This window comes from Lagopus leucura, unplaced genomic scaffold (genome assembly GCF_019238085.1).
Source record: "Lagopus leucura isolate 7727_CA_CO unplaced genomic scaffold, USGS_WTPT01 Super-Scaffold_100004, whole genome shotgun sequence".
NCBI classification, from domain to species: domain Eukaryota; kingdom Metazoa; phylum Chordata; class Aves; order Galliformes; family Phasianidae; genus Lagopus; species Lagopus leucura.
This window is the reverse complement of record NW_024962264.1, coordinates 60,702,850-60,847,028: the sequence shown is the minus strand read 5'-3', so window position 1 is coordinate 60,847,028 and position 144,179 is coordinate 60,702,850. Positions and strand designations below refer to the sequence as shown.

The window sequence follows — 144,179 nt, the reverse complement described above, 5'->3', positions numbered from 1 at the left end:
TGGCCTTCAGAAGATTTTCCATACTTCCCATCACAGAATCTGATCTTTTAGTCTGCTCTTGAAATTCCATTCCTTTAAGTCTCAAACACAAAATAGAAGCTGTCAACCCATATATTTTGTCAGCTACTGATTGTTTAACGATTTTTTTTAATCATACAATCTACAAGAAACCAGAAAAGAGATTACTTATTTTTCATATACATAAGGCCTATTAAATATTCTTGGCAGTCACTGACACAGCTAACAGAAAGCCTGAATTAGAAGTATCTTCTGTTGTTAGCATGAACTGTTAAGGGACAAGTCCTTGCACACACCATCATCTTGTGCTCTTCTGGGAGTTACTAAATAAAGGACAGTAAACTGACATTTCCACTTGTGTCTCATATTCTCCCAAAATTCAATCGTGTTTCCTGAGCCTGCCATTTCCACATCATTAGGTGTCTCTGAAGGCCTCCTTCTGACTTAGTCAATGGCAAACTGTGATGTGTTTAGATCTTCTGAAAACAGTCTAGGTTACTGACCTATAGCATTACACTAAGGAAGAATATCACCTTCTGCTCTGTTATCTGGAAATGCTTTCTCCCTATGGAGCAAAAGCTTGGACTTGCACATTCCGCTGGCCAAAACATCCAGGCTGAGCTCACCAGCACAAAGCACTACACGAAGCACTCTGCTTCTGCTTTGGGACCTGAAAATTGTGCCAAACATTCAGATGGCACTAAGCAGGGTACTATTGGCCCAACTCTGCCTCCTGTCCTAGAAGGGATACGTGGAGCATCTGGGTACACCTTGAGAAAAAGGAGCTGTTGATATTAAAAGCACATCTGACAGCATGCCAGAATGGCCAAGACCATTTTCAAAATTCCTCCAGCTGCTGAAAAATCACCATGGGCAACATTACCAGCCAGTCCATCACCACGTGGAAGAACGCAAAGGGCTTTCCTGTCCTGTCACTTTCCGCAATATAAACCAGGATGAATCCTGTGGAATGTAGTCAATTTAGGCTGACATTAACCTGGAACAAATGTCCGTATCTGGCCTCTTTATGTATACTGAGAGACAGAGCTTTGTTGCTGTAATTATATATTTTTTTGAAGATGCGAGTTGCATAAATCTCATAATCATTTCCTCTGCCTATAATGGCTGTAATCTGCAGTTCAAGACGATTCCTAATTAATATTAATTCCCACCCTGCGCACAGAGTGTTTTGGCAAGTAATTAGGTCTGAAGGGAAGGCAAAACACACTGATCTTCAAATTTCGAACAATTTAATTACAGGCTTGTTTTCTGTGTGGAGCTGAATAAGCTATGAGCTTAGCAGAGCGCATCAGTGTGGTCCTGTTATTGAGGCTGTCTCTGGAGCAAGCAGCAGCGTATGCTCTGCAGGAGGAGGACAGACTGCTCAGGCCTTCTGCCCAAAACCATTTGATTTAAATGAAAGACAAACTATCAGTTGAGGTGAATGACTGTTTACCTGGAGGCTGCTCTGCTGGATTGCTGAATTTGCTGCAAATGCTTCCTGAAAGCTGCTGGCAGTAAGACACTAACACTGGACCTGTGTAAACTTGGAAGTATAGAATCACCAGTGGAATATTTAAAAATTTTAAATGAGTCTACCAAAGAAGGAGCTCTCCTTGTTACAGGTCCATGAAGTAGTTCAGTAGGACTCCCATGCATGAGAAATAACCCCATTACACTTTTAGAGACTCAGATCTTCATTAAACCATGTTGGACAGGGCTTTGGGCACCCTGATCTACGGAAGGTGCCCCTGGCTATGGCAGGAAGTTGGAACTAGATGGTCTTTAAGGTTTCTTCCAACAGAAATTGCTTATGAATCTATGTTCTTATTTCTTTGTATTTTTAATCATTAATCTAGATTGGCTAATGCCAAGGCCACTTTTAAGGATAAGTTACTGTTACAGATAAAGAGGGAACCCTGTCCCTCCCACCCTGTCATTCACTACATGTTTCTTTGATGACACATTAGCAGACCTTCACTGGTAGGAAAAGCTCTGATTCTGAATTATCCATCCAATTAAAAAACTCCATTAGAACAAAGAAATACTGAAAACTAGTACCAATAAAATAGCTGTTATGTGTCTCACTCCATTTTTCAGAGCCAGTGCCTCTGTCCAAAAGCCTTAATGCAAAGTAATCAAAGAACCAGAAGGAACAAAAATTACTAACTTGTCAATGACTTTATTTGTAGAAAATAATACAGGCAAACACGTAAATTAATTATGATAAGCAATAAATGTTCGTAAAAAATTAATGGCATTTTAGCAGGTGTTTCCAAAAGGCCTTACTTATAAACTCTTTCCTTGTAACCTAATTGAGGTGAATGAGCCAAGATTTGCACCTGCTGGAATTGCTCAAGTATAAGTAGTATGAACCAGAACATGTGATTAAGTTGCTCACGTTTAAAGATCAAGAGAGAAAAAAAAAAGAAATCAAAACCTATGATGTACTAGTATTTCCTTGCAGGATACAAAGAAGCTTATAGCTTGCCTACTTTACTATGCAAAGTATTTACTTTAAGATCAATTATGTTTCAATTGTGAATAATTATTAAGTAGGCAAGATAAGAACACACATCTTTCTAATCTACACCAACATTCTGAATCCTTATCTTTGACCCTGGTGTACTGCATCATTATTTGCAGCTGTGTATTTCCCTTAGATCTTATGAATGCTCATTAAGGAAGCCTATGTTGAGAATGGCAACATTAAGAGGCAGATATGTCTCACATCTATCTGCAAAAGACACCAAAACGTATAGCATTTGTGCACTGGTATCTAAGGTGGTGCATTGTGTTTACACAAACATTCACATCTGGGCAGGGTCCTTTTCTGCACTGAGGTATGAATTAGATATTCACGGTTCTTAATGCTGATATCAACACAAGAGTTTAGTTTAAATTTCATTAATATTATTTAGAATCAAAAATTTCTTCACTATTTTAGGAAAAAATTCCTCAGTGAGAAGGTGGCTGGGCACTGGAATGGACCCCTCAGGGCAGTAAGCACAGCCCTAGGCTGCTGGAGTTCAAGGAATGTTTGGACAATGCTCTCAGACAGGGTTTGAATTTAGAGTGATCCTGTATGGAGCCAGGAGTTGGACTCAATGATCCTTCTGGGTCCACTCCAACAAGGAGTATTCTGTGATTTATTATTTTTTTTTTAATATGTCCTAGAGATAATTTATTATTTTCTTATCTCCCGAATTTTCTGTGAACTTGAAGTCCAATTCCTTTGCATGACAGATAACAGCAGGCTACAATACTTCCTGCTACTCCTGCTGTGTGCTTCTTGTGAGTTAAAGTATTCTTATTTAGAAAACCCTGTTTTCACCACATTAATAGACAATTTGTTCCTAGATGTACGTGCAATTTGTAACATATTTTACCTAGTATTTTTGATGATTGCCCTTAGTCTAGCAACAAATGTGGAACACAATTTACAGCATACTGCAGAAGTTCAAAAAAAGGTGGGTAAGATTAAAAAAAAAAGTTTGATTCCAAACTTTTCAGATACTTTGTGGAATGAAGAGAGGACCAAACTTGTGGGTGCTTCCTTCTCATTTCCTTTCCCCCTTACTTTTTCTCTCACTCCTTTTCTTTATTTCACCTTTCTTCCTGGCAAACGTGACTTAGAACGAATAACAAGAACTTAGAATTAATTTTAAGATCTTTTTTCTGCTTTGTAAACGTTGCTGACACTCAGTTATTTTACTGATTTGCTATTTCTAAATATAAGGCCTCATTCATCAAAACACAGAAGGAAGTGCATTATTTGAATTACACGCCTGAGACCAAATCCAAAATAGACTGTAAAATGTCAAACACACATCTTTGACCTGTAAGTGATTCTCCTGAGGCCTGTATACCAAGAGATAATGCTGTAGCAGGATGTAAGACCTGCTACAGTTCAATACTCCAAAATTGTTCCCAGTTTTGGACACCTTCCTGCAGTATATAGCTTGTAATATTGGCTTGAAATAGTCTCAAGTCCTCAAAGATGTTAAATATTGTAACACAAAGTAAAAGTATTGAAAAAAATTCTAATATTAAGTGCAAGTGAGGAAAGTGACTACTATCTAAAACCAAGCTGGAACAACTTAGTGTGATTAGGAAAAGAATAATATTCTTTGTATGGCTTTTACTGCTCCTTGCTTGCAAAGTTCAGAGTGACATCGAGGATGTGTTGACTTGATAAATACAGCGTACACACAGTCAAGGCTTGCTTGACAATACCAAGAAGTGAACTGTCCTTTTTGGCAGAGAGATGTTACTCCTCCATTGTGAAGCACATGAAGAAATGCTGAATCTCACCTGAGATTACTCAGCAATACTAGCAAGATAGCTTTCTTCTGTGTATGATGAGAGATGCGTGAACATCAATTATACACAATTAACATGAAAATGGAAGGAAAAAAAAAGGAAAAAAGAGTATTGCAAGAAAGATGGTCTAAATCTAAAGATGATCTAAAATGAAGAATGCATACCTAACAAATGATTTTTTAACTATCACGTTCAAACAAGCTTTCAGATATGGCAGAAAGGGCATTAGACATTATACAAACAGTCATTCATAAATTTTATATTAATTCAGCAGATCGTTCTTTATTAAAACTAGGAAAGGAAAGCGGATTAGCGATACCACATGGGATGCTACTACAGAAAAAAGGCAATACTGGTTAAATCTACTCAATAAATTACAGCCAGAAAAATAAACAAAGACAAAAGCAATATAGTGATAACTAATATAAAGATCAGATAAATAAAAGAGGCTGTGTTCATAGGCACTGAAAACAGAAATGGCAGCACTGAAGGGAGACATGAGAACATTTATCCAAATGTTTGAAGACTTATTGGATATTTTTAGCCACGACAAGGAAATTCCAAAAAGGACTAATGACTAAGGGGAAGAGGGTGGTAACCCAGTTCAACTTATTTTAGAAGAACAGAACAAGAAGGCCAAAGATCTCCAAAATATTGCAAGAAAATGTCTTATTTTGCTAGTGAGAGATGGCAGACCTTGATGCCCATCCTGAAGAAGTCAAAAGTGCATGTGCTTAAAATAGCTTCTGAAAGATAGAAGAATCATAAATTATCAAATACAATTCAAATTATTATAGCATACATATAAGGAAATGAAAGGGACAACGTCATATTTGTGTATATCCCTCTAATTTGATGGGAAAGCAGAAACCTAGAATCTGCTGTTGTTCTTGTAGAAAGCCTTCAGTGTAGCCAACTACAACGAGGCAATTCAACTGCACTAATTCAAAGCAGTAGTTTTGGAGTTACCATTCATTACAGGTTCAGGAAACATAGTATAATTGCTTTAATTGATCTTACATACACAAGAGCGTTCTCTTGAATAGGATGACAGAACAGCATACAAGATGGCAAACGTCTATTGTACTGAACTGCATGAGGTTTGATCTGAGAACGGATTGTCAGGGCACAGGGTACCAACACTGGAAACCTCTTATGTGGCAGTTCTGGGGAAATGGCCTCAAGTTGCCAGGGTAAGTTTAGGTTGGATATTAGGAAAATTTCTTTATAGAAAGGGCTGTTAAGCACTGGAATCGGCTCCCCAGGGAGGTGGTTGAGTCACCATCCCTGGATGTGTTTAAAAACCGTTTGGATGTGGTGCTCAGGGCCATGATTTAGCAGAGGGTTGTTAGTTAGGGTAGGATGGTTAGGCTACGTTTGGACTTGATGAACTTGTAGGTCTCTTCCAACCTGAGCAATTCTAAGATTCTATGTCATCTCCTCCCTTACCTTCACTAAAATCTAGTGGAATGAATTCTGCTATGTGATCATTATAGTTGAAATAGGTCTTTCTATATAAATGATTTGACGGAAGACATAAGCATTTGTAGCCAAAAATCTGTCTCATAACTAAAGTTAAAAATATGAAATGAAAATGGCTGTCTTGCCCCAGTGCCAAACAAACAGGATGTATAATTAATAGAAATAAACAATACTGAAAATATCTACACTTAATTTTCTCTATTGAGAAGCTAAAGCTTTTACAAACTTGCACAACCTTACATTAAAAAAATAATTTGCATTTTGAATAAGTTCAGAACAATCAACTCCTTCCCATATATATTACTGCCTTGCATGATTAAAAAAAAACACTGAGATCAAGTAGAAGAGTTCTCAAACACAATGCAGAGTCCTAGAAAAACAATACACTTATCCTGAGCAAACAGCACAGCTATCAGCACAGGTGTCTAAGATGGCTATTTAAAGAAGTGACTTAAAAAAATAAGGAATGAAGCCTAAAAATGAGATCACATAACAGAAACAGTATAAATAGAAAACACTAGTGGATATAGATCTATTTTTTCCATTATTTTGCAGTAATAGGGAGAATCTAACTTATTTCTGCAGTTATCCCAGCTTTGGTCCCAGAGGACTGAATTAATACCACTCTCTATTTTTCCATTACTTTTAGTTCAAATATAATACTGACTTCAGCATGTTGACTTAGTTCCTCATTGAGGGGGAAAAAAAAACCAAACCAAACCAAACAAACCAAATCAATTGTTTTTTTATTTGGTCTCAATCCCCTACACTGTCAATGAAATATTCTTTCATACAGAAGAATAGATTTCAAACAGATTAATCAAAGTTAATTCTGGATGAGGAAACCAAAGGAGCATGCTGAACAGTAGATGGATGTGTACAGCACAGTACGTACTGGATTAGTTCAGGAAGACAGGGCTATGTCCAGTCCACTGCCTAGAGAAACCTCATCCAGCCTCTAAACCCTGTCTTTTATTCCTGGGAGCCTATTAACACCTACCAAGCATGAGTTCCAACGCAGGCCAGTAGTTAGGAGTTAGTGAGTGTCAGAAAGCCACTGTTGAGAACGAACAAAAAAGTGAGAGGAATTTGAATCAGTCTAAGAGCAGGTTTTTGAAATGACGATGAGTAGCAAGGTGACCACCTACCCTACCAGGTTTCTATAAGTCTTATAGCCTTATTCTTTGCTTTATCACAAATCACTGATTTCCAAAAGCACAACTACATTTGATTAACCCTCCATTGTTCACCCTGCTCCTACCTTTGTCTCTCAGTAGAACAAGCAGACATTCATGAGGGCAGGTTTCTCACATTTATCTTTATTCATCTCTGTGTGGTCATAGGCTGCTATTTAGGCACACAGGATCCAACCGGGTCTCACTTACATATATGAAAATCCAAACATTGTCTTCATTGGCTTCAGTAGCATAAAAGCTGAAATGATACATGCGCATCTAGGGCTCACTCTGTCAACATGCACTAGTGACTGAGTCATTTCAGTACTACAGTACAAATACGGTGCGAAAGAGATCACAATTCAAAGACATTTTTGCTCCCCATTTATTTTTAATTTTCCCATATCTTTTACAAGTGGCACTTCCTCATTAGAACTGCCAAATAATTGCTCAGACATCCACTTATCTAATTCCTTACTTTATGAAACTTCTGTATTACTTTGAGCAAAGTTTTATCTCTGTTGAAAAAGCTTTTTATCTGAAGCTCAAATTATTAGCTGAAAGTTTATTTCAAGTTGCAGTTCATACAAATTTAAGACATATTTGCTTGTAAAACTCAGTAGGACAGATAGCTCAGTCTGCCTTCCTAACCACCCTAATAAGGGAATTGAATATCATGGGTTTTACATCTCCTTTTTCTGACAGTTAGCTCTTGAATCCCCGAAACTCATGTGGTTTTGCATTTTCTATTTACTACATTTTGAACAGTTTGATCAAACATCCCAGCTTCCAGCCTAATGTCTGTCACATTAAAGGTTAGACTTTAAATTCCTGAACCTCTTCCTCTAAGTTCATAAACAGTGTTATGAAACTTTCAAATATGAAGCGCCAACCACAAATACTAGGAATTTGCTTCAGTAGTTTGCCAGCTGTCACGTTTCTAATGTGCATTTTGCTTCCTGTTTGAACTTTACTAGCTACAAATTCCCTTCATTTAATCTTCCTGAGGCTTTGCAAACTTTTTTAAAGAGCTCTCCTTATCAGATTAGTTGTCTACTTAGGAGAACTTACAGGGCATCAGGTGCCTACCTCATTTTGTTCTATATGTTACACTGTAATTGTTCAGGTGATTCCAGCTTCTACGTTTCAGTTGTATTAGAGCCCATTACCTAGCACATTTCAGTTTCAACATTACATCTTTTCTCATTTAGACACACTCACAACAAGGTATTCGTTAATTAAACAAACAAAAACTTCAGAGAAAATAGCTTACAAAATAGATTAAATTAGATCATAATCTCCAGAGGGTTTTTCTTTCCTATCTGAGCCAAACATATTCACTTAGAATCCTTCATAATCTGGTCCATGTCCCTAAAATACCCAACAGATAGAAAAGAGGAGCAGCTCTGGCTGTACTGAAAAAGTAACTGGAATCAGAATATTCCTTATCACTTCCCAAAGGCAAAGGCTGTTCTATTTCAATGAGTGGACCATTATAATACCAAGTTATGCAGTGAAAGTTATTTTTGGTACATGTTCCTTCACAGTCTAGCTTTGTCATTATAATAATATGATCATGGCAGTAATAACCAGAACATGTCAGTCAGACTGTGACCTTCCCAAGTCCTAGGGACATTGCATTTCTGGATCCAGATGGGGCACAGAAGGGTGACATAAGACAGCTGCTCAGACAAGTAATGTTCACAGGGACAACATCAGACCCCTCCCCTTAGAAATCAGAAGTGTAATGATGAAGTTCAGGCAACTCCAAAATTTGGTACTAGCCATGGAATCAGGCTGTGTTTTTCAGTACCACAGTACTTCAAGACCTGTCACTTATTCACCTCTTCTACCAGATCTTTTACGGCATTACAACGGGAAAACATGGCTATCTCATGCAAGCTGGTAATGTTGCCACACAGCATAAAAGGAATATATTATTTTGGACTGAAAGCAACTACTGAAGTAACTGGCTATGAGTGCATTTGCATTCTGTTTCACCTTAAATGAGAACAGCTAATTCTGTGGGTAAGGTTATGCCACTGTTTTATATAAGCACAGGCACTTCTCAGCATAGCACAAAATAATAGTAATTATAAAAATAATAAAGAACAGCTAAGAGACCAGACCAACAGTCCTTGCTTTGAAGAACGTGTGATCCAAAATCTAGGCAACAGGCTAGGCTCACAGAAGAGAGCTACTGTTTATATAGCTATTATCTTTACATGCCTGTTACCTTAATCTGAGTGTTGCAGAAAATCAGAAGGCTGGAAGAGACCCCTGGAGGCCATCTGGTCCAGTCCTGCTTAAGCAGGGCCACCTGGAGGACAGTGCTCAGGACCACACTCAGAAAGATGATTTGATAAGTATGAAATATAAGGAGACCAGATGCAAGAATGAGGTTGGGAAAACATATTCTCCAAAACACATCAGAGACTTTTCTCAGGATCATGTAGAGCATATCAGACTAGGGCTATACTGAACTACCTACTCCTACCCTCTGTTAGGTAGGTTGAGCTAAAGAAAAAGGTATTACAGCAGCCCTGACTTTAGTTTTATTGTTATTTCATAGACTGATGGAACAAACAGGTCAGAAGGGATCTCAAAGATCATCTAACTCCAATCCCCTACACAAAGGGGTGGAAAGCACAACGACAGCAGACCAGCAAGATCCCAGGCCACAGCAAGTGAGGATTCGCTCAAATGCAACAGATGTGGGTATAAAAATAAGGGAAAGAAGCTGCTTACCTTTGGAAGGCCTCCAGTAGGCAGGGATCTCCAGTGAGATACCCTTCCCTCCACTGCCAAGCCTTAAGTGAGGTCTGGGAAGGACTGGATCCTGGCTCTACCCCTTCCAGTCACTCAGGTGCACTGCATGCAGCTGAGCTCCCCAGGGTTGGCCCTGCCTTCCCACCAGGTGCTCAATCACTGATTCAAGCTGTGACAGCATTTCCACTGCACCTTGCCATGGGTCAGGTTGCCAACTGCAACATCATGCAGCAGCTCAGGCTGCACAGGGGCCCCATCCAACCTGGCCTTGAACACCTCAGGGATGAGGTACCCACAACTTCTCTGGCAGCCTGTGCTGGTGCCTCACCATCCTTTCTGTGAAAAACTTCCCCCTGACATCCAATCTAAATCTCCCCATTTTTAGCTTAAATCTGTTCCCAATAAGGTTTCCCTGAAACCTTCTCTTCTCCAAGCTGAACAAGCCCAACTCCCTCAACTATTCTTCATAGCAGAGGTGCTCCATCCCCTCGAGCATCTTCACTGCCTCCTCTGGACCTGTTCCAACAGCTCTGCATCCTCCTTGTGCCGGGGGTCCTGGATGCAGCAGGCCAGATGGAGCCTAATGAAGGCAGAGAAAAACTCTGCGCCTTAAAGTCCAAACTATGGGAATACCACTGAAAAATTTCCTCGGTGCTTTCTTTCTCATGCTGTCTAGATCTCTCTGCTTTCACAACCAAATCGTAACACCTTCCTGCCACCACCCTCCCACGCCCGCACTCTGTGAAGCCCGGCGTTACCCACGGGCTCCTCGTGGATCGCGGCCCATCCCGAGCCACCCGCACACATTTCACACTGATGCTAAGTTTCTGCCTAACGCCGCCGCACTCCCTCAAATACGTCGTACGGCCACCGCCTTCGGCGCTCCCTTCAGCGCGGCGCCGCCGGACAACGTCGCCCCCTTGCGGGCGCAGGGCTCCCCGCAGGCAGCAGCCGCGGCGCCGCCGGGAGCCGGACCGGAGCTCTTCGTGGCACCGCCAACTTTTGTCCCTGCGACGCGGCCGCCTCCGCGAAAAGAAGAAACCCCCGACGGGGTCAGGGCGGCGGGGAGAGGCGAGGAATCGCTCTGCAGCCGCGGCCGCTCAGCGCGGGGCAACGCAACGGGGCTCTCCGTGCTGCTTCCCCCCCGTTAGGGTGTTCCGCCGAGACGGGCGCGGCGGCTTCACCTGGCGGCACTGAGCATGCGCGCGGCGGCGGGGCACGCCACCGATTGGGAGCGCGATGCAAGAATAGGACGGAGCCGGCGGGCAGCCGCGACTTCGCGCTGCCGCGCCGCTGGAGCGGGGCCGCCGGGCGCCGCCGCTCCCCGTGGGATTTGATGCTGCCGCTTTGGACGCCGCTTCCCGCGAGGATCCAGCACCCGCCGGCGATTCCCCTCGGCTGAGCGGCTGCGCGGAGCTGCCGGGCATGACCGGGCGGGCGGCGGGAGAGAGCCGTGCCCCGCTGTCCCCTCGCCGGGGACCGGGCGGAGGCAGCGCGGCGGTGCTCTGAGGATCGGGGGAGGCGCACGGCGCAGCCTTCGGAGCCGTCGGCTGGGGGCGATGAGGGGGGCGGCGGGGCGGCCGGGGGGGGGGGGGGGGGGGGGGGGGCTCCGCGGGGCTCTGTAGGACGGCGGCGGCCCGCACACCCGCCATGGATCTGCTGCTGCTGCTGGGGAACACCAGCCTGGGCTCCCCCAACGGGTCCCTGACGCTGCTGCCCCCCTCGTCGCCTTCCTCCGCCGCCCTCCTGCAGCCTCCTTCCCCCTACTCGCCTGCTGCCATGGCCAGCCTGGCGGCCCTGGTGGGTTTCATCATCGTCTTCACTATCGTGGGCAACGTGCTGGTGGTGATCGCTGTGCTCACCAGCCGGGCGCTGAGAGCCCCCCAGAACCTCTTCCTGGTGTCGTTGGCCAGCGCAGACATCCTGGTGGCTACTCTGGTCATGCCTTTCTCCTTGGCCAACGAGCTGATGAACTACTGGTACTTCGGCAAAGTGTGGTGCAACATCTACCTGGCGCTAGATGTGCTCTTCTGCACCTCCTCCATCGTACACCTGTGCGCCATCAGCCTTGACAGGTATTGGTCGGTCACGCAGGCGGTGGAGTATAACCTCAAGCGGACACCTCGGCGGATCAAGGCCACCATTGTCACCGTCTGGCTCATTTCTGCTGTCATCTCCTTTCCCCCGTTGATTTCCATGTACCGGGACCCTGAAGGAGATGTCTTTCCCCAGTGCAAGCTCAATGATGAGACATGGTACATTCTTTCTTCTTGCATTGTCTCTTTCTTTGCACCCTGCCTCATCATGGTGTTGGTCTATATCCGTATCTACCGTGTGGCCAAGCTAAGGACCAGGACCCTCTCTGAGAAGCGTACGATGCCAGAGGGGTCCTCCCAGACTGAGAATGGCTTAAGCCGTGCTGCTGGGGGCTGCACGTCCCTGAGGATGCAGTTGGGAGAGAACGGACATTATTCAGTGCACCACTGGCGCAAAGCCTCTGAGCTGGAGGACATTGAGCTGGAGGAGAGCAGCACCTCAGAAAGCAGACGGAGGCGGAGCCGGGAGGAGCATCCTCGCAAAAGCAGCAAGAGCCAGTCCTTCTCCTACTCATATTCCTCCAAGCACTCCAGTAGCCGTCTTTCCCGCTCTAGCAATCGCTCCGTGGAATTCTTCTCATATCGCCGTCGTCGGAAGCGTAGCAGTATCTGCCGTAAGAAGGTCACCCAGGCCCGGGAGAAACGCTTTACCTTTGTGCTGGCCGTGGTCATGGGGGTCTTTGTAGTTTGCTGGTTTCCTTTTTTCTTCAGCTACAGCCTCTATGGCATTTGCCGGGAGGCATGCGAGGTCCCTGAGACTCTCTTCAAGTTCTTCTTCTGGATTGGGTATTGCAATAGCTCCCTCAACCCAGTCATCTACACCATCTTCAACCAGGACTTTCGCAGGTCCTTTAAACACATTCTGTTTAAGAAGAAGAAGAAGAACTTTAGGCACTGAGCTGGAGGGATAAGAGGGGTGAATTTGCCTTGAGCAGAAGTGGAGTTAAAAGGGAAGGAAAAGGCTCTGTGCTGAAAAAGAAGGGAGGGAAGAGAACATGGGGGTTGGGGCATAGAGAGAGGAAAGAGGGCTCGCCCCCCTTGGTCGTGCAGAGTGTGGTGGGATGTGGGGATGGTATCAGGGAGGCTGAGCATGTTCACTGCGGTGCAGAATGGCAACATGGTGCTGAAGGAGCTGTTTTGGGGTATGGATGAGTAAACAGGAAAGGGAGGAACTGTCTTTGAACCCTGATGGAGGACACAGGGAGTCCACAGAGGAAATTGGGTAAGACACTGAACTGGAGAGGCACAGAGCTTATAGAGGCTCTGCATTTTGTGGGAAAACAAACAGAGACAGCAAGAGGAAAAGATTAAGTGGCAGTTGTGGTGGAATAATGGATCTGAGTATTAACAGAGCAGCTATGGCCATGGATGGGCTTGTCCCAGTAAGAAACTGGCTATTACTGCTTATTTGGGGAAAAGTGCTAGGCACCAGGCACTGGCAGTCTTCTAGATTATGAAAGGATTTAAATGTTTGCCAAAAAAAAAAAAAAAAAAAAAAAACACCCTAGAGAACAATCCAAACTCTTTTCTAAATAAACCTTTGTACTGTTAAAACCTTCTGAATGACGATTTTACACAGGGCTTAAGTCAAGCATGGGGTATTCTTTTTCTTTAAAGGGATTTTTCGCACATAGAGCTGGTTGGGAAGTGTTTTTCCTATCTTCCTGTAAAATTTGTCAGTGGAACAAATCTGGGAGTTTTGCATGTTTTCATGAAATATGATAAAGAGCACATACACACAATGACCTTATTTCCCCCGTTGGATATCCAGGCAGTAAATTCCTACTCCATCGCTCTCAGATCAGTGGCCTAAGAATCTTGCCATCCTGGAGCAGGTGGCTTGTTTAAGACAAATATTCTGTCTTAAACCAATTTCCATTAAAACAAAATCATTTTGCTGAACCAAACTAAAATTTTTCTGAAGTCAAATTTCTAACTAGCTCAACTTAAATGTACTGTGTGGGGAACTTTCTCCCCATTATTGTAAGTTCCCCCTCAAAAAGCTTATCTCAGGGCTGGATGGATGCTGCTCTTATCCTCAGACAGGCAGTCAGAGGCTCTCTGCTATGCAGATTTTCAAAGGAAGAGCAATCACCACACCACTGAGGTCTTTAAATCCTTCGTATTTACAGATTTAGAGCAAGTAAATCCTTTCTATTTATTTTCTTTAATGAGAAGCATACATTACAGGTTGTCAGTGGTTTGTGTGAACAAATCTCAAATGAAGGTGCAGCTGTTCCAGACCTTTAATATTAATGCTGCCTTCTTTCCCTTTTCCTGTTTGCATTTCTAGTTCATGATTTCAGAGTATTTTGCTGGGGACCAGGGGGGAGAAGGAGTGTTTGGATAGTTATTAAAGTAAGCTGTGTTTCCCGTGGATTTATGACATACAAAATGTCATAAACTGTAATGAAGAGAGTTAGAAGCAGGGGCTGGTGTCTGTGTATTCCTCACTGAGTGTGTACTGAGTGTAAGACTCAGCTGAACATTTACATCCTTTCTCCAGCTGTGCTGCTGCAAGATGTTATTCTGTTTGCAGGGGTAAATACTGCTCCATTTTGTTATGTGTATCACTCCTTCCATAGGTAGTAAGATTTGGCATCTGCCTCAAATGAACCTTTCCATAATAAACAGCTCTTTGAAAAAATAGAATGAAATATACAGCAGGCTTCTTGAAACAGCTACATTAAATCTATACCTGGAAATCAGTAGATATGCCCTTCTTTACTCTCTCTCTTCTGTGTGAAAGTGTTTTTGCCCTCTCTTCTTTTGAAATCTCTACATCAGAAGAAGAAATGATAGAGCAGTCGGTTTGTTTCATCAGTTTTTCATTCAGTTCACTTAACCCTGGAACGGCAAGCTGGCGGTGGTTACTATTCTGGTGTTAATTCAATAAACAATTCAACTTGAGGGCCAACTAAAGTGGAAGGGAGTTCTGCCTAAGTGAGGATTAGAGGATTGCACCAAACGCATTTAAAGTTTGCTTAATTTCATTAAAGAAGCAACTGAGACATTTTCAGTATCTTAAATCCATAACTTAGTGGGTCCTTTCTTGAAATAAGGCTTGGAGTTGTAAAAAGATTTGAACTTTGTTTAAACATTTGCATTTAAAAAAGGCTTGTTCAGACATTTTCAGGAGCATCCCTATGTAAATTACAACTGTTTTGGTACAAGCGTGTACCTGAAACAGACAAATAGAAGGAAAAATAGCAACAGACCAAGAGGAGGAAACTACAAGCCATTTTCTTTTGTGTAAAACGGGGAATTCTTTTTAAAATGACATCGACAAGAGCTGAGCAAGATCAGATAGTTTCTAGGTAATCATGTAGCTAAAAAGTTCAGGTTTGTTTTTTATGAATAAACTATATAATTGCCAAAGCAACCAAAGCAACATATGGTATATAGCTACTACCTCTGAGCTACTGGATAGTTTCATTAGAGATACCCATTCCTACCGAGATAAGGGTCTGGTATTGTCACCTAACATTCATTTTGATTGGATTCCCAGTCTGCAGAAACACAGCAGTTTCACTGTTGCACTGTTTTTTAAGTCAGATTTGTTGTCCGTAAGTGCAGTCCTTCCCCTTTGTTTTCATAAAAGTCATGGAGTCAAATGAAATTTAACTGACAAGTTTAAAGAGGAGGTGAAATATGTATGGAATGGCTGATGTGCCTTAAAAGTAATTTCTTTGCTATCAAATTATTCTGTTATCGTCATATAATGCTTCTGTTTTTGTTTTGCATTTCAAAAAGCCTAAAAAGGCATTGATGCAGATACTGAACATCTATGTACAGCAGTATATTAAAACCAGGACATTCTCTGTGGTTTTAATTTCTCTGTTACTCACCTGTTTCCATGTCTGGAGGATTTTATTTCTCCTCAGCTAGGTGAAAAGTAATATTCATCAATAAGGATGCGCAGTATACACCCCTTTTAAGTGCATTTCCCTCTAAATTAGTGAATACAGAGGATTCTATAAATATTGTTTTTAATGTAACTACTGAATATGCTTCAAGGAAGTAAAACGGGGCTGATTTATTTTTTTAATTAGTGTTCTGTTATTACTTGTAATAGCTGAAGACTGGAATTTGTAACGTTGTGTGTTGTTAACATTTCATAACAAGTTATCAGCTCTGCAGCTTGCACTGTCGTACTTCCACTCTAAGTTGTCTCATGGCACACCGAGGAAAAATGCAGCCAATGAAGCTTTTGCATAAGAAAAAGGGAGAAGATATGTTTCAAATGTATTCATTTGTATCTTTGATTACATCTGATGAGCTGGTGGAAACACTTTTTCTCTACTATTGTGGAAGAAAAAAATGTTACTATAAAGCCATATTGATTTTAACAAGCATCTGATCTTTAACTGTTCATTTGTGTATTTCACCATGAAGAATATTTTCTGTCAGTCTAAAGTGAGAAGCTAATGCTTCATTTTCAGAACCAATTTTCTGAACAGTAGCACTATTGGTTTGTTATTGAAATATCAAACAATACAACTTAGCTAGGATGAGAACTCGGAGCTCCTATCATTCAGCTCCTCTGTGGGAGTTTTGTATGAGTAAGACCCACAGGATCAGCCTCTTCAAGACTTGAGGCAGATGGAGGGTATCTTATATACAGGAGATGTGACAGGATCACAGCTTTAAAGCATTGTCTAAAGTAAGAATCAGTCCCTTGTTGTTCTGTGTGATCACTTTATTAAGAAATCCTGTTGCTCCAAGAACACTGACAATTTCTGGGAAGTAAAACAGGTGAAAGACTGTACCACAACAGCTTTGTGCGCACTGAGCTGCATCATCTTTTGTGAGTAATCCCAGAAAACTTCATTAGAGTTTTCATGTGAATGAGGGTGAATGAGGGAGCTACTCACTGTGGGCAAGGATGTTGCCTTTTTTCAGTAAATGTGCCCGTGGAATGTAAGTAAACATTTGTAAATGCATAGCTAACTGAAAGCAGTCCTCCTGGCTTTCACTTTGTTCAAACCTATAGAACGTGTAGTGTGGGTCAGGGTGTTTGTCAAACCCATAGAAGGTGTTGGTCAAGGGATTTTTGACTACATCAGGGCAGCAAAGCTTTTTCAGTATTTTCAGAATAAGTTACATAAAGAATATTATCTCATTGCATCTGTTTTTCAGAGAAGAAAACTGTTGGTCTCTCCCTCACTCCCTGGAAGTTGATGTTGGCTCAAACAGCACCTGAGATACTGAAGAATTTTGTAGGACACGTCAGTAATAGCATACATTTCATGAGAATGCTCTAACTTTAACCTATGACTACAGTCAAGAAGGAAGGAATAGCTACAATTTGTGCAAACTGAAAGCCAGATGCTATTTGTGGCTTTATTTTCATGGTCATTCATGAAGTTGGTGAGGAGCAGGAAGCCAGAAGCTTCAGATGAAACACTCTAGACTTAGAGGGAACACAGTGTGTGAAGAAATGAATACCCAGAGCACCAGATGAATTAATATTTACCCTCTTTGCACCTTAGACAAGAACATTGGAGGTTTATTCCCATGTTACCCAATGTTAATTTGCCTTCCAGACCTATGGATCAAGCAGATTGTACAGAAGATGCTGTGGGAGGAGGTAGGGTTAGGGAATTGCTCGCGTCAGTGTTCAACACCTAGCATAAGTTAGTCCTTTGTCCTTGCAACTGAACCAAAATGCAACTTGTCAGTTTGTCTCCTAAGGCCATGTAGCATCAATAATTCTACACTGAGTTCAGTTTACTTTTCACAGAAAACACTGTTTTTTTACAATCTACCCTACGCATCTCTGCTCTGAGGCCACTTAAAGCATGGAAGGAAGGGACAGTGAGCAGTTTGAAGAGTTGTGAGTGTGTTGTGAAATTTCCCTGGGTCATATTCTGATAATTGAGCTGCTTAAATGTTGTGCCTTCCCAATCACTTTGAAGTCCTAGGGAAGGCCAATAGAGCCACGTGACATGGAAGTTGTGAACATACTGCTTCTCAGGGAAGCAGGAGTCAGGTCTCTCAGGGAATATACCAGTAGCCCAGTGATAACTCTGTTACTGTTTTTAACAGGAAAGGCTTGGGTGTCTTGAACTCATGGTGACTGTCATGCTTGGTTTGAATTTAGGTGATATCTACATTTGGTACATTGCTTTATTTTAAGTGGTAGGCTTAAAACTGCCAGAAGGTTAAATTGTTTCTTAAATATTTACAGAAATACAGTTTAATTCATTTCTCTCTCATGCACTTCACCACACCATCCCACATATTTTGTATTTCAACTGCACAGCAGTTGATAAAGTGAGGAAGATTGGTGGCATCTTAAAGGAAAAGAGAAAGGGAAAGGGAAAGGAAAAGGAAAAAGGAAAGGAGCACAGGCACAGAAAATATTATGAAATGAAACCTGTTCTAGTCCCAGCCTAGCATTTTATCACAAGATCTATCAGGTAAAATTGCAGTTCATTTTTTAATAGACTGTGCTAATGGAACTGTTTACACTAGAAAAGAAAAAAGCTTTTCTGTCAATGAACGGCATTCTACTATAAAATAATTCGCTGTACTTTTCTGAAAAATCTAATGAAAAGTAAAACAGCACTTAATTCAATTTGTCTATATGAAGCTCTCTTAAAAAAGTGCTTTATTACAGGTCCTGAACGTAAAGTACAAAAATGTAGCTGCCTGCTTTGTCAAAATCAATTAATTTTAAGTGTTTCAGCATTTTTGTGAACAGCAGTCGTTCATTTTCTGTGATACTCTTTCCTGGCAGCTCTCTGCTGACTGTGAAAACTGTAAATTCCATTGACAACAGGGAAAAAAAAAGATTTGTATTTCCCTCTGTTAGCTCTGTTAACCCCTTCTAATTAATTAAAGTCAGGCCATGAGAAGTAGTTTTTCTCCTGTGATGTCTAACAAGTGGCATGAGTCAGGGAAATAAGAACCTCACAGGTTCTGAATTGTATGGCACTCACTGCAGAGGTTAACCCTAGGATGCAGGTACACCCTATTCTTGATTTTGTTCTCTATGCCTTTCACCCAAAATTTCAAATGATTTCCTCTATGATGTAACAGTTTCAGCACAGCATCCCTTTCAAGTCAGTCCATTGGAGTAAGAAATTAATACTGAGGTCTCCCACTTCCTCACTGAGTGCTTTAGCCAACAGATTATTTATAAAGGTGATACAGCTAAAATGCTTTTCCTTTAGGCATATAAATGTTTTATTTGACCTAGCTTTTTGTCTCTCAGTAGACTAACACTTTTGTTTCACAAGGACATTCTCTATCTGGAAAGCAAACATAAGTCAAATACTGGGAACAGCTGAATAAAGCAAAAGGCTTAATTTTGTCTGTCCTGAGGATGCCCTGCCTGAGACCTGTGATACGAGCAATGTGGAGCTGTTCAACTGGGGCCCTTGTAGGCACACAGAGGAACAATCTCAAGGGTACAGCAAAGGTTAGAGGAGTGAAATACACTCTACATAAGGCAGGAGAGCTCTCTCACTTTGTCTTTCTGTTCCCCGATTCTGCTCTTGAAAGCTGTCCCTGCTTGCAGCCCGAGTACAATACCCAGCAGACTCTTGCTGAGCCTTTACTCTGTATGTCCTGGGATCTGATCTACAAAAAGACGATAGTGCTTGCCCTCCCACCAGCTCTTCTGGGAGGATTCCCCAGAGCATTGTCTGCGAGGTGCTTCCATGCTGCGCTGTGCTGTGTGTAAGTACATCTAACGCAAGCATGCCAGGAGTGATGCTAAAAGTCCTTGACTCACTCAACCCATACTGCATTACTTTTGGAGAATTTTATCAGTGTTCAATGATTGTTTGCAGGGTTTTGAAAGCATCTATAAATGTGCATTCACTAACGTTGACATTGATTTATTTTTTTTTACATTATCAGCAATTTCTGTAACTGATTAAAGGGAAACTTTAAGTCAGTTCATCAGTCTGCTAGTTTTGATTTGCCACGTGGTGTATCAGAGGTGCTTGATGCACTGTTCTACACAGTGATAGAACTGATTGAGGATTCTTGAGTGCTGTTGTTTTGGTCATGTGCTTTTTTTTTTTTTTTTTCTAGAAAAATGCTTGTTTGATTAAATCTGATCTTTCCTTAAATAATATATCTGTTTTGCTCCATATAAAATAAGGTCAGAAGACCTTTAATCAGCCCCAGCTGGTCTGACTGCCTGGTGGTTGTCTGGCTGGGCCAGCTGCTAGGTGAGGTGCCAGAAAGCCGAGACTTCCAGACTCCAGGGTGCTGGGCACTCAGCTCTGAGCTCCATTATCACTGTATTTAAATACTTCATAACCTTCATAATGCTTAGTCTGTCAATGCCTTTATGCATTACAAAGGAACTGCCATGCCCTTTTTGCTGATGGGAAATCAAAAGATTAATGGCATTGCGGTAGGCAGATCTTAACAAGCTTCTGCTTTCTGCAGATCCTTCCAGTGAATCCACTGTTTCGTCTCAGAACCCTGCTAAGCTCCAATGTTTACAAAGTTCTGCCTGTGCTTTAGAGATCTGCTTCTGGCTCTGTGAACGCCACATGCCTGCAGACCTTGCACATGAATCCTACTGGAATACACAAACTGTTTCTTTCAGCTTGTTTCTGTCTAGTGGGCAGTCCATTCCATTTCACTTCTGCAGAATTAACAAAGAAAAAATGAAAAAAAGCAAAGCACAGCCTGTCTAGTTTGTGTGGAGGCACCAGCATCACTGTTTTCTAAGGACTTTGTAATTTTATTTAGTCACAAGTGTTGTATTCAACACTCCCATTTTGAGATGCCCATATTTTCTATTCATTCAACAGGTACCCTCATAACCCCAACTTACAGTTTACACTGCAAAGGGTTGGAATTCTTATATACTTCCAGAAGTTACTGAAAGAAAAGAAATCTCACCCATATAGATCTAGAGATAACTCCGTGACAGATGGTGGAAAGTTGGGCACTGAAATAATCAACCAAATGTCCAGGTCAAGATGCAAACAGGCAGAGAATCAGAGGTAGATGGAGAGATCTTTCAAATCTCTCATTTCTTTTAAGATCTGCCCAGTGTACAGATTACTATATCATTCTTCTCTTATACTTTGAAGATCACCTCTCTTGAATTTATTGAACATGTGTCTTCAGAAAGCCAACAATTTCCCAGAAACCCAATGAAAAAATTGTTACAGAAATAACATACACAGATTTAACATTAGGCAGGATGGACAATATATGGGAACAAATATTTCAAGCTTCTGAGGAATTATGTACATATTTTTCAAGTAAATTGATCGCAATAAGAGGAAATTTTGAGACCTTTAATACCAGGTGAACATTTTGTACTGAGGGGGATTCCTGGCAGCATTTGCCACCATCAGAAAACCAGTCAATTTCCGTGAAACTCAAGGGGAGACTTTTTGTAACTAAGCAGAAAGGCTGCCCCAATGTATGGTACTAAAGTAGCAAAGTAGGTAGAAGCAATTTTTAAAAGTAGCCCATGTGCAGTAAATGAGGGAGGAGGATAAACCAGTCTGTTCCCAGAGTTCAGCTGCAGCTCAGTCTTACATAATTCTGCTGTCTCCAGCTTGGGATGACCGATCGTCATCATAGGTTGGAGCTGCTCTCATGTTTTCAAAACTTCTCATGACTTTTGTGTGTGTTAACTGGATTTTTGTTGTGGTAACTGTTATTATTAATGAGAGAAATTTTTTTTCCACCATTTCTTTTAGAGAAGAAACAAACAAAAAAGATACATGACTACAGGAATAACTGTTCCTTTTCTATTTTGGCAATGCAAAAATAAACATGAGGTATAAACATTAAAAATAGGACTTCTGAATGCAAATTAACTATTTCATTATGTGATTAATCGAGCACAATTCAATGAATTCAATGAATATACTTGCCCCTTTTATGTCATATAATAAAACATCTTGATTGCCAAGAGAGAAGGTGGTGTATCTGTTTGTGGAAGCTTCCAAGACCTGACTGAATAATGACCTTTGCAACCTGGTTTGGCCTCATAGCTGGCACTGCTTTGAGAAGAAGGCTGGATTAGAGACCTCCCGAGCTCCCTTGCATACCAAGTCAGTCTAGGACTAAGAAGTATGGTCCTCCCAACAGTAAAGGAAAGTCCTTATAACTGGATAGCATCAAAATAACAGTATTGTATAGAAAGACACATGTATTGGTATAAGTGGGCAAACTTTCCTCATTTCTCCCTTAGGCATTTTGGGTCTCTAAATCTTTTTTGCCATGTGCTAATTCTGTCTAACAGACATTTCTGTGGGTCCAGGGCACAATCCTTATTTGTTCAGAATGAATCAGCATGTTCCCTCCTTCTCCTCCACCCCAATGCTTAACAGAGTAGAGGACGATGCACATAAATGTATTTTATAGACAAGGAAAGACACTGTGTTTATGCTCAGCAAGCCAAATAAGTCTCTGTGATCTACTTTCTTTGAAGTGGAGAAGAATATAGATCATAATACACCAAGTCATGATTTATACCATTGCTGCCATGACTGGGAAAAAATAACAAGGAAATAAGCATGTTCCATAGTCAGCTGAAGACTTTAACTAAAGACGGAACAATGAGAGTCTCTGACAATGACACTTGCTGCTTTATTCCTCACTCACTTCTGCATGGTAGGCATCTGACCCTTGTGTAGAAGTAATTGGCATTTCAGAGATTTGAGTACTAGCTGCTGCATTCATGAATATGTTGTCACATCTGGAATTGAAAATCTTTTTCTTCCTTTCAGAATGTTGTAAATGTTTTCCTGCAGTTACAATGCTGATGCTCTTGTAGGACATGGCAACACAGTTGTGTTTTTCACATAAGCTATGAAGCTTGTTATTTGGCTTCCACTAAATATATCACAGGGCCAGAACATGCTCTAAATAAACGTTCATAATCCTTGATTTAGTATGACAAAGTATCTGTTCCCCGCATCCACTCAAGAAAGAAAATTTCCCAGGGTAAAAAGCCTACTTTCAGTCTCAAAACTTTTAAAATTCTGTTTTATAAGAAGTTACCAGCAGAGGCATTATTCAGGTCTGGACAAAGGTTCATATCTAGTTTCATTCTTGGTTTCCAGCCGAATGTGTTATGAATCAATCATTTCAATCTCTCACCTTTTTTATTATTATTATTGAAAAGTATTGTTATTACTGAATCCATAAATATTTTTGAGTGCTCTGCACACTGAATGTGCTACAGAAGTCCTAGATTGTAATTATTAGAAATACCTATAATAAAAAGTTGAGAGTAGCTGCTGAGGTTTAGAAATTCACTGATTCTCTGCTTTTGCATTAAATGGTTTGAAAGTTAAACTTTGTAATATGCATAGCCAGTGTCTACTTTTATATCTAACTTCAGTAGCTTTCCAAACTCTCGTACAGTTACATAGATATAAAACCTTGGAATTTGTTGTTATTTTATGTAGCTACAGGAGGTACTACAAAAATCGATGATTTAATAAAGTTAGGGGCCAAAAAGATTTTTAGAAAAAAACTTTTGCATCATTTTCCTGCTGAAGTTCATAAATACTCACTATAAAAGCCTCTCACTGTCCAAGGTACAGCGTTGGTATGGAGGTATTAATCTTCTGGGGAGCTGTGATTCTGAGAATAACATTTACATTAAAATGTTTCTGAGGCAGTTCCTGTTTTGGAGTTTCTTATGTGCATTTCAGTGCCTAGAAGCACGATTCCTGCTCAGGATACAAATCATAACAAATTGTCTGAATGTGGAAAAAACTACGGAATGATAAATGTCAACATTTTGTCTACACATATCCAGAAAGCTGCACTCACTCATGAGGATTCTAAATCAGTGTGCTCTATTTGTGTTCCTTGAAGTTATTTATATAACTGTTTCCCAAGCAGTTGCACATCCTACAATGATAAGTACATATGTCCCAAGATTAAAATATCAGAAATAAGCCATTTTTAAACCATGAAAGCTCCAAACAGATGATGAGCACTTTACATGCTAGATGAGAATGTTATTCTATTAAAATTTATTTGGTATTCTTAGAACTGTAAGTCGATCCTTTGAGTTGATTTGATGTGTAGCTGAATGTATAATTTGCTAATTAAGTTAGCTCTTCTCTCAAAGTTCCAGTTTTTTTGTTTTTGTGTGTGTGTGTGTGTGTTTGTTTGTTTTTGTTGTTGTTTTTTAGGGAGCAATGACACATGCATTCAGGTAAATAGTTCCATGAATAGCCTCAGGGTTCTTTGGCAAGAATGTAATTGTCTGCGCACAGACTCTATAACTGAATTGCCTTCCTTAATAATGGGATATTGGTTTTGTAGGTCTCTGACTGTCTGTTTTTAATACCCATTAGTTATGTTTTACTTTTTAAAACAAAAAACCATCCCTTTCTCTTTTTCTTCCTACATGTTTCTTACATTTCTTTCTCCTGCAAAAGTGCAGCAAGTGCAAGAGAGCAAAGCAACAAAATGACTGTAAGCTGGTATTTACAGACTCCTTTTCAGGCAGAAGACTCCTGCATTGCAATTACATTAACTGATGATAGAGTTCAGAAAGGCAGAGTTACTCCCATTCACTTCTGCACCACCCTGAAATAAGATATTCTGTTTTCGTCTTGTAATCTTTTAGATCCAGTGATCTATAATATTAAAAAACAATTAACTTTTTTGGATATGGATATCTTGGAATACATTTTAGTAACAGATAAGAAAGAGCTGAGGGGATACCAGTACCATTCTTATATTACTAGTTCTTCCAAAATAAAATGGAGAAATGCTGTAGAATTTATAGCTCTAGCCTTTTTTACAGCAGTATAACTGTATAATCACAGTATTATTACTAAATCCTACAGAGAGACCATAGAGAGGAAAGCATCATTCATTCATGAAATGGCTGCCACTGAGCAATTACCTTGCATGGGCCAGCTACTCATTATTCCTATAGAAATGATCCTCCATAATACTTGAACTTGGATTCTGGGACTCAGAGGTGGGGAAATTAAAAAACTTCTACAGAAATCAGAAAAAAATCTTAAAATCCAAGCAAGACAAACAGTAGAAAGACTGGAAAAGAAAATTCTCACGAGTAGTGTTTTCCATTTTGGGCTTGTAAGTTATGATATGTGTAGATATAAGCCATATTATTGCCTGTGGTGTTGCTCTCTACTAAGAGTAAATTTTGTAATGCTGATGTCAGAAGCTCGAATTCTTGATATTAACTAAAGAAATCTCAGTTCTCCAACAGGAAGACTATCCCAACACAGGACTAAGTTTAGCAGTTTCTGATGATGTAGCAGTGCCAATGAGGACTGGATGTTTTCAGAAAGAGCAGTTCAACTAACATGGCAAAAATCAGATTTGTAATTCAGGTCTTCAGAACCTTTATTTGCATCTGATCCCAAGCAAAGAGCACTACATTAAATCTCTTTGCTAGGATTATAACCGATTTGTATTGTTGTGTTTTTGTAGCTATTGAAAATCACTTCAGGGAATCTTTTGTTGTTGCAAAATAATAGTTTTTATTTTAGTTTAGACCTTGCCATCAACACTTCTTGCTTTCATAACATTCTCTCAATAAAGTATTTACTATCACTCAATCACTGTAAACTCTGTTCAGGTTCATTTACTGTACATTTCTTGATGAAAAATTTGTGACAGCTCCTAAGCCAAATGATCAGGGAGATGATTTTTTTAATCACATGCATGGGTGAAAATTTTTTACTAAAAAAGGAGACATGAAAAAGAAGTAGATCATTATTACTAAAGCAGAGATTGCTTTACATTTTTATCTTCTAAAAAGCAGCTGAGAAGATCGTTATTAAGAAGGGAATGTTGTTTTTCAAAAGAATTTGGAGCAATAAGAGCTACTGAGGCATTTTTTATTAGCTTCAAGAGGGAATGCCTGTTACATAATATTACAGCAATCATTTCAGGTCACAAAATTCAGTGCGAGATGCTGAGGACAAAACATTTGAAAGGCCAAATATTCAGAAATTTGCTTTAGAAAACTCTACAGAATGGAAATTTGTAGATTTTCTGCATTCTGTGTAGTGAATAATGAATGCTATTTCTTAGATAAATTATATTATTGTTTTTACAGTAAGGGTGGTGAGGCACTGGCACAGGTTGCCCAGAGAAGTGTTGGATGGTCCATCCCTGGAGACACTCAAGGTCAGGCTGGACAGGGCTATGAGCACCTGATGGTGCTGTAGGTGTCCCTGTTCATAGCAGGAGAGTTGGACTAGAAGGTTCTTAAAGGTTCCTTCCAACTCAAACAATTCTATTATATAAATTTACTACACAATTCAAAATACTTTCATCTTGCTTTGGTATGTATGGAAGCAGTTTCTCCTGTATTAGATCTCAAGCTTCAATAATAATATATTTGGTTTTGTAGAGAAGTCCAAAACCTACAGAAGTTTTGTTCTCAGGACAGTATATATAGAATAGTTTTCATTCTGGTATAGAAGAGAGGAAAGTTAAACTTCATTTTCAACAGTGAATGCATGTTTCAAGCTAAGGTGACTTAATTTCATCTACTTGTTTGCCAGTAGTCGTGACACTTTCATTTCTTTTTGTTTCATTTTCTCCCCAGTAGGCTTCACTTATTGGCACAGATGGATTCTGGTATCAAAGGTAATTTTCAGTTGGCTTTAGGACAACTGTTATTTAATTGTTGTCTTTAACTGTCTTTTCTCTGTCACCAGAGGCTTCTGAAAACTCTTTTATATATATATATTAAAAAAAAGAAGAAGAAAAAAAAGGCTGTGAGCCAAATTTCCCACTGGGATATTTCTTTGGAGCTGTACTAGTAATAAATCGCACCCAGTAAATTCCACTCTCACAGCAGTATCTTACATTTCTCCATACTTTTTGATGATTCTTTATAAAACTAGATAGTATCAATAAGTTGGCCAAATCCTAGTACCGACCTACCAAAAACATTGATGCAGCATCCTTTGCATCTCCCCCGAACTACTGAGGGGAGCTACTGAAAGGCACTCGTGGCTGAAGGAGACTTGCAAAGGAGGCAATTCAGAAGAATTGAAGGAAAAGACCTTAAAGATCATAAAGTCCAACTGCAACCTAATCATACTACCCTAACTCTAAAAACCCACTGCTAAATCGTGTCCCTGAGCACCACATCCAGATGGTTTTTATGCACATTCAGAGATGGTGAGTCAACCACCTCCCTGGGGAGCCTATTCCAGTGCTTAACACTTTGTACCACCTCTTGTTGTCACTTACCATGATACTAGGGCAGGGACTGGAAGGGATTACTGGCCCCAGCAGTTGTTTTCAAAGACAGTAACTCAATGAGGTAAATTGGTCAAATGAGATCAGAAGAACTAGGGCTTTCAGAGCATGCTTACATGATATCCACGGAGAACTGACTCTGCCCACTGTTTTTCTGTATCCAGCAAAGAAGCTTGCATGCTGGCATGACACAACTACCATATCCCACAGCATGGGTCAAATGCGTCCTCTCCCGTAATGTGCAGACTGAACTGCTTTGGGGATACTGCTCCTTGTGTTGAGATGTTATACCAGAGCTGCTAGGAACAGGTGGAATAGTTGGTGGGAATGACAGAAGAGACTGTTTATAAGCCTACTTTCTCTCCTAGTCAGAGAAGTTTTGGAAACAATTTTTTCACATTTGAGAATTAGTATAAAGAATATACTGAAGACAAATCCACTTCCTTTCCAATTAGTGGATCAAAATCAGCCTTAGTTTTCTAAGGGTCAAAAGGGCATAAAGAGGCTTGAGAATTGTTTTAGACATATCCTATAGAGTACGACTGCAGCACTTCATTGTGTTCCCTAGTTATTAAAGAGCTGTTGGTTGACAGACTAGAAATGGGTACATTTGTGCTTCAGAGCATTATAGCGTGTAAATAGGTGGGCAGAACACTGAAATATTGTTGCTCTCAGCTGGAAAGCTGCAGGGATAATTGGTCTTGGCTCTAAGGGAAATGGAAACTAGTACAAGAGGGATAATGTGGGGATATCACATTAGCAAAGGAAGGTGCAGAGTTAGGTAATTTCTTTGAATATTTTTCAATACTTTTTTCTCATGCTTATAGCAACTTGAATTTGACAAGCTATTAGAGACGCCAGAGACAAAGATTTTTGCCTTTCTAAGCACATCAAGTTCTTAGAAACTAAATTCTTTTTCTGCTAGATCATGAGACCTTTCTAAGCAAAGTCAATGCCAAAAGCTGCCTATAGGAAATATCCCCATTAAGAGTTCTGTTCTGATTCTTTTTGCATCACAGCTTTATTTATTTCATGTACTCTCACATGCACATTTGCTGCTATCTCAGGAGTGCATAATGAATTCCACAGAAATGCACTCCAATGCCTCATGGCTTCATAGCAAGATTCAATTAAGAATACACTTCTGGTGTGTTTACAATAGCCCTGAAATAATAGTTCTTTTATACTGACATATATGCCATCTGAGGAAACCCCTCAATCGTACTCCAGATATAAAGCTGTAAGCAAAATAATCCTATAGGTAGATATATTTATGCATTTAAACTTTAAAACAGGAAATATCTGTGCTGATGCAATTGTTACACTAATGGGTATAGTCTGTGGGCACTGTTCATTGACAGTCAGTTCTGTGATGAGACTGGGGCATCACAATACTCAAACCATCACATCAAGTCATTCTGTGGCCTATGCATTACACTAGGGCAGAGAGCTCATGCAATGAAAGGGAGAGATCAAATAAAAATCTGCAAGAAATGCATGCAAAGCACATTGCTGCTGGAAAAAATCCTTAGGGAGGAGCGGAGAGACATTTTCTCAGGGTATTGAGCAGCTAATTGGGCTTCAGGAGAGCATCTCTCTTTCCTTGATATTTACAGGAAAGGTCAATTTCCTGTCATGAAATAAATTGGGGGTAGAAATTGTGCTTTCCTTCCTTCTTGCTCAAGTTCTCTTCAGAACCTTGATCCTTATTTTTCATTACTTTGCTCTCACCACAGTTCTACAGGGTAATCTATATGGGCAGAGCCCTTCTCATTCCTAGGTGGAAATTTTTCCTCCATGCAGGGAATAATTTAAATATCAGTTTGTCCAGGGTAAAGAGTAAGTGTAACCCATAAGCTTTTGTGTCATAACATTCACAAAAAGAAAGGGGAAACCCAAGCTTCAGCACTACACTCTCTAATCCTTAGGCTGAGACAGGAAGAAAATCACACTTTCTGTGGCCCAGCAACCAGGTAATTTTCTTTGGCAGGGAACAGTTTTTACTAAAAAGTAAATATCACAGAATCACAGAATGTCTTGTGTTGTAAGAGACCTTAAAACCCAGCCAATTCCAATCTACTTCTGTGGGCTGGTTGCCACCCACTAGATTAGGTTGCTCAGGACCCCATCAAGCTGGGCTGGAACACCTGTAGGAATGGGGCAGCCTGTGCCAGTACCTCACTGCCCTCTGAATTAAGATTTTCCACCTAACATCTAATCTAGATCTCCCTTTTTTAAATTTAAAACTGTTCCCCCTTGTCCTGTCACTATCAGACCATGTAAGAAGTTGGTCTCCCTCCTGCTTAAAAGCTCCTGTTAAGTACTAGCAGGCTGCAATGAGGTCTCTCTGCCTTCTTCAAGATGAATAAACCCAACTCCCTCAGCCTTTCTTCATAGGAGAAGTGCTCCAGCCCTTTGATCATCTTTGTGGTCATCCTCTGGACCCACTCCAAGAGCTTCACATTCTTCCTCTGCTGGGGGCTCCAAGCCTGAACACAGTACTCCAGGATGTCATGAGCGTGTCATGAGGGCAGAGCAAACGGGTACAATCACCTCCCTTCCTTGCTGGCTACCCCTCATTTGATGCAGCCCAGGATACTGTTGACCTTCTTGACTGCATCGTAAGAAGCAGGCAGCGCACACACACACATACACAGAGCTTATAGCTGAGCTGTCTACCACACAGGTAGACTCCATGAGTAGACAAGAGATTATCCATGGCCATAAGGAGAGAGTGAGAGGAGGAAGACACTGATATATTCCCACACATTATGGGAATTATGGCCTTGCCATTGCAAATTCATTGAATTTGCAATGAAGAGAACAAAGCTTGCTTGTCTGAACAGACTACATGAAGAGAATTTCACCAGCAGCCTGATGGCACACCTAAAAGCCCCTTAGTGAAGGATTTGTCCCACTATAATTTTCATTAAAAAACTCTCTATATTACTAACAAAATGAAGCTGTAATACCAGTTCCATATGTATATATTGTTCCCCTTGTAAAGAGGATTAGCTGTTTATATTAGAAGAAAACTTATTAACTAAAAAAAACATATGGATCATTTATAGTCCTGCTACTGTTTCCATGCATTGAATGAGGCAATGAAGTAAGGAAATGAAATGTTCTTTGGTTTTGAGGTTGCTAGTGAAATTATGCAGATAGATCATTTTCCCATCTTAAATCTGAATAATTCAGTTGCCAGAGGATCAAAGTATGTGTTACACTGCCCTCAGTTTACTTCTATGCAATGATTCATCCCTATTCCCCTTAGAACATTTTCCCTTTGATTTGGTAATGCTCATAAAAGCAGTTGGCAGCGAGTGTGGTCAGCATCCAGATTGCTCATTATCACGTTTATTGTTCTAAGCCTTATGTTTGCCTCCTCCTCCTGTAACCATTTATGCTTGAGAAGTAAAACCTTACCTTGTATGTGCATCTGTGTAAAAACTCAGGAGGAAGTCAAATCTGTTGCATTTTTACTGTTGATATACAATATCAAATATTGCAAAATAGCTTAATCTTCGCTGTTTCAAACCCAAGTTTGTGAAGTAAAATATAATAGCATAATATATGGGGGGTTGGTCTTGATGATCTCTGGAGGTCCCTTCCAACCCCTACAATTCTGTGATTCTGTGATTATGAAAAACAAATTCAGTCATTAGCGTTGTTTCTGTTAAACTTTCTAAGATATATCAAAGCAGTCTCATTTTGCTTGAAAAATTATACTTCTCAGAGTGAAGATCTGGGTTAGAGGCTGTATTTGAGGGTCACTGGAATTAGACACCTAATTGATTCACCGAATGGGGTGGGTGCCCTACTAAGTGGGGATACTGAGAAGGCAGAGTTAATGAACACCTTTGGTTCAGTCTTTACTGCTAAAACTGCCCCTCGGGAATCCCAGACCCTGGAGACAAGAGAGAAAGTCTAGGGAAAGGAAGATGTCCCCATGATTTAGGAGGATCTGGTTGAAGATCATCTGGGCAAAATCAATGCACACAAATACAAGGTCCATGATAGAATGCAACCATGAGTCAAGGTCATACCGAATGGGAGAGATGCCTGAAGACTGAAGGAAAGCCGAAGTCACACCTGTCTTCAAAAAGGGTAAGAAGAAGAAGAAGGAAATTACATGCCAGTCATCCTCACCTCTATCCCTGGGAAGAGCAGCTTGTTCTGGATGCAGTCTCCAAGCAGTTGGAAGACAAGAAGGTTATCAGAGTAGTCAACATGGATTCACCAACGGGAAATAATGGTTGACCAGTGTGGCAGTTTTCTATGTCATGACCAGCTGGGTAGATGAGGACAGAGCAGTGAATGTTGTGTACCTTGAATTCAGCAAGGCTTCTGACACTGTCTCCCATAACATCCTCATGGGCATGCTTTCAATGGTGGGATATATGAGTGGACTGTGAGGTGGATTGGGAACTGGCTGACTGGCAGAACTCAGAGGATGGTCATCAGCAGTGCAAGGTCTGCTTGGAGGCCTGTAATTAGTGGTGTTCCCCAGGGGTCAGTGCTGGGTCCAGTCTTGTTCAACATCTTCACCAATAACCTGGATGAAGGGATAGAGTCCACACTCAAGTTTCATGAAGATACAAAGCTGGGTGGATTGGCTGATAGTACCAAAGGCTGTGCTGTCATTCAGTGAAACCTAGACAGGCATGACAGCTGGGAGGAGAGGAACCTTACTGGATTCAACAACAGCAAGTACAGGGTCCTACACCTGGAGAGGAATAACCTCACGCATCAGTACAGGTAGGGGCTTATCAACTGGAAAGGAGGCCTGCAGAGAAGGACTTACATTTCCTGGTGGACAACAGGTTGGCCATGAGTCAACAGTGTGCCTTTATGGCCAAGAAGGCCAATGGTTTTTTGGGGTGCATTAAAATGAGTGTGGCCAGCAGATTGAGGGATGTGATCCTCCCTCTCTGCTCTGTTCTTATGAGCCCACATCTGGAGTACTGCGTTCAGTTCTGGGCTCCTCAGTTCAAGAAAGACAGGGAACTTCTAGAGAGGAGAATCCAGCAAGATGATTAAGGGAGTGGTGCATCTCCCTTACGAGGAAAGGCTGAGAGACCTGAGACTGCTCAGCCTAGAGAAGAGAAGACTGAGGGGGGGGGATCTTATCAATTCTTAAAAATATCTAATGAGCAGGATTCAAATGGATGGGACTGGGCTATTTTCAATGATGCCCAATGACAGGACAAGGGACAGTGGGCACAAACTGGAACATAGGAAGTTCCATAAAGACATGAGGAAAAATTATTTGCATTGAGAATGACAGAGCACTGGAAGAGGCTGCCCAAAGAGTTTGTGGAGTCTCCTTCTCTGGAGGGATTCAAAACCCTCCTGGACACTTTCCTAGGTGACCTACTATAGAAAACTTGCTTTAGCAGGAAGTTGAACTAGATGCTTGTCAGAGCTCCCTTCCTACCCCTCTCAGTTCTGTGGTTCTGTAACAAACTTAGATCTTACAAGCCTAGGACTTTTAATTCACCACTGCACCTTTTCAACAGCATCATTCTACCAAAGTTTGCGGAGTTGCCTTGTGTTAACAGCAACATGAATAAGGGCTCAGCAACATTCTCTGATTATTTCCTAACAGAGTAGAGCCTCCTTCATATCAATCTATAATTCTAGTTTATAGAGACTATAATTTTGTAGAGAGTCCCATATGAAAGGGCACACTCAGAGGCCTGATAATTTTGATTTTTTAGTAATGTATTCCAGAAGCCTCTTTGTGCCTTTCAGGCAGTGCCTCTCATCACCTGACTCTCTTCAGATATGTTTAAAATTCTTGCAGAAAAAAAAAAAAGGGAAATGAGATTTGAGCAGATGGCTGTTTTTATCAGAACATAATTTTTACCAGAACAGAATGCATTTAGAGATACACATCTATTCTTAGTTCTCACATTTGTTTCTGTTTGATTAACAAAATTAAAATTACAAACTCAATAAACAAAACAGAAAGTTGCCAAATTTACTCAGAAGCAAAAGTTCCCAGGTTTCTTTGATATCAGGTATCAGTTGGCTTTGCAACTGAGTCATCTTGTTTTGTCGGTTAATAAATGTAGTTAATAAAGTTATGTCTTCATCTGAGAGAAAATTATAGAGCAATATAGGGGACCTGGGCACATGTCTGGCATTGCTGCTGTGAATGATGAGATGAGAACTGAGACGACAGTTCTGAGTTGTTGTGGCGTTGTCAGACTGAAATTCAAATCCTTGAGCTAGGCACAAAAGTGCTGCAAATATTACAATAAATCATATAAAAATAGAATCATAGAATAGCTTAGGTAGGGAGTGAACTTGAAACCCAGTCTTAACCCCCTGCCATGGGCTGGTTGACCCCCATTTTGGACTGCTCAGGGCCCCATCCAACCTCCAGAGATGAGGCACCCACAGCTCTCAGCATGCTGTGGAATTGTAGACAGGGAAAAGCATTAAGCCATAAAAGGCTGAAAAAATATTTGATACACTTCTTTGTTTCAGTGAGATCTCTCTGATCAGTTTTAGATCTCATACTCTACACGAGGTTGTGGAACACAGATGGAACATCTAAAAAAATCTTAATGATTGTCAGCATAACATACCTTGTTGTGAGCACAACTTCACATCTAAAAGGATGCAAAGGACCTTCATGGATAAGCTAAATTGCATCAGTTGATGGCAATGTAAAAATTCAAGCTCTACTTTATGAACTTTAGCTTAAAGTTCAAACTATCACACATTTACATGGTTTGTGTTCTAGCATGGCCAGTAGACAACCACCAAGCACCCTACTTCATTTTCCTGGGTATGAGGAGTACTGAGTGTCTGAAGGATAAAGTCAGCAAAATGAATACACGGATTTAATCACATCAATTATTTCTAACTTTAAACCATATTCAATTTGCTTAACTGAACTTATTTAGTGCCTGTTGGACATTACTATAGGGATGCAGTAATGAAGAAAGGCTACTCCAAGTTCTAGTAATTGCTTTCTTGTCTTTAATATTTAGTGTAATGTTTATCCACACCATTATGTTTTATTATTTAAGCATACTTGTGCTTTTACCAGCTATTTCCCTGGGCTGAACGTTGTGATTGATATTTTGTAGGAATGGAGAAATTAAATGAGACCATTATTTGAAGATGTTCTTCTTGTTTAGGGTCAGGAGTTCAAAGAGACGATAGACTGAAAACAACTAGAAAAGAGTTACAAGAATGATCTGAGTTCTGAAAAATGGGTTTTATCATGAAGGCATAATGAAAAAAAGTCTATTTATTCTATTTGAAAGGGTGAAAGACCAAGAGCACAATCAAATGATCAATTTAATTGTGGAATAATTATGATGCTTTAATCCAGAATAGAGAGATTCAAAGCTTAGAGAATGAATCTTGGTATATGTAAATATGTAGGTCTCTCTGAGGGTAATGCCTATTTATTTCTGTGGAAACTACAACAGATACAAAATGTACAATAACACTATTTGATAGTGAAAATTCTCAGCTACAAAATACTTCTTTCAGCATAGTCACCACCATTAGCTGTGCATTTTCATCACTAATGAACAAGAGCCTGCATGCTTCACTCTTAAAAATTTACATGGCCATCCACAATGTGGCTTGTCTTTCACATCACTATCACTGCTGCTGAAACACACCACACACCTCTCACTGTGCTCACATACACATTCAGCAAGCACTGATGAATATCAGTGGGTGCCATTTTCTTCTGCATGGAGGAATTCAATTCCACACCTTTACTCCATACAAACTTCCATGCAGATGCCATTTTGTCAGACAAAATGTAACAGAATATTGGTGGGAACATTCAGCTTCTCTTGCCATACCACCAACATCTGCCTCTGATGGCATGGGCAAATATAATAAAATAGGAGGCATTGCTTTTAAAGCAGCCCCCATAGAAAGTAGGCATACACAAATTTTAAGGATAACTATTTATTGGAACAACCTACTAAGGGATTTGATGAGTCTTCCAATCAAGTTAGAATGCTTTTTTGAAGCGAGGTTATAGCTCAGCATTATAGTCTGGATGCAGAAATGATTGGTGAATGTCTTTGGTCTGTGTTATGCAGCGGAGTCAGACTAGATTATCATAACAGCCTTTATGTCTGTAGAAATCTATGTGTATAAGAATTAATCATAGCTAAGGGCAGATGTTAGTGGCATAAGCGAGTAACTTCTGCTTTAGTGCCTTTAAATCAGAGCCTTTTCACTATTCTTTCACACGGAAAGAAAAGCAATCTAAAAACCTTCTTTTCAGATATGTCTTGGAATATTTCACAAGAAAAGTTAAAAATATAAAAAGTGAAACTATTTAAATTAGTTAGACATCAGTGCTCAGTGCATGGAAATTAAGCAGGCTGCCCTCAGGGAGGTTTAAGTGTGAGGAGCGATTTTTAAAGTCACCTAAGGTAAGGGAAGGATCTTAAAGAACTCACCTCCTCCATTTATAAGCCCAAGGAAAGAATAACCGTGAACAAATTGTGACTGAAAATCTGATATAAATGCTTTACTTACGGGAATTCCATGGCTCAGCTTATTGCAATATTTAAAACTTATAAGAGGTTGTTCTTTTAATACAGATGGCCTTTGCAATTGATTTTATTTTTCTCTAGGTCATAACTATCAGACAAACCAAATGATGCTTCTAATACTAATTACACTGAATTCATATAAAATATAAAGGAAACCAAGATAAGGACACGTGAACATAAAGAAGATAAAGGCAGGGAAGAAAAATTATGAAGAATTTTTCTTTTGATCTTCTGTGGAGATTTGTAATGGTTGGCCCCATGACCATCTGATGGTGCAATTTTCAAAATTCAGATACTAATTTCTCTGTAGTCTCTATTAGATAGGAAAACTCTCAAGTATTACTTTCTATTGTACCTCATATAGATGTAAATGCTCTAGAATGGGAAAAAAAGTATAACCCTAGATTTTGAGGTGCAGCTGAATGGAGGCGTCCCAGTGTAGAAAGGCTCTATTGAGCTTTCATGAGAATAGATCATTATTTTTTCCCAGTCTCTCCAACCTACAGGTTCCCAACTGGAAGATCTGAAGTGGTTATGGGCAAGGGAAGAGTGGCCAAGCTAATGCGTAAGGGAAGGATGCCTGGAATCAGTGCTGAAGCTGAGTAGAGAACCTTCTGGAAAGGAAGGTTGATAAATATACCTAGTTTTGGAATGAGTTCATCTAGTATCTTTGAAGCTTTCCAAAAAAGGAAGATGACTGGTGTTTTTGACTAGGAGAATATGACTATATTGAACTGTATATGTAGAAGAAGACCTATGCCCATTGCCTATAAAAATGGTTAGAAATGAAACCAGCTTTTGGAAATAAAAATTGAAATGCTTTCTATCAGGCCTTTCCTGTGACTTTTTATGCCAAACATACAACTTCAGGATCCATGCAGATTTTTATGAGTGAGGTATGCAAGCTCTTGTTAACCAAGATGACTGAAGGAAAAACAGGGTATTGTCAGACAAACAAGCAATGGCTTCTGTGTGACAGGATGGCACACAATGCTTTCCACTGAGGATGTAAGAATGCATGTGAATGGAGAAGAACTCAAACGTGGGTAGTACTAGTGTAGTGAAAAGAGAGAAAAGAATTGTGCATAAAAAACATCTTTCATCTGTCCCAAAAATTTCCACAAATAAAAAAATATATCAGCAATATTTGTGGTAGGTGGACATTTGGACCAGATAAACTTAGAGGATTTTTCCAACCTGCATGATTCTATGATTCTACATCAGCTGTTACAAGAGGCTGCTACTAGAACTAGGCAGCAGGGATGAAAGGGAGTGGTTTGATCACAAGGCACTCTATGAATTTTTTTTCATATATTTTCTCACAGTTTTTTCCCCTACTCTGTAGTTCTCTCATCTACCGCTATCAGCTTTCTATTTTAAGTCTTACCCCAATTATGTCCTTCTGCACGGTCAAACTTCTCACACTGCTGTACAGGGAAGTTTTAGCTCCCTAATGATAGGCATTAGGCCCTCAAGCCAGAATCTCACTCATACTATCACTCCGAGGAATTCATTCTGATACCCAAGGCTTGGAAAATTATTCACATAGTCTTAAGCACATTTAAGATTGAAACTGGCAGGTTTTACACTGCAAGGCTGAAAACCTATCAGTCACTTCCACAAGAGAAGTCTGAAGTCAGATAGCAAATGATGGATTTTGTGAATGATGAGGGAAATGATATGGCATTGAATCAGCAAGAGATGAAGTGTTTAACCCCCCCAGGATGATTAATAAGGTCCTCTTGGTGTTCAGAAGCACTTGGTAAAAGTCTGATGCTTTTAATGTTTCTGAAAGACCAAACTCTTAGAAAAACCATGATGTAATTCACAATTAAACTTTCCTTTCTGACACCTAATGACTTTCATTTACTAGCTCATTCCTACCATCCCATGGTTTTAGCAACAAGTTGGTTCAGATCCTACTTGCAGTCTGGGAGATACCAAACATTTTGCCACCTGCAGTTCCACTCATTTTTAATGCCACCATTAAAACCAGCGGTGAGTGAGATGACAGAGCTGGATCATTTGAATTCTGGAGATAGAAGGTATTAAAGGCATCTTAGTTTAAACAGCACTTCATTGTATGACCAAGCATTAAAAGGCCCTGAAACACTCCTAGGAAGGATAATACTTCTTATTTTTATGTCATAATGAAGTCAAATAAGCTTTCAGGCCTCACTGAAGGATGCTGGCCTTGTTTTCAGAGAATTTAGAGATTCTAATTTGTGATTATTATTTCCACCAACTTTATTCCACCAACATTCTTATCCAAACTCTACGAACTGCACTTTTGTATTGATTTTGACTTTCTTTTTGTGAGTTGGATTGTCTTTAATGATGTAAAAATATCATGATGAAAATGGTTAATTCAATCTTAAAGTTGCAGTGCAGCATTCAGAGAAAGCTTTTAGTCCTTAGGTAAGTAGACAAATTTAATTTAGGGGTTCTGGTCAGGGGACGTGTTTTTGTGATTCCTTCTATTCATGTCGTATTATGTTCTCTGATGTTTTACATGGAAGCTTAGAGCTAAATAGGTTTTTATTTTACTTATAAGCTTTGTAAACTGGGAGGGATGAGAGAAAGAGAGTGGTAGGTAGGCAAGAAAAGGGATTAATAAGGAGAACCACCAGCTAAGTACTCTTAATACTAAAACAAGAATGCTTGTGTGGTGACCAGGCAAGACATAGAGCTGATCCTTCTCCTCTTAAAAGTGGTGAAAATTTGAAGATGGAAATAGAGGGACAGTTTTCTGTGACACTGAACTGAATGGAAGTGTATTAAGAAGGGATTTGCCATTAAAGATGGAGCAAGATCCTCTTCCAGGCAGATCTCTCTTCCAACAGCCTTTTTAATGCAAAGCTCCAAACCACCACAGTGGACAAAATTTGTTCTTTCAGAATTGAACACTTCTGATAACACCAAATAGACTTTTTTCCCACATAGATTTATGTAAAACACATGTACATTACATGACAATTTTGCCTTATATTTGCATATCATTATACGGTATGCAGTCTGTAAAAGCTGCAGAGAAATGAGGCAAACAAATGCCATCTCTCTTTTAGGAGAAAACAGAACCTCAGAAGCAAACCTGTCTCACTTTTGACCAGTTTTCATTGTGTTCACTGATAAACCATTTGCAAAAGTAAACTGATCCCAGAACAAGCCAGAAACAGTACTGGTCAATCTTGAATCTATTGCTTTCCAGATTAAATTTTGTTGATAATACAAAAAAAATTGTTGATAATTTCTGTAATATGTACAGAATCCTAGATAGGATTTCTCTACATATCTAATTAAAGTTTCTATCTTACTACTACCTACTTCTGTCAGGTAGCATTAGCTCCTGACAGCACTTGAGAATTCATCTTTTACTTAATGACAAGGGCATACATTTGCAAACTGATCCATGACAGTGGCCTTTGCAACATAACACAAATCCAGACAAAGTTCTGTCTCTTCACACTAGGTTCCAGCCTCTGAAGCCTGAGAATCTTCTTTGTGCAGTCGATGTGAAAGCTATAACAAGCTTCTCTGCAGCAAGGCTTAACTTGTGTGCTTAAATAAAGTGATGTTTTTGTTTCTGTGCATTGCTAATGCGTGGAACATCTCCTACAGAGGAATGCAAACACAGATTCTGTACTGATATCTTTGTGCAATTCAGCAACACATCTAAAGCCAACAAATTCTCCTCATTTTAATATATTTGCTTCAGCAACTGATTTAAATCTTCAGAATGCTTGTTTTTCACAGCTTCAAGTTTATGATAAATTAATCTGCAGTTTATCCAGTAGGGTCTGAATCATTTACAACATGAAATTTCCTTGTTTTGCTACCAGGGAAGGCACTGAAGATTTCTAAAACTTAAAGTGGCTCAGATGAGTAATATCTTGGCCAAGCAGGCTTGACACTTGCGTGGAGTTTGGTGAGCTGAGCCTCCTGCATCCACAAGTCTCCTGCTTGATCACTGATGTACCAAGTCCAACACTGAGGATCTGAGTATTGCTGAAATAGTGCTGTGTGGCAGGATAAGTGTGGCTACTTGCAGCTGTAAATGCAGAAGCCTGTAATAATTGCTCTGTTCCTCAGTTCACTGAGGCGGAAAACAGGGGCTGTGATGTTTGCCTGCTTCTTAAGGGGCTGTGAGGCTTAATTAATCAGCATCTGCAAAGTGTTTAGGGATTTTTGCCGGAGGGTATTTTGCATATAAACCATTTTTCCTTTCAGTCTTCTGGAATTATTAATTGTACTCTTGAAGCATCAAATGGCATAAGTAGGAACCAAGCTCCTGTGCAAAGTCATCTGGATAGTGCACACACCAAAGCCAATCTACAGTCCAGTAATTTCACAGCAAGATAAAGGAAATGTGCAGAGGAAGGAGGAGAAGCGCTAATACAATCATGCATTTTCATGATGAGGGCTGGAGCAGAGCTAACTACTTTTAAGCTGTTTCAGATCCTTTAGATATGTAGCTTTCCCGGTAAATGAGTAAATTTTCAGACCTTCTGCACTTATATCTTTCTTATTAGTTACATCTGGGTATTATCAAGGCCATAGCATGCTTTTAATACTGACTTCTTCAGGAACAAGTTATCTACAACTTTACAAACAAATCTATGAACATCTTCATTGTCTTGGTCATTTTGTTAAGCTTGAGGTTTTAATATCAAGGCTAAATTTCCATTCAGCAGTCTCCTGGCATGAAAGCTGTCACTACTACTTCCAGAAAAATGTGCTTTGTTAAATCCTTGTTTATAAATTTGGCATTGACTTCTCACCCTGACATATGGCTGAAAACTACAAGCTTCCTACTTTGTTAATAAATGGCTCTGAAGTCATGAAGCAAACCAGCATTAGCCAACTATTAATTTCTTTCTGCCTATAATTAAGATTTATGGTTCTTAGTGCTTGTGTTTCCACTGAGTTTTAGTACTAACATTAATATAATATTGTATCACTGCGTTTAAACAAAATGAGGATTTTAATTTTCATTACTAACAAACAGAAGGCTCTTAACTTGCATTTCTTTTATCGCATTTATATAATTTTCTTCTCTGCTTTTAAGGATGCATATTTCATTTTTATATTTTCTATTTTCCATTCATTGAGAGAATTTAGCATTTGAAGCAACAGGAAATAAACTTCCATTTCTAAATCCAAGCAGAGGAAGCAGTATGAAGCATTTTAAGGATTATTTCTTGAAAAAGGAGACTAGCTTCCAGTTATATTTTGCCTGTCTTTTTCAAATTGCATAATTTGACTGTTGCAGGCTAATACCCAACAGGCATGGAAGATAACACTGACAACTACTTTTCAATGCATTATCTGTAGCATTTTCAAAAAGCAACAGAAAATCAAGCTTGTTTTCTGCTGATTTAAATTAGCCATTCAGGTGCCTGCATCATCATTACAAATTTTGGTGGGTATTTTGGAAGGCCAAGAAGACTGATTATTAATGTGTTACAGACATATTGAAAAGTGGGGGAGAAGACCCTCAGCTGAGTAAAATCAGTCAGAGATTTATCATTGCATTTGACAGTACCAAGATTCTTGGATCTTGGATGCATCACTTCATTCTTAAAAAAAAATACAGATAAAGACATGGAAGGACATCACAAGTGAAAAATGAAGTCTTGTGCAGTCTGCATGTTGCTTAGTAAGCTAAGGCTGAGTTTATATTTTCAAATCATTTCTGAGAATGACAGTAATACTTAATGAAGGACTTTAGTCCAGTCCAGTCCAATATTTGACAACCAGAACTGTATGTTCTCTGTCAAAACATCGTATACATATCATTTAACTGATGAGATTCAAAGTGCCTGTAACTGAAGCATAGATTTTTCAACCTGATTTGCAAAGATGACAATTAAGCAGATGGTAAGTGCCAAATACCCTATTGTATTTCATAAAAGATGATTAGTTAAGCCCTGTGGAGAGGAGTCACATGGAGAAGATGGTAGGCTTTTTATTTTTCTCACAGTGAGATGAAAATATCAGATTGGGTTAAACAGAAACACAGGAGACATCTAAGCTCACATGCACACAGATTTACAAGAAATTTAAGGAATGAAAGTGCCAAAGCATTATTTCCCAGCAGCATGTAACAATCCCTGGGGTTCATGCAACTTCAGACATGATTTCTAACCAGAAAAAAAAAAAGAAGAAGAAAAAAAGGAAAAAAAAAAAATCAGAAAAGCTGGCGAGCTGACAGCAAGACTAGGATACAATATCAAGTGAAATAATAATGCATTACATCTACCAAGCTCCTCTCCTTTCCACCAAAAATGTAACTTTGCTTGCTTCTAAAGGAACTCTATATCTACCAGGCTCTCAAGAGTCACCAAGAAGACATGAGGGGAAGGGCAACCAGTAAAGTGACAAAATGAGGGATCAGCCATTTTTCTTTGACATCGCAGTTGACATTGGAAAATCCACTGCACACAGTTTTGAAACTGCTTCACATGGAAGAGAATTGGATACAGCATTGGATAGGTTAAGTTTGAAAAAACAAGCTTTTTTCTTTCTTCAGGTGTTGGAATTAAGCAATAATCTTTAATGGATTTACCTGCATCATCCAGATTGTAGCAGTCTTGCGAACTCCAATAGATCTCTCACTGCTATGTCAAATCAAATTATATCTCAGAGCAAGCTCTGAGCCAATGAGCAGACAAAATGCCATGTACTAGCCCTTAATATTACAAGAGATCATTCTTCACCCATTTAACACTAGAAACAGTAAACATAACATGAGGGAACGTCTTCTTGCTTAGGCTCTTAATGCAATCTAAAGTCAGAGCAAAATCTCAGAGAGTCAATTCATGGGATCCATACAGGAACTGCTAGTTTATTCAAGCAATCAGTCTTGTGATGAATGTGTTCAATTTTTAAGAGCTTGTAATTCAGCACTGGCAAGGCTAGAGAAACAAATATTTCTGATTTCTGTGAGAGACTCCAGTACCCATCACAGACAGACCATCCACAAATACCTTGCAAGTGAAATGTTGAAGGACTGATGCTGTATTGGAAGTGCTGCCACCTTTCACCTCAACACTGCGTTCCCATGACCCCATCAGTTCTTGGTACTGGTTATAGATAAAGAATTTAGAAGAACATACACCTGAAGAGGAATATGAGCAGCCATGAGCGCAGACAGCATCAACAGAGGTGACATAATTTGAAGGGCTGGTCTCTAATATTCTGTATCTTACATGTTTTCTCCTCTCATGAGCAAAAAGGATGGCATTATATGGATACAAGTTTGCATTTGGATTCTGATCCTTCCATTCTCTTTGCAAACTCTATTCAATGTCCAAAAACTTCCCTAGAAAGCCTGAAAAACTAGGAGGTAATTTCCACCCATGCAAATACATAATTACATGCCATGATTTTTAAGCCTGTGGCACAATTATTAGTCTTTGTAAGGGAGAATATGATATGATTCATTATTTCTAAGCTTACAAAGTCTTCAACATTATTAAAGCCACTGTATAAAACTGAAGAAATAGCTAGAGCTTTTAGGTGGTAGATTGTACAGTTGAATTAGTGCATAAATATACTTTTTGAAGTAAGATTTTGCAAGAAGCATTAATGCCATTCAATTAAGTTTTGGAAAAAGAAAATCTAATTACATTAATTGCAGAATATTTATCTAACTTTGTATCATAAGCCATAAAATTCAAGTTTGTTTTCAATCTACGTATTATGTAAAACTAGATAATATGATTTCTTTTCAAATATATTTGATCTGAGCATCTGGACAACCAATTTAATTTTATGATGTTCTGTGTGATAAAGCAAGAAATTTTCATGATGCATAAGGGCTGTAATGTATTGGTCCACATATTTTTAACAGGATTTTTTTCTTTCATACATTATTCTTACAGTATCTTTCTGGACAAGATGTCCAGTTGGACAAAATCATAATGTAATGGGTGAACAGTTGGATGACAAATCAGGCTCCGGTAGTTATAATAAAGGCTTACATGAGGCTGGCAGCCAGTTACAAATGGGGTTCTGCAAAGCTCCATCTTAGGGCCACTTCTCTTTAACGCTTTAATCAACGACTGGGATACAGGCCTTTGAAATTATACTGTGTTTATTTACTACAAAACTAATTGCTGTCAGGTTGGTTGCATGAATTCTAGAATGCTCACAAAATCATAGAATGTCCCTAGTTGGAAGAGACCCACAAGGAGCATCAAGTCCAACTTGTGGCTCCAAACAGGACTACCCAAAAATCAGACGGTATGTTTAATGCTTCCTGAACTCCAGCAGCTTGGAGCTGTGGCCACTGCCCTAGGAAGCCTATTCCACTCACACTTGTACTTCTTTTTGAGACAGGGTTCAATATCATGATTTTTTTGCTGTTTTGTGGTTATTCTCTCCTGGTGAAGTCCAACTACCAGAGTGGATGTCACCTGAACTGCTTTGGCTCTGAGGCTAGGTGAACAAATAGCAGCCCTTGGTTTGACTCCATTTTCTGGCTGTTTTATTGAAAAGTCAGCTAAATGTTTCCCATATGGTTTCCCAGTCTCTGGGCTGTGGAGTCTTTTCTGTCTTGTTTCTTTCTAGCCAATTTAATGAGACATTTTTCTACACAAAAGAAGGGACAAGAGAACCCTGCCCCAGAAATGATAGCCTTCTGACTGAAGGAGTCCCGCTGGGTCTGTGAGTTCACTTCCCCAAGGCAGGGGAAGAAACTGAGCAAAGGCTTCATTTCAGCCAAAATTATTCAGAGAATTCCACCCACATTTGCAAATATAGGATTCAACAAAATCACTTCCCTCCTTCCTGCTCCATTACTGTGAGGTGCTGTGAGAACATCTTTTCAAACTCCCTGGCATCCCACACCTTTTGCAAGGTATTGAGTAATGCCACTCCAGATGAGTGTCATGAAGGCAGAACATCTCTCTTTCTGTGCTGATGTTGCCTCTGGTGATAAGATATCACTCAGTGTGATGGCTGGCTGTGGCATAAAGTCTATTAAAAAAATTTCTAACCAGTGATATATTTGCATTAAACATTGAGAGGTTGTCTCTTGGTAAATAAAATGTCTTTTAATTTTTCCCATGTGTTTAGCAACTCTTTCTTTGTTTTTAAGAAACTAAAGCATAACAGAAATGTATAAATAAATTCAATCAAGCAAATTTGTCCTAAATCTGTCCTAAAATTAGCATATTAAATAGTCATTTAATTGTGGCTTCATAGATTTTGCAAGCAAATAAATCCCCAATATAGTAAGCAGTTTTACATTGCTGAGGCAAACAATAATAATACCAGGAGGTTTCTGGAGCCACATTCAAAGTATGAACATGAATAAGATGTTAAAAACATGATTTTATATTGAGAAATATTTGCATGATAGATTCAGTGCTATATTTATCTTTTTAATTTTTTTTTTCATACTCTCTGAAAAACTTGAGAATGTTAATATAAAATATTTTACCATTTGGCATAACAAAGCTTTTAATTATATCATGTTACACCTGTGTAATTGATGCCAGTTGATATAGATGATAGTATATGTAGTTTACAATTGAGAAAAGTGAATTTTGTGAGAATGCTATTGTACAGGCAGCATTTGAGAGATCTAGGTTGTACTGGTTAATAGGTGAGGACAATGTTCCTCAGCAGCACATGCAGAGTATTTCCATTCACAACAGTTAAGGTACTCAGATGGAAAATGGACCTACCTCTCTCACAGAACAGCTCAAGTTGCTCAGATAAACAGTAACACTTACCTACAGCTGGGACCATCCGAAGATGCAGACTCTTCTCGACAAAATACTTGTGATTGTATCAAATGCTGAACATATTATAGAAGACATTAAACACATTATTCACATAAGAGGTATAAGTGTTTTGCAAAGAGAAAGCTGAAAGAATGCTATTTAGAAAAGTTCTAGCTAACTCAGTATAGATTGGGAGCATCTTTAGTAAATATGCATGTGGACATGGTAATATCCCTTCCAGATTATTACATGGCAGTCCTCAGAGTAACTCTTCTCGCATTCTGGATATTGTCATCTTCAAAGCTACAAACTGAGTCACTGCATGTAATATAAAGACACATTGAATCTTACATGTGTTCAGTAATCACTGCCTCTGTGGTAAAAGCAAGAAACAACAAAAAAAGCCTGGGTTTACTCCAGTACAAATTCAATACATTTAAAGTATGTCTTAGCTACACCTTTACTTGATCACAGTTAGCCAGTATCTTAAAATGGCCTAAATGTATAAGCTGCCTATGAGAAATTGAACATTCCTTAGCTGTACATCCTGTTTTTTCTCTTTACCTTTAATGGACACTGATATAGTTGTTTTGTTTTTGTTTTTGTTTTGTTTTCAGGGTTTTTTTCCCCCTTCCAAAAGAATGCTTTAAGGATTCCATTATTTTGCAATGTATTTTGACTTATTCATGCATAGCTGCCATAGCAAAATCTGGGCTTGTTATAAATAGGTGCTCCAAAAGATCTGCCCTTCTCTATCTGGTATTTCAACTTTTCATCTTGGAGAATCAAACATACCTTTGGAATATTTTGAGTGAAAAAGAAGCATGGTGAAGTCCTACAGCTTCTTTATTTCTGGGAGTCATAAATTATATTCAACAATTCCACAGAATTAAGTCAGTTTATAGCAAGAAAATGGATCTGTTTGAAATATGATTTATCATATTGAAAGAGTTTTTTGAGCTCATTATTCTGTTAGCCACTTCTTTCTTTTGCACAATAAGAAAAGACAGTACAAACATTTGAATGTCCAGTTTGGAGACAGTCCAAACCCATACCACCAAGGTGCAAGAAGGTTGACAGTTCAGGAGCACTGTGACCAAGATATGAGATCTATTGCCCATCATGAGCATACCAGATCAAAAGGCACTGGTCAGCCTCAGTATCTTCACCCAAGCTTTCCTCCTCCCACTTCTGCAGAGTTTCATTCTCCTGACACCTGTGTTATGTGGCTCCCACTTGAAGAGTGGGTGGAACTTCAATGTCAAGGAGAGAAAGTTGGGTGTTCAGAAGGTTTCAGTGTTCCCAGCAAGTTTCCCTCCCTGTGAGAAAACACATACTATTCAAATGTCAGACAGTAATAGCAAGAAGATTTAACTGTGTGCAAAATGCCATGAGAAGTCAAGAACTATTTTGGAATAAAGAAATGATGAGTTGCCCTCACCAGGTAGACTAAGACAAATTCTAACCTCTCCACAGGTCCCAAAATATACCTAACAAACTGAACCCATATTGTGCTGGAAAATAACTTGTCACTGAGGATTTTGCCACTCAGACAATACTGAGTGGATCAAGTTTAAAGAAGAAGGTAGTGCAAAACTAAATAGGGAAATGGAGCAGGTATTGTTCTCAATTCTAAAGAGGAAGATGGCAGGAATCTTTTTAATTTTTTTCATTCTGCTCAAGTTAAATAGTCAGAAAATTATTTGACCCTGCTGCTAGAGCCACCTGAATGCAGGGAGACAGTATTGCTTAATACTATTTTTTCTATAATTTAATTTGAGGGAAAAATTCTAGCACTGAACACAGTTTCACGGTTACTACTTTCTATCAACACATCTGATTAAAAAATAGATGAAATGTTGATATTCAAAACAAATCTTTTCAGACCAAGGCTCTTCTTTCCAGTTTACAGCTCAGTAACTGTGTATACGTTCTCCATGAGCCAAATGCTGATCTACATCAGTTTTATGGTTTTGTTGTTGTTGTTATTCGTAATTGGCCTGAATGTACAGCAAGTACAAGGAAAAGTAGTTCAACCCACCATCAGTATACATTGGATTATTGTCCTAGTAATTCTCTCCAACTGTAAGCAGCTAAAAGTCATCCAATAACTTCAGGCTTTCTCTTTCATGACTGATTATTTCTGAAGTTCGTATCTTTCTCAAAAGCTCAAATTCAGTATAAAAATCACATTTAGGCTGAGTACCAATAAAAAAAAATATTTAAATAAACAGGCTACATCAGCTTTATTGTATGAAGTAAAGCAATACAGAAATACTTTTCATCATGGACCAGGACCTTTAGTATTACAGTGTTAATCTGTAAGCAGAAATTGAACAAGTCAGTACAGTTATTTACATGCCTATGTTTCTACTTTTAACTTCACAAAAAAAAAAAAAAAAAAAAAAACAAAAAAAAAAAACCCAAATCTAGGTCAGATATAAAGTGATGAACATCTGAACCCAGAATTATTTTCTCCGCACCAAGGCAACACTTTAAAGAGCTGATAATGAAAGTAATAGTGATCAATATGCAGTTTGGAATCCTTGCCCCTGCAATTGCTGATGTGGATAAATCCTATTTGACAGTCTCCTTGTGCTACATTCAATGATGTGATTTAGCAATAACAAAGGAAGAGATCAATCATCTTGAAAGTATCTTAAAATTATTCACTAGCAGCAGTATAGATTACATTTCTGTGTGCTCAGGATCTGATTATATGCCCATCAATTAGTGAGAGCACTTTGGAAAAAAATACAAGACATGCTATGCTACAATAATTTTGAGGGCTGGACTATCAAATTCAAATGCTTTTTACAATATATTGTTTAGAACTGTCTAATTTAATAGATGTTCACAGAAGCAGGAGAAAACTACTGGAAAGAGTCCAGCTGAAACAAATAAATACAAGATTCTTTAAACGTGTAGCACCAAATCCAATTCCAAGACTGAGATGTTTCTGAAACATGTGCACACACCCACTCACCCTTGAAGGAATATTAATAAGCTCCTCTATCCTAGCTGACAGCAGCCAAACAGTCTCAATTGCAAACCACCCCCAATTACATCAACAGAAACATGAATAATCCATACCAAGGAATGCATATGAGTCAGTAATGATGTGAATTTATACAGTGGCTCCCTAAAATAGTGACCTATAGTTCATGAACTAAGATTGCTATATCCGTTATAATTTTGTTTTAAATGAGCAATCCCATTGCTGTTGTTTAAACTTGTCAGCCTAGACAGGGCGTGAGTGATCATGAAGTCTCACAGCTGCCTAGTTCTTTCTGTATTGGATTTTGTTTCTCCGCCTATTGATAAAACTTTGGTTTCTCTTACCAGAATACTTTTTTATCACATACATACCAGAACTTCAGTGAAAATATTGAATGATTTTCATGAGACCTCATTCACCCTTCCATATAACTTTCTGTCTTCACATTGTTCCTTGCTCAATTATACATTTGCCCCATTCCACAGCTGACCAAAATATCTGGTGAACAAAGTTCAAATTTTTGTTATGCCTGATTTAATATAATCACCTCAAAAATAAATAAATAGCCAATTTGTAACATTTACAGAAGAAATGGAATTAGGAGAAATTACAAGCAGTATTGAGACTGGAGAAATGCAACCACCCAAATCTCCTACTCAGTTCCCACTCACACATCCCATGAATGAACAGATTTACCATACTGGGAGTGGAGCTGGTCAGAAATTCCAAATATTAAAATATCACAGTGAAATCTGCTGAAGAATTCAATTAATCCCTATTGATTCACCATCATTTCAAGTCCCTGCACATAAACAGCTCTGTATACAAATAAAACAGTGAAAAACATAAGGTATTTAGGAAAAAAAAACGAAACTAGCAAACAAACAAAAATCCCCAACGGATTCAGCATTAGAAATAGTGGTTTCAGGTGGCATTGCTCCGACCCCATCAGGGATTGCTCAGACCATTCTCTATGGAATATGCTGGTTAGCTCATCCTGTATGTAAACCGTGAATCTTTGCTTCCCACCAACTGCCCTCTTCCTTAGATGTGATCAAGACAGAGAAAGCCTTAGAAGTGCACTCTGGCCAGCCCTAAACCATTTGTCCTTCAAGGCTGCTAGTCTGCCTCCTGATGTGCTGAACAGTGCTGTCACAAGTAGGCAGAAAAAGTAGCAGATAGTGAGGCAGCAGTTGCTGCAAAATGACTAACTGAAATTCCTGTCTCATATATAGAGTGGCTTAGAAAATAGCCCAGCATGCAAAGAGACATCTTGCTGGACTATTTCTGAAATAATTCACACTTTTCATATTGCAGCTTCAGTTCCAGTCATCTGAAGTTCTGCTTCTGAAAATATTTTGAATTAAAGGTATAGCTGGCAACATAAATACTCTAAAGTCACCTTGAACTTTCATACTAAATAGACAGAACGTTAAAATTTATCCCTTTTGCAAAGTCTGAAAAAATAATTTGTTTTGTCAAACAATTATTTCATTAAATAATAGTGCACCTTTACACCTTTTTATTAGTAATAATTACAGTGTATTATCACTTATCTCGATAAAAAGATCATAACGTAATTACAGCAATGCCTAGTGCATGACTGGGAGAAAGACTTTTTATTAAAAGACTATAGCATCTGAATAACTTGATGTATTTTCTTAATGAAATTAGAATGCCAGTCGTTTCATCTGAAACTAACAAGCAGTTTTATGTTGAGATTTATTATTTCACTTTTGCATTAATAGTCCATAAATTATATTTAAATGTAGATAAATTTGATAGTATACCTCAATAGTATGAAATGTTACTTACAGTTCTAAAAGCATTAGTATGAAACATGAAGAACTTTAATATTTTTATGTATCTAGCTCCCCTTCAACTTTTCATTTATTCTAACCATTTTAAATTAGTTCAGATAAGAACCTACAATTTTTTGGGGGGGTAGGAGTGACACTGAGGTTTGTAACAAACAGTATAAAATCAAAGAAAAAGAAATCCCTACAGACAAAGCAAAGTTTTTAGTAATATTTCACAGAAATATTGTAGAAGTAGATTGAAAAAGAACAATTTCTCACTTGAAATGTTACAATTTCTGGCTTAGATCCTGCAAAGTTTAATTTCAATTAATTTTATACTTTTCAATGGGGTTTTTGGTTGAGAGATTGTACCCAGAAGATGGTGGACAATGGCTCAAAGTCCAGATAGAGATCAGTGACAAGGTGCCCCTTGGAGTCTGTACTGGGACCAATACCCTTTAATATCTCCCTTCCCTGGAGACACTCAAGGTGAGGCTGGACAGGGCTCTGAGCTACCTGATCTAGCTGTAAGTGTGTCCCTGTTCATTGCAGGAGAGTTCAACTAGATGACCTTTAAATGTCCTTTCCAAGGCAAACAATTCCATGATTCTATTAAAAAAGGTGGTTGACTATGAAAGCTATCCCTGCTGCTGACACAAGTCTACTACTTATTCACCTAATTTATACTCAGCACTGTCTTCACTGACTGAATTTTAATGGGAGAGGAACAGAGATCTCAAAGTCACCTGTAACATCCTTGAAAATCAGCAAGCCAGGAAGTAGAGCACATGAGATGAGTAAGAGGAGCTCTAAGGGTATTTCTACTTTATGAGTTGTGGTATTAGAAAAGAGGGAAGAAGGTGTCCTGGATTTACCTTTTGCTTTGATTGTTAATTCATTCCTCCTTTTGTTTCTGCTTTAAGCCTGCCTTCTCAAGCCATATAGTGAACAAGATCTCCACTAGCATAGGTCTTACTTGGAGCAGAAAAGGTAATGGTGCCTGGAAAACAACTTTCTAGTCATGAAGGATTTGATAAAGCACTAAACTGTTAAAATAGGAAAAATATGAGCATAGCAGAAGTCAAAATATCCTGACAACCTTCACTTCTCCCTTTTAAAAAGGGCTTTTAAAATGGTCTTCAAACTGTATGAGGTTTTGCTACCAAAAGTCAATGCAATGACTTGTGAAGTTTGAACTCCCATGAATTTTGTGCAGAAAAACAGTGTGGTTGAGGCAAATGTGACCTGACCTGACCTCACGAGCTGTACCTGCTGAAACAGGTCAGAACACATGAAAATATTTAATTGACTCCCAATGGGTTACTGAAAACACCATATCCGACCCAACAATATTGTGGTTCAAAAGATAGTCTTTTACAGTCTGCTGCAGCTCTTGGCACTGTCTCAAATATATGTGGAAATTCACCCTGTAATACAGACTTGCCTCTTTAAGAAATCAACATTGTAAAAAATCCGACATCCAATTTCTTTGTGACAACATTGCCTTTAGTGAATTTATTGAGCAGGGAAAAAAAAATCACAAATTCAGAAAGAAAAAGATAAGGAAAAGAAAAGGAAGGAATGCAAAATTGTGACAATACAACAGTGAAAGAAGACATGCTCATCAGTGTACCTGTATTGACGTTCCAGCATGTCATTCTATGTCAGGTCCTACACTAAAATAAGGGAGGAAACCAGAGCAGAGTTCATTTCAATAAACAAAAACCAGAAAAGATGGGGAGAAGTTGACTGCACCCATTTTGTAGCAACAGAAAAGTTTTCTGGCAGAGAATATCAAAGGGACCTGCAGAAAACCCAGAAGTTGAGTCCTGATCTCAAAGATCCTTCCAGCTTGCAAGAACAAAATAGTCCAGAGTTAAAAACTGCCTCTTTTACAGTAGAAGGGCATTTGTAAGTAAAGAATAAATGAGCTCAAAAATTAAACATATCTTTTCAGTTTCCTACGAAAAGGAAGGGAAGGAAATAAGTCCTCCAAAGGTATAACAAATAACAATAATTAAAAATAAAGTTGAATGTGACAGTTTAGCAAAATAAATACAGTGTTATAGAGCTAAATGGAAGGCCGGTTCAGGTTGTGATGACAGAAGAGTATATGTGGCAATGACTGAGACAATGACCTCTATAAATATCCTTGTCAAGGAAATGAACTTAGGGAGAAAGGACACAGGCACAGCAGCTGTTCTGGAGAACAGGCAAAGAAAGCCTGGAGGAAAATATCCTTGGTTTTGTATGCTTTCCCACTTATTATCTAAGCCTGTAGCTGGCATGGTTGAGAGACAGAGAAAACTCAGCATGTGATGTGGAGATGTGGAGATATGACTCAGCCAAAGAATACAGAAGAAAAAATACCCTCTACTTCCAAGAGTTCTGTAAAAAGCCAGGAAAAGTACATTAACTCTCCCACTCTGGTTGAGGTTATTGTACAGCCACCAGCTTTTTGAACTTATTTGTATGGAAGTTCTCCCCATTTCCTTTCACAGAGCAGCTCCAGTTTGACTCTCATCAGCCCTTCAACAGCCTCATCGCATACTTTATAGCAAACCAAACATCCTGGCTAAGGTACTTTGTTACACAGTAATCACAGTTCCTCATTATGTGATGGCCACCAATGAATTCATACCCCTCTCAAAGAAATATTAAGCCCAGTGCACTTTCACAGTGCACAAATGATTGAAAGCCCAGTGCACTTTCAAAAACATGAAGATACCCAAAGATGACCCAAAGTCAGGGTCCCACTTGCAGTATTTGGAGCTAATGAAGCTGAGGCACCCAATTATTTTTGTTAGGAAGAAAGTGTAAAACAAACATAAATGACCAACCCACTACAGCAATGGATAGGCTAGAGATTTTCTGATGTTTTTCTATTATCCAGCATCTAATATAGAAGGACACACTCTCTAGCAGAATAAGAAGTGCATACATGGGAAAGTTTCACATTTCCCATTTTCACAATTACCGACCTGACTTAGAGGGATTTCATTACAGAACTGATTTTAAGCAAGCAGTTATTATAAAAGATCTCCATGGAGAGCCTTCTGAGAGGTCAGTGGAGATAGATAAAGTTTAGCACCTCTCAGAAAATACAAAACATCTCCAAATATCCTTCTCATGAAACCCTTGCATTTGATCAGCTAATTTTATCTTATTTACTAAAAACTTTGGCTGCTACCTAAAACTTTCCCTGCTTTTTCTTTATAACATTTCCATTAATACACTTGCATTTCCCTTTACAAGACATTCTCTCATGAGCTCAATTTTCTGAGCCAATCCACAGCTTTCAGTTCAAGAATTATATGCTGTTTCAAAAATGGATAAAGTTCTCTGCTGAAACTGTATTGGGTAGTCCAGTAAATCCACATAAAATCATAATTAAATGAAGAGAATTATATCTTAGTGTCATTTTTTCCCAAGAAACTTAGGTTTTACATGTTTCTAGCTTGTTTTTAATCTTGTTTAAGACTACATGCTGAATAAATATTCAGCAGTAAAATGCAACCAGTTGATCAAATAGCAATTTTTATATCCCTTTGTGAAGTAAGACATTAAAGAATGAAAATTCCTTCTAAGTCTGGTCTTTGAACTCTCGAAATTATGATTTTGCCTTCATTTATTATAACTTTGCTTGGAATTTTGAAAGACAACACATATTTAATCTTTTTTTCCTTTTTTCCTCCAAGTCAACTGTACTTACGCTCTTTTAAAAGCCTTTACAAAATGTTTTTTCTCAAATTAGATCTTCATGCTCCTATCCATTCCACCTTCCACAGTCTTCAAAATCATTAGGACAGAGTCTTACAAATCCAAGATCTATGTTCTAATGCAGCAGGAAGGACGAAATTATAGTGCTAGTATGTTAGGCCACTAATGCATTTTTACTTTTCTCTAAAATACATTTCCTTCTTTGTTGACATTTACAGCACCTTCGACTCATTATTGAGGGATAAAAATATCACATACAACCAAGTCAATGGAACCTAGTCTTACTTCAGTCTCCAATCACGCTGGCGTAGTGCATATTGCCTTTTATTTTTTTTTCTCAATCTGCCTTGTTCCACAGCACCGAGTTTAATACAAACTAGATCCCCCAGTCAAGAAGTAAGGACAACTGTTTTCAAAGTCTATTGCCACTCGTTCATTTGCTAGTCAGGCTCCTCACAGGACACAGAGCATTTCATTTCCATCATAGGGCAAATCAAAGACATACTGGTCTCCAGTAGCTAGAAACATTAATGATTTTGAGATGATTTGTCTTGAAAAATTCACCTGTCCTGATTGGGTTGTCAAAAGCCAATTCCTCCAATATGTTTTTCTGTAGGAAATCTTTCTGCTGAGTCCTCGAAAGCATGTAATATTGAGAGGCTGATTGTAGTGAAAATCACAGGCACTCAGAATTTCAGCATTTGACCTTTTAGTGGGAAGGTCATAGGACTTTCTGTTATTATCAGAAGAGCCTAAACCTTTGCTATAAGTGAATGCCAGCAAATTCTTCTTTTCTTACTGAAAGAATTCCTATTGTTACAGCTTTCTTCAAAAGTTAAATGCCTAATTTCTAGGCAAAAGCCCAGTTAGCCTTTGTTTTATAAAAGGCTTTTCTGAAGTTTGTGGCTGTGAAGTATCAGAAAGACTGTGCTCTTGTACAACACTTGTTCTGAGAAGTTATTTGAAGATCACCTTGTTGGCCTTGTTTTGATCTACCTTAGATGATTTCAAGAACAGTCAGATGTCAGGTCTCACTACTGCCTCCTACCCATATTTTCTGCTTTCCCCAGTGGTACAGTAAGCATAGATGTATTGCGATCTCCTATCTTTGCCTTAGATTTTAGTATTTGAAGATCTGATTTTGTCAAAGAATTTCACAGAATCACAGAATCCTTAGAGTTGAAAGGGACATTTAAATGTCATCTCCCCTGCAATGAACACAGACATGCACAACTAGATCAGGTTACTCAGAGTCTCATCCATCCTGGCCTTGAAAGTCTTCAGGGATGAGGCATCCACCCCCCAAAGAACCAACCATCCCTTTAAATGATTTAGTTAATTGCAAGGAGATTAGATCTGCATATAAAAATAAAGGAAACAATGTACCCAAATAAGAAGTTCTTTTCTTGATGTGATCCACAATAGGGAAGTTACTATGCTGAACGTATTGTATGCTGCAGCTCATAGGAATTAAATCCTCAAGGCATAACCTTTCAAATATGAGTTGCAGAAGTCTGTGACAGTCTGTATGGTGGCACTAGTAGGCTCTGACCACTGATTTTGATGCAGAAATTTTTACCAGCATTAATAAATAGTGCTATCCAAAAACAATGGCAAATACTTTTTAAGGTCAACACAACTTTAGATACACTTTAAATCATAAAAACATGTCTAAGTGCTTTGCTGGATCTGGGCCACATACTAGAGCCTTGAAATCAGGCTGGAGAGGTGTCCCATAAATATTTGGTTCACTGACCAGAATCTGAGCATGAAGAAATATGGCATGTCCTGTGAATGTGACTCCAAGCAAGCTTACTCATGTTAACATGGAAATATTTTTTGGTCAGTCTCACGTTGTTCATACAAACACACTTGATAGAAAGCACAGCGGAACATCCTACAGGTGTGCAGGCACTGTCCTTCAAGATTTAATGGTAGAATATTTCCTTCACACAATTTTAAACTAAATAAGGAAAACCTTCTGCAGCAAGCCTATTTATATTTTTTCTTTTAAATAGATGAAGTATAGAAAAAAATGAGAAGCGAGCTCTTTTGTCTGAAACAGAAGAGCTGAGAGAATGCTTCTGAGATGACAAATGCGATTACCATATTAATCACATTTAGCATTATGCTATTATCTCACTTTGTCTACTTGACTAAAAAGCTTAAGTGAGAGACAGGGATGCTTCTCTTGGCAACATCAGTGGTTATCTTTATGATGTTACAGACTCAGAAATTTGCACATTGACAAAACAGGTTTCTTAAATTGGTCAAGATTGCTATGAAAAGTAACCTGAGAGCATATAATATCCTCATAGCAACTGGATATAAGAGGGAAAAAATAGCTCCCAGAAAGCAGATTGAATATGCAGGGATTTTTCCCACAGTAGTGACTGGAGTTTAAGTTAAACCACCTTACTGATGCTATTTTCAAGCAATGGAAGTTAAGCTGTGATCACCATATCTGCTATGAATAGTCATGAAATATGAAGACACAAAAGCTTTTTCTTCAAAGTGCAGTGAAATAGAAGATTGAAAAATATGAATCTGTTTTAACTGGAATGAGATTCACTCCTGAATTAATCTACTGGTTAGGCATTATAATATTTGACCTCCCCAAAATATTGAATATTTGGCTGAATATTTAGTCCTGCTATGTTACATTCACCCCCAAACAAAGGAAAATTAAATTAAAATTAAAGAAAATAACAACTCTAATAAGGCAATGTGATTTTAATATTCATGACCACCAAAAAAAATCAAAGGATGTGAATAGGAGCCAAGTTTATCCCTTACCCACACTAAGATCCCCAAATGTTTAGTAAGGAGGATGAGAAAATTTACTCACGTGCTGCTGAAGAGGAGAAAATGTATGACCTATCTGTACACAAAAGTTAAGTGGGCTATAACCTAAACAAGCTATCTTCTTCCACCTGTTGCTAAGGAGCAAGAAAAAGAAGGAGCAGAGGAAGGGAGTGAGAAAAAGAAATGAGTGAAATTTCAATGCCAGTGAAAAGTACTTAGATACCAATGTTACAAGCACAACTCACAAATTGGAATAAATCACAGACATGTAACTTCAGTTTGGTTCTCCTGCTGACAAAAACATTAGACAGAAACATTTTCTTTCATAACAGGATAAAATTGCCTCTCTCTGTGAAAGTCCATAGAAGATGGAATGATTTAATTAGCCTAAACTGCAAAGAAAATAAAGCGTACCCCCTACCTGTGAGAAGTTTGAGCACTGCAGTAGAAAATGAGAGAATGATTTAATGTGGGTTCTTTTTCAAGGGAAAGACAAGCTTCCCCAGAGTCAATTTGTAATCTGTAGTCATCTATGTACTGATGAGCTGATGACATGGCTAATTAATTAAGAAAAATGCATGCTACCTTTGTTATGGGAAGAAAGTCTAATAGATCTTGCGCTAGTAAGTTGCACATATTATACTCACTACCACTGGCATTTCATTAACATAGAAAAAATAAAAATAAATAGATGATGGATGAAACACCCACCACCATATTTACTGTCAAGAAATCTTTTTTTCCTTGAAGTCAAAGTAGTTGGGCCCAAAGAGTTTTCTTCTAAGGATCTATGTTTGAGAAATTCTTATTATTGCAAGGATACAGAGAGCTGGGGATGCTCTTAGTCCTTCTTAATGCCTTTCTCAATGTTTTCTAGTTTCAGCACGTTTTCTTGATCCAAGTCTTTAAGTGGGTTTGCTGATGGTGTGTAAAGCAGGTTTCATGAATGTGATTGACACTATATGGCTTCTGAAATTAAGTAAAGTTTTGTTTGATGTTCCAGACCTTTCCCAGTCTTATGTTCTATGACTTTAGTTGGTCTACAAGCTAAACAATGGAAATAAAGCATCCTTTATTAACCACAGTAGTTAAAGTACATGTGTCCATTTGATTTACCAGAGGAATGGCTTTAATAATATTGGCATGTGAGTAGATTGTAAAGGAAGCCTTGTCTCATGTTGTACAGCAGTGCTGACTTTCCTCTTGTCTTTGGTTATTTCTTGAAATGGTGTCCAGTACTTCTGCCATGATTACAGTCTCACTGACATTTCCATTACGAACTTTCTTAGAATTTGACTGTTCTAATTTAAGTTTTGCTAGTTTAGGGAATATATCTTCTGCCCACATTAGTGCTTTTTGTGTATATGTTCACACCTTAGATATTAGCCTTTTATGGTGGCTCAAGTCGGTGGAATTGTCTCATCTTTCATTTTCAATAATGACTTGTCATTCTCCTGATTTGAAAGACAAACTAAAAATCACTTTAATTTCAAAAGCATTAATTGTGAAAAGTGTTACATGGTAGATATTCCCCTGCAGGCTAAAACTGATCCAATAATTGAACTTGAAAATACAATTAATATACTTTTGTATGAGGTATTTTTCAAAAGCATGAATTTACTAATCATCAGCAAGCCAGTATCTAAAATATTTAATTACCATGGGGACAAATTCTGGTTTCAATTACAGTTACATAAATTCAAAATCATTCCAGTGAAGCCCCACTGTGGTCAAAAGCATAACTGAATCTATAATAGCCATACTTCAAACAAGTCTTGGGATTTATCACAGCTGAAGTCTCAATGTAATGACTTGCTATCATGAATAAATAGTTCCCCATACTATAACAGGTTTTTGGGAACACAGTACCCAAAATACCAAGGAAAGCTGTCATTCAACTACCAAAAATCTAGTCACAAGTTCACAGACATTGGAATATAACATAATTATAGTAGTTTTGATATTATATACTACTATCTTACAACATGAACACTACTGTCCTCACTGGAACTGTAAATACCTGTATCTAAGAACACAGTTTTTAAATAAGGACAACAATGCATCCATAGCTTCATTATTGACATGACTACAGACTCATCACTGGAATGTTTAAGAGTCTTGAAAACAAGTTAGGGATGACACATCCTTCTCACTACAATGCTGTGTATTACGTGATAGCATGACAGCAGTTACTTTTTTAATATTATGCCACATCTTGCATTAAAAAGTATAAAATGATCTATTAATAATACCTAAAGAAATATTTTGCAACAGCAACAGCTTTGGAAAAAATACACAAACTAAATAAGTGATTCTTTAATGTATATAATAATGGTAAGGAGCGAGTAATCAGTCCATTAACTTGAATATTCTTGTTGAAAATAATATTTATTTTCCAGAGGTGACTTCTTTTTATTAATGTCAACTGTCTTCAATTGAGAAATATTCTGAGTGTTTATTTCATAAATCATTGATTTGGTTTCATAAATAAACAGGAGTTTCCACTAGAATGGAATTCTGAATCAGCGGAGTGTTCCAAGAATATAAGACAAATATTTAAATGGCTTCTTCCTTAGGAAACACAAAACTAGAACTGCACCATGAGGACTATCCTGGGAGACACAAGCCTTAATAACAAAAATTTTGTTACTTCAGTAAAGAAGCTTAACAGAATGGCATTTGGAAGAATGCCCTGGTCAAGGGGCTTCTGGAAAATAGTATTTTATATATTTGCTAATGCTTTAACCAGAGGGTGCAAATATTGTTTAAGGCAGGTGTAGTTTGCTATGGTTAGAAGTACTTAAAGCTCTTCATTGGGCCCTTTTTTTGTAAAATATCCTTTCCAAGAGGAATTCTCCTTCAGGCTCTGATTAGTGTTTTTGCCATTAAATTGAAATTTGACCTTAACTGTCTAGTGCTTACAATGCCTTTTGTCTGTAGAAATATTAACCAGCCTACATAGCTCACCCTGAAATTAATGCCTCTTGTTTATTTCCACGAGAACTACAATAGCTACAAAGAGCATGATAGTGCTATCGGATAGAGAAAATTCTCAGCTACAAAACTTTATTTTTGACAGTCTCCATCATTAGCCAATTCAAGTGAGTGAACTGATTGAGATACTTCTCATTTCATGGTGTGGCAGCTGTGTATGGTTGTCTGGAACTTGGCTTGTCTTTCATGTCACTGTTGCCACTGCTGAAACGCACCACTCACCACCTCACTGTGCTCACATCCACTGTTTGGTCTACATAAATGTCAAAGAAGTTCTGTGGGTGCCATTTTTTCCACTTGAAGGAATTCAATTCCACACTGCTGCATATGCAGTTCCATGTCAGATGCCATTTTGTCAGACTACCCCTCTGCTGCCATCTACCACACAGCAACAAAATGTAACAGAATACTGGTGAGAAGGTTCAATCTCTACTTCCACTCCACCAAAATCTGCCTATGACAACGTGGGCCAAAATAATAAAATAGGAGGCATTACTTTAGAGCAGCCCTTGTAGCTATCAAAAGAAAACACTGTGAGAAAAATCCATAGGGAAGAATTACTCTGTTTTATCACTTTTCTTTCTTTATCAGGGCACTGACATTATGCTAGCTAGCTTACTACACCACTAGCCATGCTTTAGACCAAAGAAATATTTTTTTACTTAAAAGGGTAGTGCTTTGGATGGGAGGGATGAGAAGGACCATCCAAGGCAGTATCCTGATACTTTGGACAGCACTGTCCATCCTAAAATAGAGAAGTTTCTAAAGGTAGGTAAAACAACACCTTGATATTTGAAATCTATTTGAAGAGAAAGAAAATGCAGAACTGGATTATAGCATGTCAGCCTTCCATTCATTAGTTTTGTGATTTCATTCATGGTGCAACATAACTCCAAACACTTTTCTTTGCCTGGTGTCTCTGAGATGACGCTGAATAGGTCATCTGCCTTTTTTTTTGCCTTCCTCTATATCATTCTTCAAGAGGCTCTCCCTCATCTATTCTAGCTTTACAAATAAAGGACATTTTTTCTTTCTCTCTTTCCAGATAGTTATACCTCAGTGCATTCACTTGCAAAAGTTCTGCTCTACAAGATATTTAACCAGATTCACAATATTCCAGCTGCTCACAAAGTAGGAATAATTAACAAAGAAACTAGATAGTATTGCTAGTTGTAAATTTTAATTTTTGTCCTCTTATTCTCTTCCTTTCGGTCCGTTCTGTTTATCATTCTCTTGAACACTTCAAGTGCTAATTATTTCACGGCACATAGGTCTGATCACTTTTCTTCATCTTCTCTTCACTGCACCTTTCCTTGGCTACCTGGCAGTCGCTTCTTCTGATTCCTATCCTGCTTCTCTTGATTCTCCCAGCTTTGCACCTTTTCTGCATGTATACTTTTCCTCTGTAGGGTTACAGGTCAGCTTTGCCAATCAGACTCTGCACAACACAAGCTATAAAATCCCTAAAGAAGAGTACAAGTACATCTTTTCAGGCTCATTCCAAGACTATGTCATTTTTTATCCCCTTATAGCTATCATATGCCAAGAACTGTCAGAGATGTATTGCATCACTGCAGCTAAGCCCTGGATAATAAATGATCTTTAACAAAGGTAAAAGCACAGCCAAATAGATTAGATATATATATAAACACACATAAATGCATATCTATTTTTAGACTGAGAATGTGATCACTATTTATAGAAGTTAAATATAATCACATGCTCATGCGTGTTATGAGTACATCCTCCCCATATGATGGAGAAAGAGAAGCTGAGCACTGAGCACCACAAGCATCTCTAAATTTTGTTCGCTGTTTCATTTTGTTCCTCACCTTCAATGTCTTAGACTACATGCTGTTCCCTAAAGATGAAAGTCTCCAGTTCACTTTAGCATTGAGAAGAAAGAAGGCATTTCCTTTCCTACGTTCATCACAAGTAGGTCTCAGTCTGCTTATTTACATAGAGACCACACTAGCAGAGCTAGAAATAATTTTATCAACAAGCTAAAATGTTGGTTCTGTTAACACAGGAATTATTTTTTTCTGTCTTACTGAGAATTTGCTGGCTACTGCTAACCTGGAAGTGCTTATTTATTTCCACAGATGTACAAGATAGCACACTGACTATATCATCAAGGGCCAGCTTTCTGGAGCCTAGCCAAAAAAAAAAAATCTTCTTTTTCTGCCTAGCCCCACTCTGATTCCTACAGAGCTATCCAGAACCAGGATGTCTTATCTGCCCCCTCAATATTTTTCATACGCCAAAGTTTGCCTTTGCTACTGAATTGCCCTATATAAGGGAGATAACAAGAAATGGCTTTGTTGTTGTCATTTTATGTTGGAGGAAAAGTTCTGCAGAGATAACCGGATCAGTTACAACCATCTTAAATAAAGAGCTAGGGTTTCAGGTATCTTCTCACCTGAGAGAATTTGCCCCAGAGAAGTCTGCCACGATGCTGTAGCTGCTATTGCAGAAATCCCATGTGTCAGCACTGGTATACTAAATGGAGAAGATGGGTGGAAGATGATGCATCTGGATAGGAAAGAAGAGGACAGAGTCTGCTAATAATTCTTGAATTTTTGATGAAAATCGTAGGATGACTTGAATTGGAAGGAACCTTGAAAGGTCATTTAATCCAACTCCCTTGCAATGAACAGGGTCACCTACAGCTCAATCAGGCTGCTCAGAGCTCCATTCAGCCTGACCTTGGATGTCCCCAGGGATAGAACACCCACCACATTACTGAGTGCACCTGTGCAAGTGCATTTCTACCCTTATCCTAAAAAATATATTCCTTATGATTCTATGTATTCTATATATTCTAACTTATTCATTCTATGATTCTATGAATCAAGTTAAAAAACTTTGCTGGATTTTGTCCGTTTGTAGAAATCTTGAGGTGATCTGGAATGGGTTATCAGAAGGCTTTTTTGGCCATTCCTCAAGGATTAAACAACACAGCAGCATTTCCTGTAGAGTGGAGTATTTAGGACAGCGTGCGTAAGACTGTGGGGAGCACGGAGCATTTGCTATAAATATAATAAACAGTCTGAAAGTGGCATTCTACGGGTCATGCTCAATATTTTCTTGATCAAAGCCTGCTCAGTCCTGCAGGAATTCTGAAGGAGGAAGATGTGGATATTCAACACTAAGAGCAGCACCTTTCCTGTTCAAGCTTTCTAAGTTTGCAATAATGCTGTTCCTGTATCTGGACTGAAAATAGCAGTTGTTTGCAGGTCTGCATCCTCATGAGGTATGCAAGGAGAATGCTCTCTCCACAAGAACATTTTTAATTGTTAATCTCCTGGGTAATCCACAAATCCCCTTTCCTGAAATGGATTTTGAGTAGATATTAAGAGACAGATGCACGCAAAAAAGATCTGAGCTGTGATAGACAGAAGATAAAGTCTAGGCCAAAGGCAGAGGAAGGGAAACGACAGAGTTAAGGAGAATGTTACTTCTAATGGACAACATTATAGAGATTGAGTAGATGTGTTTCAAACCATTCTTACACATTTGATTACTTGAACAATACAAAAATACAATTATCTTATTACCTATTCATACAGTGGAGTTTAAATAAGTCTAAAGAAATAATAAAATCAGTCAAGCAAATGTTTCTATAAAATTTATGAACACAGAAGAATGTACTTGACTGCACTTTACCATAATGGAAAATGATGATGAGAAAACAATTATATTTTACTCACCTCAGTAAGAAAAAAATAATGCCCAAAGGATGTGTGTGAATAGGATCTTGCAAAAGTGAAATTCATAAATAAAAGAGTATAACATGAATAGATGCTCTGTTTAATAATGCATGTTGTCTCTACTAAAAAGAAGAACAAGAGCTTGTTTATATTGTGTCTACAACATGTGAAGCAAAGATAAATAATTTCTCAACCTGGGAAAGGAAGATCCACTCTCCTCCCTGAATGCTGATTCTGCCCTCTCTCATAGTGATGTGCATTTGGAAACTGTTTCAGTTGAAGTCCATCTACTTCATAGCTTCTGTGAAAGTGACAGAAACTGAAACCTAAGGCTTTTTCTGGTATTTAACACAACTATAGCAGGTAATTCTCCTGCTAGGAGAATTTTACCTTCAGCATTTCTCTTCAGGGGAGAAAACTACAGCCATATAAAGGAGCCACAAATTCGAAATAAAAGCAACAAGCTCACACAGAAACACTTTGACTGAAAGTTGTCTCTAGTTTTGCTTCTTTCTGTGTCTTCTAACCAGGAATGTACAACACCAATGCCTGCATCAAGCATCTGTCTATTGGAGCTCTACCCCTCATCTGCAGATGGAAGCACCTTCAAGCATCAGTACAATAAAAAAGGGAAAACAGAGATATTTCACGAGGTTCTCCTGGGAAGCAAAGCTATCTGACTTTCTTATAGTCATAGTGCAAATAAATTGAAGATTTTATACAACTCTGTTGTCATCAAAGGATCAGTCTGAGGATAGCCCATGAAAGGTAAACCCTCTGAGGCATTGTCCCAGCCTCACTTCTGAACTTGCTGAAAGCCGTACCAATTTTATCCAGTATTTTTCCACAGAGAAAGTGCCAGTGGGAAATGCCAAAGCATTAAAATAAAATAGTTTGGTAGATTGCTGTCTGTTGAATAAGATAAAAACAACTGAAATCATGTCTGTAATAAATTCATATGAAAAACAACAACAAAGCAACCAGAAAACCTACACCAAAACTGCAGATACACTCTAGCAGATCGTTATTGTGATGCCTATAGCAAAACAGATAAATAGTTTGAACTGAATATTTTTATTGATCTGAACAGACCTGAAGTATAGAAGTCAGTCTGTTATATGCTTTTTGTACCCTTAGATTAAATATAATTATGTATACTTTCAAGTAGTTTCCATAAATATGTGGAACAGAGGTTTTGCAGGATCATAAAATCATAGAAACAAAGAATGACCTGGGTTGAAAATGACCTCAAAGATCATTGAGTTTCAACCCCCCTGCTATGTGCAGGGTTGCTAGACCAGGCTGCCCAGAGCCACATCCAGCCTTGAATGCCTCCAGGGATGGGGCATCCATAACCTCCTTGGGCAACCTGTTCCGGTCTGACACCACTCTTTGTGTGAAAAACTTCCTCCTAATATCTAACCTAAACCTCCCCTGCCTCAGTTTAAAACCATTCCCCCTTATCCTATCACTATCCACCCTCATAAACAGCCATTCCCCCTCCTATTTATATGCTCCCTTCCAGTACTGGAAGGCCACAGTGAGGTCTCCCCGGAGCCTTCTCTTCTCCAAACTAAACAAGCCCAGTTCCCTCAACCTTTCTTTATGGTAGAAGTGCTCCAGCCCTCTGATAATCTTAGTGGCCCTCATCTGAGTTATTGAATAAAGACAAAAAACAATGCAAGTGTTGTTCAAATTACAACTATTTTGGTCAAACTCTTGAAAATGAATGCAGAAATAGAATTGCCCAGGAATCTGAATGCAACAGATTCACTTAAAATATATGATCTATTGATGTCAACCTTCATCTGTAGGACTTCAGTATCCCATTGCACAAAGGCAACATGCTGCACAGCCTCACACAGATGGAAAGAACACATGTATTAAGTCATTTTTGGCTATGGAGAAACACAATGAGCAAGTGACTAACCATGAGTAACCACATCTTGTGTTACTGGGAATTTAGGAATATAGAGTTTTTTGTCAAATAAGTGAATGTGTATCTGCAAGTGGGAGTATCAGAGCAGACTATTTGAGAGAAGATAGGTTTCGGTTTCATTTATTTATTATCATTATTTTAAGGACAGAGAATGAAAATGGGAGCTTCCAGCCATGCCTAATGCCAAGTAATTACATCTGCCACATGCCTCAGCCTGGACCCAGATACAGAAAGTCGCAGCAATAATAAATGATTTGTTTAGGAAAAGCTCTTTTCCAATGAACCAAATGCTTGGAGATAGCGCCAGGATGACAATATGTCATGTCAAAATGACTTATTTTTCATCCAAAACTGGTGTATGACAATCCATGAACATAAAAAGGCTACTCCCACCAGCCTCCCAAGGCATTTCAGGCCATAACTTGAAAGTGAGCAAACAAAAAAACACCCCAAATTTTCCTGTTTGGCATCCCTTCTGGAGCCAGTGTTCAGCTGTACAAACAAGCTCAGTTTAAATTTATTTGTGGAATCTGAAACATCTGGCTCAGTTCACACGTGCACATGCAGACAGACACAGTTCTGCCTGGGACATTGGTGCTGAAGTAGAAAAAAAGCTAGATTTTTCCTCTACCATACTACACGACTCCTAGTTCTAAAGAACCGCAAGTATCTTTTCTTTTAAATAAGATACTAATTACTGACACCATTTGTAAAAACTTCAGATAAGCTTCCAAACCCTGAAATCTTGCTCCACCACATTTGAATCTAAGCTGGCATGGCAGTATGCCAGCCTTCATGTTGACTCTCATCACTGACACCCCTATTTGCCACAGCAAAACATAAAAAGCAGAAGTGGCAAGCTCTCATTTGAAGGGGCAAGAACAGGGATTTAATACAAATTAATAGAAATACAAATTCATTCTACATAATCTTTGGTGATAGGAGTTCAACTGCCTGCAGAAACTGTTGGATTAGTTCACAGTGTCAAATGCCATTTTATTACTTTCCTTAACAGAAGGGAATTAGTGGCCCTGACACCACTGTAATCAATGAAAATCTACTTGAGACATCCATGTGGTCCTGTTCCTTCGGAGGAGGAAAACAGGAGAGATTCTCTCCACACAAAAGAGCTGGATGAACAGTTTTTCTTTCGCTTTCTGCTCAGTCTGATATATCATTTCAATTATACATGTATCATTTCAAAAATGACAGGTTCAGATAGTATATTACAAAACACATCACATCTCTGCCTAGGTGAATATGATTTTAACACAAATATGCATGATTTATGTCTGTATTAGTAGCATCATTGAAGATCACTCTTCGAGATGGCAGGTATGCAGTTATTAAAATATAATATCTTGGAAGGAAACAACTCAGGGTTTTCAGAGGATATATAATTTAACTCCTCTTCACAATCTTCAAATCACATTCACTAAACTAAGAAAAAAAAGTTATGAATGTTATTTCAGAATGCCTAACCTGTAATTACGTTCCTGCTTCAATGGCGCCACTTCTGTGGAGAGCTCCTAGCTGTTAAGCAAACCTCTTTCTTATTTAAATTTCACTCATCACCATACCTGTGACTAACTCTAATTCACAGGATTTCTTCTCAGCCAACCCATTTGAGAGAACCCCAGAAGACTGTTTCCAGTCTTCTCTCAAAGAAAACAGGTGACTTGAAACAAACATGCAATTTTGGACAGCTCTCTCCTTCCTGTTTCATACTTTAGTCCACAGAGACCAACTAAAGCCATGGATAAGGCAGTAGCCATGTTGGCATCCACAGTCTGGTGGTAAGACCAAGAGAGCAGTAGATGTGCCTCTCCACCACCATTTTAGTGGTTTGGATCCCATTGTGTCTGCCACACTTGCATTTCAACGTTCATCCTTACTAGAGCATGCTTCCCAATGTAAATCCTAACTCTCTTTTCAAGCAGAGGTGTAACAAGTACAGAACAAAGCCATTCTGGGTCATGCAGCAAGTCCATGAAGGCCAGCACCTTGTTGTCAGTATTGACCACTCCTTAAGAAAGCGTGTAAGCAATAGAGAACAAGTAATGTTGTCCTTTCCCTATCACTTGATGCTTCTAGCCATTAGCAGCTTAGAAATCTCCTTGCAGGTAGCATTTCGAATCACAAGCAGTTCAGTGCCATCAGATTTATTTCTTTATCTCCCTTTACAAACTTATTCTTCTTATTATATCCAACAGTACAGAAGAAAAAAAGAAAGAAAATTCATACCTTCAGTTGACTGAAAGAACATCTGAAGGACTCCTTTAAAACTTGATCTATCCTCTCAGCCTTTAAGTCACAAGACCTGAATTCTTCACTGAATATATTAGTAAATTACAATTGCCATATTATTTCAGCTTCATGAAACACACAAATATGTGCACCCTAAATACTTGTGTGACAAGCCAGTGCTATGAAAACAAATTTTGCCTGCTGTTGACCCAAACCCATGTGGTGCTTTTCTGGTATTTGCAAATTATGCTGTAGAAAGATCACAATAAGAAACAGAATCAAGAGAACTCAGAAAAAAACTTCAATTTTATTGTCCTAGAGAGTAAATGTATGTTCCTTTCTTAAAAACTTCTAGGACTTTTGTCTCTTGAGTTTACATTACACTGATGCTGTACAGCATTAGTGAATTAGTGAGTTTATGCAGTGAGAGAAGAGAAATAGGGACAAAAAATAAGAAAAGCTTACTTAGGGGAGCATCAGTAAAATAGTCTGAGACTTCTACAGTACAACACGAAAGTGTATTTAATGGGAAGACAGATCATGCACTTCACTGTTTAACAGTGATAGACACAGCAAGAGTGAAAAAAAAGCGCATGAACATTACCTGAGGAAAAGAATACATAATGAGCTCGTTGCAACCTCACACTATTTGATGTGTTGCTTTTAAAATGCACGACCTTCTTGTGCTTCACTGCTGGCTTTGGCATCATTGACCTGACCTAAAAAAAAATAATGAAAGCACCTCCAAATTACAGTATTTCCCCCAGCCAAAACCATGATATTACTTAATGAGTTAGTGTTCCAATAGCTTTCTTCATTTTTGCTGGTAAATATAGATAGTTTCTCTATTATGCCTATTACTCAATGATACTGAGTAATATATGAATAAGACCAAGAGAATTCTTTCCTACCTTAATTTGAAACCAATTTTTACATCTGCATTAACTCATAGTGGAGTATGGTGAGGGTAAATCTTTACAGAAATTGTAGGGATGAAAGCTTGGCAGTGAAAACAGAGATATCCACAAAGAGTGGAAAATAAGGAAAAAAATCAGGCAGAAAAAAATGCCAGACTGGGCATCTAAAGAGTAGGCAGGCAAAGGAAAGGGAAAAAGAGAGATTAGGAAGGAAAAGAAAAAAAAGCAAATGAGAAGAGAAAAATCTCATGCTACCCATACCTCAAGACATTATTCTGATTCTTGTTCTTTATCCTTGCGATTACACAGATCATCTAAAAGCTGATCTGGGGCCAGTAGGTATCAAACATATTCACTGCTCCTTCATGCTAAGCTTCTTTATATTCCATCAATCTACAACAGCAAAATACTTTGAAAAGTACTTCTGATATCAATTACCTTCACTTGAAGATTTCTATTCAGTGGAGTAGAATGAAAAAGCCAAATTGTAGATGAGAGTCAATCTTCTGATGTAGTCACTTAGCAGTTAATATTTTTTAAGTACTTCAAAGATGAAAGGGACCATGTAAGTGGCAAGGCTACTGCTATTATTCTATAATGTTCTAGTCGTAGCACAGCTTTCTCAATGCTTTTCTTCTATTTCTAATTTAAGGGATGTCCCTTATCTAGGAAATATATCCCCACTGATATAAATGTTTTGACCTTAAAGGTCAATCTATATGACAGAGAAATTGAATCAATGCTTTCAGCCTGCTGTTGTGCACCATGAAGCTAATTGGTGTAGATGCAAACTCTTGACCCCTTTGAAGTTTATTCTTGTTGGTTTAAAAGTACTCAGCATCCCCTGACATCAAAAGGAATTATGTCTTGTTCAGTCTCAGCTTCAAGGAACGTAAATATATTTACAGGCTCTAGATTTTGCCTTTAACTCTCAAATAAAGTAGAAGTAGCACTCAGAAAAGGCAGGAAGAGAAGCACAACAGAAAATGATGGGAGGATGCTGCAGTTCCATTATGCACTTAAAGAGCATGGCAAAAACACAGGCATCATATCTTTGAAGAAACTTCTGAAAGCTAAGTCTAACTCACCAAGATCCCGAGAAGTCAAGACCATTCCAGTGCACTTTTGACTACTGTCTTATGATGTCCTACAAAGCCTTTAGCACTATCAAAGCATTGCAAAGCATCTGCATGGCTTGAAAGGATCCTGACCTTCTCCTTCCTACAAGGTACAGAATTTCACTGTCAGTTTTCTACAGTTATTGAAAGTCTAAAAATGGAAAAATGGCAAAAAAGAAAACAAAAATAATTTCTGCAGGTTTTCTTCTTTCCTCAACAGGGGAAAACAGGGAACTGAGAGCAGAACAACCAAGTGATGCTGACAGAAATGGAGTGGTGCAAGGAGGTGCGCTGGCAAATCAGAGCATAGGTAGAGACTACTGAATGTCTGCTAATGAGGCAGTCTTGCAGCCTGGGTGTTTTTTGTTTTTCTCTGAAGGCAATCATTAGCTTCTATGTTTACACAACCAATTTTGTGAGGGAAAGAAAGGGTATTTTTATTCTGTTTGTGGACAGAATGGGACACAAGAGACTGGGACAGTTTTTATTTCTTAGTAACCTTACAAAAAGCGCCTCAGATGGCACGCTTATTTTCCACTGTACTCTAAAGAAAGAGAAAAGTGAGTAATGGAACATTTTTGTTTTTCATTTGGAGTTTGAGTCTTGCAGTCTGTACAAAAAAACATGTAAAATACTGTGGGCTGCAGTGAATCAACTTTATTCCTTGCAACAAGAGCTGATTTTCTTCAGTTGCATTAAAATATCTTAGAAGTCCTACAAATATTTCTCTCCCACTGAAGCACGAAGACTTCCACATAATTCTCATAGCTGCTGCTAACTCTGGAGTTATTACTATTTAACAGCACCAAGAGCAAAGAAATTATTAGTTTAGCTGTAATATTATGATGCCATAAGAGAGGTGAAACTCATGGAGGGAGAGAAGAGGAAACCACCATTCCCATATGTGAAACGTACAAACAACAAAAAAGATACAAGCAATTCTTCAGGTTTGAAGCAGCAGTTGTCTGGCTAAAGATAAGCTTAGATCAACTGTTTGAAGCTTCTGTTTACAGCATATAACCCAATTTCTGAAGGAATTAGGCTCTTGGTTAATATAAAGCTCTAGTGTGTTAAGGAAATTTAATGATATGGAGAAATTAACTGATCAATTTGAATAAGCTAATTCACCTTTTAGAATTTGAGGATGTGAAACATGAGAGAGAATCCCAAATCAAAAGCTAAGTTTTAGGTTCCCACGTAAAGAAATTCACGACTAATTCATGGGGAAAGAAGAGGATACCTTATTTATAAAAGCCAAAAAAGACAAAAAGCAGTTTTTCCTCCTCCGTGTTGTCATGGGAGAGATTGATAACACCACTATGGCAAGCCTCAGGATTAGTAGCTGAGATGGAGATAAACAGATACATTCCCGGGCCTGATTCAAGATCTAAGGAAGAAGACAGCCTCTTATGTTACCTTTACTTTTTTATAGGGGGAAAAAATACATAGTTTTATGTATCATTTTGTGGTTAGAATACATATTTTGAATATTTAAATTCTTATTCATCCAAGGTCATGTGCAATTCTAATGAGAGATTAGGGCCCAAAAATTTGACAAGGTGTGGCCTAACAGTACATTGTATATTAAAGACGAAATCAAAACCAATCGAATTTAGGTCACTCAGATACTAGTGTCTCCTATTTATTTCTATGGAAATTACATAAGATACAAAGAGCACAATAATACTATTTGATAAAGCAAATTCTTAGCTACAAAGCTACAAAGACTGTTTTTCAACAGTCACCACCATTAGTTACGCGTTTTCACCAGCAATGAACAAGAGCCTGCATGCCACGCTTATAAATATCTGCACGTGACCCACTATTGCTGTTGTCACTGCTGAAACTCATCACCCACTGCCTCACTGTGCCAACTCCATCTCTGGTGTCCACAAACATTCAGCAAGCATCAGTGAATTTTAGTAGATGTAACCCTTCCCACCAATATTCCCTTATGCTCTGTTGCCATGTGACAGACGGCAGCAGAAGAGCGGTCTGACAGAACAGCATCTGACACAGAAGTGCATATGAAGCATAGGTGTGGAATTTAATTTCTCCATGTGGCTAGCTGCCACCCACCAGATCAGGCTGCCTAGGACCCCATACCATCTTGGCCTTGGGCATCTACAGATCTCTAGGCAGCCTCTTCCAGTGCCTTACCATCTTCTGAATGCAAAACTTCCTCCTAACATCTAACCTAAATTTCCTCTATTTTAGTTTAAAGCCATTCTCCCTTGTCCTACCACTACCAGACCATGTAAAAAGTCGTTCCCTTTCCTGCTTGTAAGCTCTCTTTGAAATACTAGAAGGCCACAATGACATCTCCCCAGAGCTTTCTCTCCTCTAACCTTATCATCTCCCTCAGATATTCTTTGTAAGAGACGTGCTCCAGCCCTTTGATCATCTTTGTGGTCCTCATCTGTAATATTCCATTTATTCAGGCTTCCTGCTGAGTATGATTCCTTCACCTGACCCTGTAAGCCTGATCATCCAACCAATTACCTATCTACCCAGCTGCCCCGTAACTCAGGCTGTGATGTCTCAGCTTCAACCCAAGAATAAAAGACACTGCTGAAAGCATTACTAAAGCCAAGTGATATCCAAAGTCAGTGCCTAATCCACAAACCTAGTTACTTTATCACAAAGGCAGTCATATTGGTCAGGCATGACTTAAGCTTGGTGAGTGCACTCCAGTTGTTTCAGATCTTCTCTCAGTCACATTCAGAGCAGAAAGGTCAGTGCAACATAGATCTGCCAATGCTGATTGCAGAGTTGTAACAACTACCTCTCTGCTCAGGATCCTAAACTTTCCCAATTCTACTCCAAGAAGCATTTCAAAGAAATCTAAGCCCTGAGTCATGTCTGCTGAGCCTGCTGTGCAGATTGCTTTGGGCTGTCTGGGTCCCTTGGTCTCCACCTGTACCTTCATTACTCATCCAACAGCACTTCAAAACAGCCGATAAAGATGGACTGATGTGTTCAGGGCTCTGAGGTGTCTGTTTGCAGCAGTAATAGTAATGTAAACATGGCAGAACCTTATTTCTCCCCCCTCATCCCTAATTATAAACAAAGACAATAGTAAAATATTTAAGTCCACTTCATTTTGAAACGCATCCACTTTCTTTTATGGTCTCTACTCAGTAGAGATACTACAATACTTTAAACAACTGGTTCTTCCTACCTTTGAAACCGCATTTATTTAACAAATAACTTTACCCTCTGTATGAGTTCTTACCCAATCACCACAGAAACTTCTGACCTACACACCCTAAAGCAGACAGGCTATCTTCAATGCTTTTGACCTCCCATCATTTTAAAAGTGTAATTGTTATTCCACACGTCCCTGGATTTTGTAAAATAGTTTTTTTTTTATTTCCATGGATCAGTATTCCAAAGAATTTAACAATAACAAAAATAATGAGATATCTTCCCAGTTAAAGGGCAAACAGAAGTCTAATTAAAAAAAAAATAATAATAAAATAAAGTAAAATATACCTTTGTAACAGCACTTTCTGTCCATTTTGGGGGGTTAATGCTTGAGAAATCATAAGCCCGTAAACTAGTCAGAAAATGTAAATCAAATTAAAGATTAAGAGAGTAAATCAGAGAAGTCAGGGGATTCTACTCCAAGCACCAATGCTTAGACCTGAGAGAGAACTGGATGTTTTGGAGACGTATAAATATTTCAGCCTGCTTTTAGAAAGTCTGTGTTTTTAGTCCATGGTTTTGTAGAAGATGCAGTGTACAAGAATGACAGTATTCCAAAATAGGAGGACTTTCCTATTAAGCTTTTAGTCTAATGTGGCATTGTATTTATAAATAAATATATAATACTTATATTTATATAAAGTTATATGCTATATATACCATATATTCTATATGAAGTGACACATCCTCTGGCTCGGGGCAGTTAGAAGAGCTCAGCTGTCCTGGAAGGCCCAGGAAACAACACATTCCCCATCAGAGGCATCAATAGAAGACAGGAAGAAAATAAAGGATGGAACTGAAAAGAGTGCATTGTAAAGGCTCATTTGTGATTCATTCTGATTGCTCCAGAAGCATAAAGTACTCAATGGGAAGAAACGTGTCCTCTGAGGTGTTGCAGAGCACTGGTATTAATCCTGTGCTCAGTTATCATTGAGAGCATGGTCCCTCCCCTGTGACCCAGCACTGCCACAGCAGTTGAGAAGCCTAACTCGTACACTTAGGGTTGTTGATTCCTCTTGCCATAGGCTGTCTCCCAGCACAAGTCAATCATCCATTGAAAAAGCTATTGAGAGGTATCTCTGACCTTACTCTTTGCGTTCATCGTTTCTTTCTTTCCACACTGCCAGCTGTACTCAGTCACAATTTAACCTGTACCAGGTAGCTGCTGGCTGTCCCTGTGAACAGATTCAGCCCAGCAATTAAGCAGAAAAAAAAAAAAACAACAGATGATGTTTCTGTTGGGTTAGTGGGTTAAACTGTCACATGAGAGAGTGTGACAAGTACTGGGGCCGCTGGAAAGAAGGTGGTAGTATCTTATGGCTTGAAGCAGGAAAAGCAAAGCCCAGGGAAGTGCTGACAATCTGCCAGATCAGATCAGCTAGTGGTGAAATAGTTGTGCTGTGATTTTTTACAATGCACTGTGCTACTCGACTCTGGGAGCTTCTATCCAGGTGAGAAACAACTTAGCTTTATGTATTGTATGTATTGTAAACCCCTGTTGCCAACATGCAAGAAGCAAGCAAAATTATGTAAAAGGCACTTTTTTTGCATTTTTCTTACTGAACTATGACAAAGTCTGTCAGATTATAATGATAAGCAATGAAGATAGATAAAAACAAACCTTTCCCAAAGATATTCTTAGTCTTTCATTCTGAGCATATGGTCTGATAATAGTTTAGCACATTCACAGAATAGGAAACATCTACAACACACAGTGATAGTGCCCTATTTCAAGTTTTCCAGGCATGATATTCTATCACCACTGGACACACACACAGCAAATCCAGGGAGTCAGAAAGCCCTCTCTCTCAAGAGGCAAGACGCACACAGAATTTTAGAGCAGCTTCTTATAGAGCCCCAGTTTCATTCCATCATCAAAGCCAGGAAAACACAAGAGCATGGAGGACATATCCCAAGACGTCCCTCTGGTGGACAGTCACCCACTGTTTTCTCTTGTCCTTTGAGCCGTACGCTCAACATAGAGAAAGATCAGTATTTCTCTCTTAAGCATCTCCACACTGTTTGTACTAAAATATAGCAATGAGGCAAGTAAGCTGATGAAATGCTTTAAATTTTATTCTAATTGTTGGCGGTTTTTTTCTGATACAAACTCGTTTACTCAAAGTCTTACTGAAAGTCTGCTGTTAAGTAAATGTTAAGACTGATCCCCCTAGGATACACACACAGCTGCACAGTATCTTTCCTTTGGGCTGAAAGAAATTGATCCCTGGCAGTTAACAATGTTAGAAGTGCTGACCATGTGGGGAAAGAAAAAATAAAAAAAAAAAAAAAAAAAGTAATGCTGTCTGATTTCTGTTTTGGATAGAAAACCTTTTCATCTTCACCTTCCAATGTAAGTTTTATTTCTTCCCTTTTCAAAGTATAGCTGTGACAAGTTTTACGTTTTCAAAGCCAGAAAAGATCAACAAAGAAAGTCTGTTTAAGTGGATGATAAAAGCATAATCCAGCATTCTCAGAGGCAGGAGTTATTTTGCATCAGGTATTTAATGGACAAGATTTATTCTTATCACCAAGCTGAGATACAGTGATAGCATCAGAACTGCTTAAGAGCAGAGAGCAGGGGAATGCAAAGCATTCTATGGCCTTATTCTTCCCTTCTGGCATCATTATAAGCGTGAATTAGAGTTTCTTGAGTTTGCAGTTTCTGCCAAGATCTGAAGAGGATTTATAGCCTGAGGTCATATTAGAGAACCAACCGACAACTTGAGGAAGAAGGAAACTGTGTCTCTTGCATATGTTAGCTGCTACTTTTATTTATGCAATGAATGAAAAGGAAGGAATATAACGATAAGGAAGATGATTAGGGTTAGACTGGTTTGTTTAGCAATAAGGGATCAGTATATCAGTTTAAGGACTAATGCATTAATTTAGCAGAAGAAATCAATGAGTGCTAGCTCTAAAATTCTCCACTTCAACTTTGGGCTGTTAACAGCCTTGTTTGCCTCAGTGATTCTGCTTCACAGGAAGCACTGGAGTCATAGTAGACTACTTTTATCTTTGCATTTCACCAGGTGAAAGGACTTTTTTCTTGGATTTTCGCACATATGTTTTGGAAATAACTGTGTCCGAACAAGCAATGGATGTTTGCCAAACTGGGGAAACACGGAGGCCAAAAGTCTCTGCAATGAAGCTAACGATGGAAAAGTGGGGATAAAGTAAGCAATCGTGCAACCACCCTAGATGCAACTGTGCATGCACAGAGGGACATTAGCATTTATTAATGAGTTAATGGAAAATAACGAATATATATACAAAGGTACAGCATACGTATGTCTTAACTGTTTAAATGCAGAACCTGAACTCTGAAAGAGTGCACTTGTTTTGTCAAATTGCCCGGTAGGTATTGTGAGGAATAAAGGAATGTTGCTTTTTAACACTACAATGGAGTTAGAGTTTTCCTCCTGGATTTTGATGACAAAGAATATAATTTCCTTTTCAGCAAATATCCATATCCATAGAACATGTTCTACTTATTCTACTTTGTTGTACTACAAATTAGAAGTTGCTGAACAAATTATTAAGAAAACTATTAACAAAACTGAAATTAAACTGTTTGCATCTGTGTATCCATTGAGGGAACTGGGAGAGAACTTCATACAAATAAATTCAGGAAGTTATGGGGAGACCTTATTGCTCTCTATAACTTCCTGAAGGGAGGTTGTAGTGAGCTGGGGGTCGGCCTCTTCTCTCGTGTCATTAGTGATAGGACCAGGGGGAATGGTTTCAAGCTACGGCAGGGGAGATTCAGGCTGGACATGAGGAAGTATTACTTTTCAGAAAGGGTGGTCAGGCACTGCAATGGACTGCCCAGGGAGGTGGTGGAATCACCGACCCTGAGGGTGTTCAAGGAAAGACCGGATGTTGTGTTGAGGGACATGGTTTAGTAGGAGCTATTGGGAAAAGGTGAACGGTTGGACTGGGTGATCTTTTAGATCTTTTCCAACCTTAGTGATTCTATGATTCTATGATTCTAAAGCAAACATGCTCTTAAAGAGCATGAAAAACACCTTCCAGAGCAGTTGAGAAGTACACATTGACTATCTTGCCAACCTGCAAACCTTTGCAGGAGGATTAGAACAAAGTTTACAACACTATAGCAAGCCTAGAGGCCAAAACACCACTCTACCTCTATCTCTTCAAAACAAATGTTACCAATAATGTTACAGCTTGGACAAAGGATCAGAAAAAAAAAAAAAAAAAAAAAAAACACAGAGAGAGCAAAGATCTAGAAGAAAAAAAGCCACCCCGTTCCCACTCAAAAAATAAAAACAAAACCAACTTACTGCCTTTGTTACTAGAGATTCTAGCATTCTATAGAAGAGGAAAGCAAATTGTAAATTCTTTAATTTCTAGTTAATGTAAATAAGACAAATATACTTCAATAATTTTCTAAATATGTTGTTTTCTAGTTCTCATCAGTTGTTGGTCATATATGTATTTTGTTTTATAAGAAAAATTCTTCTTAAGGTGAACATTGAAACACTTTATTTAGGGCTGCTGATTATTTACTATGGAATAAATAGATAAATTAGAGAATATGTCTAAGATATAAGACATTGCTCTACACTGTTTTCATTCAAAACTGAGGGAGACCAGTCATGACATGACATTCATAGACCATCCTGAGTTGGAAGGGACCCATAGAGATCACTGAGACTAGCTCCTGGCTCCACAAAGGACCACCAAAAATTAAAACACTTATCTCAGAGCACTATCCAAACACTTCTTGAACTCTGGTCTGGTTTCCCTGAGTAGCAGGGAAATTACTCAACAATTAATTGCATATTTTTGTTTTAAAACTGCACTGTATCTGTACTTTAAAAAGTTATGAATTCAGTAAGAGAAGTGAAAAGACCCATCCAGACAGCTATCATGAAGTATTGCACAGCTTCTTATTCTGGTGATTTAGAAAATTCTGGTAAGTGAGAGACAATCTGGTTTACAACCTGTACTCCAACCATGGTGTCATGTAAATCTGAAACATAAGTAAAACAGAGCAGCAGCACATCCGAACACTCAGTAAACAGTAAGTTCAAATAAGTCTGTTATTTGGAATTATTGGTTCTGTTGCCTGCAAGTTGCTCATGGTGTTCTCACTCCAAGTTTTCCTTCAAACCTTCAATTCCAAATGCTTGCTCTTTGAGATATGTCTGATGACTATCAAAAAAATTGACAGTTTTGTGAGAACATGTCACATCTGACAACGCTTGATGGAGAAATTGAAAGTAATTCTAGATGAACTCTATTTCTACTTCTATTGTGATTGGAACTGTTTGGAAATTTTCTGATGTTAAGTGTTTTACTATAAGTTGTTAAAGCTGAAGTCAGAAATGGGTTCTACAGGACCAAAGACTGTCTCTTCCAGGCAATCTGAGTGAGACATTTTAAGCTCAGATTCTGTAAGTTCCATCTCAAGCTAGGACTGTGAAACATCCAGCAAGGCACAAAGGCAAATCCAGAGATCACGGCTGCCTGAACAGCATAATTAAAAGAACTAGATAAATCTAGGCACTCTTGGACACGGATGGTCAGGAACCTGATGTTTCTCGGAAAAAAAAAAAGAAAGAAAGAAAAAAAGGAAAGAAATGAAAGAAAAAAAGAAGAGAGAGAAGAGAGAGAAAAGAAGAGAGAGAAAAGAAAAAAGCAACCTACTGGGATGTTGGCATAGGATAATGCTAATGAATAGAATTAAAATTTTGAACAGCATGTCCAGTTGTTCAAATGGCAGCAGAAGTCTCTTGCAAGGAACGCTGGATTATCCGAGACCTGAACTGTTATTCTCTTGAATTCCTGTAATTCAGCTGGCATATGATCCTCCATGACCACTCCAACATATGCTGAAACCATTGCTGCAGATAGTTGTAACCATGTGCAAAACACAACATTCTACATGACCTCATTACACCTGCAGGAAGAGTCCATTTTCGTCAGTAGATTCTTAGCTACGCATCTTAACAATGTATAATTTGATGAATTTTGCAACAGAAGCTTCCAGTTGAATCTGTGGGTGGAAGAACCAGATTGTCTTCCTAGAACGTTCATCAAAATGTGCAAGCACAGAAATCGGTCTAGGCACAGAAGTTGTTGCCTGGAAGAAATCTTCAAGTCATTCTGACATTCCCAGCTAGAGAGCTTTTGTACCTATTCATCAGATCTTTTGTTGAGAAGATGAAGAAAGGTGATCGGCTGAATAAGTCAAGTTGGTCCATCTTCTCAAACCACTCAATTAAATCAACCATGCTCATGAGGAACCCCAGAGTTCTTGAACCATCCAAGAAGTTTATGACAGAAGTTCATTGGTCATTCACACAGGCACAGACTTGAGACTCAACTACTCCTCTATTACAACCAAAGTACAAACCTCGTTTAAGAAAAGCTTATAAAGTTCCACAGTTCTGCCACAGAAAGAAATTCCATTTTCTCACAATTTCTATCCTTTTGTTGAGTAACAACTGCACTGTTTCTAAGCCTTAAATGAGCCTAACAGATCAAAAGGATTTGTAACCTACTTTGGTTATTATCAAAAGCTGAACTTTGATTTAACTGTGCAGTTCTGTAAACAACCCAAAAATCATAATTCTAAGAGAGGATTCAAGCTTGTTGTCTATCAAAAATGGTCTAAAACAGGAGTAGGGATGGAAAACTATCCATGACCTCCCAAAATTTCTCTGCACTTTGCTCTGGATCAAATATAATCTCTGGTACTAAAGATTAATCCTTTTATAATATTCCTTTATATGCTTGTAACAACAACCTAGACAGGAGATGCAAATTTAAGAAAAAATATTAAACACATGGCTATAATTGAGCTCACCAATCCACATAGAGTCTAGAAACCCCTTTTTTCAAGATATATATATATACTGTGTTGTAAAGGAGGTTCAAAATGGATAAGCAGTTAAACCACTTCACAAACAACGCTAGAGCAGAGCGTGTCTTAGTTACTTTACATTAAACATAAGTTTGACTGTGCCTCATGCTTTGATGTCAAGAAATTCCTTTCGGAAGGCTAATACTGCTCAAGCTTTGACTTTCTGCTGTAATTTCTGCCTGTCATTATAGGAAGCTCAGAAGTAACTTTACGTCCTTTGCAAGAATGCAGTTGTGATGCAAAAAAAAAAAAAAAAAAAAAAAAGTAAGCTCTCAGTAGATGCTACACATACCTCCTGTTTTTTAATACTGATAACACACAGGATAATATAGCCTCGTGCTTGAAAATTGCATTTTTTTAAAATGGGATTTATAAGAATGTTCAGCAGAACTGACAGAAAGCAGTGACACGAGTTTGACATGATGACTGGAGTGCTCTCAAACATATTACTCATCTAGACAGTCCTTTGTCCTGACCAGCTCTGAACAATGGTTAAGGACAGATGTAACCTTTCTGCCAGTCCTTCAAAATCTGTTCCTCTGCTTTTCCTGCTCACCTCTCCCCCCTAGACTGGGAACCAGAGCTCTGATTTAAGATGTGGATAAGATTTGTTCAACTTCAGCATCTGCCCAAAGAGCTTCAGACTTGCATTTTCTGCCTCCCAGGAGACTTCTGTAAAATGTTGGTAGGGATTATTCTGGGTACCTTCCACGTAGCTGAAATTACACTACCATACAGTTAACTATGATTCCACAGAATCCCAACTACAAGCCAGTGACTAGGATGACATGGCAAAAAGAAAAACAAAAAAAACAAAAAAAGTGGCTTCTACTCCTGTTTGAGCCATTGAAGTAAAATTAAAGCAAACAGTGCTAAGGTGTACTCTGCTACATTTCCACAGTTTTGGCTTGTATCTTTTGGTCGTGAATTAAAAGTGTAAGCACAGGGTCAGAGTTTAGGATGTTTCTCTGCCTTTACCGTTTGTCACAGCCTGGCCAGGATCACTCAGTAACCAGCTTTGCTGACTCATATTATTAGGATTAAATGTACCTGCCTGGCATTGTCCAAATGCCAAGGACCTGCATGATCCTAGAGACACTCCTCTCCCCAGTTCAGCCAGTTTTTAGTTTTTACAACTTTACAGAATCACAGAATCACCAAGGTTGGAAAAGATCTCCATGATCATCTAGCCCAACCGTCCACCTACCACCAATATTTCTGCACTAAACCATGTGTCTTAGTACCACATTTAAATGTTTCTTGAAACATAATACCCACTAACAAATAAATCACAAGAAGAGGTGGGGCATCATAGGATCAATGTTTTATAGATTGTCTGATTTCATCTGTGACCTCATGAAGACAAGACACATCTGCACCACTGCAGAAGAAATATGGATATGAGCCTGCTCCTAGATACAGCCTGCACCCTCAGCAAGGCAGTCCTCCTCAAACCATCCAGTAAATTCTACCCTTGGTGTTTCAGATGACATAAACTGCATGAGAAGAAATAGAGGAAATAGTGTATTTCTCAGCACAAGGACTTTAAAGTTAGAGCTGCAGGACACAGTATGGGAAGATCAGTCCCGCTGCTTATGATCAAAGAATGTTTAATCTTTTCTCCAGATGACTGCATGCTCTCCCTTCTTCCTCCCTCCCTTTCACTAACCTCATTCCCAAACCCAAAAGAGAATCTGAAATAGAGATATTTATGTATTTATACTGAGCATGCTCAAGTGACTGTCTTCCTCAAACATTAAGATAACATTAAAAACATCCTGCCTTTCAGGAACATTCACAGGAAGAAAAGCAAAGGAAAACAACAAAAAGCAAGTAGCAGGGATAAACTTATAAAGAATCCCCTATCATATTGGTTGATTATTTGCCCAGCAGTCCACAGGACTTAGGACACTCAGAATTGCAGATTATCATACCCAAATCATAGTAGTTGAACACTAGTTTATGTAAATCTTCCTTACTCCTACTTTACGTGCATCCATAAGCATGTTCCCATATAACATAAGATGGGCTAAGGTGTCATATTCACTGCCTTTTCAACTTGCATTTCCTATAGTATTTTGCAGTCTTCCTTGAGCAATAAATCACTAGTCTCATTAAAATGCAGGCCAATTTATTATTAGTTCTAACAGACATTTTATTCATGTGTAAATGACAGGATAATAGAACAGTTGTTTGACAGCTTGCTGGGAAAATTGTAGCTTTCATCATCTTAGATGATACATTTTTCCTAAAATAAAATGAACACCCATGTTAGAAATTAGCATTAGGGTTTTAGACAGAGAAAAGAATATGACAACTATTCTACTTAGCTGAATCAGTTTATGTGATCTCACAAGAGTCAAAAATACTTTGCTTCAGAACTAGACAAATTCAGACATCACTTGCCAAGCTAAATATTATAAGTGGGCAAAATGGTTAGAGAATTTAAAAGGAGAAGTAGTAAACTCATATTCATATATCCTTAAAGCTTTACTGAAAACAATTTTGTACCTTTTTGCTGTCCTTGTGCTTTTGAAATTTCACACCAATGTGATGTTTTTTTTTTACATATTGATTACAAAAGCCTGTCAAGGATGCTAAGTGACGTCTATTTTTTTCAGGATTCTGAGTCCTGGATTTTAAGAAATCTTTCCCAAAAAAAAAAAAAAAAAAAAAAAAAAGTACAGGTGGTTTCAAATATATTTTAATGGAGAAGATGAGGAAATGCCAAAATTCCCAGAGGATTCAAAAACTGAATGGTAAAAACTGAATTGACATGAGAGTATCAAGCTTCTCTTTGTGGCTAGAACATTACTGGAAAGTTCTTTTTTCACATGTCATTCTTGGCATGGAGAGTAGAAAACATAAGCATTTTAACAGCTGCCAAACACAAGCTTAGTGATTAAGTGATTTGTTAACAGTAAAGAGAAAAAGATTAGGTTGATTTTCAGTAAGCCATTACATTCCAAAACAACTGCTCATTTTGCAATTAAATCATATATATGTAAAAAAAAAAAACAAAAAAACTCAAGTGCTGTACACCAACATCAATTCAATCTATTCAACTTTCCAATTTGCAAAGGTGAAGAATACCAAACAGTTTCCCAAATCTAGTTCAGGATCTTTGAAACACTCAAAATGTATCCTGTTTTAGGAGTTTCTAGGTTGCCGCCAGCAAAATGACCAGCAACTTTTCCCTTACCTAAGCTTCATCCCCAAACATCACTAACTGGCAAAATGGGAAATTAAGCTGTTTCACACACACACACACAAAAAAAAAAAAAAAAAAAAACACATTTCTGAGACTCAGTAAGAGATTTCTCTAATCACTAATCACTGAATTCAAAGAACATTAAACATAATTTTACAATTAATATATTTTATTTTACTATATTTTAGTCCACATTAAGCAAAAATTACTAATTTTTAATAACAATATTTCTTCAAACTTCCCAGACCACCCAAACCTACTCCTAGTCTTCTTCCTGTTTTACTTTTATCATTCTGTTGGTGATTACATTTTTATACTGTACTCTGCTCTGGACTCAAAAGTATTCCACTCCAGAAATGAGTGGAGTAGACTCAGTACACCTACAGAGAGATAATCAGAGCCTTTGGAAACTAAAGTCACTTCTGCTTTCATTTCAAAACACAAATAGAAGGTGCTTGTTGCTACTGTTAGTTTAGAAACAAGGTCATATCAAGAGAGTGCTGGCCCATGGCTCAGTGATCGGATGGATATCACTGATGAGTGGTTTCCCTCAGGGGTCAGTACTAGGACAGATGGTCTTCATCAAAGACATTGACAGTGGATCAAGTGCACCAAGTTTCCTGAGGACATCAAGCTGTGTAGTGTAGTTAACACATCCAAAGGATGGGGTGCCACTTAGAGAGAACTAGACGAGATCAAGAAGAGGACTCCGATGAACCTCATGAGGTTAAATAAACCTGAATGCAAAGCCTTGCACCTGGGTTGTGGCAACCCTTGCTTTCAGTACAGGATGGGGGCTGTAAGGATGGAAAACACATATCTGTCAAAAAGGATTTCAGGGTATTTGTATTTGATGAGCAGGACATGAGCCAGCAATGTGCCCTCACAGTGGAGTTAGTCTGGATGACATTTAAGGGTCCCTTCCAAGTAAAATGATTCTATGAAATGATGTTTAGATCTGCAGCTGACATCTGGAAAAGACTCAGATTCCATCAGAAGCCAGAGGTTAGCTGAAGCAATGCCACTATGACACTCTGCACCTGTTATGTTTCAAAGTTTCTTTCCATTTCAGACATTTAAAGAAGCTGAAATTTTGGGTTCCCACAAAACCAATTCCCAGAAACCTGACTCTGAAATGATGCAGAAATTTTGTGGTGAGTGACACTAAATATGTCTTCAGTGCTTCTCTACATCAAAGAAGAAAATAATCCAGAGGTAAGGGGGAAAGGACAAGAAATACACCTAAAGAGAAGTACAGTACTGAGTAAGATAATTTTGCAAAGAGTAAGCTTTCTACCTCACATTTTCCCCATTCCTCCAAATTACCTTGGAATTACCTTTTCTATTTGGGAGTGTAAATGCTCTGCCACATCTAGTTTTTCCTTTTCTTCTATTGGCTTTACTAACCCAAAATGTCACCTATTTCATACAGCAGGTATTTCTTAAACCTGTTAATTATTACTGACTTGCAGATGATCTATTACAGAGACCAATTTCAATATTTCCTAATGTTTAAAATTCAGACCTACAGTGGATGATTTTTCGTTAGCTAGGGACTCTCAAATACAGCATATATTTTCTTGTTTACTTGAAACATTAAAAAAAGCCAAACACAATTATCTTCCAAATCCCGTGTTTAGACAAAAATTGCAAATTTGGAGACATCTGGGTGGTTCTTAAATCTCATTCCAAGGTGTGAAAATATTTTTAATTTTCTTGCATTAAAATTCAGAACAAAATTAAAGCCAGCCCTAGAAAAAACAGCTTTGTGCAACAGATTTAACTGAAAATAACAGATCTATGCACAACAAACTGCCTGGTGAGAAGTAAAAGAGGAACTTTCTTCCTCCTAGAATAGTCCGAAGACTTCACTTTGAAGTAGATTGAGAGCTGTCTGCACCGCAAGTCAGGTAGACACATGGTATCTCTATCTTCCCTACAGTAACTTCTTAAAACTCTACTGAATTCCATCCAGAAAAATAGAGAACAGTCTCCATCTTTGGAGGCTGAACCCAAAGAGGGAAGACAGTAGCTGAAGGTTGCAACTGTCCTTGGTTATACTCTTTATCACATGGCTTATTGCATCTAACTGGGTTTCAACTCAGATGAGACATACACCTTCTCCACTCTTGAAGGGCACTGGCCACTGTCCCAGTCCCTGTTTATCACTCTGTGATAAACCAAAATGTTATTTTAACAGGAGTGGAGGCTCGAGCACCCAAAGGGAGAAGTGCTCAAAAATGCACTACACATTTTTGTTTATCAAGTCAAAGGACAAAAGAATCTCCACAGTAAATATTATTAAAAGGAAGTGACTGCTCAAAAAGTTTTTCCCAAATCAACAAGATGTGCCTCCAAATCTACTTAATCATAACAATTTATAAACAACTTTGCTCAACTACAATTTATTTTCTTAAGACAGAACTTGGGCAAGAATTTAAGAGAGACATGTACAGGCAACTCTGAAATAAATGTTGCAATATCTTCAATTTAGTAGTAAATGGAAGCATTAGATGAGCCCATATTTCTCGCTAATTTCACTTATTTAGGGCTCAAAAATGATTTGTTTCCATCAGAAGCTATCAGTGAGAACAGTATCCACAGGCTGGGAAGAAAACAATTTGCACGTTTGCTATGGCCATTTCCAGGAGGAGAGGATAGGGATATTTAAACAGAAATGGGAGCACAAACACTTCACCTGTACTGACTGGGTGTCTGCTAATGAGGATAAGAATGGTACCTTTGCACATGAAAACATAATAGAAGACAATTGGATGAATAGAAATTCTTCTGAACTACTCAGGACTGAATGAACCAGACTGCAGGAGATCCATGAAGCACATTGCATCCAAGCTGAAGATCTTCTTCAGTCTCCTGCTACACTGCAGGCCTGTGGAGTCACAATAAGAGGGTGAACCTCATCAGTGTTTTCAGAGCTTCCCTGTCATGTCCTACTAAATGTGAGGCCAATCCACTGCTTAAAGTAAAGCCTGCTTCAGAGGCAACCCTTCATGTAGAAGTTGACTGAATTAAACATTTAGAAGCAGGTTTTGCTGATAGAGGAAGAAATTCATATTTTCTAAATCATTGCAGGATTTATACTGCCTCATAAAAAGCATGTCTCTGATCTTCTGGAGAAGTTTCTTCATCTTCAGCTCTGGAAGACTGACAGTGATACGCGTGGCATAGACACCACAACTTGATTCATATCCTAGGCTGGGAGTTGCTTTCCTTTTGGATGCAGCAGATTCAGAGATCTTCCCTACAAGTCTAAGATCATGAAAGACATTACTAGTCAGAAGTTTCCAAGCACACAAGGCTACTTCTGGACAGAAATAATAAAGAAAATCAAGAAGGGAGAAGGAGTGTAACTGGTTAGAGTATCAAACCCTATTATAGATTAGGGACTGGTTAAAAGGCAGAGAAAATATAATGGCAGTTTTTTCATGAGAAAATGTTGCTGGTAAGCATAGTGGTGAACAGATGTTTAGATCAATATTGGTCTGGTTCAGTTCTGTGAAGTAAACAGAGGAGCGACGTGAGGCAGGGGAAAAAAATGCCATACTGATGACATGGGTCATGGTAGAATTATGGTGGAAGCCAAAATAAACAAGGGTAGTGAAAAATTAGAATGGGGACAAAGTAGTTAGGGGAAGGAAAAAAAAACAAACACACATACCAATAATTTCTGATCAAAATTTCACATTTCAGTGAAAAGATTTGCAGGCTAATACTACAGCTTATTAAGGGGTGCCTGTTCAGTACAAGCCTGTCAGAAAATAGGCTCATTATAAGGAAAAAGAGAACTGACAATGCAATGTTTTTACATAAAACCATGATACTGAACACTATTTGAAAATTATGTTCAGTTTATTATTTCACAACCAAGAAAATTAATAAAGTGAGTTCTAGGAAAGGGAAGTCCTAACACAGTTGGCTGACGGGTCCAGAGTTCTTGTTTTAATGCTATACTTTACAAGAAGCCTATTTTCACAACATATTTTCATATAAAAGCATTCATTAACTTTCTACACTCCTTTCCTTCTCTCCTGTTTCCATGTTAGAAAATTCTAGACTCAGCAGGAATACAACAAATAATGAAACTAATCTCAAAAGCTGCAAGGCAAAACAAGGAAAGACAGTGTCTGTCTAAGCTGTTCAAATAATTACGTATGTTTATTCATAAAAGAGAAAGATACATTTCTTTTGCCATCTCTGCAGCCACTTCCATCATATTTTGGCAGAGAATTCTGTAAATTTATGTTTATAGAAGGATTTTTTCCATGGAAGCAAAGCATTTGAAAGAAAAGCAAGCATTACAAGTTCATTAACATGAAAATAAATTTAGAAACACATACTCAAGGAATTTTGCCCATTGCAGGAAGGCATTGGCTTAAGACAAACGAAGCAACCCCAAATAAAAATTCCTTTATCCAGTATCACTCCAGGAAAGTCACTTCTCTTAGTCAACTATCATTTGTGGGGAGAAAATTTTTAAAAACGGGAAAACAAACCACAGTCAGAGTAACAGAAGACACCTAGTCGTGTTATCATTATACTCAGGTTTGTTCAGAACATCTTTTGTGATTCAGCGTTTCCACCCCAGTAGGATGTTGGACTCAGAATCACAGAATCACCAAGGTTGGAAAAGATCTTCAAGATCATCCACTCCAACCATCCTCCTATCACCAATAGTACTCAATAAACCATGTCCCTCACCACAAAATCCAAACTCTGTTGACAAGTCCAGTAGGACTTAGTGTATTACACAGTCAAATTCATTTCCATCTTTGAATACACAAGCCTCATCTTTGGTGAACTTCCCAGATATAACAAGAACATGTAGAAATAATCCTTCATTTGATGTTGATCATCTCAAGAATAAGATATTTTATTACTCATTGGGCTAAGAGTTGGAGGGGAAGAACAACTCTGTAAACAGGTATATTCACTTGGGAGACAACCTCTTGGTCTCAAAGAAGTTATCATAAAGAAGTGGGAGATAGGTTTAATTTCTGAGTGAGACCACAAGCAGTTCCCCTTTTGCTGCATGAGATGGGGGATTGAAGGCTCCTTGCAGAAGAACTTGCCACTCAACTACTACTGCCTGTCAAATATGCCAAGTGTAGGCAAGATGTGTTCCAGCTGATGTGAACTCAGCCTGTACAAATGTCTCATGAAACCTCAAGGTGAAGGACTGAACTATGATCACGAGCACATCTGAGCAACAGGGCAATACTTGAGATTCTTAATCCTTTGCTATGAGAAACAGACTGGCTTTCCTTGTTTTCTAGCTTGTTTCCTTGTTTTCTAGCTAAAACTATTAGGAGATGTTAAGAAATTATATGATACTCTAGAGATGTAGGGAGATAGCTGGCTTTGCTTAAGCTAAGCAATTGTGTTGACAAATATAAAGTACCTTCCAGCTCAGAAAGAAGACAGTATGCACTAAAATTCCTGTGCCCCACGCAGTGACTTGAGGAGGTTGACTGCTGAGTAGTTCCCTAGATTAGAAAATCTCTTCCTAAAGAGGCTGAGATGCACTACTGCTTGACTAGCAGGACAGCAGAGTCATCTTTTCTTATTGCTGGTATTGAGACAGATGGGCTCTAGCACTTTCTTTAAAAATGAGAGACAAACCATGAGATTTTTCACCCATGACTGTGGCGCTCACTGTTTACAGTCAGTGGAAGAATCTCAGCTGCCTGAAGCTAAGAAAAAGTCTGGCGAGAAAAACTACCAAGTTAGCATGGCTACCTTCTTCCATATTACTTGCTGCAAGCAGGGAAATCCAAGATAAATTTTGAGGGCCCCTTATGACAAGGAGTCAAATCCTGGTTTCCTGATATTAAAAAGTGGATAATCCACTGGAAAGATTTTAAAAAGAAACTCCAAGATGTGACTGATGGTAAAGGCTTGCTGGTCTGGAACAGAAAGGATAGTAAGAGTGTTGGTCTAAACCAGGTATATCAAGACTTCAGGATCTCCCCCATCAACTGCAATGTTATAATCCTCTCCTGTGATGCTGAATCAATCTTAAAACCCTTTAAAATCAAAAGTAACAATATGAGTGGAGAGCTACTCACTAGGATTTTATTTTTACCTTCTTCCTATAGGAAAGTGTAGATGTAGTACTTGTGGACATGGTTTAGTGGGCAATATTGCCTGTAGGCAGATGATTGGATTAGATGACCTTAGAAGTCTTTTCCAACCTTAATGATTCTATGAAAAAATGGAGGAAAAGCTTACTAGCTTCATGAGGTAGGAAGTTACAAGCATAAAGCAAATACAATATAGAAAAAGTTGTTGACACTTGGCTGAAAAATGTGCTTCAAGACACTTTTATTGCATTCAGCCACATGCTAACTGTGCATGGTTCTTCAACGGCACAGATTAATACTAAGCAAGAGAAACCTGGAGTGCTGTAAGGTAATCAAATTTTAATTAAAAGAGCAGCTCAGTCTCTTCAAGAGGTGACAATATGTTTCTTCACAGCAAGTGTTAAAATATTCTGTGTTCTACTATCACTGCTACAAAAACCTAAAAAGTCTGACAAAATTTGGAACTTTCCTGTCTAGTAAGAAGAATTTTCATTTTTCAGATAAGCTATAACCACCCATAAAACACTAAGTGTCTGAAATAGTGGTATAAAGGGGGCACCCACTTCAAAGGCAGATAAAACAAAACCCACAAAGAATAAAGTCTCAGAGCTGGATAGCGAGGTTTAGATTAAGCAACTGTAATATTAAGTAGAGAATATATGGAGAACGTACTTTGAAGCAGCTTTGAAGTCTTTCCAGCCTTTCATCCTTCTGAACTCCTTCCATGTCAAAAAGAACATGAATGTAGCCACATGATTCCTGCCACGTAATGTTAGACCAAAGCCACACAATTACAAGACATGCTCTCTAAAAGCAGTGCAGATGACTACAGATGACACTAAAACTTCCCTTTAAAGAGTACAACGATTTTTTTTTAAAGCTATAGCACATAAGAATCTTAAGCAGCCTCCCTTCTATGCTTTGAACTTCAACTATGAAAGCAGCTTCAGAAAACAAGGTCTCTTCTTACTTTTATCACAAAAGATATGTGCAAGCCCATGTTCTTCCACTGGAAGGTCAGCATTTCAAGATAAACATCACCTAACTCACTCTGTCAAAGCAATAAATGAAGAGTCATATTTCAATAAACAGACTCACTGTTTAGACCAAACACACACTTGGGCATATCTTCTACAGAATTCATAGATTGTTTGTTAAATAAAAACATGAATGCCCTAAGGCTGCAAAGCTGAGAGTTTTTGTGGGACTTTTAGTGCAAGCTGAGCTCTGCAAATTTGCAGTCACGTTTCCTCACGTAGGCAGGAAAAAGTGGTAAAAGCGCATAAAGTGGGGAGAATGTTGTGCAGAGTAGGGCATGATGTAGGATGCTAATCTCACCTTTCAACGTCTACTGAGCCATTCAGTGACCCTGAAGACCATAGCAAACACTCAGCAAATTGGCAGTAAGAGTGTTATCCTCTGTAAAGGTGACAACAGCTGCAGATGTGATGCTACACTGCCAGCTAATATGCAAGTTTGTGCTTCTGACATTTAAAACTAATAGATACTCTGCCAGGATATCAAGTTTTCAAAGCCCCTGCATTTGCAGGATAACAGAGATACAAGTAATCTGGATACATTTCCAGATTACTTGCTCTCTGCATTTCCTAAAGTTCCTCTCTATCTTCATTGTCCCTTTTTTAACTTCATGTTCTCTCCCCTGAAGAAGTCAGCCTTTTCCTCGTTGTGGTTCTTGCTCTTCCCCAGAGAACAATGGACCGATGGGGGGGGGAACCATGGTCCTTGTGCAGGTGAAAGAGTTCTTGAGCAGTAGTATTCTGTCTCTGATTACTTTTGTTGACTACACACATTCTAATAAAATTCTGACCTCTGAACATCATTAGCTGCTTCTTGTAAATACATCAAGCTTTCATAAGCTCTAGCTCTGTTATAGTTAAAAGCTAATGAAACCCTGATACCCACACCACTCTTCTGGTGCAAAGTGATGAATTAACAGGAATGAATAATTAGATAACTGCTTGTACCCTACAGTCTCAGCTCAGACTATTCAGTCAGGCCAGCCCATAGTAACTGCATCAGCAAAGAGATGTGCTGAGGTGAAATCAATGGATATAAATGCTGCTGATTTCGCGCTACCTGCACGAACTGTTCTGCTTTCCCTCAAGCAGGGCAGAAGAAGCAGGAAGCTTGGTAATGTGGCCATGCTTCAGCAGGCCTATAGAAGGAAAAAAGCATATCTTTGCAATGCTCCCAAAGCTTGAATTTCCTGCATCAAGTCTTAGAGGAACCGTGTCATCCCCACAGAGCAGCATCAATATTCATGAAGTCCATACAATCCTGAACAAGGCCCCAGTATAAAGAGACCAACATAGAAATTTCATATGGTACAGAGAATTTGGTATGTATAAGCCAAAGGAATTAAACAAGGGTCTTGTGCATGCATTCAGAAAGCCTCCTAGAATCATATTAACACATACTGTTCTAATTTTTTTCACGGAATTAGAGCCTCGCTTCCTCTCATGTTTCATTTTCTTCTTTTTGGCTCAAGCTCTTGCATCCCTTAATTAGACTAGAATTCAGTCTGGAGGACTCCTGCTACCAAACCAAGAATTTGTTTTCACTTTGTTGTGAATAAACTAGCAATACTCTAACAAATGCTGGCAGTCAACTAGCTCTGTATAAAACAAAATGCTGCACTAAGTTCCTTTTTTTCAGGAACATTCAGGAGCGATAAGGCAACAAAAGGATGGTCATCCAAATACAGGCCAAGGAGGGAGTTCATATACGCAATGAAGTTTGAGTTGCTGTGGATGGACTGCACAATGAAGTGCCATTGCTTCTGCAGCTCCTGTAGCTCTTTAGTCATGCAGAGATGCCAAAAACTCTTCCAACAATGCCTCACAGCATTTCAGCATCTTATCGGTAAGCTCAGAAAAGACAGGAAATGAAAATGCACATTGACCATCAACCTTCCTGTGATCTGAACCCATTAATAAAGGTTATCATCCTGCATGTCACAGACTTGATGAACTGATTCACAACAACTTTTATGCGTTAAAAAGATCTGTTGCATTCAGCCTGCTCTCATCCAAGTGTACAAGTTCTGCTGTCAGTGATATTTCCAGCCTCTCTTCTCAGGAAAATCTCCAAATAGTCTGTATTTTCTCTGAAGCGTACTGCCCAAAACTTGGCACATCAGTACAGCAATGGCCTTGATAACATTAAGCATAATGGAAGTACCGTCTGTATTTTGCAGGCAACATAAATGTTTACTAATTGGTGTGACATTTACTTCTTTCTCATGCCAGAAAATCCAGCATGAGACTCCTGATTCATATCACATGACAATTCCCCCATTTCCCCATCTTTTTCAGGAAGCTTTCTGAACCACACAGTATTAACCATCACATATTTGTTCAATTGATTGTCCCAAATGAACTTAATACCTACATTTCCCTCTCTAAATTCAATCTCTATTTCTTGATTGTATTCTGAGTTTATCAAGACCGAAAGACTATCTCAATAATAAAATTAATCTGCTTGCTCCTAGCTTGCTTTTAAAATTTTAGAGAATAGGCTAGCTCACTATTCCACTCAGGAGACCCTTTGAAACCCTCATTTGATGTCTTCATTGGAAGAGATACCAGATTAATTTTCAGGGCATAATCATCCAACTGGTTAGGCATTACAGTTCACCCTGTAACTTAATTTATGTGTGTATTTGTAGAAGTATTGTGCAAGGAAGTAGCAAAAGCCCTATTACTCTCAAAATGTGATATCTAATGCTTCTGCTTTATCCACTCTGTCACAGAAAGGAACTGTGTTGAACAAATGAACCACATCAGTAGCTACTCATTGCTTTGATGATTTTGCAGCTTACAGATGGTTTGATTTTTTTTCCTTCTCAGAATTGGAAATTTCCTTCCCAGAATTCCTTCCTCTTAATTGAAGTTAAACTGACAAGTCAATAATGCTACAAATTCCTTTTCCTATAACTTCAACAGCTTTCTACATTTTCTCAGACATACAGTTAGAGCTCTACAAGTGGAAAATTAGAGATTCAGCTGAAGAAAAGGTAGAACTCCACAAACCCACAAACCCAGACAAATTTATCTATATTGGTTTTAAAAAAAAAAGTGCCGAAGACAATTCATTGGGCTCCAGGGCCAAATGGAACAGATTGATTCATATCCACACAGCTAAAAGTGATCCTCAAAACACTGCCATAATGTCCAAGTTGCAAATTATTGGTAGCCAGTCCTGGCTCAGAGAAATTCTGATGTATTTTGCCCTTACTAATCTGCAAAGCTCCGCAGGTGGTTACAATCCCCATGGTCCATCGATAAAGCAGATGGCAGGGCATGAAATCATTCATTACACCTTGTTCTTTGCTTGTAGGCTAGAAATCTGTACTGGGCACCAAGTGTGAAAACATTCTGCCATCTGCCATGGATATTATGGCTATTTCTGCATTCTCTCTTTAAGTTTGCCAGACATCTTTAGATATCTTCTACAGCCTCTTTCTATTCCTGCCTCCTTCTTCAGGCTGGATCCAAGCAGGCTGCCCTGAGTTAGGGACTTTGCAGCATGTTGATTTCATCTGCAGCTGGAGTTATTTGGGTCAATAGCACTGCTCCTTGTTGGGATTGAATAGGAAGGACATTCTGTCTAGAATTACAGGTTGTTGCTGAGAACATTTCCTGTACGCTATAACACAAAAAACATTGCTTTCCCTCTCCAATAATTGGTCATAGAGCTTATTGGCAACAACCACTGTTTCAGTGGAGCATGGGCCCAGCTGGTTGACTGCAAGGCAGTGAACACTGAGGAGAAACCTAGAAAGCCATGCTATCAGCAGTGGTTTTAGCATCGTTACCCAAATTACTCATCAGCATTCTCATGCAAGGCAGAGAGATCACAGTAGGTGTGAACTTTCCACTTCCCACATATCCTACCTGGCCTCATTGACTCAGACAGCCTTGCATATTTGTCTGCCACTCCTAATTCCAGGACTAGCATTGGTGATTTGGATGAGACTTGTTTCTACTAAAACCCTCACAAACACTTTGTAGCATTTACCCCCTCTATCACCAAACACTGCTCGTCTTTTGCCTGTGCCTTGCCTTCCTGCAGTTCCAACTATTAACTCTTTTTTTATGAGTCATGCTGATCACTGTAATAACTAAGGGTTTACATTCACATCCCTTTTTTTCTGCTCTCCACACATAGCCTGCTACCACCCCTCTACTCACACTTTTCCCATGCAAGTGATTGCCAGCATCCTATCAGCAAAAACCTCTGCAACTTCACCGTTGAAAGGCTATGAAACGCTTTTAGCTTTTCGCATCTCCTCTTTGCAAATTCCTTTTAAAAAAATTGTTTCAGCAATGAAAGGAAGTGAAAGAAAAAAATACCTACATATTTAGTTTTGTTTGTTTTTAAGTAGATATCATCCAGGTGTTCATGGGGAAAGGTGCATAAGAAAAAAGGGACATATTCCATTCTTCCTAGATGCTATTTCAGCAGTCTGGATCTTCAGTTCATATTTATACTACACAGCCAGGCAAGCCTCTTACATCACAGGAGATATCCCACCTTCCCCTAATCAAACCACTTTCACAGAATGGCCAGGGTTGGAAGGGACCTCAAGGATCATGAATCTCCAACCCCCCTGCCACATGCAGGGCCACCAATCTCCACATTCAATACTAAACCAGGCTGCCCAGGGCCCCATCCAATCTGACCTTGAACACCTCCAGGGACGGGGCATCCACAACCTCTCTGGGCAGCCTGTTCCAGTACCTCACCACTCTCTGGGTGAAGAATTTCCCCCTGACATCCAACCTAAATCTCCCCTCCCACTTTGTCTCCCAGAACAGCCTGGAACTGGTCCTGTCAGAGATGTGGTCTGTGTCTATATGAGCAGTGCATTCTTTGTGATTTCCTGAGAATTGCTCCATAAACAGAGCCAGGAGCTACTCCTCTCCTGTCAGTATCTGGAGATCCTTTCAACCTGGGGAGCAAGCCCAGAAACAGCAATGTTTTTCCCTACAGCTATGCTCAGGAGTCTGCCATCAGGTGACAGTGTCAGTGCTGGTGACAGACTGTCCTCCAGTGGGTTGGTCCTTTCTCTCTAGTCCATTACTCACACACTTAAGGAGACAATACAGGAATCCAAAATAATTCTCTCTTTGGAGTCAAGCAGAGCAGTAGAGAAAGGCACAATCAGTAATTGTCTTCCGATGCCCAGTGGTACGTGTACCTCTGAGTTGTGTATTGTTCATCGGGTTTGTGAGATGCCCACCAACAACATGCAAAGGAAGAAGGCAGAGGTAGAGAAAAAAAAGTCTTTGCTCCTGGGCCAACAAGTCTGTATTGTCACTCACCCATAGCTTTTTGAATGCATATTGGTGTACTCACATTTGAAACCCATCAATGAAAAAGATTCACATGTATAAGTCGCCCTGATGGCATTCTGGGCCAGTGTTACAGACCCCAGAAGGATACCAGAGGTCATATTAACAAACTGAACAGTATTGGTAATTGCAATCTAGTGTTTACATCTGTGTGTAAGCACACTTGTAAGCCTTTGTGTTACTTAGTCATTGCCCATAACTAACTCACTGCTCAACAAAACAGTACGCCAAGTAAACTACCAATCAAGCAACAAAACAAGTCCTTCTGCCAAGGAACACCTCTATTCCAGAGAAAGTGAATTATCTCTTGCAGAACAACTTTAGAAAATACTTAAAAAAATCCATACACAATTCTGTACATTAAATACTTAATTAAGCTGCTGCATCATTTAGATAGAGAATGTTTTCATCATCAAGGGGTAATTGCCAGTGCAAGAAGAGATATTTTCTTACAAGAAGAGAAAATATCAGAAAATCTCCTATTTTAAAGGTTTGAAGCTGCCAAATATTAGACTACTAATACTAAATAATTAATTATATCATGTTAATTAATTAATATAATTATATAATTACTAATATATTATACTACTAATACTAACTACTAAACTCTGCAGAGTAAACTCTGGTAAGCAGTTACCAGAAAATAGTACATTTAAGAGTGGATGATGTAAGCAGAAAGTACAAGGCAATGAGAAATACTAATTACTCTTCTCTTGGATTCCATACTGACCAAAGGTTTATCTGCTACATCATTGTAACGATAAGAATTGAATATAGTTTTAGAGTCTAAAATGTCCTTCAGGAAGTGCTGCCATATATACCTGACCACTGGCTTCAGATCGCCAACAGCAGAGAAATTTGTCTGCATTACTGTTGTAACTTGGGTTACAGGTAACTCAGAGCTCATATTGATTAAACCTGGAGATGCTTAGCGTCACTAGAACAGAGATTTTATTTATATCAACTGCAGAGCCTATAAGGGCAAGGTTTTGACACTTATTTTTCTTTATTTTAAAACTGGATTTTTGTCATTACATCAAATTACTGCCCAGTATATATACTGGCTTATGAATGTGCCTCTATACTAGAAGATATACACACACTAGTGTTCACTATGTTCTGCCTCGTAAGACACTTCTGAACAATTTCCTACCTGAAGACCAATAGATTTTTCATTCTAATAAAATAATTCAAAACATTTGAGTAGATGAAAAGTCTTAGCAAATATGTGGCTCAGAATTGGTCTCTGCTTCAAGTATGACAAGTCATCTTTATTTTTTTTAAGTATAGAGTAAGATTTCATCATCAGCATAACATCTAATGGGAAGTTCAAAGTCAAAAATACTTTTCTTCCCATTTTTCTGCTACTTGATTTTGCATAAATCTAAATCAAACAAACCTAATGTATTTTACCTAAATGGATACCAACTCTGCATTACATTTACAGTTTTCATATTAACAAAAATCTTGAAGACTTTCTCCACAAGAATGCCAAGGTGAATACAAGACAAGCATATCACTTATCTCTTCCAAAAGATCTTTTGAGGTCTAGTGCTTTTGCCTTTGGACTAACTGCAGTTTTTTCTTCTCTTCTTTATATAGACAAGATTAATCTTATTTAGTTGTACAAGTCTTGTCCTGCATAAGCTTTTCAGGCATGAATTCCTATTAAAATTTCACTGTGTTAGTTTAAGAGCCCCTTCACCCCAGAAATATTCATAGAACCGTATCATACAAAGGCCTGGGTGGAAAAGGACCTGAAAGATCACCTAGTTTTAACCCCCCTGCTATGTGCAGAGTTGGCAACCACCAGACCAGGCTGCCCAAAGCCACATCCAGCCTGGATTGAATGCCTTCAGGGATGGGGCATCCATAACCTCCTTGGGCACCCTGTTCCAGTGTGACACCACTTTCTGTGCGAAGAACTTCCTCCTAATATCTAACCTAAACCTCCGCTGCCTCGATTTAAAACTATTCCCCCTCATCCTATCACTACCCACCCTGATGAACAGCCATTCCCCCTCCTGTTTTATAGATTCCCTTCAAGTGTTGGAAGGCCAGGAGGTGCCCGGAGCCTTCTCTTCTCCAAACTAAACAAGCCCAGTTCCCTCAACCTTTCTTTATAGTAGAGGTGCTCCAGCCCTCTGATTATCTTAGCGGCCCTCCTCTGGATACCCGATTCATATCTCAAGACTGATTAAAACCACAGACCTGATCTGCTATTTTATATTCAGAGGGATTCTTCCACGTACTAGGCAATTAGTGCAGTGGCAACCATAATGTGAAAAGAATTTAAGAAGTTTAAGCTTAAGTTGCAAAGCATAGTAATAGCAGGAACAGAACTAATCTCTCCTGTACAGCACTGTGTAATTTTCAATTACAAAGGAATATAGGCCATAAATGTACATTAAAGGATCATATGCAGCATAAGTAATCAATGTCTTTCTGAGTTCCTGACACAAAAGGCAAGCAACACATACAGCCAATTACCAGTGAGGGAAGCAGAACTGCATTTAACCTGATCTAAGATTTACTATCCTTGTTTATTTGCTATATAATTCTACCACTTGCCACTAACAGGCAAGGCTGGAGCCTCTTTTCTCAGAAAGAGGTATAATACTTTTCACAGGATTACATTATCATAGAATCACCCGAGCCCTTAAAGATCTGGTTCAACTCCCTAGGAATGAACACCATCAGCTCCATCAGGTTGCTTAGAACCCCATCCAGCCTGACCTTAGAAGTCTCCAGGGACAGGGCTTCCACCACTTTGTTGGACAGCTTGTTCCAGTACCTCACTATCCTTATAATAAAAAATATATATATATTCTTTATATCCAGTTTAAATCTTCCATCATTTACTGTGAAAACATTTCCCCTGACAGACAGACTTCTTTATTGCTCGAGAGCCAAGCTGGAGTGAGGCAAGTTACTAGAGATTAAAAATGGTTTGATAGAAAACAAAAATTCTTAAATATTTAAAAACTTCTTTAAAGATTTTAATCACTGTTACAGAAATATTAAGTCAAAATAAGCATGTAAGTTTCAATTAGTTGATAAATTCAATATTTCACCCACCAAAAAAAAGTTATGACTCTAAAATGAATGTTAAAAAAGGTGATTAAGAAAAACATTAAATAGCATTATAGAAGTAAATAGTCAATGGAAGAAGCTTCATGCATTAATTTTAATTACCTATTGAAAGATTTAAAAAACATTGTTATTCCAAATATTACTTGCAGAGACCTTACCACTCTTTATAGCCACATGAAAGAAGGTTTTTTACAGTGTGGAGATCAGCCTCTTCTGACAAGTAATAGTGATAGGACAAGAGCTAATGGTTTTAAGTTGTGCTGGGGGAGGTTCAGGTTGGATTTAAGGAAAAACTTCTCCTCAGAAAGAAAGGTGAGGCTTGGAACAGGCTGCCCAGGAAGGTGGTGGAGTCACTGTTCCTGGAGGTGTTCAAGAAATGTTGAGCTGGATCACTGAGGGAACTGGCCTAACAGGCATTGGTGGTGATGGGTTGATGCTTGGACTGGATGATCTTAAAGGTCTTTTCCAACCTTATCAGTTCCATAAATCTTTGATGCTCCCTAGCAGCAGTTGGACTAGCTGGAAGTATTATTCCAATTTCTGCAATGTTCTTTTGCACTGTGGAATTAGGAGTATTTCAGTTTCATTAAGATTAAGAAGGTCCATTTCACAAAATAATCAGGTAGGTTACTGTGACCAAATGAAGAAAGTTATCTCCCAGTCTCTCATTCTTTCCCATTTAAGTTCAAGGTTGTTGGAACATGAAGTTACAGGAAATCCTTGGATATTGGTAAACCACAATTGATAATTGAAATGGATTGGATTTGAAACTCTAATTCCCCTGAATTATTTGCTGCTTGGAGATATTTTATTTAAATTTAAGGCACTTATCCTCCCTTCAGTTTTCCTAGCAAATTGATATAGACAGCTGTTCTTTATATTCTTCTGAACAGCAAACACAGGAAATAGGTGGAGCAAACATTTTGCTAGATTATACGGGTCAATATATTGACTTCTGCCATATGATGCTGAATCATAGTAACAGGCATTAGATTAAGAAAGATGCAGTGAGTATGCCTAATGCATTTCTGATTAATTCTAGCTATCTGTCTATTCAGTTAAGTAATGAAAATAAAACATTTCTTAATTGCTTTACGCATGTCACAGCTGGACACTTCTTTTGCCAGTTAAATTCTCAAATCAAGTAGGGTACAAGAGCTAATGATCAAAGCCAACAAGGGATCAGATACTGTAGCTTAAATGTTTATCAGTTTTGTCATTAAAGTTGTTCAGTGGTCTGATTATTTTTTTTAACCCTGTTGCCACAAAAAAAAAAAAAACCCATACAATAATTTCCCACACATCGTTTATACCAGTCAGACAAGCAGGATATCAATATGGAGCTTAATTGAGCAAGACAAATTGTGTGTCAGACCTGCTGACCTTTTCAGAGTTACCCTTGTAATCTAATGTTCCTGCTGGTCTTGTCATCTTCATAAATACCAAGACCTATCAAAACTAATGGAAAACATCCTGTATACCAAGGAAATCTGCCTTTCAATCCACTGGAATTCTGTTTTGAGACAGAACAATGTAATACCAAAACACATATGTGAAAAGCAGCATTAGTAGCAATTGTGTGGTCTCACAGAGATCATCTGTCAGCTCCTGCCTCTTCTTTTGTAAGCACCTGTTACACCTTTTTAAATCAGTAGTTTGAGCCAGCTAATCAGAATTGATCACAACATAACAACTATGGAAACCTGTCAGCTCCATTCCTCATCTTGAGTTTAGCACATCTGAAGTGCCCAACTAAATCAGCCAAGTTTTTTACATGCTGAACTGAACTCCTTATTCACTTGGTAAGTTCTGAGGTTAATCTCCATAACAAACAGGGTTGTATTTTGTTTTAAACTTCAGTAAAATAAATTCATCTGCAAAGTTCTTAAAAAAAAAAATTCTTTGGCCTAAAAGCATAATCCTTCTAGAAGACTATGAGCAAGTAGGTGCTGATGAACAGCCAGAGAAAAGGGATTTGGACAAATGGTAGCTCAAATATTTGGTCGTTCACTGTGTGTAGTTTGAGTTTACGGAGGGACTCATATTCTACTATATGAAATATTACCCAAGGAGGTCAAGTGAATTCTTTGCTTCACAATGCATGAAATAAGGTTTAAAAAAAAAAAAAAAAATCACATTCTAAAATACAGAACTAATTTCCATTGAGGAATAAATACTGTTTGATTTTTCTATTCTGAAATTCCCTTCCAGTAAGATTTTTTTTAATGCCTTTATGTTTGTTTAATAGGATGCAGGCAAGCAATTAAAATCAAACTCTACTCAGGATCACATTAAAAAAATGATGATCAAATCATTGCCGTTTGTACACAAAGAATCTCATGGTCTGCAGGAGTTCTGCAGATATTTGTGCATGCTGAATTACTCTGACTAGCAAACCTGCAGCCTTATTCTGGAATTCACTTCCTACAGAAGGAGAGCAAAGAGCTCATCAACTTGTTAGCTTGTCCTGGGAATGCTTCTGCTGTGACTATCAACAAGCAGTTGAATTATTGATGCCTCTGGTGTCATGCTGCTGAATTTCTGGCTCTGGAACTGAGCAGCTCTTCCTAACACGTGAACAAAGCAAAGCTCTCTCTGCCCAGCTTTTGATATTAATGTAATTTGTAGAATTTTACATCCTACATAGCAATATAAGCAATGGATATGCCACAGAGAGATCTTATTTGCAAGAGCTCTGTTTGGTAAGGACAGACAGGGGAGCAAGTAGCATTTTCCTGAGCTCATAGGAAAATGAAATTTCTACTAAAAAATGAAAAATCTGAAGCAGCTTGAAATTAATAGTGATAAAAGTAAACTTACTGCAGACCTCAAATAAACTTGTGTGTGTTAAAATCAGGCAGATAACATACCCCTTATTCATAAATTGTTGGAAGTTTGTTCTAAAGCATAATACCTATCTTAAATTCTGTTTAAATACAAACCATTTTTCATTATTTGTAACCAGGAAATATACAGAAAAAAACCCAACTGTATACTTGTGAAAGAACTAATTGCTTGTAATTATGTCTTGCTAAATACACAATAATTATTTGATTTCTTCCCTTTGATGCAAATAAGCAGCAAATCTATCTGTACAATAACTAACCCAGAGTGAGGTTTTAGAAAGAGTTCAATGATGCCACTGAAAACCACTTCTGAACTAAGTACAACCACAATAACTAAAGGCCAGAAGTATCAATTATTTCAGGAAGAGCTGGTTTCTTTGAAGATAGGTCCAACAATAAGTAGCACAACAGGTGCAGACCAGAACTAGAAATTCCTTAGAGAGGCAGAGTAGAAAAATGAATTGTTTGTTACTTGTTTCACACTGTTTCATGTGTTTCTCCTGAAGCTCCTACCTCTGTCATTGCCAGCAGAGGCCAGTCAGATCCATAGTAATCAGGTCTAAAACAACACTGCTGCCCAAGGTAAGCTTTACCTGCAAAGCTGAGCTCTAACATCCCCATAGATGTGTTTACTTGATGAATATTCACCAGCTTGTTTAGACTAGTTTTCACTCCCATGATATTCTTTCTCTTTAAACATTGTTTGATCAGACCAAGTTACATTACTAGTTAATTAACAAGTACATACCACCACCTCCCTTCAACATTAACTTTTTTTTTTGTAAAGAGTTCCATGACTAATTTTTTTTTTTAATACATACCGAGTAATTGCCTATAGGCTCATCAATAATTAATACTCTGATGGATCTTAATACTCCCAAACAACATTCAGGCACATGAAAACATTCATGAAATCTCTTTAATTAAGAAACTTTACTCAAAGCCCTGAAAACTCATTCTGGACTTGAAAGCCAAGTGCCAACCTTGAAACAGCTTCAACTAATTTAACTAAATCCCACAGAACTGAAAATTTCTGGTAATCATCCACAAGCTCGTGCATCAAGAAATATGTTAGTTTCATAGCACATGGAACTGTAGGTAAGTGAAAGAATAATTTGGCCTTGCATCAGTCTAATCACAGGTGCAAAAAATAAAACTAAGTTCAAGATGCCTTTTATGTGATACAGCTGGCTTACTGCAGTACTTGAAGAGAAAGTCAGGTTCATCACCTGTTATCCACAGGTGATTGCTATGGCACAGTAAGAGAAGCACCACAGTAAAATGCACAAACAGGAGCATAACACACGTTCACTTCATTCAGCTATGCTCATTCCAGGGCAAAACTTCTTCTCCAGCATCATTCAATACAAGTGAACACTAATGAGGGAGAGCCCAGGGAGTACCCAATGATCAGAATTCCTAGAAGAGATGTATAAAGCTTTGCAGTTATGGAGTATTAGAAGAGACAATCAAGAGATGACACCTAACTATTCCAGTAAGATGCAGCAACTAAAAGCAAGAAAGCCAATTCTCTCCCCAACCAGCTGCTTTTGCTCATCACAAACAAGTTTAAAATTGCATGCTTTTTTCTTTTCCAACTTATACAGATAGTTAGTCTTTGTCTGTATGAAGAAGGATCAAATCTCAGGAGAATTAAAGCTTAATTATTACTTTCTCTTAAGCAAAATAGCTTATGAAGCAAGAATGTTTCCAAAGAACAGAAATTAGACCTTCTAGTTTCATTTGTCAGCCTCTCCCAGTAGTTACTTCTCTGTTCATAAAGCGATCAATGTTTTCCTACAGGTAATATAGAGGAAATATTACAAAGAAATTGATTAGCAAATCATTTCTCACCAAAAATAGGCAAGATGGAACTGTGTGATTTGGATTTAATACACAATTACAAAAAAAATAATGCAAGAAACAAACTCCTTTACAAAGCTAGTAAAGCTCTGGAGCATGAGTCTTATGGGAAGCAGCTGAAGGAAGCGGGATTGTCCAGCTTGGAGAAGAGGAGGCTTAGAGGAGACCTTATTGCTATCTACATCACAACCTCCTTTCAGGTAATTGAAGTAGGAGTCGACCTCTTCTCCCATGTAACTAATGCTAGGACTAGAGGGAATGGCCTCAAGTTGCACCAGGAAAGGTTCAGGATAGATGTTAGAAAACATTTCTTCTCCAAAGGAGTAGTCAAGTGCTGGAATGGACTGCTCAGGGAGGTGGTGGGGTCACCATCCCTGGAGGTGTTCAAGGAATGTTCAGATGTACTGAGAGACATGGTTTAATGGGGTTATGTTGGTGGTAGGTGAATGATTGGACTGGATGATCTTGGAGGTTTTCCAACCTTGGTGATTCTATGAAACTAAATTTCTGAACATCCCCAAGTTTTAAACTGTATAAATAGTTATAGAAAACAGCATACTGACAGCCATACCTTCTCTCCTCCTACCCCCAACAATATTCCAGCCAAATGAACACTCAGATATCCCCTTTGACCTAAAGTTATATTCTAGTTACAAAATTGAACAAGACAAAATATTTTTAGCAAGATGAAAAAGAGACTATCTTAGCATATCTGTTAGCCCCATAATTTGGGGGCTATATTCAGGTTTCATCTAGGAGGAATTTGAAAAGGGAAGGAATTGGCTTCATCTCCTGTGATTTATGTGACATTCTTAAACTGAAGTACAAAGAAAAAATGGAAGACACTACTATAATCCATTTTGTAAAAAGCTATAGTTTCTCCTGCAAGTTCAACTCTGTTTCGAAGCTCCCTGGGTTTTTGCTAAAAATGATCAAACACAAAGTGATCCATTTAACCAGCTTCTGTAGAACAATATCCTCTTGCACAAGAGGTATTGTCTTCTCAGTTTTTATTCTGACACGAAGAAAACTAATATAAACCCTCATACAGCTGTATCCTTCAGACTGTCTAGCTTACTTTCACAGTTGCATTTCTTCTTTCCTTTTCTTTGCATCACAGCTGTACAGGCTGGAGCTTATAGCAGAACAAAACAGTGTTTTAACCGAAGACAGGAACTCAAGGAAAAGACAAAGCAGCTTATATTATGTTTAATTGCATAAGCCCATAAATTCCATTTCCTTTTTTTTTTTTTTCCAGCTGTTCCATTGGCTTCTTGTGGGATTATATATGTCAGCTCAACCTTACTCAAGAGTTTCAGGGTAAAAGTTCAAGAACAACTATTCAACTCAGGCCCCTTGAGATCTCAGCGACATTTAGGAAATGACCATTGAGGGCAAGAGTCGTATCTGCCAATTGAATGAAACACATTCTCTTCTGCTTTTAAGAGCTCTTGAAAATGTTATAGAATATTTTCCCCTTAGGCATACAAATCTGAATTTTACATTAAAGGCTCTTTTATTACTTTCTTACAGTAGTTTATTATCTATGCTATGAAACTGCACTTATTAATTTAAAACAAAAATCCTGTTTCTGGATCACCTGAACATTGCAAAACCAGTGAAGCATTGGAACAGGTTGCCCAGAGAGGTGATGTCCCATCCACAGGAAAAATTAAGGTCAGGCTGGACAGAGCTCTGAGCATCCTGGTCAAGCTGTAGGTGTGCCTGTTCATTGCAGGTGAGTTGGACTGGATTATGTTTAAAGGCTCCTTGCAACTCAAACAATTCTATAAAAACAAGTGTTGGGAAAGAATGAAGTGGCACACAGGATACAAAAGAAAAAAAGTCAATTTCTTTGTAAAAAAATGTGTTTAAAAAGTAATAAATTTAAGGAAGTGATTATCCTACAAGAACAAAGCCCACTTTTAACAGAATAACGTTTCTTTTGTCTCTTGAACTATAATAAAACAGGAAGGAAAAGAAGAAACCACAAAACCAAACCATTCTGGAGTGCAAATCTAGGCTCTCTTTCGAAGTAATCAATGTCTATCAGAACAGAAAAGTGCTTACTATGGGAAAAATCTGCATACGCTAAGACTTGTTGCTAACAAACAAAAGAAATCTGAACTCCTGAATTCCATGAAAACTTATTATCCTGTGTTTTTTTACTTATGAATTGGAGCATAGTGATTTAGCCAGATAAACCAGCCCATATCAAGATGAGCATGGTAGCAGTAGATGCCTCAGAAAGGCTTCTTAGAATCATCTCACATCTTTCTGCAGCAGGTGACCTAGCTATCAGCTGAGAAATATTTATTGCCAGTCAACAAGTGTCTTGTAACTGATTTAAGTGTTGAGCAAATGAAGACATGCACACAGTTAAGGAGACACAAACACATCCACTCCCCATTCCTGGGGCTCCATTTCTCTTGTTGCACTTTGTGCAGCCAGAAGGAGGCAACATCCAGCAAAATAAGTGGCATGCATGAAGGGGTCTTTCTGGCTTTCCTGCTGCTCTGATACTTCAGTGGGAACCTCTCCTCTGGTCCCCATGCACCTGCCTATTTCTGTCAGACTTCCCATCAGGGAAGGAAAAGCTGCCCTATTAACATATTATGCTCAGATGATGGTAGATTAGTGTTTGTGTTAACCTAGCAGCAAGTATAGCTGGGGCTAGTTAAGGACTGTGGACATTCAGTATCATTTAACAAAGATGATTGATGCTTTGCCTGTTCCTCATTCCGTTTGTTCAATGCTCGCTGCTGACATAGGCTTCTCCTGTCTCTGAACTAAGAAAAACCCTATCAGAGGCAAGTATTTCACTCCCTTAACTGTCTGGTTACTTGACAAGTTGTTTTCTTTTATTTAAAAATGCCTCTTTCATCTCAGTTACAGCTTTCCCCTTTCTCTGTTCAAAGCTCTGCTTATCAGCTTCAGGCTCTGTAGTGCACAAGCCCCTCCAGATCCTCAGTGTCTTTACGCTCATCCCTACAAGCCTATCTTAAGCAGTTTTCTAGACTGGTTTCTTCAATCCAGGATTTCATGAATATCAAAGGCCCTCCCATCAGCTCTCACCTGAAGAGGGGCCACTATTCACATCCCTGTATTCCTTTCTGGAGCACTTCCCTCCCTCCAGAGCTTACTTCTGCAACGGAGCTTGCAATAACCCACTTAGCTTGGTAGCCAGTCCTCACCACACATTCCCTGACTTTCTGTTTACTGGGACTGGTCTGGCTGAGAGAAGGCAGTGCCAGGAGTGAGGCAGACCTGGAGGTGCTGCTGCCAAAGGGCCTGCCCAGGAAAAAGGAGCTGGGAAGAGCAGGGTGTCTGCAGCTTGCTCTGGAGATGAGAGGACTCAAGAAAGCTCAACAGCTCCTCCCAGCTCCAGTGGCAGCTACTAGCAATACAACCAAGATATTAAGCAAATACAATCCTGGCTCTTAAACCCCCACAAAAAGCCAATGGCTACTGCTCTTACTGGATGGGATCCTTGCCCATTCAAAGCAGTCACACAACATCTTAAGCCAGAAATTGTTTAAAAGCATACTTTTTTCAACTAGGTTTGTCATCACAGGTGGACTAGATGATCTTGGTGGTCTTTTCAACTTCACATCTGTATTGTACAACACAGAAAACATAGATGCCACTGATCAGTTTTAGGATCACTGAAGAAAGGTACTGTTCACAATCCAGTAAATAAAAAGAAATAGCTTACCCATTTCTGAGGAGAAGAGCTCATTGAAAAATTTCCAAAGGAAACAATCATCAAGTAAAGATGCTCCTCCCTTGGCTGAGAACCCTTAAATGATGTTAGGGATTGCACAGGCAATTGCTTGCACCTGTGCTCCCAAGGCTACCCACTCCCCTTCATCAGGTGTTCCATCAGAAGCAGGTGTTCAGGCCACAACCATTAGTTCCCTTATACTCCACCCCTTCACAGCTTGGACAATTGACTGAGCATAGAGCTTTCCTTTACAGTCTGGTTCATAATTGTAGTCACAACGTTGATGCAGTTTTCATCACAACACAGAGTCCCTAGTTTTCAATGTCCTGTACAGCTTCCTTCAAAAATTCAGAAATTTGTCATTAAGTGTCACTGATGAACAAGATGTCTTGATAATTCTTCAGTGGCACTGAAACCCATGCTGCTTCTGTCTCCTTTGGTCATCCTGACAGGCTGAGAATCTCAGGGGGAGTAGAACAGGTGTTTGACACTAAAATAGGCAGATCCACCCTCCACAGTGAAATACATGCCATTTTCCTGTTGTGTGTCAAGATTTCCATTTGGACAGGGGCACATCCAAGCCTTTTATACCACGCTCTTTGGCGTTATATTGACAGTCGGATAATTATACCAAGTACTAAACAGGGGATGGAGGGGGCTCTGATCTGCCAAAATGATATAATTAGGGTCGCCTTTGTGATGAGAATCTGTGTTTCACAATTTCTGAGGACCACATGCAAATTCCTTGTGGTATGACCATTCCTCCCCCTTCTAATAATTGCCCCTATGGTGCAAGTAGGCTGCACCATTTTGCCCCCATTTGGGCTATTTTCAAGACCATTTTACCTTGTGGGTTCCTGGTTCTAGATTCTCAGGGGCAGGGAGTAGATTATTCATCGTTCCAACTTGGGACTTCAGTCATATACTACTTCCCTTAATTTGAGCCCTAAGCAGGGAAGCCCAAATTGTTTGCAACATATGCAGACTGTTGGGTCAGCCATCTGTGTCTTTCATTCAGGTCGCTCAGCACTTCATGTACTCTCTTAGTTCATTCCTGCTAGGACTTAGTCTTCAGTGCAGCCTTTGACATTGTTCTGCTCTCTATCTGGTCTACTCCTGTCCAGAGGAGAATATAGCTGCCACAGACCAGTATTCAGATCACTTAACAAATGCATTGATCATAATCCAGTAATAAAGAAGGAACATCTTACCCCATTCTGAGGATAACATCTCACTAAAAAATTCCCAAAGGAGGTAACTTCCAAATAGAGATGCTTCCCTCTGGCTGCCCTCCCTTAAATGAGTTTAGGGAGGAGTTGGCCCTGGGTGTACTCCTTACAGTTGCACAGGTGAATTGCTGGCACCTGTGCTCCCAGGACTGGCTATGCCCCTTCACCAGGTGCTCAATCATTGGTACAGGCCATGACCTAACAGTACCCTAAAAACATTCCATAGTATTGTTTTCTCTCCAGCTCCTTTCCCACTAACTGGACTTTTCTGGTGCATTCTACTTGTTTGCTTACAAGACTTCACAGCCTCTGTCTGCATACTTTAATTGAATTAGATGGATGCCACATACCTGGGTTACTGTGGCAGAGAAACAAGTCATCGCGTCCCTGGAAGGTTCCAGGTAGTGCTCTAGGGAGTTTCATTTGTTTTCTTATACATATTTTTGTGCAGAAGACTATTCTTTCATGTCTCCTTTCCCCGTGTTCGGTTCCACATGCCCTCCAGTTCTGTTTTGGTTCGCACCCATAAAATGTTGAAAAAACAAGCATTCTAAAAAAATAGTGTCAGTTGTAATGCAACACATTTATGATCACTGGGTACCAATAACCACAAATACTGTTTTTAATTACATTTAAACGTTGTTAGAGAATGCCTATGTGAGTATTTCTATGCTCCTAAAGAATTAAACTTAAAAGATATCAAGAATGGAGAATACAAGTCTCTAAAGCCATCTTGCCACCTTGGGCAACTCCTATCATTCTTTTTCTCTTTCATTTTTTTTTCCACCTATTTCCAAATTTAATCTCTTCATATTAAATCTTTGTGGTAAGAAATATGGTCCGTGTGTAAAGAAAAACCTCTGTTACTGTATCAATAGTAACAAGCATGTGGGCCAAAACCAAAGTCACCAGAAAGGCTCCTCTGCAAAATGGGATATTCAGTAACATTGCATACACTACCACAGCAAAAAAAAAAAACCCACAAATGCTAAAGCCGTTACATTATGCTTACATATACTTTCACAGAAGAAGGGAAACCATTATCAGGTATGTTCAAACATGAAGAGGCTGTTATGTCTGGCTATATATTTGTAAGACTATTGGACCTGGAATCTACCTGTAATCCCCACTCTCCTTCAGACAAAAGTTCACGAGATCTGAGGTGGAGATTGGAACTGTTCTTGCAATATCTGGGTTAAAAAAGCAATGAAATAGGAAGAAGATGGAAGCACTGAAACAGAGTTTCAAGACATCCAAAGTATAATACAACATGATCAATCAAGTTGACAAACATTTTCCTCCGACCCCATTCACCTTTGCCTACATTAACAGGCCACTAAGCTTGGTCCAAACCAGTAAAAGAAGGGAACACCCAGAAAACTCCTTTTGGTCTTCCTTTTCTGTAAGGAGCCAAGAGCATCAGGATTGGGACTGATATAAAAGAATGGAAGCTTGCAAAGGTGTTAACCACTTTAAACAGCAAACACTGGAGTTTTCCCAAGAATTAAGTAAATCACTGCTAAATATGTAGTAACTTGTTGCTCAGCAGTTATAGCCACATTCATCGAAAATGGTATAGAGTAACTTCTGTCACATCTGCTATCTTTAGGAAAGAGAAGGAAAACAACACTGGGTACAATGTCACACTCTTGAACTCCTTCGTTCTTGGCAAAAGCTGTAAAATTTGTGATATTCGTCCCATGGCACTTTCACATATATATCACTCTGAGCTTGCAAGATTCTCCCTTTCTCTCCCTCCCTCTACAGGTTCTTCATTCAGATAATTTTATTTTTTTTAATCCATGAAAAAATGTCAAGGAGGATTCTTTCATAAAAGTGGTGTGAGTTTGGGGTGTTGTTTTCTAGTCTGGGGGTTTTCTCTGCAAGTTTGCTGTGACCTCACAAGGAAGATCTCATAACAAATCTCCACTGGGTTCTTGGTAGCAAAGGAATCTATTAGTCACACAGAGCTGAATACTTCAGATAGCTTTCAGCACATAATGCTTGGATTTACTCTCTAAAAGGCAGGCTTTTTATAGAAGTCTTTTCACCCAGGGATTCTGACACATCATTCTAGACAGCACTAAAAACCTATGCAGGAGTTGCCTTCAGCAAAACCAAGATAAGTGTCCGACATTCACCTCTGTGTTTCTTGGAGTATATTGAGAAATCCAGGTATTAGTTGCTTCTGCAGAGGTTCTAGGAAACACCACAGTGTACTCCCAGAATATAGTCCCAGAAGGAAAAAAGTAAAGGAGGGAATAGCCTTTCTACTAGATCTGACTAGGTTTGGATCAGGCCCCACTACACCAAATGACCAAACCTGCAGAAAGAAACCTTCAGAAGACTGCTAAAAAATTCAGTAACTTGAATAAACTAAGTGATATTTAGTCAAGAAATAATTGTTCCAGACCTTCAACCTTACAATAATGGGACTTTATTTGTACAAGTAGTCAATAACTTTTAAGTCAATAGCTTTACTTATGGGAGTGCTTCTAGATATAAGCTCAAGTGCTTATATGCTCAAAGTCTAAATTAAGACAAAGTACTTTAGCACTGAACATAAGGTCCCAACTAAACAACGGCACAGTGCAACAAATCATTTGTTCTATATTTGCCAACAGAGTGTTGAAGCATAGCCTGTTACTCTGATCTTAGCTTCTTGTTCTTTATCCTTGAAAATGTATGTAATGAAGAGCAATAATCTGCAGATGTAATGGGCTAAATTACTCAAAGTAACACAAGTTTATACACAGATTTAAAAGGAAGTAAGAAGTGTGTTAAAAAATTCTCATTTAAAAAGAATAGCTTCAAAATACACGTGTAAAATACCTGGACAATATACCACCAGTCTGATAGGGTATCTGATATGTGATCAGAAATGAGCAAACGGAAAAAAAGAAGGAAAAAAAAAAGAAAAGAAAACCACATGCAGAACAGTGAGATTTTTTAAATGCCAGCAAATTTGAAGAAGGCAATAATATTGAAATTGCACTGTAAATGGTAGAGTACTTAGATGTTTTCTCCTATGGATGTCAAATAAAAATCCAGGCTGTAATTTTATTTTATTTTATTTCATTTTTTGTCTGATGAAACATTTACTTAAAGCTATACCACTTAGAAACCACTGAAGTGTTGTGTCTATATAAGCAAATGCAGATTTGGGCACTGCCACATACAACAAGGTACTGAATACGTCTGCGTGAATAACATGAATCAGTGAGTTGGAGTTACATCCTCCCTTTACTCAGCTGTTTGTGAAAACTCAATCTCTTGTCACACTCATTGGCAGCTATGTAAGGTGCCTGCTTGTGCACAGCCCAGCTGGACAGCCACCTAGCTGTGATAGATGACCTTGATCCAGTGTCCAGCTCAGAGGGATGGACAGCCAGACCCCTCAGCCTTCCCACCCCAGTGCTTTCCCTCTGTGGAAGGGAATGCACTTTATCAAGACCAAGATGGATCACTGCTGATGCGTATTTCAGTAAAGATGATCCTACCATGTCTGTCTGTGGGTCACAAGCAACATTCAGAACTAGGAGCAGTGCTACATCCTGATTTCAGTGACAGAAATGACAAAATATGCCATAGTTTCCTGGATAAGAAAGGCATTTACTAGCATGTCCTCAGGTTTCCCAGATCAGCATAGGAAATCAGAATTGCTGTACCCCTTTTCTTTAGCTATTCTAAGTGTGATTCTTCCTTTTTTTTCATGACTTTTTTTAGGTAAGTAGGTCTTGCACTTAGTCCTCCAATGCTACCATAATCAATGAGACATTTATCAACACAAGAAAGGAAAACGGGTAGCAGAAATTCACTCTTCCTTGGTCACTAACACAGGCTGCTGTGCATTTTAATACATTCTTCCTTAGACAGGGAAGAAACATCAGGAATTGCATGAGTACTGCATCAGTTGGGACCCAAAGCACTGGGCTCTCTGTCAAGTGACTCATGAATCATTAGCAGGTTAGGAGATTTTATGATGAATACATGTGACATAATTTTTACATTTCTCTTCTAAAACTTTGTTTCTCTGGAGATTGAAAATTTCAGTAGTTTTAAGATGTGATTAAAAGCATGAAATAGTAGATATATAATAGAACTCAAACATGAGCATTCAAGAAATTAAAAAAAAAAAGAAAAAAAAGCATTTCTTCGGTTCATTATTTTATTTTACTTATTTCAACTCTGCTGTCTCTCCCGTCCTCCAACAACTGAATGCTACTGGGCATCACCAAGAATTAAACACAAAAGGTCAAGTCAAACACAGGTACATGGCAGCTTACCAATTTGTGTTACAAATTATATACCAGCACAGCCAGAAATCCTCTTATCAGTCTGTCCATTTTAAGTGCAAACAAGTACCTCTCTGCATTAGACTCAGCTACAGTAATCCTTATATATGGACTCAAGTTCCTCAAGTTCACTTTTTAAATAACAAAGGAAGAAATTGAATTAAATTATTTAAAGTACAATAACAAAATTTTTAGCTATTGTAATTTAAGGTACCAAAGCTTTATTTAGAAATCCTCTAGCTTCTTTATGTGACTTTAATCCACAGAAGTCAGAAATCTCAGATCTGACCTATTTTAAATATTAAAATAATAAAAATAATTACTATATACAATATATATACCCCATAAAATAACTGCTATATACAGAGTTCGTACATTAATAAAACTGAAGTAAAACACATTCTTCCTTAAACAACCATTCAGTTCTGCCTTTTTATTCTATTCTAGAGATAAACTCCTTATGTTCATCCGCTCTTATTTAAAGAGGCTGACTTTTGCTGGGCTGGGCTGAATTTGATTGTTCCAGCATAACCTGGCTGGTTCAACACCCATCACCCACTGTAATCTAATCTAACTCTCTGATTCTTCATCTGGGAAGGATCTTTCACCAGGAAATATCTCATGATTCATTTATAAATACTCCTCCTTCACTACCACTGCAGCTAGAGAAATTTATTTGTGCATTTCTATTATGCAACAGTAGATGAATGCATCACTTTTCAACAGATTTCCAATCTTGATTCCACTGTGGGTAAAGGAGTATCCCTCACAGCTGTTATCTTTGCAGGATTTGATCAGTATTTTGTTTTTCAGGGAGCTCAGTAATAGATCTGAGTCAGTTGCTGTACAGTCTCAATTAACAAGTTAACTTAATATACTTGCTAAAAGTTTGTTTCCTTCCTCTATGTTTTATTTAGCTCTTGGCTGGGCTGGATTTTATTTTTGTTGTTTTGGTTTAGTTTAGGTTGCTATTTGGTTTGTGGTTTGTTGTTTTGTTTTGGTGGGGGTGGTTTGTGGTTTGTTGTTTTGTTTTGGTGGGGGTGGTGACGGTTGGTTTATTTTCTCCATTAAACTTTCATTTAATTTGCTTTCTGAACCAAATGACTGTTGAAGTACTTGATTTCCAGTTAAGTTTCTTATTGTTCCTGTGTCATTTTGCTAGGACTATCTTTGTGGGTTGCTACCCAATTGGTCTAAAATTTTCTTTAGTTTGAGACAAATTGCTTTCTTGTGTGTTGATTGGGATGAAGAATTGGCAAGGGGATTCTCTGTGTATGCAGAGGGGTGTTGCCCTTTTTTTTCACAGCATAGAGATGGAAACAGAGCAGAGATGGAAGTTCCTGGAAAGACGTATGGGGACTGTGCCTGGTAGGAAGCATTACTCAGATTTTCTTTTCTCTCACTTCAAACAACATCGCAAAATTCTTAGAAGGGATGGAGTTTGGATTCCATCATAGAAACTTAATTTTGGACTAAAATAAGCATGAGGCCATCTTCTGTGTCTGTAGCGAAGTAAGCAGAGAATAATAATAATAATAAAAGGCTTGTTGCCTTTTTTGCTGTTTCTATTCTGCTGTCTAAATACGTACAGATTTAATATCTGCAATGTTCTGGTCTTCAATTCCGTGCCACTGTCATTTAAAAAAATAATAATAATGAAAAGATAATTTCCACTGTAAAAGTAATTAAGCATATGCCATATGCATTGTAGTGATATTAAGGTCCTAACATGAATACAAAATCTTTTCTTTCACAGCTTACCTTATGGTTACTTAATAGTTCTGTGAGTTCACAAAAAACATAATTTGTGTTTTAAAGTATGGTCTCCACCATTAGCTTTATAAGTATTTATACTTCCTTCTATACTTCTTGTAAGTATTTATACTTCCTTCTATACTTCTTGAATCTAAGTAATATAATTGTTACTTTACATTTCCATATCTAATCTCTTAAATCTACAGCACTGCTGCATTTTTACAAGGAATATGCTGCCCTCTATTGATCACTTTCATTTTAAAAATGACATTGAATTATGACTTCAAGAACCTTGCAAAGGTTGGATATTTATTTCTTAAGCTTTAAGCCTTTATGCTGCAACTCTTGCAATGATGTGTATCTTGGATCTCAACAGAACTGGCTAAGGAGAGTACAGCTCTTGTTACTGTCAGAAGCTCAGAGCTGTGAACATTTCATATTTGTTGTCTTCTCTTTGTCTATGTGTTCATGGACAATGTATAATGTTATTCAGTATGTCTGTGTACTGCTTCATGTAATCATGCTCTGTTCATCCAGGGCTTATGCAATACGAATGGCAAGTGACATTATCTTTGAATAATGCTGTGTGGTTTTGTCATGTTGCAAAGCATGCTGAAGAGCAAAGCACACACCACTGGACTTTGCTCTTCAGAAGTAAAATTGTCCAGCTAAAAGTTTCTTAACAATGAGTTAAGAACTGCTCACATATCAAAAGCATAAGGAACTGAGAAGCAGAATCGTCCAACTAAAAGCTTCTTCACATTGAGTCAAGAGCTGCTCACATATCAAAAGCAAAGTAGCCTACAGCAACTTCATAGTTGAAGCAAAGCTAGGATGGCTTTCCTCAACCTCTTTTTAACAAGTGCCACCAATCTGCCTTAGATAGGACCATTTGATTACAATTGCAAAGTACTGTTTGTCAAAATAATATTTTAGTTAAGCCTCTGTCAAAACAAGAATATATCCTTTCATCATAAACAGGAGACAATCAGCCAATTAGCTTTTAACAGATGGATTTTATGTTGTTATACCAGTTGTCCAAGAGGGTGCACACCCATCTCTGGATTCTGTCTGGCACCAGGGGCTGGCACACATCAGATCTTGAGCAAAATCTGAGAGGACTGAATGATGAAAACTTGCACTGATTTCTATGACAAGAGCAAAAAGTATCTTTTAGAAGATTTTTCCCTTCTTGTCTTTTTGCCTCCCTTAAAACAGAGTTCTGGGATGAAGAGTGATTAGCCTTTAGGTTCATGTCTTCTGCTTATCTTTGTAGAGATAGGATTTTAATGCAAAGATTGGAAATCCCTGTAAATATACTATTTTCAGTGTTTCATAGCCCCTTATCAGGTTCTTTGGGCAATGGCTTAACAAACCATACATAGATGGAAAATAGGTAGCAGCAAAGTCTGCAGTGTTTGTACCAACAGATTCATACATTCTGCTTTCTCCTTAAGGAAACAGTGAATCATCTGTAAAACAATTTCTGTTCTCTTGTGAAGAACTCAATTTTCTGGTTTACTCTTTAATTTACTCATTGGATGGTGTTATCCCTAAATAATCTCTTGTACTCTAGATTTTAATATATCAATATAACCAACCAGTAATTAAATAGAAATGTTCCTGTCTGAGCAGGTCAAACTTAGTTTTTAATTGCTCAGAAGGAATTAATTTGATTTCTTTAAAAAAAATACTTGCTGACTACTTAATTGCTTTTTTTGTTGTTGTTGTTGTTGAAGTCTTTAAATAAGTGTCATTGAAATCTTTCCTACTCACAAGCTTGTAATTCTGCAGAGAGAAAAAGACTAGAAATGGCTGGATTTAAACATTTTACAAGCTGATTTCCAAACACAAGATGAACGTCAAAGTAAGGAAAATTGAATCTCATGAAAGAACATCTGGATGAGACCATGCTGGACACCAAGCTCTGGAAAGCAGTTCCTCTAGTATTGGTTTACTGGTTCTTAGACTGAGCCCACAAGTGGGTGCTGGGTTTGTGCAAGAAATAATGGTAACTGGATGCTCTCTTGGATATCTCATCAGAGATTGTTTTGTCATTACTCTGTACAAAACCATTTTATTTGTCCTTCACTCTAACTCACAAATCACTCTTCCCTTCAAATTGCCATTTATTCTGTGTTACCTTTTTGGTTTGAAAGTAGCATCATACTTGGCCTGTAGTGTAGGCAGTTATGGCAGAACAGAGGCCATGAATTCCAGTTTTCACATTCCAGCTGAATATATGAAAACTCATCTATTACCGTTTTTCTTCACCTTCTTAATCGCCTCCTAAAACTTCTGCTGTTAGCTGAATGTTGTAATAGTTAAAATATCACTTCTGTTGTATTACTGCCCTTTACCAAGGTCTCAATTCTCCACTGTCATATAAAACCACTGTGTAACACTTCAGTTAATCATTAAGATATTTAATCATAAATAAAAACTACGAGAAGGTTTGGTTTTGTTGGTTTTTTTTTTTCCAATTACAACTTCTTGTGCTTTATGTTTCTGCTTGTATGCAAAACAAAAGCAGAAAATGTTGTAAGAAGGATCCAGAGGTGACCAGAACTTGCTCAGTAACTGCTTCACTTGTTTATAGCTTTATTTGACGTGGATGTTTGGCTGCACTCTTTCAGTAACGTAATCTTCCTGTGGATTTGAGCCTTGGAGGGCCTCTAATCAAATTAGGAAATAGGCAAACATTTCAAGTGGTAGCAAATAGTCACTGCTCCACAGCAGTTTCTTCCTCCTCAACTGAAGTTCACTGCATATGGCTTAAGACCTTGGCTAGAGTTAGACTGCAACTGAACAGGAGTATTCCAGATGCCAAATACCTCCGGGAGCCAAGAAGACAGCAAATACTACATTATCTTCAGCTGAAGCAAGCATTTAGGCTTAGAAAACAGTAGGAGTATGTGTATATGTGTGCACATGAGCACTGTGCACATACCTGAGTTAACAAAGGAAAAAGTAGCATTCTAGACAGTTAAACATTTGGAGTACTTATGTATTGACCCAGTATTATCATACTGCTCTGAACATCGATTTCAGATCAGTGACTGAGAAAAATTAGGGCAAATCAAAAGAACTATGGCAATTATCCAACAGCTGGATTGTGCAGAAATGCAGAAGTGCAGACATGTCAAGTGCTCCTAAACTGTCAGCATAAAGAACACAGCTTTATTTCCCTGTTTATGCAGGTTCATTTATGGAAGTGAGGTGTTAAAACCTGTTGGAGTTTGCCCTGTTGCTGCAGCCACCACAGAAGACTCCCAGCATCTTCTGCATTTCTAATGAGCAACTGTCTGCCTGATTGATTACAGTCCTTATAGTCCTCCTCAATAAATTAATTGAGCTGAGTCAGTTTGGGCTCTGGAGTCCTTCTTGAAAATGAACTCTTATTAAGGATAAATACTGAGTAATTTGTAAGTATAATGCAAGCAACCAGAAAGTGCAGTATCTAAGCTCTGGAGATTGTCTTAAGGCTTGGAATGCAGGCAGTACGTGCCCATCTCCTTGTCATGCAGTAAAAAGTGTGAGAAGATGTGATGAGGGAATTGTCACATTATATCTCTCATTTATCTGCTGTGATTTTCCTGTGATTACCAGCGTTAGATACTTCACAAAAAGCTTTCCATACAGCTTCCTGATTTTTCCTTACCTCCTGCCATTTGAATATTAATACATGGTATAATAATTCAGTTTCACATGTTTTAACAGTGGAACAGCAGCTGTTGTAGATAAGAAAGCAGCAGAAGTGCCATGTCTTTGCTGTAGTGAACTTCAGTAGGAATACTACATGATTGTTTTTTAAATCTAATTCCTCTTTTGCCCACTGTTGTTACTGTTTGATCACTTTTTCCTCCTCTTTTATTCTCTAGTTTAAAAACAACTCCCTTTCTAGTCATATGCTTCCCAACAAGTTAAAAATACTACCCTCACATTTTGATTGGAGAACTGGGTGAAGCTGCTGCTGTAACTGCATTTTGAAGAGTCTGGAGGACAGGGAACATACGAGACTGTAAATCTAAGCAAGAAACAGCTTTGCTGAAGATATGGAGCACAACTTGCTCAGGGCCATAGAACCCCTGAGACAGGTCTGCCACTGCACACTTACTGCTTAGGGCTGTCTGCAAGCAGTAGTACTTTCCAGACTGAAATTAGAATCATAGAATCATAGAATCATTTGAGTTGGAAGGGACCCTTAAAGGTCATCTAGTCCAACTCCCCTAAAACGAACAGTGACAATTAGGGTCAGAAAACAAGAGGAATCTGCTTTGAGCCTTCACTGTATTCTGGAAAGGCTGAGAGCAATTCCATTTCAGCAGTTTGTAGGTTGCAGAGCTAACAAAGATGGATGAGTTTAATGTTCCACTGTTTCAGTTTGTAATGAATTACTGGGAGTAGTACTCCCTTTGGTCATCAATTAGAAGAGTGACCACTGCTGAACTGGGTATATCAGATCATCCTATTAGTCCTTCAGCACTCAGAATCAAACATCAGTTTTTGAATCTCTTCAAACAGATCTTTCAGATCTATACATTAAGGTCATGCTACCATTTCTCTTTCCTGGACATACATTGCTTTTGCAAATGCTCCAGATAAAAAAGAGTTTGATTTTCAGCTGATGTTATCAGCTTGTTCTAGAGGAAGAGACTCTTGCTACACAGCTGTAACTTTTAGTTATAAAAACACAATATTCAGATGGATAGCAAAGATAAAATAGATGTGCTCTGCTTCTAAATGTATTCACATTAAAAAAAAATGAAACAACGGCTTTAGTCCAAGTCACCAGACTTGATATGGACCCTCAATTTCTTTTTATCACAGCATCTCACGTGAGTCAGGACTGAGAGAATAGTGCTTAGCAGTGTCAGTGGGGTATTTCTAAGAAGCAGACATCTCTCCTGGGACACATTTTAGCAGTAGACTTGGCAGCGCTAAGCTAATAGTTGGACATGAATATCTTAGAAGTTGGACTCAGTGATCCTTATGGGTTCCTTCCCACTTGGGATCTTCTATGAATCTGTGGTCTTAGATGGCTCTTCCAATCAAAATGATTCTACAGCTATATGAGATGCTCTTGACCCCCTTATTTATTCTTTCCCTGTCACCCTCCCCTTGGGGCTCCTGTAGCCTTCGTAGAGATGTGGAAAAGTTCTCAGGGTTGTTTTTTCCTGGGAGCTCAAAATCCTTAGACCATTCTTCCCTTGTCAGTCAAGTTATTTTTCAGTAAAACAAGTTTTGATTACAATGAGGGTAATGATGTGTCTTAAACTCTGTGTATTCATTCATCTTCACAGGTTAAGACTTTGTCATTAGTGGCCTAAACATACAACACGAGTGAAATTTCACATGGCAGCTACAGTCTGGGAAGAGCCATCGTGGCAGGGTTGTGTGGGAATCTGCTGAGAAAGTAGTTTGTTATATTGGGAAGGAATGCCTGCAGATAGGAAGCCTCCTTTTGAATTATTTTGGTAACGGAATGACCTCGGTCAGCCGCTAGATGTCGTTGGTGTAATAGCGAAGGGGAAGAATTCAGCTAAACTGCGATGCTGCAGGGCTGTGGGATTCCTGCGAGCGCGTCGCTCCGGTTGGTACTGCATCTGAAAGCTTTGGATACAAACATTTCTGATGACTTCTAAAAATCAATATTAAGAGATTAGATGGAAATCACATTTAAGACATGAAGACTTGTGAGAGGTCTTAAAATAAGGGTATTTTTACAAATAATTTGCTATTTACGTTAAAAATGTGAATATGGGAGTAAATGTAAAGAGAAGAGGATTTTTACTGGATTTATTTATTCTGCTTTTAGTTTGCACTGAACATTTCCACATTAATTCCAGTGACTTTTCATTTATCTGGTAGCCAGTATCTGATGCACATTCACAAATGAATGGATAGCAGCTTGTGAAACGCCTATTTTTTGTTAATTCCTAAATCTTTTCAAGTGAAAGCAAATCTTCCACTGATAAAAAAAGGAGTTCAGATTTGTCTTTCTAGTGAGTTAGTGATTTTTTGGAGTGGCAATATTTACTTATAGAGCAGTGAGAAAATATGTGCTTTCATCCTCTTAAGGATGGGACAGCCAACTGTATTTGATTTTTAGGGAATATTAACTTCCTTCCAAATTAACCTGTACTGAGATGCAGAACACAACTTGTTTCACCACCATCTCACAAAAAAAAAGACACATACTGGTCTTTATCCCAGACTCTTGGTACGCTTTGCTGAAACTAAGCTGATTATCAGCACTGTATTAAGATGTGGGAAGACCTGCTTTTATAAGGGATTGGCACAGTCTGGAATGTCTTCAAGTGGAAATGAAGGACATGCATCTTCATTCATTCATTTCCTCAAAAGGCACTGTTTCTGTTTCCTGGGAAATAATGCACCTACATTAGAGTAGTGACACATGAGGGGATACCACCAGATTACCCTAAGCTCACAAATTGCACATATCTGTAGGCCAAATGTGTTTTGGCTGTGTGCGCTCAGCAAGCAAGGAGAAGTTGGGTTGGTGTTAGGGAATCACGTTCCAGCATGCAGTTTCTCTTCTCAAATGATAAACAATATGACCATATGTCCATAACTCCTCTGCAAATTTTATAAGAGCTTTCATTAAAATCGTGGGGTTTCACATTTAGGAGAGTGATAAAAATCAGAGTGAATGAATTAGAGTGAAAAAAATTGTGAAAATGAGTTGAAGAAGAAAACTCTTACTGCAAAACTTTCTAGGGGGAAAAAAAAAGATAGGAAAGAAATACATTTTATTCCTATTGTTTCAGTCCATAAAAATGCAGATTTTGTGTTATTTTATTTTATTTTATTTTATTTTATTTTATTAGGAAAATGAGAAGGTGTTCATATGAAAGTTTCTTTTTCATGAAGTAGAAAGTAGAGTAGCAATAAACATCAGAGTAAATGGAAGTTGTGCAGGAATATGTTTGCATTGGCAAGCATCAATTCACACCAGGCAGGACACTGCAGACAACTCAAGAGTTCAGCTGCAATGGTTTGGTCATGGCTAAATATGCCATTAATCCACTGCTAAGAGCCCCTGGAATGCAGTGAGGTCAAGATTAAAAAAGAAAAAAATAAATAATCCAATGTTAAGAGTTTGAGGGCAACATTTTCAAAGGAATAGACAGGTTGTGCCTTAGTATCTCGTATTTTTAACACTCTTGAAGTTAAAAAACAGAGTCACAGAATTCAGGTGTTGAAGGGAATCTCAAGAGATCATCTAGTCCAACTCACCTGTGATAAACAGGGACAGCTACAGCTCCATCAGGTGCTCAGAGCCTCTCCAGCCTGACCTTGGATGTCTCCAAGGATGGAGAATCCACCATCTCTCTGGGCAACCTGTGCCAGTGCTTCACCAGTCCTACTGTAATTTTTTTCCTTATATCCACTCTAAATCTCCCCTATTTTAGGTATAGTGTTTGTATTTTCTCAGAGGAGGATTCATCATGATAATGATAAAAGTCCTGCTTCTGGGCATAAAATGTCTCTTCACTCTCTCAGAATCCTCACTCAGCATGTGATGTCACCTCTCCTTGTGTTAATTCATAAGGCTCTGAAAAACTGTCCGCACACAGGCCTTTTGTGGACCTAATAGTTGGATTGCATTCCCCACTTCAGTACTTTGTGAGGAAATGTCATTCATTCAGGCCTGGAGAACAGAGATGAGTCCACCGCCTCCCTGAGCAGCTCATTCCAGTGCCTGATCACTCCTTCTGAATAGGATTTTTTCCTAAAACTTTTCCTAAAACTTGTTCTGTTCCTTTCTGCACTATATTGTGCTATTAATTTGTTGTGCAATCCATGGTTAACCTACAAAATGATGTGAGATATGTGATGGCAACTATTACAAGTCATTGAGACTGTGAAAGCTATTGCTATGAGATGCCTCTTAGATTAAGTTCTTTAAAGCATACACTTGAAGAGACACTAATACATGTACATTAAGATCAAGACTGAAATAACACATTTGACAATGTCACCTTCAGTGATCTGCGATCATCTGCACAGTTGCAAAATGTAGAAGTTGTCCATCTGTAGCAGGCTGACAGAAGTGGAGAGACAAATGGGAATTGCACAGCAGGCAGGAATGCTGCTCCACAGAGATCCCAGTGGGATCCACCGTCTGCCTGCTTTGTACATGCTGGTTTATTGTGCCCTTTAAATAACATTACAGATGATTTTGTGACTTCTATTTGCTTAAATGACTTGTATCCTGAGTGGTGGGAAACTTTCTTGATGTAACTTCGAATTTACTTAATATGAAATCAAATAAAGCTTTTATCAACAATCCAAAAACATAATTGTTTTCCTGTAATATTTAGCTAAACATAGATAAGAATTATTGCAAAAGAATGAAATCATTATTCATTTACCAACAGATGTATGGAATATGATTTTCATATGTTCAGTACTGAGAGCAAATATCTCTCTGTGACTCTATTAGTGCCCCCCACCCCTCTTCAATGTGTTTTCTACATCCCTCTACTTTCTGTCATTTTACTTAAGGTATTTTAGTTGCTGCTGTTTGCCCAGCCTACCACTAGCAGTATGTTCCCCTACATAATCCGCAATGTCTGAATGTTTCTTTTTGATCACTCAAAGCCTCTGAAAGTCAGTGTGTTCTGATGCTTTAATTACATAAGGTAGTGAAGCACAGCAAATCCAAAGGCCAGATTTCTGGAGGAATCTGACATGAATTATTGTAGAAATGAGTGACTGATATATGTTTCTTTGCATCAATAAAATTCTGAGTATGAGATGCATTTGAGTAGTGTAGTTACAATGAAAATCTCATTACTCCACTTAAAAGCTTTACTGAAGTATATAAAGACATCTTTGCATTTTATACATCTCTGCTAATTGTAGGTGCAGAAATAAAATTACAGATATATGGATAACTTACGCAGAATTCAACTATGCGCTCTTTAGATACATCAGTTTTAATATCAAGTGGCTAAATAGGTGAGCTCCTCTGTGCTCACTCAGACTCACCTTATCCTCACAGGGCTGGGATTCTTAGCTTACACCTACACCCAGTCACGAGCTGTAAAATAGCTGTTCCTCAGCCTATCCATCTCAAAGAGGGTTTGATCTAGTCGGAGATAGCAGAACACAAAATGTAGCACACTGCAAGTCAGTAGAGATTAAGTCTCTCATGCCAGAAGGAGAGTCAAATCCCATTCCTTCAACTGTTTGAGGAAATTCAAAGCACATTTCCTCCCTTGCACGTGGATATCAAACTAACCCCCTAGACTGTTCTCAGTACCAGTGGAAATTACAGAACAGGTCAATGCAATAAATGGTAACAAAGCCCTAGGATGCAGTGTTCCCCAAATATCCCAAGGAAATTTAGATTTGACACTTCTAAATGGCTTCAATTTGTATTAAGGAAGGCCCCTGATGGATATTAGGAAACATTTATTCTCAGAAAGAGCAGTGAAGTATTGGAAAGACTGCCCAGGGAGCTTGTGGAGTCATTGGCTGTGGAGGTGTTCAAGAAATGTGGAGATGTGCCACTGATTTAGTGGGCATGTGGGGAAGGGGTGGTGGTGGAACTAGATGATCCTAGTGGTCTTTTCCAACCTTAATGATTTTATGATTCTATGAAATTGAGTTTTGAAGTCAGCCTGTTGACCAAAGGAAGGAAAATGGGCTCAGGTGACACTGGAATTTAAAGGGTCTTTTGCATGCTTGGAGAATTGGAGATGAGTATGTATGACTTCTCTCTCAGACACTGGTACAAATTGAGTTGATGTGGCTTTCATAGAGAGATGTCTCCTAAGTGTAGTAAAGTTCCTCAAAGCAGAAAATGGGCTGGTGGATAAAGGTCACATACTTAAAATAACGTTCTTAGATTTCTAAAAAGCTTTTGATGAGGTCAGTTATCAGAACCATTTAAAGTAGACAAGATTTAATGGGATAAGAGGGAAGATCCTCCTGTGGATTAATAACTGCTTGAAAGATTTGTAGCAAGAAGTAGTGATAAAGGGGAGAAGGCAATTGCTAATGAAGTCCACAGGCATCCAGATGTTCAACATATTTGTGAGTGTTCTGCAGAGGAGATGAGCAGTGCAGTAACAGAATTTTTTAATATAAGATATTGTTTGGAGTGGTTAGAGTTAAAACTGTCTATGAAATAATTCAGAAGTATCTTTTAATACTTTTAATTATAAATGACTTAACTATAAGCTGGCAAATTTGAAAGAGAAGAATAAATTTGTGTGCATGGACAACAAGAAAACTCCCTCTTTACGTATACACACCTACATAAATAAAGGCATATCAACATTTAAATTTATACAATGCTGGGCCGTAGCCCAGCTATCACCGCTCTGGAAAGGAATGATGGGTCACTTTGCATAAATATTTGAAAGAATCCTTTTAGAACTCAGTGTTCACTTAAAAAAACCCACAGTGCATACACGCTCCTTGAATCCATCTACCTTACCTAAAAAAAAAAAAAAAAAAAAAAAAAGATGTAGTAAGCAAGATACATGAAAGTTCAAGACAAAACATTACACGTACAAAATGACTCCCGTGAGGACAGGCTAGAGAACAAGAAATTTTGCATTTAAACAAGAACTAACCTCGTGGTCCTTGCTTTTCATGGACTTTAGTGTGCTTGCTGAGTTTAATACCAGTGCGTTTCAAAAATAAAGAGAAGTGAAGCTCTGAGGGTAGTTCGCAAGCAGAAGATTACAATGACTACCTGGAGACATGCCGGGGCTGGGTGAGATGAGGACACAGCCTGGGTTGTTGAGTAGGATGTTGAGTCACCTGGTCATCTCTGGATTATACTTCTTTAATCTGAGAATGTATTAAAGCAGAAAGAACCAGTAGAAGTCTCAGATGGAATTTTTAAAGCTGCAAATTATCAGTGGGAAGGAAACTATTTCATTAAAATTAAGCTTGTAGTAGCTAGAAAACAAAAGTACGCCTGCAAATACTATGTAAAAGATCCTTATTTCACATAAATACTTATGTAAACACAGAAGTTTCACCATAGGATGAGATAGAGAATATACAACATCCCAGTTTGTTCCTGATAATCATGTCATGCCAAACTTTCTGCAAATAAACACAGTGAGAACTCCATGTGAAAGGGAAGCCATAGGCTGCTGTAGACACCGAGGGCAGCCCAATGTGCGCACCTTGAAGTTACAGCTTTATCACTGCAGATTGTCAAGCTCAAACTGAAGGGTAGCAGCATGTACATATTTACTGCTGATTGGTAGATCAGGTAGGAGACATGACATGTTCTGACTCATTGCCAGGAGCTTCTGGTTGTCAGAGGTTTGTGTCAGTAGTACCACAACACCTAAAAAATCTCTCACTGCTGTCAAAATTCCTTGTCAGCTGGATCCAGTTGCTCTGACTACAGGGCAAACCAGTAAATCAAAAAGCAAATGAGGTGGAAAAAGAGACAACTGGCATATTGAAAGGATATTAGGGGAGAAAAAATATGAAAAAGACAAAGTAGTGGATGTATCAGTTGTGTTAATCAGTGAGTGTGAATTACAAATCAAAATTTAAATAACTGTATATGAATAAATATATAAAAACCAATTGAGCAAATGGTCTGCACAAAATAAATACACCACACTACACACAGATATGTCCCATGTAGTTCCCCCTCCTTTACAAAACTCAGTCAGAAAGACTGAAATTTTGTTTCAAAAGAAATTTAAATTCACTTAAACATGCTTCAACCCTTTGAAAATATTTTATTAGGTTGTATACTCTTAGCAACAAAACAGGGCTACAAGTTAACACCCACTATCAGTGCATTAAATGTATCTCCCATTCTATAACCAATCTGAAACAGGCAGAGGCACACTGGAAAGGGTTCAGTCCTGCTTTTGTAAACCAACATCAAACTGGTATAGAGCTGGAAATCTGTTTTAAAATTCTGTCCCACTGAGGATTAATATATTTTATCTGAGTCATTGTTGCAAATTTTACAGCAAAACTTCCTACGATACCTAAAGTTGTTGCACAGCCATTGAGAATCAATTGTGTTTAAACCCCTTGGATTCCTTTAGAAAAAGTGTTGATCTACATTTATTGTATAGTTAGCAAAAGATTATTTTATGCTTCAGAAGAATTTCACTCTTCAGAAGGAAAATGTTTTGCACGTTTATCTTTCTTTATTTTTCTTACCTGTGAGCACTGCTGAGTGCATGTGAGCTGCTTGATCAGCGTGAGCTGTTCCTAGCAGAGTGCAGTGGTGTTGCTGCTGCTGCAAATTGTTATTACAGACATAATTACTCTTATTTCTTAAATATTCCTGTGATCCGCACTGTCTGCCCAGAAGAGGAATAGGAAGTCTGATCCAGTGGTTGGCAACCCTGCCCAAGAAAGTGGATTCTCTTTAATGTCCCCAATTCTATGATTCTATAAGAATGCAACAAACATTTAGTCATCCGCAGTAATCCTCACTGTCCATATTAATATTCAACACGTTTTGGGTTTTTTTTTTATTAAAAAAAAATATATTTTTTTCTGTCAAGTAAAATTCAGGCCAAAGTGCCAAGCATCAAGTCAGAGGGTTGTTTTAAAAAGGGAAATGTTGACCAAAATCAGTTTTATGGCTGTTCTTCCTGGGGTTGCTTTCTGTTGGAAAAGCTTTCCTTTTGTATGGTTATTCCCACTAACATGAGATCCTGGCCTCACACATTTTTGGTCCTGACTAAGGCTGACTTTACCCATGTGCCAAATATCAAAAGCCAAATTTGAGCATCAAAGTCCAGTTCTGGATTTTCTCTGTATGATCCATGCGCATGCACCCATTTGTTTACAGTGATTTTCTTCCTCCTTGGGAGGCAAAATGCAGCATCCATTTCAGAGCCCAAAGATCTCCGTGAATTCCCTAAGCAGAAGACCAGCACAAATCAAAGCAAATTAACATGTCACATTTCTTCCAAGCAAGGAGCTTGATGGTATTTGCATGTCCGGGTGGGGCTGGAGCAATGCTCACCATAAGAGCCGCGGGGCTGCAGCGCTGGAGCCGACAGATCGCGGTACCAGGCAGAGTGCTCTGAAGAATGCAGGACAGGATCAGGTCCTGAGCAGTGCTGTAATCCCACCTTATAGATTTCAGAGGGGAAAATCCATATTATCTTGTTACCTAATGCTATTCATGGGATACAAGAAATCAGCTTAAAAAAAAAAAAAAAAAATCCTCTGCAGAGTAAGTGGGAAATATTCCCTTAGCTTTTAAGTTAGAAAATTATCCACAGGGACAGAGAAAGAAGAAGGAAGAAAGGGATTTCTACCTGAAACCAACACAGTGTAATCATGTGATAGCATACCAAATACTAAGCCGGTCATTAAAGGGAACTTCATGTTTGAACTTTGGATGTTTATTTTACATACTTTCTTTTTTCCCTCCCACATTAAGAAGGTAAACGCCCATTCTTTTAGAATACAACACGCTTGAAACTGTTGATTGGTTAGGGCTGGTTGGTGTGTACATTTTCACATGAAATCACAGCAGAGACTCCTGGGAAATCCTGGCCATACTGCAGTCATTGAGAGTTTGACTGCTGCTCTCACCAGCAGCACATTACACAAGCAGTTTTGCTTTGGAAAAAAAACAAAAAACAACAACAACAAAAAAAAATCCATAATGCTTTGGTATATGCTATGCTCATATGGTCTGTTTTTTACAGTGCAGTGTTGTAGAGCGGATGTTGTTTTCATGCTTCCCTTGACAATAAGCAGATCTGAGATGAAATCTTTCATTAGCCCCATCCCCAAATACACTTTACGGTCTCCCGCTCTGTGCAAAATACTGTCTGTAAAACACCAAACAGGGACCTGTGCAGAGCCCTGCATGTGTAAAGCTGGAAGGTTAAAAACACTCTGCACTCTGAGCTTAACACAACAGAGTGTGTTGCAGCCTCAGCACATGCAGTCATACAGCCACATCAACCTCTGGCATGGGATGTTATTCTGTTCACTATTTACAATGAAGAAAAATTTGGAGGAAAAAATACAAAGCCAAGGATGAGTGAACGGATTCAGTCAGGCAGAGCCTGGAGCGATTGATTCTGAATATGCAGCTTGGCCCATCAGCTCCAAAGCTTGGGGTGCCCTAAATAAGGCAGAATAGCTAGGTCACCAAGCATAACCCCACAGAGTGATGGCCTTTCTGTGCAAACACTGGTGGTGCTTCAACCATGCTCTGTCTGGTAAGAGGGCTCTTTGCAGTCTAGCACTGCAGTGGAGGTTCATCACTGAAATATGACTTGGGGAAGATGGTAGAGCTAAGGAGCAGGAGATAGAATTACTGAAGCATCCCTGCTGTTACTGTATAACTCCTGTTCTGGTTGGTAGGATCACACAGTCTCTTGGCTTGGCCACAGCTGCCCTATCAATTTGTGCTCTCCAACCATCTCTGTTAACGCAGATGAGATGGCTCTCCTTGATTACCTGGCAGATGGCCTCGGGTCTGCGCTTGCTTTTTGCTCCCACTCAGACTTGCACCTGCCATACATCCACCAGATAGCCCTAAAAGCACCTTCAGAAGCTGCAGCTCTGCCCAGCAGGACCTGGTCTCGGCTCTCCCTGGGCTGAGCGCCTGACGCAAATGGCCTCATCCATTCTCACTGAGGTCGATGGTGAAGTGCCCGTCCAAAACAAAAGAATTGGGCTTGGCAAATCATTTCCGTTAATGTAGATGACAATTACTGATGACTCTTCGCAAATTGCTCTTCTTTGACATTTTTATAACTCGATAATTTCCAGTTGTGTTCCCATGTTTGCCTCTTTTGTGTATAGTTTTCCTATTTTTGAGTGCATGGTTCACAACATTTAAACAAGCACTAACAACAAATTACCTGCTCAACTGGGTTCTGTGAAAGAGGCTCTGAAACTTATTTACAAATTAAGCAGACTCAGGCAGGGAGTAAATCACGGTGGGATCTCGGCCAGAAAAATCCTGCAGTGGGGAGGAGTGGAGACCTGGGGGCAGAGCTCTGCGCCTTTTAGCCACAGGCTTTCTTTCAACGGGGGAATCCACCTGATTTCTTTTGCCTCTGTTTATAACTCTGTGGAAAAACGATCCATCCGAAGTAAATCAATTCATGAACTGCTCCGCACCCAAGTGATCTGTTCTCCCGTTTACACAATGAAGTCCTTTGTATTTGCATGTTGATTTCCCTCAGATTGCAATAAATACAGTACTCCCTACTATGCTCTTAAAAAGAAAATATTTCAGATTAACACACATTAACACCGCGTGTGTTTTTCTCAGCTCTCCGTGACTTAATGAAGAAGCGATCCCTCCACGTGAAACCTCTTCCTTTCTCGCTTGAAACACGCGGACGCTAAATGGAATAGAAATGCTAACTTTGGTTTGGTGTTGCATTTTTTTGTTGTTGTTGTGGGTGTTCCTCAAATTTTGTAATTTGTTGTTTTTCCTCTAAGTATCTGCCGGCTGTTGAGTTGCACGGCAGTTTGGATCAATTTAGACCCGATCTGATCTGAGCTCCGATGCATCCCTGCGCCTCTGACTCACGGCTCTCACTTTCTGACACTTAGTTTCGTTAAGAAAAGTCCTGATATGTCTCATACACTGCTTTGGGGCAATGAACAGAGGGTGGGTAACCACCAGCGCCTCGATCGCTTCAGCAGGCAGCCGCCTACGGACCAGCTTTAAAATTCAGTTGTGTGTGCGTGTGTACGAATTTTTATCACCATGCCAAAACCCCGAAAATTATTGATGCGTCGCGTTTTCACTGCTCGGGCTGCAGCTGTTCTTTCGGTCTCGGCATTCTGCGCTTTTCTCGGATTCCCCAGAAGACAAAGTGCGAAATCTGCCGTCGGATTCGATTGCGTACTTTTCGAATCTGCATTTCGTTAGCGCGATCGGGATTTAAAAGTCCCCCATCGGACAGCACAGTGGTGCCAACCACTCACTGCTCTGCAAGAAAGAACTTCAACTGTCAGGAGGTGTCCGCTCTTTGGTTTGGCTGTATTTCTTTCTTTCTTTCTTTATTAATCACTGTTATTCTTTGCGCTAATAAAATACAGTACTGAAGGTGTATTTACGCGGTGTCCGAATCGCGCAAAGAGTGGGAATCACCTTCCGCTTCCTTTCCCCGTTTGGCGGTCCGTGTTGGTTCTAGCGTAAAACAACAGCAAAAACATCATCCAAAATCCTTTTCCATGCCTCCGAAAGAAGCATGTCCGTGCAGGACGGGAAGAAAGGGTCACAGGGAAGGCGGCAGAAGTTCGCGTGACCCAGAGGAGGGAAGAGGAGGGCAGCTGTCCTCGGGCACTCGAGCCGAGCAAGCTTCTTTCATCTTTTCTGTCGCTTTGGCTTAATTTACCTCTACTCTCCAACGCCCTGAGTTTAATCACATCTGATCTCCTTCAGGGAGAGCTACTGAGTGGAAAGAACGAAAGAATGAGAGAGAAAGAGGATGAAAGAGTGAAAGGGGAAAAGAAGGGAGGGAGAGAAGGAGCAGAAAGGGACAGAAGGAGGAAAGGGGAGGAAAGAGGGAAAGAGAAAGAGTGGGGGAGAGAAAGAAGGAGGGAGAGAAAGAAAGAAAGAAAGAAAATTAAAAGAAAGTGAAAGAAAATCGAAAAAGAAAATAAAAGAAGGGGAGAAAAGGATGCTAATACAAATACAAGTACTGAATGCAATAGGGAAAGGATTAAACAGGAGAAATCCTGCCATGCTTTCCCTGCTCCTGGAGCACAGCCGCGCAAATGCCGCGCAATTCCCGGGTGCGGCCCCGCGGGGAGATCCCGGCCCGGCTTCCTCTCTCTCACATTCGCGTGTGAGAACGTGTGGAGCGCTCTCTGTCAGACTCACACAGTCCCTGGGCACCTTTGAAATGCAGAGATGAGTGAGGTTTGTTTTCCCTTGGTTTGTTTGGCAGTTGGTTGTGGGGTTTGTTTGTTTTCGCATATGGGAAGCGGCACGGCACCTCTCGACATCCTCCCTTAAAGCAGCGGAGGAAAGGTTCGATTCTTTGGGTTTACACGAACACTGCAGTGCTGCCTTGCAGCCTTCCACTTGTATTTGCTGTTCGATTGTCAAAGAATAACCACGAGGATTCACACCATTTCCTGAAAGCCTCCCTTAATGGGCTCTTATTGATTAATTGTCAGGAAATAATTTCACTCAAGCCTTGTTTTCGTTTGTTTGTTTGTTTGTTTGTTTCCAGTTACTTTTCTGCTCTGTCCCTACGCTTCATCTTTTTCCCCACCATTCCCAATCAGGGTCTCAACTTCACGCCATCCCGACTTTGCACACCGTGAAGGGAGCGGGGAAAGCCCCCGCAGCAGGAGCGGACCTGGGGGGTCTTCAGTTGCTCCCGCCCGGAGCTGGTCCCGAAGCTTCGCCACCTGCAGGGTCCCCGGAGGAACCCTGGGGCTGCGGCTCCTCCCCTAGCAGAACGGGAGCCCAGATCAGCAGGGTGACAGGCTTGTGTCACCTTTGAAGGCGCTTTAATGACCAATTTGGTCCTCCCTCCACTCTCCAACCCCTTTCTGCCCCATCTGTTTTGCTCATCCTCAAGTGGGTCGAAGGATGGAGTGGATGAAGGGGGGGTTTCTCTCTCTATCTGGGGGGTGGAGAAGTCCAGCCCTGCTTTTTGCAGGCTCCCCGGAGTCCGACAATGTCCCCGCTTTGCAACCCTGGCAGTCCCAGTTCCTCCTAGACCATCATTTTCCGGGGAAGGACCTGTCCTCCCCCATCCCCTCATTTCCCCTCGATGGCACGTCTGCTTCTCGAGAGCGGCCACAGAAGCGACAATCAGCATCTCTGCCAGCGTGCTCCCAGCCCAGGGGACAGCATGAAGGGACACCAAGGGACAGCCCTGGTCCGAGGCAACCCAGACAGAGCCGGGGAGCCCAAGAAAGAGTTCGAGTAAGGTGAAATTAAAAAAAAATAATAATAACCAATACTTCTCCACTCAACTGACTGCAGAGGGTAAGGCCGAGCGGAAAGAGGAGAGGATCCCACTGACAAATTCTTGCTGTTAGTTAGTTCAGTTCCCTGAGTAATATCAATGGAAGTGGTGAGGCCTGGTTGGTAGGCTCCCTGAAAACTTTTTACTGGTTGGCACAAATCAGGTACTCATTTCTACTGAAATATATATACATAAATATAAAATTTATACTGCATGTATAGCATTATATATACGTAAATATACATTTATATATATATATATTCACGCATGCATACATATATATAACGTAAATATATGCGTATATATATGTACCTAAACGCATGAAATTGAGACTTCACAGGGATTTATACGTTCCTATTACCCCGAGGCGTAATCCTGATATCGAGCAGGGAATAGCGGTAATTACTTTTCCAAAAGGTACCTTTCCCCTTTTGAGAAAGGAGGCTGCTCACTTAAAAGCTGATAAAGCCGCAAGTAGTTTTTAAAACAGGCACAATCGTTAACAAGAACAGCCCCAGCGGTAATAGCCCCTAAATTCCGTGCTAATAGCCCCCACGTGGAAAGAAATCCCCAAACGTTACAAATGGAGATTAACAGCCAGAAAGCAGCCTGAGCAGCGGCGAAATGTGAAATCTCCCTCCTTCGCGTTCCCTGCTGCTGATTTATATTTTATTTTTAACTACGATCTCACGGAGACGCAGCGACGGGAAATCGCGACCAGATGTATTCAAAGAGGCGCTCTGCTTTCGGCTAAAATCTTCTCTTTTAAACACATCGAGAAAAAGAAAGGATTGGAAATAGTTCAGTTTGCTTGTTTATTTAAGGACAGGCGTGACTGCGAGAAGTCGGGGCAAAACGGCAGCGCAGCTGCGCGGGAGTCGTTCTGAAAATAGAGCGTATGGAGCTGCGCCCTTAGGGCTGAGACTGCGCCGTGTGCTGAGCTTTACCCGGGGAAGAGGGAGCTTGCCGGTGGCCCAGCTCTGTGCTCTTCGTTATGCTTTACAGAAGCAGCTCTAGGTTTGGCCCAGAGAAGGAAGGGAATGCGTTTGTTTCGCGCTGGGCTTCGCGCAAGGCGGGCGCTGTAGGATGCCGTATTTCTGCGCTCTGGCTTCTTGTTCTTTGGGAAGAGCAGCAAAGATCTGGCTGCAAGAGCAGGTTTGCAGGCAGACAGGGAAGGCTGCCTCTGAGAAATAAAGGGGTATTATTTCCAGGTAAGAAATCCTTTGCCAAATCTATTTAGATAGAGGTGTTTTAGTGCCTTGGAATCCTGCTGCTCTGCATTGTGTCATTCTTAACTCTGAAGTTTTGAATAGAAAATGTTCATTTCAAACTTATTTCACAGGGGTTTATTAATAATTTATTTACTCTTTTCTTTTTTTCTCGGGAACAACATCTATACCAGAATCAGAAAAAGAAGACAAACATGGTTGTGTTTACTGCCTGCTTCCAGTTTAGCATTTATTCCCCGATTTTATCGAATGTTTCTTGTTATGCAGCGATGAATTCTTATGGCACAATAATTTAGGCCTGCATGTACCTATACGGATTTATTTCAAGACTCCCTATTCTCCCCTGATGAGAGATTAACAAATTGCCCGAGAACTCGCCTGTAAGGAGAGCACAAAGCTGTCTGTCCACACCTCACTATCGGGTATTATAATTCAAATCCAACCCCTTTCACCTCGCATTATTGGAGTTATTGGGAGCTGGCTTTTGTCGCAGGAAATCCCATTTAAAAATTGCTTTATAGGCCATTTGCTGCAATCCTCGACACTGATCTCATTACAGCTCCCTTTCGCTGCTGTTTGTAAATCCTGGTATTCACCGGCCCTGGGTGGTTGTGCCCGGTGATGCTGCTTGCTGGAGCTGCCTTTGGGAAATACGGAATCTTTTGGGTGATCCTATCTGTAGAAAGCATTATTACTTATTGAAGCAGTCGGTCCAAAGTGTGCCTTGTGTGATGACTCATCTGGTGCAATCTCTTAAACCTTAGGGCTATCCGTTCTGCAAAGGATGCTTGTTTCTGAGCTGGAGCCTTCTCATGCAATGGCCTAATGCAGACGGGCAGGGAGAATAGACCCTTGAAGATGCATTAGTCTCAGGGAAAAAAATATGAATAGGAGCAATCTCAGTTCTAGACTGGTCATTAAAAAAAAATGCAAAGAAGTCTTCTATTCTGGAATACATCTCTGGGTAGGATTATGTGCTTGCAACTGCGGTTATCCAGCTGATAAGCTGGAGTATCTTTAGAGTATTAACAACTGTGCTGATAAAGAGGAGGAGTCAGACTTGCCAGCTTGTTGGACTTTTTTTTTTTTTTTTTTTTTTTTTTTTTTTGTCTTGAAATGGGAAGTTGCAAAAAAATTTTTGTTGTGGGAGGACCAAAATGCAGTGGTTAGTGCATGGTTCATTTTTGTACTGCCTGGTAAGACCACAAGGAGAAAATGAGACTAGATATTACTCTAAAACTGCTGTATTTTTTGTTGTTTTAGTGGTATCTGGGTCTGTAATCAGTGAAATATATGAAATATTTTCATATTATATTATATATGAAATGTATTTTCAGCAAGGAGAATGCCTCCATATTGTGATGATACGATTTCAGGAGAAGGCCAGATCTGAAAATCCTCACTATATGGAGGCAGACACCTGGGCAGTGTCTGCCATTGCCAGGCTTGAGCCTCGTTGGAAGAAGTAAGGGGTTGTGCAGGTTGGCAACAGGCACACATGTGGCTGTACTTTGAGGAAAGTGCCTACTATGGGGCTGTGTCCAGTGTGTGCTTGCAGCTGCTCACCCCCTGGGAGAAGCACATGAGCAATGCTGGGGTTGTGAGATGCTGAGGCTGTTCTCAGCAGAGGGATGGATGCTGCCTGTAGCAGTCACATCAGCAGCTAGTGGTCATACTGCTCTGAGCACTGCTAGAAAAGCTTGAGTCTGCTGAAAGCTGATGGTTGGGAAGAGACAGAAGAGCCTGAGGCACTGCATGCTCTGGGGCTTCCAGCTGACCTTCTTGGCCACCAGGTCTGCCCTGTGCATGGTAAAAGCTGTATGAGGCATTTCCCAAATGCTGTAAGCTCTTGGCACTGAGCACTGGAGTGTCTTGCTCAAATGAGCAAGGATTGCACCTTAGGCTTGGTCTATTCCATATGTCTCTTACAGATGCAGGAGAGTGGTTCTTGGAGAATTGGGTTCACTGCTGGAAGTGGGCAGTGAGACAAACATACATACGTCCCACAATCCACCTTGCTGACTTGAAAAACAAGGAAATCTTCTGGTTTCTTGCAGTATAAATACATCTATTAATTACTGGACAGAATCAGAAACAATCCAGCTCAAGAAGCAAGTAACCATCAAGTGCTATATCCAAATATACTCAATAAATATGTGCATGAATCATTTACAGGAAAAAGACTGGTTTGGCAAGATTATGTCCTGAATAATTAGCAAAAAAATACGAAGTTAACAGGTCAACAGCAGATCAGCAAAAGATCAGAAAATGCCTACTCTAATAGATGACTTCACAAGTACCTTGTAGTCAGCATTATATTCTTAAATTTAATAGCAATCCAGCAAAATGTTACACTGACACGATAGTACATGTAAGGGAAAGAAAAAAAAAAAAGGTGGTATTTTATTTATTTTTAATTTACATAAGGAAGAAAAGTTCTTGCTTCAGTAGCTTCAGCTGGGGTGATCCCTTTCCCAGCAGCTAAACTTGGAATGCGTTCATTCCTTCAACTCATGCAGCAAAGCAAAGCTCTGCCTCTGTTAGGGGGTTGCTGCCTTCCTGGGATGCAAATATAACAAATTGTTGTAGGATTTTTTTTTTCCCTGATATTTTTCCTTTTGAATCATTGGTTTTACAAGCTTTGACTCTCTGAGTTACCTTGTGATAAGCAGCCTTGTTGCAAGGAACAACATAGTATTTTAATCTTCTTATGTGGAGATCCATTCCCACTGAATTTCACACTTGGACTTGGTAAGTAAGAGTCCAGCCAAGATTTGTAAAGGAACAATGTGCCTGGGTGTCTGTGGGTTAGCAGGCAACTTGTCTTCTAGCAGCCCTTCTCCTGGTGGCAGAACCAAACCAGGAGGGAAAAGCTGGCACTGGAGTCTGGGATCCTTCCAGCATGGCCACTGTTGGACTGCTCTCAGTTTTGTCCACCAATATGGCCGAATGTCAGCCATTTATTTTCATTTGTAATAGATGTTTCCAGCCTTCCAGGTTATAAAGAAAGCCTTACAAACTTCTGCTGCTCGAAGTGCATGAGCAAACTCGAGTGCTGGGTTTGTTCCTGCATCTCCTGTGGGCAAGTTGTCTTTGTGCTGCTAACTTGATGAGGACTGGGGTTGGGTGGAGGCACTGCCAATCTCCCTGCAAGAAAAGCTCTTGGTTTTCAACTGCTATATGTCAAGGAAGTGCTAAAAGGAATTTTCCAGCTGTTGCTCCTAAATGCCAAAACTCACTGAGCTGAATGTATTCATCTACCTGACTGTATCTGAGAGCAAAACTGATCTGTCATCTTGGATCTCGCCTTTGCATATGATCCACACATTAGGGCCACAGGTCAGGAAAAGAAAAACCAAATGAGCAGCATTTTTCAGAACTGGCTTCCCAGCTGAGAATGTTGTTCAAGAATGTTGCCCTAGGCAGGCTTCCTCCTTTTCTGTGTGTGCAGATGAAAATTGCATTTGGGGTCCCTTACCTTTGTTGCACAGTGTCCGTGCTTGCTACTCTGCTGCCCTGTGCTAGAGGACACCCAGGGGCTGGTGCCCTATTTTAGATGCAGCTGATTTCTGACAAGTTCATAATGGAGCTGTCAGCTTCCTGCTGTACTCAAGCCAACAGGTTTCCCATCAGAGAAGCTTGTATGCTCTTTTGCTCTACAGCTCACCATCAATTGGTGGTAGCTGTTGGTAGTTTTTGGAAACTGGGAGGAATCCTGAAGTGGGTGAAAATTGACTTCAGCTCTGGCACAAAACTCAAACTGGATCATTTTAATCACAGAATAAAGAAGAAAAACTTGAAGATATTTACAAACAAAGCACAAAGTTCTTCTAAAATCTGAAGCAATAAATACAACAATTTTATCCAGCAAGGTGCTCTTCCTGGATAAAGGCACCAAGAGGAGGTGCTAGAGCTAGGTCAGTGCCTAGTGTTCAAGGGTAGAATTCTCTTACACAGATGGCAAAGCTCTTTGACTTCAAGGGGAGCAGATAGAGTTTGCTGTATCTACTTATTTTAAAGGCTCCCTAATTGTACAGTAGCTACTTTATGGCAACAGCAAAAGGACTCATTTGTCTCAGTCTATCATTCAGTTCTTAATAGTCATGTGTCCGCATATTTAAAAAAGATCCCAATTAGTGATAATTGCTGCCATCCTTGCTGGCTGTTTCTGCAGAGAATTCAGTAATGGGCATGGGAGCAGAGTTCCCTGCTCCTCACCACAGAAAAAGCTCCCTGCCCAGCAGACTGAAAGTCTGTTAGTGGCACGAGGAGGCTTTGTTATCAGTGCAGCAGAGATAAACATGACCTTGGCTCCAAAGGCTGACGCTACGGTCCCATGGAAAGCAGAGCATCCTGATCCATGCTGTTGGCTGTCTGCATCCCAGTGTTCCCAATTGGCCCTGGAGGGTGAGGGTGGTGGTGGTGGTGTTGGACTGTCTTGCTGGCTAAAGCACCTAGACCTCTGTCACCCTTGGTATCAAAAGGACAATATAATTAGCAGTGGTACTGGGTTTATTTGGCCATATTTTGTTGCTTGTTAACTTCCTTTGGAGCGTTATTGTCCCCGTGGCAGCTACAAGCTTAGTTTAAGGCCATGCTGTGAATACAGTGCAGTGATAAATAGACAGATGAAGCAGAATAATGCAGATTAAATTTATTTGACTTGTATGTGTAACAATTAATAATTAGTCATTTATAATAAATTCAGTACAATGGGAAATAGATGCAATTTGCCTCATAAAATCATGGTAAATTACACTAGTGAGTATTAAAATAAATAACCCCATAATGATTTAGAAACAACTACAATTTACCTTTGCTTTCTAAACTTTGATGACTGTGACTCCAACCACAAACTCAGCCCAGTTTGCAGCTTTCCTCTCTTCTGTGTCACAGCTGGGGTAAGTGGAGCTCAGAAAACTTTTTCCCAGCACCATGGCGGGTAGTGGCATTGTGACACAGAGGCTGCTGATTTGCTTATCGTTTTCAGGAAGTATCTGTTCCATGGCTCCATGAAAGGAGCAGTAAAATCTTTTTGGTCCTTGGGAGGGTTGTTTCATATTGTCAGACCAAGCTTTCAGCAGGCATACATCTATCTGTGGAATATGATCTTCATAACAAAAACACGTACTTATTCTTTTTGTCTGAAGCCAAAAAGTGTTTCTGCTATCATCAGTATAATCTATGAGCCCACTGATTTATTAATTCTTATCTCTTCTCAATATATTTACTGTGGTAGAAGTAAGACTAACTCTGGGCTCAGGGAACGTTCCATTAATGCAGCTGCAATCAGTGTTATAGCAGTGGTGATAATAAGAAACATACAAACCATGTGGTGCCTTTATGCTATAAATACTGCACAAACGCTTGTTTAAAAGAGAATTTCAAAAGCAGAAATATGAATTTGAAAGCAGAGGTCTCATTTAACTGAAGCGGGTTGGAAAGTGCTTTGTAAGACCAAGATCCATTTTTGTGGATCTGAAAAGTATTTTGACCCAAATCAGAATGTGTCATTTTAATTTATTTTAAATAGTAATCATCCCAGAACAAGTTGAACAAAACACCTGGTTTGTATAACTTTTCTACTTAGAAAATGATTTAATGGAAAGTATATACTTCCCTATTTTATATATAGGGATGTTAGAAGTTTGCTTGTTTCAAGATTTGTTTTTGTTGAGTTTGTGGTTTTGAACAATTGAGTACTTCATTAAGTACCTTGTTTTGTTTTCAGCTGGGCAATCGTCAGATTTAGATATGCTAAAAATTAAAGCTATTGATTTGGGAAACAGAAGGCTTTCACTAGATGTATTTAGATCGACCTTAATTTGAATTAGTGGATGAAGTCTTTGGGTCTGTGCTCTGTGGTAGACAGGGTTACAAAAATGGCCTTTCTGGCTTTAAAATCAATTGAACACCTCACTTTATAAAATGATTTGTTACTTTCTGTGCTGCATTGCAAAAGACACGGGACTACAGCTCCAAATTAAATACTTGAATAAAAACCTGAAAGTACTTGGATGGTTTTTATTTATTCTCAAAGGGAGTACCATACAATCATGATTTCTAAGAAATTTTGAGAAGTTGATGAAAAAGGCTAAGTGCATTGGAACAGTCCGACCTGCAGGTTGTCAGTGGATTCCCCATAAAGATAATACACAGAGGTATAATTCAGAGGTTTCCAAGCATACATCTGGTGTCTTTATGCATTGTGCTATACTTGAGCTCATCACCCGCTAAGCTTAAATTTTCACTGTGTTTCTGGAATTGCTTTGTTGGTTTTGCCTGGACGTTTGGTTTCTCCCTGTTACTCTTTCCCAAATCTTCAGGCTTCTTTGTGTACATCAAAGATACTGTCCTCCCTTTTTCATTGTGGAGGAGTTGGACTAGATGACTTTTAATGGTCCCTTCCAACTCATATGATTCTATGACTCTCTAGAGTGATAGTTGAGGCAGGCACACCTGGGTTTAGAGAGCTTTTAAATAATGTAGCTCCTTGATTAGTACAAAGATCTAATATGTAATGTTCAGTAACAGAAGAACATTCCCTTCAGTTTTCTTACCATCAGTAAATTTTAAGGGTTAATTCAGATTTTTGGAGACGTAACTTAGCCCTCCTGAATATATTCTTTTGTAGATCTGAGTTTTGACATCATCTGAGTGAGCATGGTCAGAAACAATCTCTTTTGTGAAAGCAGGTCTTCTTTTTCCCTTTTCTTCCACTGAAAATTTTCATTCCCCGTGTGTTCTTTCTGTTGGCGTATATTATTTTTTTTCCCCCTCATAGAACAGTTAGGCTGGAAAAGGCTGCCCAACCGTGAGTCCATGCCCACTCACCATGTCCCTCATCTCCATGGCTCTCAAAAACCTCTACAGACGGTGACTCCATCACCCCCCTGGGCTGCCTGTGCCAGAGACTTATCACTCCTCCTTTTTTTTTTTTTTGTTGCTACAAGGGGTTCTCTAGACTTGAAATTCCAATCTTTTCAGACAAACTTGTCTTTTCGTAGTGAGGAATAATATGGTCCTGAATGGCCCTCTCTGTGTAGTGTGTCAAGGTTTGACAATTTTCTGTTTCTCCTGATCTGGGACTTTTACAAGAAAGATCCATTATATACTGGATCTCAGCTACACAGATAAAGTATACTCAAAATTCACGTGATCAGAGTTCACAAATCAGATACAGACTGCTTAAATCATCATATCACTTTTCTTTCCCAGGATTAGTGGATAGGAGTGTTTGCCTTGGACCATTAACACTGAGAAAATTAAGGGGAAAAAAGAAGGGCAATACCAAAAGAAAACATAACATTTCCTTAAAAGCATGGTTTTTCTTTTCCTGTAAATACCATCATTGGATCAGAGTCCCTCAAAGAACATTCTTTCCGTTATCCCTAATGAAGCATGAGGAACACTGGGAAAGTTTTTTCCAGGACTTGTAATATGAAGTGGAAGCTGACTCTCTACCACTGTCATATAAGAAAAGGTACATTTAACTTTTCTTCCTGAAACAGCTTTCTCTTGTCCAAAGTATGGAGTGGAACTCAGTGTGCCTCTTGTGTTTTTTTTTTTCCTTCCATTTACAGCATAAGATCCACCGGAGTGTTTTAGAATGGGGAATCGGGAGTGGGAATTTCTGCCATGATATAGGGAATTTCTGCTATTGGGGTGCTATAATTCTCTTTGTTTCACAGGCATGCTCTAGCTTGCTCTCATCTTTTTCTTATCTGAGGGTCAGCCTGGCATTGCAGATGACAAATGCAAAACAAACTGACAACAACTCTACAGTTCTGTGCTGATTTTAGAGTCTCAAGTTCAAGTAGATTCAGTCCAGAGATAAGCAACACACAGACAACCATTGTAAGGGTCACAACTGAAAAGATAAGAAATTATAGAGCAGTCTTTTCTTTTACCATCATTCAGAGGGATGAACTGAAGGCTGGCAGCAAACCGTAGTTGGATTTTCTAAAGAGTTTAGGTGGTAATATAAATCATACCCAAATGTGTGAGATAGGTATGCTCCCTTTTGACCAAGAAGCAGAGAATAAAAATAGAGAAGTGATTTGTATAGGGTGTTAGAATCAATACAAACATCCTGTGGCCACAGATTTCAGAGTTGAAAGATTTCTGAAAAGTTGGAAAGGGGAGAAAACATACACATGGGCAAAGCCATCATAGGTGAAGAAAGCAGGAAGAGAAAAAAAAAAAAAAACGGCGTCAAAGAATCACAGCATTTTTTTAAAATGTTTGTCAATAGAAAATGAAACAAGACAAATTTCAGATTGCAAGGAAAACGTTATGATCTTTGAGGAGATCCATCAAGAGCACATCCTACTGAATGGCAGAAGCATGAAGGTAGCCATACAAGGTCAGACAGAGCAGAGTCCCCGATCTAAACATCCTTGTATTTCTGCATTTAAAAACTAAGAGACCACCACCTCCAACTGGAAAAAAAACAAGCTGCAATTGTCCTTGACTATTAATTGTTGGTATAGTGGGTAGATTTTCCTGAATAGAAAATCCTAGACCCTCTCAGTTTTATGCCAGATTTATCCTGCTCAGTCAGAATCTTCCTTTCAATATAACTCGATTAAGGTGCATAAGGCACAAGATGCTTTTGGATCTTTAGGCAGAAAAATAAAAAAGATAAAAATAAGTCATTGTTCTGAGAACAAAGTAGGAAAGTTGCTCTTGTAAAACTGAGAACCAGAGGCTGCTACAGTGTGTTTTCAAGAACATTTGGCAGGTTAGCTGGTGCTGAATAGCAATGACAAAATGTTCAACAAACCAAAAATCTTCCATCTGTTCACTAAAAAGTAGGATTCTGTGAAGCAAAGCAGACATCAGGAAGCCCACAATCCTCAAGACATTTGGATGCTAGCACCTCAACCCTCTCACTTAAACAGTATTAAAAAACAGTAATAGTGTTATTCAAAGGTAATGACACTGAGTGCTTGTCTGGACAGAGCAGGGGTGAGCAGGGAGGAAGGATGTCAGGGGGCTGCCCCATGGAGCATGGCTCCAAGCCCTCTTCTGCCACTGCCCCATATCCCCACGGCAGCTGGGCACAGCAGGTAACACTGCTGCAAGGCATTTTGGTCTCTGGAGGGGAGAGGAGTGTTGCTTGTGAAGACATTCAAGCTGTTTGGGGAATAGATCTGGTCTGCTGGGCTCCCTCCATCTTTCCACGCTCGCTTGGGATGTTCTGCAGAGAAGCACTGTGCAACAGGAGAGAAAGGATGTTTGCTCAGCAACACCACTTCATGGCTGTGTCTGGCACCAACTATGGCTGTGAAAAATTCCCAGCAGGGAGCAAACCTGGGAGTACGTGAAGAAAAATTGGATACGTTTAATCTTTCTGAGCTTCCACCAGGCCAGAGCTGGGATCCAGCATTAGCCATCTTTGTACACTATGTTTGTTAATGCCCAGACTTTGAGCTATGTGCACAGCTGGATTATTTTACCAGGAAAACGCTTTACAAGCCTGCTCTGAATAAAATAAGCAATTTTCTTTAGGGTATGTTGTCTTAGGAGAACTTTGGCCCCAGACAGAGAAGGGTGAAAGTGTGCAGTCCTTGGCATGATGTGACAATGGGGTTTGAAGATAAGGCTGATGAGGCTCACATTCACTGAGAAATGCAGGAGCACACTGCTCCCTATCATCACTCTCGCATAAATCATTGCAAATCATAAAATCATTTGATTTGGAAGGGACCTTTAAAGGTCATCTAGTCCAACCCAAAGACATGTATGGTCTACACTGCCTAATTATTATTGCTGTAAATATAATTAGAATATGGCTTTATAAAAACAGAACAAATGCGAACAGTCTTCTATGCTCTGATTTTCACAGCTCTGGTTGCAGTTCTGCTGCACTGGTACCAGTTTGGAGCACATATGCAAGCACACAACCAGCATGCTATGTGCCGCCGTACCCTTCTGAGATCTCCCTTGCCTCTAGCCTGCATCCCATCTTGTACGACTTCTCAGCAAAGACAGTTCCAATTTATACCCGTTTCCAACAATTTCAAACTGACACTTCTAATTAATCTCACTGTGGTTACCAGGGGCTCAGCAGAGAGATAAAGGAAACAGGAAGAAAAAGAACGGATAATGCTGTTGCCAAAATGCCAGGCGCATTGTGCAGTCTAACACCAACAGAGACAAACAGCATTTCTTGTATTTAGAGGTCCACTGATTTTCCTTATCAATGAAAGAAAGAAAATGTCATTCTGAAGATCTGTATTCTGCAATATCTAAGATTTAAATATCACCATTTTGAAAGATGTGGAAATTAAAATCAATCTCGATTTGAGACAACGATTTTCAGGATACAATCATAACTTCCAAACAAAATTTACCATCCCTCTGAGGGACTCTGTTGTACCTTGGATGGGAACAACAGACCTCTTCCTAAACCAACTCTGATCCTACGAACTCTTGTACTGAGGTTGCATGTCACCCTCCCAACTTCTCCACTGTCCCTCAGCAGGGCACAGATACACACCACTTATCTCACATTGCCAGTAGCAAGAACTGGTTCTCAACTTTATTATTATTATTATTATTATTATTATTATTATTATTATTATTATTTTGGATTCAGAAAAGAAAGGAAAAATAAAAAAAGAGAGGGAGAGGGAACACAGCTCTTCCCTGAACTGAAGATAAAGGTGGTTTCACAAATGACAAGTCATTGAAACACAGTTTTGTGATGCTGCCAATTATTTCCTAGCATAGTGAACCACTCACAAAAATTCTCTGTAATGTAATATTTTTAAGAAAAAGTACAGTTTAACTGATGTATTTTCC

At 39.1% G+C, this 144,179-nt stretch overlaps 1 protein-coding gene across 1 annotated transcript; it reads left to right on the top strand.

Annotated features, from left to right (window-relative positions):
* The first annotated feature begins 11,417 nt into the window (after window positions 1-11,417).
* ADRA2C (adrenoceptor alpha 2C) lies at window positions 11,418-15,531 on the top strand. Its single transcript, XM_042871509.1, has one exon. The coding sequence runs from the start codon at window positions 11,418-11,420 to the stop codon at window positions 12,759-12,761; it is 1,344 nt and encodes a 447-aa protein (XP_042727443.1). The 3' UTR covers window positions 12,762-15,531.
* Window positions 15,532-144,179: the final 128,648 nt, after the last annotated feature.

Bases quoted from the DNA above. Each gene is read 5' to 3' on its own strand.
- ADRA2C (XM_042871509.1), top strand. From the start codon at position 11,418: ATGGATCTGCTGCTGCTGCTGGGGAACACCAGCCTGGGCTCCCCCAAC.